At 55.8% G+C, this 122,382-nt stretch overlaps 2 protein-coding genes across 13 annotated transcripts; both read left to right on the forward strand.

Moving 5' to 3' along the window:
* Positions 1-421: 421 nt before the first annotated feature.
* On the forward strand, positions 422-17,953 carry FGR (FGR proto-oncogene, Src family tyrosine kinase). 8 transcript variants are annotated; one of them, XM_033422450.2, is made up of 14 exons: positions 487-610; positions 3,654-3,727; positions 7,588-7,650; positions 8,659-8,891; positions 9,364-9,466; positions 10,284-10,382; positions 13,501-13,604; positions 13,849-13,998; positions 14,649-14,804; positions 14,901-15,080; positions 15,659-15,735; positions 15,973-16,126; positions 16,902-17,033; positions 17,142-17,953. In XM_033422450.2, the coding sequence occupies exons 4-14, from the start codon at positions 8,672-8,674 to the stop codon at positions 17,348-17,350; spliced, it is 1,584 nt and encodes a 527-aa protein (XP_033278341.2). In that variant the 5' UTR covers positions 487-610; positions 3,654-3,727; positions 7,588-7,650; positions 8,659-8,671; the 3' UTR covers positions 17,351-17,953. The 8 variants fall into 8 exon arrangements, with proteins under 8 accessions (XP_049567842.1, XP_012387355.2, XP_033278343.2 ...); XM_012531901.3 differs by lacking the exon at positions 3,654-3,727 and having other exon boundaries at positions 459-610; XM_033422452.2 differs by lacking the exon at positions 3,654-3,727 and having other exon boundaries at positions 459-610; positions 8,662-8,891.
* An 8,378-nt stretch (positions 17,954-26,331) lies between these two features.
* Positions 26,332-91,298, forward strand: AHDC1 (AT-hook DNA binding motif containing 1). Of its 5 annotated transcripts, none has more exons than XM_049711616.1 (7): positions 26,332-26,350; positions 27,021-27,118; positions 69,512-69,689; positions 74,778-74,889; positions 75,035-75,072; positions 75,469-80,376; positions 90,625-91,298. In XM_049711616.1, the coding sequence occupies exon 6, from the start codon at positions 75,543-75,545 to the stop codon at positions 80,331-80,333; it is 4,791 nt and encodes a 1,596-aa protein (XP_049567573.1). In that variant the 5' UTR covers positions 26,332-26,350; positions 27,021-27,118; positions 69,512-69,689; positions 74,778-74,889; positions 75,035-75,072; positions 75,469-75,542; the 3' UTR covers positions 80,334-80,376; positions 90,625-91,298. The 5 variants fall into 5 exon arrangements, with proteins under 5 accessions (XP_049567573.1, XP_004266657.1, XP_033278345.1 ...); XM_004266609.4 differs by lacking the exon at positions 26,332-26,350 and adding an exon at positions 26,424-26,789 and having other exon boundaries at positions 74,673-74,889; XM_033422454.2 differs by lacking the exon at positions 26,332-26,350 and adding an exon at positions 26,424-26,789.
* The last annotated feature ends 31,084 nt before the right edge of the window (positions 91,299-122,382 follow it).

Here is a 122,382-nt window from a genome sequence, read left to right on the forward strand (position 1 = left end):
GGTGTGGTGACTGGATCCGAAGTGGCCCTGGTGACAGCAGTCTGAGGTCAACTGGCTGTGAGAATTTGGGTTAAGGTCTGTCCGCATCTTGTCCTCAGTTTTCTCAGCTGCAGAAGGGGGGTGGGGCAGTGATAGAGAAAAGCCCCTCTTGACCTCAAATGCCATGATTTTAAAAGAGCAGGTGCTTCTGGGTGTGAGGAACCTGCCCCTTTGGAGGGGGTCTTGGGAAGGTTGTGCTGGGGGTTCAGGTCTGGGGACAGGAGCCAGGGTGCAGGGGGAAGCCTGGGAAAGCCGAGCCGCGGTAACCCGGGGGAAGGTGGGAAATGGGGGCGGGAGGGCCTGGGATTTGAGGGCCCCTCCCCGCTGCGGGCAGCTGGCTTGGGGCTGGGGCGTGACTGCAAGTTCTCCCCGTCGCCACCGCCACCGCGCCGCTGCGGCTGCAATAAGAGAAGTCCGAGGCTGCTTCCTCCTCTCTGCCCAGAGGGGGCGGCGGTCAGAGGCGGGCAGCACCCCAGTTTTCTCGCCCCCACCCCCGTCGGTACTTGTGGCTGCTGGGAGCCCCGGCTGGCTAGCCCCGGGGTCGGTCAGAAGCGGTGTCCCCTGGGACCAGGTAGGTGCAGTCAGGTGGGGCTGGAGGGGCAGGCGGTGCCCCGCCCCCAGCCCGCCCTAGGTCCCAGGGTCCGGGTTGCTGGGGAGTGGGGGGACGTGAACTTGGGGAGGGTTGCTGAGGGAGTTGAAGGCCAAAGCGACCCCGCTCTGAAAAGAGCCTGAAAAGGAAAACTGAGGAGGCCTGGAGAGTGAAACCGGTAAAATTTGGGGAGGGCGATGAGGGAATATGGGGAAAGTAAACTAAAAGGACCCCCCAAAATGGTCTGGTGGGGAAAACGGAGGGAACCTGTAGAGATAGAATTTGGGAAAGGGGCTGAGTCGGGGGAGGGAAACTGAGGGGCCCCCCACAAGGGCCTGGGAACCTTGAAAGCGAGAATTTGGGGAGAAGCTGAGGGGTCTGGAAGAGAGGAACTACTATTTGGGGGGCCTGGGAGAATCAGGTGAGGGAGTTTGCCAGAAAGGGGTCAAGGAGAACCATTTCTGGAGGACGCAGAACGTGGGGCGCAATTCCGGTGGTCCAGAAAGTCCCCCTATCCGGAATCGGCAGAAGTTGGGGGCGAAGTCTGTAGCTGGGAAGGGAGGAGAGGCTGCCACGCTGCAGCCCCCTAGACTCTCCCGCCCAGCACAGGTGGGCGGGTCCCGGTTGGCTAGGGGACTCCTTCAACTTGCTGGAGGCGTGGGTTCCCGTTTCCTGGGGAAGTCCCCGCCCTCGGCAGGGATGGGCCTCTCTGGGTGCCCCCTCCTGGCCCGCGGTGGCGGTCTCGGTCCACGTTCCTCTCGGGATCCGGGAATTGCTGGCCGCCCCGACGGAAATCCTGCCTTTGACCGCGATTGCAGGGAGGGGCTGTCTCCATGGCAACAAGAGGGCGGAGAGACCGAGCCCAGCGCTTGGCTGCAGCAGGACTCAACGCCCGCGGTGCCCCCTTTGGTCCCCTCCCCTCCCCCCCCATTTTGAGTCCTCAGTCGAGGGCGGCCTGCGGGACAGAGGAGTAAGGCAATGATGCTCAGTGTTCAGGGATCCTGAGGTGGGGAATCTGCATTCTCAGGGACTTAGCCAGACTGGGACCTTGATTGCTGTGTTACTTTAGGCAAGTTATGGGGCTTCTCTGGGCCTCATTTTCCTCATTTGAATTATGTAGGACATTATCTCTGCCCCTACCCAGCTCCCATCCCCACCTTATCCCCAGTCATGAGAACCAGGTGCAAAAAGCAGTTTTTGCCCAGTGTGCTGGGGGGGTTAAGACCTATCACCCCTCCACTTTCCCAAAAGCATGGCGCGGGACCAAAAAGCCTGACAGGGCCTCCAGGAACCAGCACACAGCTGACTTCTAGTGAAATAAATGTTCGTGGGTCTGTTGAGGCCCCATACTGGGAAAGTCAGCAGGTTTGAGATATGTCCCCCACACCCCTGCCCCCCCCTTTTTTTGCTATTTTTTGTGTTTATGTTCAGCATAAGCACTGGTTTGTCAGCAAGTTTTGCCGTTCTCAATTCCAAATAATACAAAGTTCAATATGAGTTTTATGGAAACTTCATTTTATTGAAACCAGTGATCCCTGAGTCCTTTGGCATCCTTCCATCTGTGTGTGGTGGTGGGAGAGCAGGGCTGTGTTCCCACTTCTAAGATGGGAAGATGGAGGTTTGGGAGTGAAGGACTGACAGGCTAGCAGTAGGGACCCAGAGTCCAGGGCATCCCGTCCCTGATGTGGTGAAGGAAGTAGCCAGAGATGAGGCCGGCGTTCCCCCCGAACCCTACCAAATCCCACGTAGCCCTCTGGAGGGGGGAGCGGGTGAGGAGGGGTGTGATGGAAGAAGGTATGGGGTTCCTGGGCTTCATGGCTGGCACCTGCTCCCCAGTGGGTGTGAAGTGGTGAGTGAGGGTGGAGAGTGTCTGTGGATGTGCTTTGGGCTTTGAGTGAATGAGCATGGGCATGTGAACATATGTGTGGGTGTTTGGGTGTTCTCTGCAGCCACCTGGGGCTGACGTGGCAAAGGAAGTGGCCAGACTTTTGGGAGGATGGGTAGGGAGACCCCAGAACTGGGGAAGGAGGAGCCAGGGCCCTTCCTGCACAGAGCAGACCAGGCTGGGCTACCATGGGACCCCGGGGAAGTCTGGCCACACAGTGGAATCTAGGCTCCTGTTCCCTCAGCTCCCCCTGGACCACCCATGGCTCCCATCCCCCAAGAATCTCCATTCCCTCAAGACCCCTATTTTAGAGGCTAATGGGTAGGTTTTCAGCAACAGATGAGAAACCACCTTTACCCACAAGAAATGGAGAAAATTCAGCTGACGCCCTCAGGGCCATGTGGAAGGGAAAGTGAGTGTGGCCCCTCTCCCCCCTGCAGGCACCTGGCCCTACGGGATGGCAGAGTCAGACTCTGGTATGGCCTCTTAGCCCCTGGGTGTTCAGGGCTGGGGGTGGTAAGGCCTCAAGCAGGAATGGTGCGAGATGGTTGGAGGTCCTATGAGAGGCGAGGGCCTCAGTGAGGGAGATGAGGGCTCAGTAAGGGCACTAGAGCCAGTGAGGGGTGGAGGGTCCCAGTGAGGGGTGGAAGCATTCATCAGGGGTGTCAGGCCTTGGCGAGGGACGGTGTGCAGCGGGGCTGAGACTTGGGCCTGCTCCTGGCCAGCCCAGAGCCCTGAGGAGGAGCCGGAACTCTTGCTGGATGGTGGTTTCCTGCTGCTGTTCAGTCCCAGTTCCCTTATGGTGAAATCCCCCAGGCAGCTGGGTCAGCTCAGCCCTCCCGCCGCACCCAGAGCACTTCTCTTTCTTCTCAGCCTTGCCGCTCCTCCTCCCTCAGCCTCAGAGGGGGCTTCCTCAAGGGAAGGGAACAGAAGTGAAAGTTCACTGAGCAACTACTGAGTGCCCTGTGCTTTCAGGGGCTTGACTGCAGTTGATGCGCAGAAGCAACCCCATGAGGTAGAGATTTAGATTCCTATTTTCTAGGTGAAGGAACTGCAGCTCAGAGAGAAGTGAACTGACTTGCCCAATGTCTCAAGCTAGTTGTCAGGCAGGGTAGAATTTGAGGCGAAATCTGTCTTCAGATCCCACAGGACGTCCTGTGTCTCCATCAAAGCCCTGATGTGGCGTTGGCAAGTATGGACCTCAAGGAAGATGGGTGAGCCTGGGGCTCCTATGTCCAGGAGTAGGGGTGGGAGGGAGGCAGGTTCCCTGCTGGGTGGCCAGCTGCCATATGGCAGGGGTGGTGTGATCAGTTGGCCAGGAGCTGGGTAGGAAATATGACATTCACCAGTCAGGGACAGCATGACCTCCTGCTCAGGCTTTGGAGAGCATAGCCGGGAACAGAACTCTGGACCCAAATTAATAATCCTGGCTTTGAATCCCCTGTCTGGCTGTTTGACCTCCAGCAAGTGACTTCCCCCTACACACAAGAGGGAGGTAGACTGATAAATGGTCCCTGGGGTCATTCTAGCATATGGTTCTCAGCCTCACTCAGCCACACTGGACAAGAGCCTTCCCAATAACTGCACAGAAGGTACAGATGCAAAAACTGAGGCTCAGAGGGCTCACATTATTCACCCAAAGCCCCAGAGCTGGGTAGGACCACACAGAGGGAGATGCTGAAGGTGGGAACAACATGGTCCAGGACTGGACCTCAGCTCTGACATCCACAACCTGATTTTGATCCAGATCAGACTTTGGAAACCAACTCCTGTCAACCAGATGTTCAAGAGGCATGTTTATTAACAGACTCAACTCCCTGCAGTGACCAGAACACTTGTAGCCGTTCTCTGAGCTAGTGCCTTTCTGGTGTTAGCAGGCAGCCTAGATCAGCGCTGAGAAAAGAGAGACCTGGACTCAGATTCTAAGAGCTATGAAAATCAGTGATTGCCTGAGAGACCCTGGGCAGGTCACTTCCCCTCGCTGGGCTGTAATGAGAATTCAGGGCATGTAGCACAGGGCCTGGCACACTGTAGGTGCTCATTAAGGTACATACGTTATTGCTTTCACAAGGACTTCAAAATACAACATCGCTTATGACGGGCTTTGGAGCCAAATTGATTGGGGTTGCATTTTAGCTTCCCCTTACTTGCTATGTAGCTAATCCTACGGAAGTTATTTAACACCTTTGTGACTCAGCTTCTTTATCTGTAAAATAGGGGTAAAAATAAAACCTACCTCATAGGGTCACTAAATGAGATCAATCATGGGAATTGCTTGGCACAATGTCAGGCACTGAGTAGGTGTTTAATAAATTAGCATTTTAAAACTAATAGTCATTGCCCCCCCACCCCAGACTTTTAGGAAGTCAAATTACCCTCCTAGGAATTGGTGGCTGGTAGTTGAGATCAGACCTAGGTGAGGACAGAATCCTGGGGGGCTATTTTCATGCAGATGCCAAGCAGAGAGGACCCTACCTGCTCCCTTTCTCTTTTTCCTAGCTTTAGCTCTTTAGTTCTCTGTCTCTGCCTCTCTCTTTCTCCGCCTCTGTCCCTCTCTGTCTCTCTACCTCTCATTTCTGTCTGTTTGTCTCTTCTCTTTGTTTCTTTCTGGCAGTGATATGCTGGAGCTAGCTAGCTGGTACTGGCTCTTGGGAGCTGATTCTGCGAATCTCTTTCCAGCCCAGCGTTCAGGAAGTCACTTCAGTAACTTGAAATCAGCCATAGTGGGAATATTTACACCATGGAAATCAGCAACTGCTACAAATCAGGGCCCTTTTCCCCCCTTTTCTTTTAAGTCAGTATACCAGGATACCCTCACCCCTGCCCCCGCCGCCTTGCCAGGGCTCTCCCTAAGCCCATAGAGCCTTCCGCCTCCTTCTTGGAAGCTGACAGTTTCTGAACCCACGTTCCACTCCAGGCATGCAGAATTCTGGGCTCCCCTTAGGCTGATTTGAAAACATTGTGGTAACAGGTACCTGTGTATTGTTGGAAGTGGCCGCATTGTATCTAAGTGGGGACCCAAGAGGTTGTATAAGTTTGTATCTCTTACAGAGGGGAGCTCTGTGTGGGTCTGTGACTCAGGGATGGGGGAGCTACATATATCTCTGGGTTTCCCTCTGGGGGCTCTGTGCACCTGTGCATGCTTGCAGGAATGGCTGTAATCATCTGTGTCTGTGACCAGGCAATGGAGAGAAGTGGTTCAGATCCTGGAACCAAATGCCGGGATACATCATCTGTGTGACCTTGGGCAAGTTTCTAAACCTCTCTGTGCCTCAGTCGCCTTATCAATAATTATAATACTTACCTCGTAGAGTTGTCGTGAGAATAAAATGAGGTAATATATATATATAAAGCGTTGAATGCAGTGGCTGGCACAGAGGAAGTGCTATAAATCCTCCATATGCTATTCTTTGGGAGAGGCTGTGTGTGTGTGTGTGTGCGTGTGTAGATGGGTGAGGGCTGAAGGTGTGTGTGTATTCACAGATGTCTGCATCTGTGAATCTGTACAGAGGAGCTCAGAGTCTCTGTGTGAGGCGCTGCGTGTAGCTGAGGTGACGTGTGTGCGTCTGAGAAGGTGTCGGGAGGGCCGTGTGGACCTGCGTGCAGGGCTCTGTGTTGTTTGAGACGTGCAATGTGTCTTCCTGTGAGAAGACCTCCATTCTCACCCTATAACCTTTGTTTTCATCTTACCCCCATCTGTTTCCTCAGTGCCTGAAATCCCCTGCCTTAGCTCTAGATGCCCCCCACCTCCACATCTATTCTCTCCCTGAGCCTAACCAGCCCTGTAGCCCTTCAGACAGTGGCTTCACCCCAGGGGAGGGGTCCTGAGGTGAAGATCTCGGCAATGGCTTGGTGAACAGGGCCTATTTTGGGGCTCAAACCACAGCCTGCTTCACAGCTCACCACATGGGTGTCACACACACACACGGGAGAATGGTTACAGTGGAGCATGAGACAGGCTGGTGGGTCTAGAGTGGGAGTCAGGGCACTGATGTGACAGAGCCATCAGCTAAGCAGCTGGATCCAGTGGATCCAGGAAGGCTTCCTGGAAGAGGTGAGTAGTGCTGGGTAGGAGGGGCAGGACCCATAGAGAAGAGGGGACAGGCTATCCATAAAGGGAACTGGACTTGGGAGTTGAGAAAAGCAAGACCGGGCACCTGTCCCAAGGATCCTTGGGCCCCTCTGGGAGAAATCAGGGTTCACTGGGTTGGTGAACCCTCTCATATCTCATATCTGAGGAAACCGAGCCCTCTCCCCAGCAGTTCCTCTCTGAGTGTTGCAGTGGCAGAGTTTCTGGAGGGGCGTGGAGAGCCCTTGCTCAATGACCTGCCTGCCGTGTCGCTCAGAGGACACAAAGGCTTGGCTCACTTAGGTGTTCCCCAAGGGACCCTGGTGGCTCTGGCTTCTGACCTGGGCCTTCCCCTGATGTGGGGATAAGAACAAGCTCTGGAGGTAGGTGTCCACCTGCACTCAACTACCAGATATAGTCCTGGGGTTGCCAGGGTTTACCCAGCCCAGGGTGGGAACAGAGGCAGCGCCCGGAGGCTGGGCTTGTTTTTAGGAGACAGTGACCAGAGACCTGTAGTGAGCTGAGCAGGGCTTGACAGAAATCCTATTAGAGACATGAGTCTAACCCAAAGGTACGAGTGTGTGAGTGTACGAGTCTGTTAGCCTGAGAGGCAGCCTGTGGCGTGTGTGTGCCTGTGTGTGCTACCATGCATCAGAGCCTGGGCTCGTGTGAGAGTCAGTTGTGTTGGTGTGTGGCAGTGCTGGTGAGCACACTCATGCAAGTGTGCGCTGTGAGTACCGGTGTGTGACGGTGTGCTGCCATGGGTGCTACTCTATGTGTTGGTGTGTCAGGTGGATATGAGTGCGAGAGGGCTGGTGTGGTGGCGTGTCCTGTCTGGGGGTGGATGTATAAGTGAGCCGGGGCTGTGGGAAGGAAAATGAAGGCAGAAGGCACGCTAGGGCCGAGCCCGGGCCTCCTGGCTTCCCGGAGAGGACAGGCGCCGGCATCTGGCTGCAGGAACACTGGCAGAGACTTCACCTTCCGTGTCCTCTGTCTCGCCTTCAGGTCTCTGGCCCCTCCCAAGGACCATGCCGCAGCCCCACTGACCCAGGAGTAGGGGCCTGAGGGGTGAGTGGGAGGAATGGGGACTGAGGTCTCTCAGGGTCAGGAAATGGGGTAGGGGTGGCCTTTCTGGGCCCCACAATTCCTCACAGCCCCCTCCTCCTACAAGGACCCTGTTGCTAGGTAACAGATGGGGGAGCCGGAATGAGGCAGCTTGAAAGGCCAGAGGCTGGACCCATGACAGGAAATGGCCTTGATCCCCCTCTGCAGGGAAGCTCCAGGTGCAGGCACACAGCCCTCACACACACTTACACACAAACACACATTGATACATGGACATGCACACACACACAGAGACACACACATACCCACAGAGACATGCACACCTACTCACACAGACCTACACACACAGATACACACACGCAGACAGGCACAAATACTCCCACTCAGGGCTATGCACACAGACGTGACACACAGATACAGAGGCACCCACTCACACACACCCACCTGCATGCACAGTCACACACACACACACACACAGGCACGCACATGCACGCTCACACAGAAACACATGCATACGTAATACTCATATAGACATGAACACACAGAGTCATCACATGCAATAAACATACACACACTCATACACACACTCACATACACACACAGACGCAGACATTCACAAAAGGCTGCACACACACACACACACACACCAGCAAACTCACAAATACTCAGAGATACACACACAAGCACTCTGACGGAGTCACGGAAACCCAACACATTGAAGCACTAGGAGGCAAAAATATGTAAATGAACACAGCAACATTGTGAAGCAAAAAACCAGCCCCGTGGAGGAGACACATCCTCTCTCCACACACACTAAGGCAGCTGGGGGGGTGGACGCAACGGTGGCCCTGCCCCACCTCTATCCCTCACTAGGGAGGACACCCCCTACTCCAGGCCTGAGAGAGGAAGCTGCATGCCTGCGTGAGTGTGTGTGTGCAAGTGTGCGTGCATGTGTGCCTAGGGTGGCATATCTGGCAGGGGCCCCAAGTGAAGCATGCCCCCGTTCTGTAGCAGGGCACGTGGAATGGGCTGTGTGTTCTGCAAGAAGTTGGAGCCGGGGCCCAAGGAGGATGGTGGCCTGGAAGAGGACTTCAGGGGCTACAGGGCTGCAGACTGCTGTGGCCCTGCCCCTACTCAGGGCCGGCCTGCATCCTCCTTCGCCCATATCCCCAACTACAACAACTTCTCCCCTCAGCCCGCCAGCCCCGCCTTCCTCAATGGGGGCACCATCAGGGGCATCTCAGGTGAGTCCAATGGGCTGGAGTCAGGCACTGACTGGACCCTGGCAGGACCTAGGGGACGGAGAGACTTGGACTTGCCCTCAGGAGCCTCCATTATGATTTGGGAGACACGGCCCTGCTTTTAGCGCACAGTCTGAGGGAGTATGTACAGCCCTACCTTCAGAAACCCCAGTCTGAGGGGGAGACATAGTTCTGTTCCCAGTCTGAGAGAAGGACTCTGATGACAGATGCCGGTGGGAAGTCTGCTTGGTGGGGGAGAGCAGAAGCGACTCCCCAGGGAGCCCCCAAGGGGGGAGGGATGGGCTTGAAGGTGTGTGTCCTGAATCCATGTCCAAAGCAGAAATCCACTGCATTCCAAAGACCTTTGCGATCCAGTGCACTGCAGCAGTGGGGAGGCATAGTGCCCGGCTGTGGAACAGGACTCTGGGGGTGCAGCCCCTGTGGTGCCCCCTGATGAGTAGCCCTGACTCTGCAGGGACTGGGGTGACCCTGTTCATCGCCCTTTATGACTATGAGGCCCGAACAGAGGATGACCTCACCTTCGCCAAGGGCGAGAAGTTCCACATCCTGAACAACATGTAAGTGATCAGGCCACCAGCTCAGGACACGGCCTAGACCAGAAGCAGGACCCAGAGAGGAATCCTGCCTGCTCCTTGTCCTCAGAAAGCTCTAGCCTAGTTGGGGAGGGATACTTGACAATCACAGGCCGGGGTGGTTGCTACTATGTAGGGGAAGCCTGAGGAACTATGGGCACGGAAAGAACACCAGCCATAGTCTCCAGAGTAGTAGTGATCAGGGCAGGCTTTCTGGAAGGGATTTCTAAGCTGAGACTAGAAAAATGAATAGACATTGAAAGAAGGGGTGAGAAAAAAGGAAGAGAGAGTGAGAGAGAATGAAACTAGAGAGAACGAAACTAAATGATGACTTCTGGAAACCACCAAGTGGTTCAGTATAGGTGGGCCATAAAGTATGAAGTGCAGAACAGAGAGAGCAGATCCTGGAGAGGTGGGTGGGAGCAGATTCTGCAGGGCTCTTTAAGCCATCTTGAGGAGTCTGGATTTTATCAAGAAGGAAATATAGCCATTGGAGGGGTTTCTAATGGAGAAGTGACCTAGTTAGCTGTCCACTGCCCGCCCAAACCCCAGCCCAGCTGAAGTGTCAGAAAAGAAAGCCAGGAGGCCCAGATGTCCCCAGACATATTCCTTCAGCAGGGAGAAGCTCCCGGGGCAGCTGCAGTGGCTGGGGCAGAACAGACGAAAGCCTTGGGGAGGGTGTGTACCCAAGGTGAGGGGTTGGCAGGGCCAGTGTCCACTTGATCCTCGGCGTGACCCTGCCTGGCCCCATGGTGCCCCAGGGGCTGGGTTGCCAACGACGCCGCCTGTTCTGTGCCTTCAGCGAGGGTGACTGGTGGGAGGCTCGGTCCCTCAGCTCTGGACAAACTGGCTACATTCCCAGCAACTACGTGGCCCCTGTGGACTCCATCCAGGCTGAAGAGTAAGTAGGGGTTGGGGGGAGGCCAGCCTTACAGACAGGACCCTGGAGTCCAGACTCAAGGCCACCTCTTGGGCAAGTCACGGCTCTACTCTGAACCTGTCTCCTTACCTGTAATTCTGTAAGATCTTTGTGAGGATAAAAAGATAATAATGATGACATTAAGAGTAAGTAAATATTATCTAGCATGTACTATGTTCTGGACACTATTCAAAGTGCTTCCTGTGCATTAACAAAGTTAGAAACTAATAGAATCCTATTTTACAAATGAGGAAACTGAGGCACAGAGAAATTAAATATCCTGCCCAGTTCACATGGCTAGTAAGTAGGTGGAGCTGGTATTTGAACCCAGATAGTCTGGCTACATTTGCTAAGCATTATATATATATAGCCTCTCGGAGATAACAGCAGTGTATGAACTTTAAAAAAAAATTGTAAAGTGCTAAACAGATGGAAGGGGGCATTACTTAGAATTAATTCTATTAAGGAATCAGGCAAGTATCATTTATGGAGTATCTTGATGTAATTGAGATACTATGACAGATACTTTACCTATCTAGGTTCATTTAATTCTCACAGTAACACTATGGATATTATTATTGTCCCATTTTACAGATGAGGAAACTGAGGCTCATAAAAACTCTTTATCTAGCCTCACATATACATACATATATGGGAAAAGTAAAGATTGGAGAGACGGCAGAATGGGAGTCACCAGGACTTGGTGACTGAGTTGCCATTGGGCTATGGGGAGTGGGAGGAATCCAGGGTGACCCAAAACCTTCCTGAGGAACTGAGTGGGTGCCATTTGCTAAAGTGGGGAACACAGGAGCAGGCACAGATACATGAGCGAGCTTGTTAGGTTGAATTCGTGGAGAGGAACACCCACATGGAAGAGACGGCCAGCAATTAGATTAGGTTGTGCTTTGTATGCGAGGTGCCCAGCCCATGCCAAGCCATGCCCCTGAATTAGCCCAGAGGAAGGGGCATCTTATTCTCATTGGAACTAAGGCTCCTTAGTTTGTTTGCTGTGGCTCCTGCAGAGGGCACACCTGGGCTGGGGTGGCAGGACTCTTCAGAGTGGAGATGATAAATAGAGCTGCACAGGGGAGTGAAGGAAGAGGGAGAAGAGTGAGAAAGAGATTGGCCCTAGGACCCAACTTTGGAAAGAGCTGTTGGAAAACCAGGCCAGGCTAAGTCAGAACAGCCAAGAGGGTGGAGGGGAGGTTTCAGGAAACAAGAGAGGGAGTGTCAGAGGCTGCCACTGGATTTGGCAGTGGGGGTGACCTTGGTGAGAGATCTCTCCATGTGAAGTGGGGGTGGAGGCCAGACAGCAGAGCCTGGGAGGGAGTGGGAGGTGAGGAAGTAGAGACCCAAGTGTGAAGTGCTTTTTCAAGTGAAGGAAGGTGAGAGATATAGCAGAATGTTGATGGCAGGATAGAGCTTAGAACGGTTTCCTTTGGGGAAGGAAGAAATGTGGGCATATGTAGAGGCTGGTGGTGGGATGGAGAGGCTGCAGATGGGGGCTGGTCGGTGGGGGAGAGGTGTCCTTGAGCAGATGGGAGTGAACGGGGTCCTGAGCTCAAATGGGATGAGGCCTTCATCTGGAGAGGGTGGTAGGAGGCGTGGAGGAGAGGAGAGGTGATGAGGCAGAAGATGAGAGGTTTGGGGGTCCACATCTCGGCGGCAGTGTTGTGAAGTTCAGAGAGGCACTCCATGCAGTGTCATGGTTAAGAACAGTGTCGTGGTCAAGAGCGCATGCCCTAGAGCAGACAGCTTGGGTTCCTGTTCCGGCAGCACAGCTTAAGAGTCGAGTGGCTGTGGGTAAGTTGCTTAACCACTAGGCATTTCAATTTTCTCATCTGTCTAATGGGGGTTAATAATAGTACCTACTTCACAGTGTTGTTACAAGAATTAAATGAATACATATATTCATTCATATGTATGAATACATATATTGTATCAGCAGAGCCTGACACAAAATAAGTGGTGTTATGATTACGTCAATTATTAAGGATGTAGCTAATGTCATGGGTGTGAGTGGGGGCAGAGCATTGATAAAACTTGGGAATGTGTTCTGTCTGCATAGTTCTTCAACAGTTTCTCCTTTCCCACCCTGCCTGCCCTCCTGGACACGCTATTCGCCAATGCCTTCCCCTCTTCCCCAAACTGTGCGTAGTACCCAGGTATGGATTGACAGTCCCAGAGTTCACTGAGACTGCCACCTCCCTTGATTTGAAAACTATGCTCCTTTTAATTCAGCCCAAGATGGTCACAGGCCAATTTAGTGATCAAACAACATCTGAGTCTTCTATGATACCTACGGTCACCTCGACTCTCCCAGTGTACTCTCACAGTTGGTTTCAGGCTACAGTTCAGTCCCAGAAAGAATATCCAAGAGACAGCAGGGATGCTTGAGGTCTGAGGTTGAAGTAGAGACTTAGAACAACATCCAGATTTAAGAGAGTGGAGGAAAAGCAGCAGTCAGAGCTGGGCAGCAGCCGTCAAAAAGAGGGGAAGAGGGAGTTCCCTGTCAGTCCAGTGGTTGGGGCTCGGCGCTTTCACTGTCGTGGCCCGGGTTCAATCTCTGGTCAGGGAATTAAGATCCCACAAGCCACGAGGTGCAGCCGAGGGGGGAAAAAAAGGAGGGGAAGAGAAGCAGGAAGGGGTGTCGATCTGGACGACAAATGAGGAAAGGGTTTGAGATGTGTGCAGGGAGAGGAATCTGAGCGACTGCCTGCGATGGTGGGAAAAGAAGTAGGGTGGGTGGCAAAGGATTTCAGGTAGAGCTCATCAGCCAGCCCTGTGGGCAGGTCAGTTCCCCTCTCTGTGCCTCAAGTTCCTCATCTGTAAATGAGCCTATGGAAGGAGCGGTAGTGAGATGGACCCTGATGAGGTCACTGATGACCAGGGTTCTAGCAATTTAAATTCAAGAGAAACCCAGAGAGTGGAGAGAAGTCTAACCTTTATTGGGCACCTTCTGTGTACCAGGCATTCTGCATTCGCCTTCTCTGTGATCCTCCCAATCAGGCTGAATCTTGGCTACTGAGGTGACTTTTCCCAGGAGGCTGGGTTGGGGGTTGAACTGGGTGTATCTGACTCTTGCCTGCCCTCCCAACAGGTGGTACTTTGGAAAGATCGGGAGGAAGGACTCAGAGAGGCAGCTGCTCTCCCCGGGGAACCCCCGGGGGGCCTTTCTCATTCGAGAGAGCGAGACCACCAAAGGTGGGGCTGTGCCACTGACCATGCAACAGGGAGGCCTAGCCATTAGGGGGAGGCTAGGAGCCGTGGGGTGGGGCTTGGGACAGGGCCACGACTGGGACAGGGTTGGAGGGGCAGAGGTAAAGCTGGGACTGGGTTCAGGGGATGTGGCCATCCAACCTCAGAGTCCCCAGCCCTGTGGGCCTCTCTGGGCTCCCAGATTGGGGATGACGAGGAAAGCTGGCCCAGAGGTGACCCTTGCCCACAGGCGCCTACTCCCTGTCCATCCGGGATTGGGACCAGGCCAGAGGCGATCACGTGAAGCATTACAAGATCCGCAAGCTGGACACAGGTGGCTACTACATCACCACGAGGGCTCAGTTCGACTCGGTACAGGAGCTGGTGCAGCACTACCTTGGTGAGGGCAGCCCTCAAGGCTGGCGTGTGCTTCAGATTCCTGAACCAATCCGCTGAGACTGAGGCCCAGAGAAGGGGCTCCCAAAGCAGTAGTGGCTGGACCAGAACTAGAACCCAAATATCCGGGCTCCCAGCCCAAGATCCTGCTCTGTAGGTTTCCAGAGGAAACTGAGGCATGAAGCTGTCCATGGCCAAACGATGCCCTCTAATGTCTGAGCTGGGTAGGAGACTGAGTGGACCTGACTTGGAGGATGGGCTGTGGGGTTGAGGGGAAGGTTAGCATCCATGCCTGGTTTCTGCTTTGGTTGGTTAGGCCAAGGATAAGTCCGTGGAAGGGTGAGGGCTTCATGTCCACACCTTTGTCTGGAATTCCCAAATCCATTTCTACCTGTCAGGCCCAGCTGGAGGCCACCTCTTATGCGAAGGCCCCCAATCCTTTCAGGGATCATCTCTCCCTCTGGTGCCACCTCCTTCCCTGGGCACCAACATGTTCACCTACTCAGTGGACCAGGTTGCCTTCTGCCCTGGCCTGTGACCTCAGCTGTGTCCTAGTTCCTTATAACTGATCTTGGGGGCTGGGGTGGGGTGAGGAATGTGTGGGCCATTCTGGTCTGCCTTTGACCTCCAACCTCCCAATCCCCCACTGCCCAGAGGTGAACGATGGACTGTGCCACCTGCTCACGGCGGCCTGCACCACCGTGAAGCCGCAGACGCTGGGCCTGGCCAAGGACGCCTGGGAGATCAGCCGCAGCTCCATCGCGCTCGAGCGGCGGCTGGGTACCGGCTGCTTCGGGGATGTGTGGCTGGGTACGGAGGTCCTGGGAGCGGGGGCCGGGGCCCGAGGCAGGGGCGAGGGCTTGGGACGGCGGCGAGCCGGTCCTGACAAGCCTTTCCGCCCGACAGGCATGTGGAACGGCAGCACGAAGGTGGCGGTGAAGACGCTGAAACCGGGCACCATGTCCCCGAAGGCCTTCCTGGCGGAGGCGCAGATCATGAAGCTGCTGCGCCATGACAAGCTGGTGCAGCTGTACGCAGTCGTGTCGGAGGAGCCCATCTACATCGTGACAGAATTCCTGTGCCACGGTGAGGGGCGGGGTCATGAGGCGGAGTCTGTAAGGGCGGGATTTGGGGCGAAGTTAAGGTGCGTGTCTCTGGGGGAGGAACTTGGGTGGCGACTTGGGATGGGGCGAGGAGCAATGGGCAGGGTCCGAGTGAGGGGCCGGAATGAGTGAAAACACAGGAGCGCTGGGAGTGGGGGCGGGGCCAAGTTAGACGGGGCGGGCCCGGCCTGGGGGCGGAGCCTCGTGGGTGGTCAGCTGGTGGGTGGAGCTTGGGCGAGTGAAGGCGGGATCTGTGATGAGAAAGGATCTGGGGCAGAGTCTTAGTGGGGTTTGTCTAGGGAAGATGGAGGAAGAGAAGAAATGAGACGTGGGCAGAATCAGGGTGTCTGTGAGAGTAGGGCCTGGGCGAGATCTGTGAAGGGTTGAGGCACCTGGCAGAATCCTGAGCGGGGGCGGATCTAGGGTGAGAGGCCTGGGAGCAAGGGATGGGGTCAAACTATGTGAGAGGAGTCATGGAGAGGGGCGAGGCCAAGAGAGAGAAGGCAAGTCTGGAGCTGGGAGTAGTGTCTTGATGCTGATTTTTTGAGTTCTCCTCCCCAGGTAGCTTGCTGGAGTTCCTCAAGGACCGGGAGGGCTGGGATTTGAGGCTGCCCCAACTGGTGGACATGGCAGCCCAGGTAAACTGGGACAACAGCCTTTAACTCTCAGAGCCCCTCCTATTATTTTCCACAAATCCCTGTGTCCTCAAACGCCTAGCCTACCCCTGGAAGTGCAGCCCCAGCCCCCTGGATCATCTGTGCGACCTGAGGCAGGGCACTGCCCCTCTCTTTGAGCCCCAGTCTGGAAAGTGGGTTTTTCAAATGATCCCCCACGCAAACCATGGTGTTCCCATCTCTCTATACCTTCGCCCCCAGGTAGCTGAGGGCATGGCCTACATGGAGCGCATGAACTACATCCACCGAGACCTGAGGGCAGCCAACATCCTTGTGGGGGAGCGGCTGCTGTGCAAGATTGCTGACTTCGGCCTGGCCCGTCTCATCGAGGATGATGAATACAACCCCCATCAAGGTGCCCTGCCTCACCCCACCTTCCAAGAGCTCCCCAGTGCACCAAGGGGCTGCCATGGGGCCCCACATTCCCGCAGACCATCCGGGACATTCCCACTCTAATGTAGTGTAAGAGGCAACTCTGGGTTCAAACCCAGCTCCTTCACTTACCAACCATGTGGACTTGGGCAAGTCACCTAACCTCTCTGGGAGCTGTCTTTTCTCACAATAAAATTCTCAATGAAAATATTCAGACAACAGTGAGTCAACAGATATTTACCAAGCACCTACTATGTGCAAGGCACTGCTATAAATCTCAAGTGAAAGACCATAGAGTGTAATAGGGAAAATGCTGTAGCCAGAATGCCTGGGTATGAATCCTAGACACTTACAAGCTGTGTGATTTGGGCAAGTTATTAACTACTCAGTGCCACCTTTTCCTCTTCTGCACAATGGGGATAATAATAGTAATAGTAAAAAAAATAGTAATAAAACTCACAGGGTTTTCATGAAAGTTAATTGAATTAATGCATGTAAATCGCTTAAAATGGTGCCTGACACATGGTAAAGGCTATACAAGTGTTAGCTATTATTATGATGGGAATTATTACAATGTTTATAAAGTGCCCGGTACTATACTAGACACAGTAACAAGTGCTGGCTAGATACCAGGTCTTTTCTGTTATGCCCAGAGACCTCTGTGCTTAGGGTCTCCAGTCCTAAAGATGCCATTCTCTTAATCCAGCTGTCCCCAGGGATTTCTGCACTAACTTTCCCTTCTCCCCCAATCTCCCCAGGGACCAAGTTCCCCATCAAGTGGACAGCCCCAGAGGCTGCCCTCTTTGGCAGATTCACCATCAAGTCAGATGTGTGGTCCTTTGGGATCCTGCTCACTGAACTCATCACCAAGGGCCGAGTCCCCTACCCAGGTTTGCTGGGAGGTGGGGAGGTGGAAGGGTGGTCATGGGAAGGGCTTCTTCCTGGTTGCCTCTTCAGGAGGGGCTAAGCCCCCTGACTGACGGAGCCCCACCCTCCAGGCATGAATAAACGGGAAGTGCTGGAACAGGTGGAGCATGGCTACCACATGCCGTGCCCCACAGGCTGCCCAGCATCCCTGTACGAGGTCATGGAACAGACCTGGCGTCTGGACCCGGATGAGAGGCCTACCTTCGAGTACCTGCAGTCCTTCCTGGAGGACTACTTCACCTCCACAGAACCCCAGTACCAGCCTGGGGATGAGACATAGCCTGTTTGGGCATCAACCACCTCTCTGGGGGTGCTCACCAGCCCTTCCAATTGCCAGGGCTCTGGTCCCAAAGCCCCGCAGGCCTAGAACCCTATAGAGTCCTAGCATGTCAGAGCAAGCAAGTTGCTTTTGGCATCATCTAGGGCAACCCATTCATTTTAAAGATGAGGCAAATCAAGGCTCAGAGATAACCCCTCACCAACTCTGGCCCCAAGCTCTATTTCTCCCCTTCCCACTTCTGCCCCTGCATGCCTCTAGTCTTCCTGTCTGCACTCCCCCCACAAAAGAAATGCTCAGATCTTGTCTAGTTATTTATAAAACTGTATATCCTTTCCCTCACTTATCTCCTGTCCCTGCTTTCCTACCCTGTCATCCCACCCTGGTCCTGGCCCCCAGAATTCACCTCCTACTCAATTCTCTCATGTCTGTAAGTTACAAAGAGAGGGAAAGACTTTGCCGGATCCCTTTCCTGCTGGGTGGATTCTGTAGTCCAGGACTGAGGTCCAAGCCCAGGGTGAAGGAGAGTGTTGCTGAGGGCTCATCCCCTCTCTGAATCATGTGTGTGTTTACTGATTTTGTAAATAAGAAAAGTGACAATATGAATCCTTGAGCCGTGAAAATCCCTTCCTGTGGGAGGGATGGTGGTTGGTGGGAGGTGAGTGGGGTTGCTTTGGCCGCTGGGAGGCGGGGGAGGCAAGAGAGCGCCCTAATGCCTACTAAGCACAGGGCACCCAAGGTGCCCTAGGACACCCCAAAGTCCTGAAGCTCATCCCCTTGTGAGTTTAGGGCGAGTTGAGAGATGGATATAGAAGACAGGTAACTGCAGATCAAAACATCTCCTTCATTACTGATGTGGCTTTCAGTCTGCATGCAGTGGTTTTGCTAATTCTTTAGTTGATTTCAGCAGATCTACTGTTCATCACAGGCACCACAGAAGACCCTCAGGCCTCCCCGAGTGGGGCAGGGGGAAGACCACAGTGGACCCTCTGCAGCTCCCCAGAAGGGACAAGGGGTGGGTGGGGAGAGGCCTGAGAGTCTAGCTCATTGGATTTCACTTGGGGTAACTGTGCCCCCAGGGGGCTTCTCTCCAGAAGCTTCTGGAGAGGTTTGGAGGCATTTTTGTTAGTCACAATGACTGGGGGCTCCTACTGGCATGTAGTGGACAGGGAGGGGGCTGCTTAACAGCCTGCCATGTACCCTGCAATGAAGATTTGTCCCCCCCCCCCACTCCCCCTTTGAGAGACTCCAGCAGCTGATGTGCCTCCGGGTGGAAACAAGACAAACAGGGAGGGCTTCCCTGGTGGCGCAGTGGTTGAGAGTCCGCCTGCGGATGCAGGGGACGCGGGTTCGTGCCCCGGTCCGGGAAGATCCCACATGCCACGGAACGGCTGGGCCCCTGAGCCATGGCCGCTGAGCCTGCGCATCCAGAGCCTGTGCTCCGCAACGGGAGAGGCCACAACAGTGAGAGGCCCACGTACCGAAAAAAAAAAAATAGACGAACAGGGAATAAGGATTCCCACCTCTCCCATCAGGAAGTTGTTGACCCCTGACTTATTAAGGGAATGGCCAGGGGAAAGAGTCTGGGGGCTGGCAATCACTGCTACGCTTGGCAGACAATGACTAAGCATTGACTCTGTGAAGGGCCATTTGCTGGCAGGACCCTGGGAACACAGAAATGAACAAGACCTGTCCCTGTCCTAGAAGAGTTCACAGTCAGGCTGGGTAGAAATAATAGTAATAATAACTCATTTATTAAGTGTCAGCTGAATGCCGGATGTGTTTACATCCATCTTTTCATTTAACCCATTCCTGAATCTGGTTCTATGATTAGCCCCCCTCCATTTACAGATGAGGAAACTGAGGCCCAGGGGTTACATGATGTACCAAGGTCACACAGATATATGTGACAGAGCTGGGATTTGAACCCAGGTCTCACACCAAGGCCCATGATCTTTCTACCAGACCTTGCTGCCTCTGGGCCTTGGGAAAAGATCCTATCTGTCCCAGGTGGATGTCTGGGTGATCCTTCTCTCTCGAAATATTGGTAGAAGGAGTCCCTGGAAACCCCCCAAGCTGAGTGACTTAAAGGAAAGTGGATGAGGTGGCCAGTGCAGACGGAGCATTCCCTGTGCTCAGCCCTGTGCTGGGGATGGCTGAACAGGAGCGATAAGATGGGTAGAGGCCAAGTGGCTGCTTAGAGAAGTGGTCACAGGAGTGGGAGCCTTAGCTCTGTACATTCCAACTCTCAGGGGCCAAGGCTTCCAGAAGGCCATGGTCTCTGGCAAACCAAACTCACAAGAGCCTGATGTATAAACCTAGTGTTTCCACCTGCCATGGAGTAAGCAGATAAGAGCACAGTTCTGGAGCTGTAGTGTAGTATTGTGAATCTTGCCTCTACCACTTGCTAGCTGTGTCACTTAGTGCAAGCTATTAATCTCTCCAAGCCTCAATTTCTTCATCTTTGAAATGGAAATAAATGCACAATACATGTTAGCTGTCTTTGTCACTACCACTTACAAATCATTTACTCTATGCCAGACATCCTACTAAGTGCATGCCGCCTACTAAGTGCACAGAGCCCTATAAGGTGAGGGCTATTATATCTTTTTTTTTTTTTTTGGCTATTATATCTTGATTTTACTAATAAGGAAACTGAAGCGCAGTGAAGTAAATAGATTATAAGACATAATGGCAGAGCAGGGGCTTGAACCAGGTCCTCTGACTCCAAAATCAGTGCTCTCAGTATCTAGAGTCTTTTCCTGGGACCAGACTATTCCTGTCTGCCCAAAGGGGCTCTGCCTGGCACCTGGATATCCATTTAGTTTAAATGGAGGCCCAGCAGGGCAGTGAGCACCTGGAGTCCACCAGGCCCCCATGACTCCTCAGCAGAGACCAGAGCCACCTGAGCCTGGAATCCCTATGTCTACTGGTTCCCTGTCCCTCCCTCCCTCTGGTGCAGCCGAACGAATTCTCCCTTGCACCCCCTTTTCTGTGCATCCTTCTGTTCCCTTCAGATAGAGCACAATGCAATTGATTAGGCCTCTGTTTTCTCAATTTCAATCACATCCTCGCCCTGCCTCCCTGAGATTACAGGCGGGTCACCTTGATTGCGGTTTCCACCGTTCACAAAACCCTTCAGTCATTTACAAAACCATCTCTCGTCTCATTCACTCCCCCACCTGGCTCTTCTCTTCTGTGATGCGTGATTTTACTGGCTTAAGACTCAGAGGGCAATTTTATTTCCAAGTTCATGGTGGGGGAGGAGGACACCTAATTGACTAATGCTGGATGTTTCACGTGCCTCGTCTAATTTGAGCCTCGCCATGAGGCAGTGCAGAAGTATGATTATTCCTGTTTTACAAAAGTGGAAACAAAGACTCTGAAAGACTACAACGCTTGCTCAAGGCCATCCAGCTGGATGATAGAGTCAGGATTTGAACACAGGTTTGCGTGACTTCAAAGTCTTATGCATCCCCCTGTGTCACGTTGCCTTATTTAATGGAGCAGCATGGGGAAGTATAATACTCAACCAGAGTCAGGGCCAGAGAGGATAGGGGGTGGGGGTAGCCCCATATGTGCTGAGGGTTGTTTTCATAAAAGAGCCAAGTCATTTATTAATTTCACACACATCTACTGATGTCTCTTGTAGGCTGGTCCTGTCCAGGAGACAGAACAGTAAACAATTACAACACTTAGGGGCAAGGTCAGTCTGGAGGCCAAGGGAGACTTCTTGGAGGAGGTGAAAGAAAAGTCTGCTTGATGAAGCAGCCAGAGGGTGAGATCATCTCCCACTGAGGGAATGGCATGTGCAAAGGTCCAGAGGTATGGGAGAGCAAGGCCAAGTCAGGCAAGAGCAAATAATTATGTATGGGAGGGTTGAGGGAAAAGATGAGGCATATAAGAAGATGGTTGGAAAGTCAAGGCAAGAGGTAGGAGGGTGAGAAAACCAAGGGTTATGGTCCCTGAGTTGTGGAGAAAAGTCAGAGAGAAAAAATCTCAGTGCCCCAGGACCTACTGGGATGAGTCTATTCTGGATCCCACTGCTCCAGTTCTGAGCTGGGTGGACCCACTATCCACTCCAGGAGTTCATCCATTACACCACACACACACACACACACACACACACACACACACACACACACACACACACACACACACACACACACACACACACACACACACACACACACACACACACACACACACACACACACACACACACACACACACACACACACACACACACACACGATGGTTTTGCCGTGGTGTCCATACTCCCTCTAGTGGTCACTCTGGGCACTACATCCAAAACTTTCGTCCGAGACAGGAGGACCAGGTCCCTTCAGAGCCTCCCAATCCATCAGAATGGGAGAGACAGTAATTCAGTACAGTTCCTGCTCTCAGAAATCTCACAATGTAATGATAGTGAGAGTGAAGGAGACAGGCACAGGCAGAAGACGTAGGAGAACAGGGGAGGGTCCTAACTCAATTGGGCAGGGGTAAGTCTTCTCATTAGAGGTGTTGCTTCACCACCGGAGACCTGAAAAAGGAGTGAAAGTTTGCTAGCAAGAAAGAAGCAAGCAAGAGAGCGGCATTCCAGACTTGACAGAATTAAGTAGCTCAGAGGCAGGAAATGGGACCGTGCAGAGAGATACAATTAAGTAGGTGTGATTGGAGTAAAAAATTTGAGGGGGATCAGTGGCTAAAGATGAAGATGACGAGGTAGGCAGGGGGTCTTGTCTGCCATTGCCCTCGGGCTAGGATTCCAAACCTTGGGCCACGGAAGCCACTGAAGGTTTTGAGCAAGGTAATAACAGAGTCAGATTCACTTTCAGAAGGAACCCCGTAGTGACCAACACGGAGGAAGGATGGGAGGGGAAGAGGTGGGAGAGGAACACCCTTCTTGGACACAAAGAACCACACCAGGTCACACTCATAGGAGAACACAGAGCTTTGGGCAGGCCTGTGAACCAGATATATCAACACACGTGATGACACCTACAGACATGTCAGTGGGACCCCAGGCTGAGCACCCAGACAAACAAACACATACTGACAGACGCTCAGACATATAACTCAGGTCCTCGAGCCAAAAGGAAACCAAGGACACACATTTACCCCCAGACACAGGCTGACAGTGAGAACCATGCATGCCCTGATGGACACAGGAATTCACACACACACAGACACACACACACACACACACACACACACACGCAGTGTGGCTGTCAAGGGCTCTACCCTGCCCCCCTCTCTCTCCCCCTGGGTCCCTCACCACCTCGGGCAGGAACAAAGCTGACCTTTGCCCTCTGGCCTCTGGCCTCTCCTCCCACACCCCCTGCCCAGAGGGAGGAGCCGTTTGAAGTCTGGGCTGCAGCTGGGGTTTCCTGTTGCCTGGAGGAATGTGGGAGGACTTTCTGGGAGGGGTGAGTGCAGGGAGGCTAGCCCATGAGGAGGGATAATGGGGACCTGGGGGCCTTGGTTCCCACTGTACCACAGTGAAGGAGGGCTTCCTGCTTCCATGGTCTCTTGGGCCCCAGCTCTGAGCCGTTCCCATCCAGAGGAGGGGAAAACCAAGGCCATAATGGCTCCAGTCCAACGGGCCTCTTGTTCCTGGATCAGTAGCTCAGTGGCTCAGGACAGGCCCTCAACCTCTTTTGGCCCAGTTTCTCCTTCTGTGGACTGGGATGAATTCCTCTCCAGCAATCCAGACCTTTCCTGCGGTAGCTCCAAGAGTGGGACCAACCCCAGAACTTCTGTAGTCAGGGAAGGCAAGGCTCCCTTCACTCTGCCCTTTCCAGGAGCTCCAGGGGCCTGGTTCCAGGCTGCTGTGACCTCTCAGTTATTGTCATTATTATTATCATGACTTAATAATCCCTCAGCATGCCCGTGCCAGTTTTCAAAGTGCTTTCACATCCATGTGTTCAGTAAATCTTCTCAACAGCTTTGCCTGTAACACAGAGAAAGGGTTACTCCTCAACTTGACACATGTGGAAATTGAGACTCAGCGAGTTTTAAGGACACACAAGTAAATGCAGAATCAGAACCAGGTCTGGGGAATTCCCCGGCAGTCCAGTGGTTAGGACTCCACGCTTCCACTGCAGGGGGCCCAGGTTCGATCCCTGGACGGGGAACTAAGATCCTGCATGTCGCTTGGCACAGCTGAAAAAAAAGAACCAGGTCTGTCTGGCTCCTATTCCACATGGCCTCCAAACCCTTGGGCCCTACAACTTTACCTCTGGACTCTCACCTCTATTTCCTGGGGTCTAGCTATACCACCTTCTGCTTACATTGAATCAAAAATGGTTGGAGTGAGCAGAACCCAGAAAGGATGATGCAGGTTCTTCCAGGACCTGGGTCCCCGCCTTCAAGTCTGCTTTCTCTGGGCGCTTATAGCTACCCTGCCCAGCCTGAGGTGACCCCAGATGCTGTTTTTGAGGACTGGGTAGTCCCCATTTAGACTAGGCTGGTGAAGCAGAGATGTCAATTAGACACTAGGTGGCAGCAGCCACCTACAGGAAGACTCAGCTTGAGTTTGGGGAGACCACCCCCCCTCACCCAACACAATTTTAAGAGGCTCCAAGAGAAGGACCAGCCCCCAAATGACTGGGAAACCCTGTGATGCTTGGTTTCCAGCTATGCCCAACACCTTAGGGACCAAGCACCCACCCTGTCTGGGGAGGGGGTCTCTGAAGCAACCTAGAGTGGGAGGGGAACGCGCGGACAGCCCCACCTAACTTCTATTCCCCTCTCACTCGTGGAGCCATGGGCCCTACTCACCTTGCACCTTATGACCTAACCTCTCCCCTCCCACGCGTTTCCCAAATGCCTTTTCATCCCAATCTACCTGGGGCTGCCTATTTCCCAGAAGCTACCCTGTATGCCCACCCAATTCCCTCCCCAAATTTGCTTCAGCTTAGGTGGGACCTTCATGCCCTTGGGCAGAGCCTAATAGGTAAGGATGCTGTGAGGGGGTAAAAGAAAGGGAAACCTGGGCCTCTCCTATGCTCCCCAGTGATAAGTCTCACCAGTGGGGGACCAGCTGGTGCAAGATGCCAAAGTCCCATCTATTTGTGATAACTTTAGACTCAGGCTTTGGAGGTGCAAAGGGCCCCTAACGACTTTAACCACTGCTTTCATTAATATCTGACCTTATAACTGTTCCCATTCAATGAATAAATCTTTGAACCCAGGGCTTGCCTGCAAAGAGAAGCTGCTCCCAAATGGGGGGCCTCTGCCACTGGCCATGCCAGCCCCATGATGCCAGATCAATAGGTGTATTATTTAGACCCTAAACCTCTCCCACAGCTGCTGTGCCCCGGTCCCCGCAAAAGGCCAACAGAGAGTGCCCCCTAGATCCCCTCTTTTGCCCTCTGGGGGTTCCAGACTGTCTAGAGGAGGGGCTTGGGAGGGGTGGAGGTGTAGGGAAGGTGGTGACAGGGAGCTGCAGTTGGCAAAATGACACCACCTGCCTTTGTCACATGCTGGCCCTCACCTCGCAACACCCCGCAGGGCCAAAGGAAGAGTCAGAAACAGGTGGGCCAAGGACAAAGGCACTGCTGAAGAAACTTCAGACATGGGGCAAGACAGAAAAAAGCCAGCAGACACTGGACAAAGGAATGTCAGAAACACAGATGAAGTGGGACTAGCGCAGGACCAGTCAGGGCCGGTGCTGGTAGACACCAAGGACTGGGCAGCCACCATGCATTATTCATCTCCATGTCCCCTGTGAGCCCTGCATACCTCAGTTAACATTTGTCGAATTGAAGTGCCAAGGGAGGACACACAGACACTGGGAGAGAAGGTCAGACAGAGACCTGCGGAGTCAAAGCTCCCTGCCACGGCCCAGAGGTTAAGCAGTGGGCTTTGGAATGAAACGGATCCTGGTCTGGCTGGGCTCTACCACTTCTTCAGTGGGTGTCATGGGCCTCAGTGCCCTCATCTCTAAAATGGAAATGATAACCATACCATTTCACCAGGTCTTTGCAGGACTCAAGAGCCCTGCGGTGTTCAGTAAATGGCAGCAGCAGCAGTTTTCCTTTCTGGGCTGTCCAGATACCTCCCCTTGGTAACCAGGCCCTGGCAGTGCACATTTCCATCTGTGGGGATAGGCCAGGCAGGGGGCCCAGAGCGAGGGGCTGGATAACAGATGTGACCTGAAGAGGAGGTAGGTGAAAGTGCTGAGTCCAGCCCCCTGGGCACAGCAGGGGCTCTGAACTGTTGAATCTGAATGTTGCTTCCTGACACAAGGAAAAAGCTCAGTCGAATTCAGGAAGGCAAGGTGTGTGTGTGTGTGTGTGTGTGTGTGTGTGTGTGTGTGTGTGTGTGAGAGAGAGAGAGAGAGAGAGAGAGAGAGAGATCTGTGGATTATCCAGGAATTTGTGCCCTCGCCGCCCTTGGACTTCTAGAAACACTAAGCTTTGGTGGGGGTCGCTAAACCCAGAGCTCAGAACTTGAGACGGGGTCACTGAGTGAGGAGGAGGTGCTGGTGGGCTTTGAGGTTTCTAGAGCAGCCCTCTCGCCATAAACCCTTGCGCTTTACTCAGTAGGAAACCTTTTCATAAAGGGAGAATGCCCCCAAATTCAGGGAGCCGGTCCTCTCCTCTTTCCTCTTCCTCTCTTATTTAATTGGGATGCCCCAGAAAGTAGCAGGCCCTTTAGCTAATCCCTCGATTCCCTATTCTACTCTCATTCCCTTCGCAGACCCCGCCCCTTCGCTCCCGCCCCTAACCTCCGCTCAAGCCAGAGCCCCCACGGGGGACTAGGAACGTGGGAAACGTTCCCAATCCTTGGGGAGAACCAGCACCCCTTGGTAAAACAGGACTCTCCCCGGCCGGAGGGGCCCGGGCGCTGGGGTCCCTGCAGGGTCCCGGCCGCGACGTCGGAGCTGCTGGCACCGCCCCGCCCGCCCCGCGCGCCGAGCGGCCGAGGCGGGGACTACAAGTCCCGGCGTGCCGCGCGCGCGCTCCCCCCTGGGGTTCCGGATGGTGAGCGGCGAAGGTAAGGCGAGCTCGCAGAGGCAGCGGCGGCGGCGGCGGAGACGGAGAGCGGCAGGCAGGCAGGCAGGGCGAGGGCGAGAGACGGAGGGAGGGAGCGAGCGAGGCAGACCAGACAGACAGACAGGCGGGCGGGCGGGCAAAGCGAGCCACCCGCCAGGCTGCGCTCAGCCCCGCTCGCAGCGGAGAGAGCAGAAGGCAGGAGGAGGGAGGGGAGGAGGGGGAGGGAGGGAGAGAGGGAATCCAGCTACCACCACCCAAAGCCAGCGTCTGCTTTCTGTCCTCATTTCCTTTTCCCACCCAGCTCTGAGAGCAGAGAAAGGCAGAGGGAGCGAGAGATAGAGACAGTCAGAGAGACAGACAGACAGCCAGAGAGAGCAGGAGGGAGGAGGGCGGAGGAGGAGGAGCAGGAGGAGGACTACGCGGGGCGCGTTCCCTCCCAGGTTTGCAATTGGGGGGGGTGGGGGCGGGGGTGTCCAGGGCTGTGAGAGTGTGTGCGCGGTGGGGGGAGCGAGGGGGGCGCAGAGAGCGAAGGAGTGATAGAGATGGGGGGCGCCGCGGGAGCGGGGGGCCGTGTCCAGTGGAGTTAGCGGCGGAGAATGTGAGCCGAGGCGCGAGCCATGCTGTCAGCAACGGCGGGCGGCTCAGGGCTCCACCACGACTGCTCTCCCCAGCTGCCGAGCGCCCGCGTCGCTGCCGCGGCCGAAAGACAGACGCCCCCCAAAGCCCCTCGCCTGGCTCGGACCAACGGAGCCGGCAGCCCAGCACTCCGGTGAGTGGCGCCTCCTCCCCAGCCCTAGACCCCCGCTGGGGACCGGCCGGCCGGGCTCTTTTGTGCAGCGCACCGGGGGGGCTCTGCGCCCCCTCCGCGCGCCCGGGTCCGGTCCGCCGGACCCCGTGGCTGCAGTGCCCGCGGTGCGATCGGTCTTTGTTTCCACCGGGGCCCGCGGCTCGGCTGGGCTCGGCTCGAAGCCTGGCAGGCAGCGCCGGGAAGGGGGAGGGGGAGGTGGACGAGAAGGGGGGGCGGGGAGGGGGGGTTCTCGGGTTTCCTGGCCGCCCCGCGGCTCCCCCGGCTCGGGGGCGAGGTGCGCGCCCAGCGCTGCCGCGCGCCCCCTCCTCCTTCCCCCTCCCTCCGTCTTTGGATTTAAAACTGCAATTTGCTCTCCAGCTTGCTGAGAATGTGGGGGGGGGTGGGTGAAGGGGGGGACCGTGGGAGCGGAGAACAAGGCTGGATTTTAGGAACGGCCCTGGGAAAGGGGGAGACTGCGGAGGGAGGAGCCCCTCCCCTTCAACCCCCAAATCCCAAGGTTCTGCTGGTGCTCTGGGAGTTGAGGGGCGGGGACCTAATGACCCGGAGGGGGTGTGGGGCGGAGGAGGGATTTGGGGGCGGCCAGGGCCGTAGGGGTTGGGCCGCGTGCCCGGTTACCTGGCGAACAAAGTCGGCTCACTTTTGCATAAATAAATAAATAATCGCCTATCAATGCGTTTCCTCTGAGGCTCTGATTGAATCGGCCCCCTCTTCCCCAGGGGGTGGGGTGCTGAGTGACAGCTGTCAGCCCCCTGGGCCGGTAGCTGGGGCTGAATTGCAGAATCCCTCTGCTTTCTGGCTAAGGGCGCATTCCCCTGCTGGGTCCTGGTCCCCAGGCAGAGCCAGAGGGGCAGGGGGCTGGCTCTGAGTCTAGGAAATAACCTTGTTTCCTGTTCTACAGGAAAAGGGACAGCAACCCAGAGTTTGGGGGCTGGGGATGAAGACTGATGGGAGCTGGAGGGGTTCCCCAGCAGCCTGACCCCCCAGCCTCCTGCCAGGCGAAGGGGCCAGCTGAGGGAGGAAGGATGTGGGCCTTGCTGGCCGGAGGCGGGAGCTGGGGCCGTCCCTGAGGCGGGCAGCGGGCACTGAGAGGGAGGAGGGAGAGAGAGAGAAGCGGGGGCGGGAATTCTCTACCGCAGACCCTGGGGGCCAGGGCCAGATGTGGAGGGGTGGGGAGTCCCCCCCTCCCTCCTAGCTTGGGGGCCCTGGGGCTGGGCTGGGAGGGGCTGAGCCTGGTGCCCTCCGTTCTGCACCAGTGCCTGACTGGCAGGGCCAGCTGAATTTGGGCCCAGGCGTCACCCTGGGAGGTAGGGCCAGGCTGCACCAGCCTGGCCCCTGAGCACAAGGAGGGACCCTTGGGGGGCCTGTGCCTGTCTGGCTGGGCAGGCGTTTCCCGCCGGACCAGTTGGTGTCAGGCGGGACTTGGCCCCAGCTCCCTGGGCAGAGCTCAGGGTGTGAGGACAAGCTTTGCCTCCGGGTCAGGGTGGCCACATTTTGTCCGCTGCTGCCGCCGGCGGGGCGGGGGCATGCGCCCGGGCCTGGGCAGAGTCCTGCCAGGAGCATTTGGGGTGTTTCTATTGTTGGCTTGTTCCTGTTCCGTGTGGCCCGGTGTGTGTAGCTGTGTGAGCTGGGGCTGTAGGTGACAGATTACCAGTTGGTCGTCCCCCACCCACACACAGCCCCCACCCCTGCCGCCTGGAGGGGCAGGCTGGGTTGTGGTGGTGAGCTGCGGGGGGACCCCCCAGGTGGCATGTGCCTGCAGCTTGCCATCTCCCTCCTTTGAGCAGATGTATATTTTTATAGTAATGGAAAATCAAACTGGATAGTAAGTTGAATTCATTTTTTTCTTCTGCTGTGTCAATAGTTGGAGTAACCCCTAGAGACTAGTGAACTTCTTGCCCCAGAGCTTCTACCCTCCAGAGGTTGCAAAGATCAGTGAGGGCATGAGCTTTGGGGGACCAGTTCAAACCAGTGACTCTTGTCCCTCTTGGTCTGGCATTGGGGCAGGTGCCCAGGTGGGCGGGCATTGCCCCCTCCCCAGGCATTCCCCCCACACCCCACCCCACCCCAGGTGTAGTCTGTCCTCTCAGCCACCTCCTTGGTCAGTGCCTAAGCTGTGCCCAAGCCCTCAGGGACCTTCTCCTGGTGGGCTCTCTCCCCCTGCCTGGGCTCCCGGCCCACGTGTTGATATTTATTTTCTGTAGTAAAATCCATTTTTAATGCCGTTACTTTTGAAATAATATAGAGAGAAACAAATGTGATGTGTTTAAGTTGCCCTCTGTGAGTTTTTAATGTGATCTATGGCTGAGGTAGTGATGGAAGGAGCTGTTCGGCTTGGGGGAATTTGGTGTCATAAAGAAAAAGAGCTTGCTGTTATTATGGTTGCTGGGCTGGGGGGTCTGGAGCAGGGTTGTGGGGGCAGGGAGCCCCAGCACCCCCAGGTGCTGTGGATGGACAGGGCTGCTGCTCAGTTTGGAGGTGTGTGGGTTCCAGGATTGTTTTGCATTGCTCCGCAGCCCTTGATGGGGCCTTTGGTGAGGGGGCTTGGGAGCTGGGGGGCTTTGTCCCCCCATTCCACCTGGTTAGATTGGGGCAGGGAGGCTTATGGAACCCCCTGCTGAGCTCAGTGGGGGGGGGGTATACTGTAGGGAGGATGGATTTGGATTCTAAAGGAGATTAAGAGACAGAGATGGGATCTTTACCTGCTTGGTGTGGCTGTGCTGGAGGCTTGCGGGGCAAACTGTCCCTGGCAGAAGACCTTTTTTTTTTAGGGGGGGCTGATCTGGACCGGCAGAGCCCCAGAGGGACATTGCTTGTTCTCAATCAGCCTGGAGCGCTGGCTCGAGCCACTACCTCCTCTTGCCTCTGTTCCCCATTGGACAGGGGCTTTCTCCAGGCAAACCTGATCCCCCTCACTTCCCCTCTTCTCTGCCCCACCCCAAGTCAACTTTTTTTTTTTTTTTTTTTTTTTGGTTTGTGGAATACAGAGCTCTGTGCCTCAGGCCAGCCACCCAAGACCACAGGGTGCCATGCCTTCATACCAGATGCCCAGGCACTTCTGGTGTGATTAGTGAGGTCAAACAGACTCACCATTATGGGATGGAGCCCAGCTCTGCCTCTGGGTCCCCTGGGTCTCTTGGGACAGAGCTGGGGAGGGGGAAGCCAGGATGGGGTGGAGCTGGGAACTGAAGGGGGGGAGCAACGGTAACATTGTTGCTAATGTCAGCAGATGGGCCCCCCAGGGAGAGAGCTGGGGGAGGTGGGGAGGAAAGAGACCCAGAGAGCCCGACTTGAGGTGGAAAGAGGAAAAGATGGTGACAGAAGCCAGTGATGAGGGGGTGAGAGAGAAAACGGTCAAGGAGAAGAGCCAGGATCACAGCCCCTGGAGATGGCATCCAGGGGACCAAGAAGGCCTAGGCATGTGCCACTCCCCACCCCACAGCCCAAAATGAGCGGGCACTGAGAGCCTCTCACCCAAGATCAAATGCTGCTAGGATAGTATCTGGAGGAGAGACAAGCGAACGTCTCTGGGAAAAGAGAGGAGGACAGGTGGGAGAGGGAGAGAAGGAAGCTCTCCCACGGGAGGAGAGAGAACGGGGAGACAGGGGGATTCCAGGGGTCACTTGACTAATGCTCCTGCCCCAGGGCAGCGTCTCCCCTCTCCCCAAATTTCTGGGAACAGAGCCGACCTCTTCTTTGGACCTGGGGGCGGAGCCTGAGGCAGGTACAGCGCCCCACAGGTTGTGGGCGCTCTGTGTCAGGAGGCACCGGGCTTTTAAAAGTGGGGAACATTAGGACCGTTAGAGACACCAGGGGTGTCATCCGGTTGGATCCCCCCACCTTGTTTGACAGGAGGAAATCCAGTCTAGAGGGGCCCCCTCCCCTTGCTTGCCTGGGACCCAGGCTCTTTCCGTCCACCTCTCTGTAGTTAGAGAGCTGGAACAGCTGCAGGGGGCCTCCTGGGTGCGGAGGGGGCCAGAGCCTGCAGAGAGGAGCAGGCGGGCACCCTTGTGGCCAGAGCCCCCCCAGGGGAGGGGGAGGCGCCGCTGCCGGGAGAGAGGGAGGGAGGGGAGAGAGGAGGGGAAACAGTGAGTCAGGCTTCCAAGAGCTGAGGATGAGAGAGCCAGAGCTGGGAGGGAGAGGGCAGGGAGGGCTGCTCAGAAGCGAGGAGAGGGAGGGGGCCCAGCCAGGGGCAAGGAGAGCTCTAGAGGGAGGGAGCCAGCCCCTGGCCCTGGCCCAGCGGTAGGCCTGTGCAGGGCTGTGCAGCCAACATGGACTTTGCCCGTGGCAGGTCAGGAAGGAGCCAGATTCTGCCCCTGCGGCGTCCTTTTCATTCCCGGCGTCCTCTTCATTCCCTATTCCTCATTTATGATCCCACCCCAGGGTCTCAGGAAGAATGACTGACTGTGTCATCCCATCCCTTCCTCAGTTTCCCCATCTATTGTGGGATTTGGACTGTGAGCTCTTCTTAGAGAGGGAAGAACAGAGCCTCCTGGGAAGTGTTGGGGGTACCTCCTCCAGCTGCTGGCTTTGTGCCGGGGCCCTGCTGGAGGCTGCCACCAGTCAGTGTAGGGTGCAGGTCTCCGCGCTAGGGCTCCTCTTGAGCCCTCAGAGTTGCTGGGCCAGGGAGTGGCGGTGACGAGTGCTGGGGTGCAGTGTGTGTGTGTGTGGTGCCGGGCTGGCAATGGTAGGTGGACTGCCTGGGGCCTCTCAGGATGGCCAGGGCGTAGACAGGGCCACGAACTCCAGATGTCCAGAGCCAACCTCTATTTGGGGAGGGAGGAGACACCCTTGTGATCCACCCCCCTCCACCTTATCCCTGTGGGTCAGAGGCACTGGGGCAGCTGGGAGGTAGGAATGGTCCCTGTGGGAGCTGGTGAGAACTGCCTATGGGGCCCCTCGTGTCTGGAGCTGGGACCAGCACTGGAGGGATCCCCAGGGACTGCTTGGGAGGGAGGAGGGAAGGAGCCCCCCTCCCACCCATCTGACAGGAAGCTATGGCTTCGTCCAAGGCCTGGCATCCCCCAGCCCTTCCCTCCTGGATCCCCAGCGTCTCTTCCATTGGTGAGGGGATGAGGGAGGTGGGCACTGAAGCTTCCTCTCCTACAGGGCCTGGCTTTGGGGGGAACGGTGAAGTGAAGGCAAAGTGAGGCCCCCTGCCTCCCCCTACACGCACGCACACAGACTCAGCTGCAGTGAGGCCCTGTTTTCTCCTCTCTCTGCTCTGGGGTCCTTGGCTTGGGAGCCCAGGGGAGGGGCCACTTCTGCAGCTGGCTGGCCTCGAACTCCCAGCTCCGCCAGCTGCTACTGAAGCTTCCAGAAGCTGCAGCTCTGCACCCCCTCCCCGCCCCCTGAGCCAGGAGAGGCCTTTGCTGACCTGGGGGAGGGTGTCTTGGTGAGCGAGTGGGCACCCTTAGAAGGACTAGCACAGACAACCAGACAGATGGGTGGCGGAGCAGATGGACAGAGACACCCACGCACAGGCAGACGGAGAGAGACAGACAGATGGACCAGGACTGGGAGAGACGGACATACAGAGGTGCTGGCAGAGACAGAAGTCAGAAAAATGGAAGGGCCTGGGGAGAGAGAAACAGACAGAGAGAGACAGAGACTTGGAGACAGGGAGATCCAAGGGGGGAGACAAGGTGACTGAGATGGGAGAAGGAGAGATATGGGGGAGAGAGGGAGGGGCAGGAAGAGATAAAGAAAGGGGGAAACCCAGACCTAGAGAAAGAGAGAGGAGAGACTGAAGGCTACAAACCACAAACAAGGATTTGATGAGAATCTGGAAGGTGTTTTCTCCTGCTTCCCTCCCCAAACCCCCAGGCCAGCCAAGTCTCCATTCCTTCCACCCCCGGCTCAGTTTCCAGCTGCTAAAGAGGTCAGGGAGAAAGAGAGAGAGGAAGACACACACACACACACACACACACACACACACACACACACACACACACACACACACACACACACACACACACTCCCCCCAGATCCCAGAGACCCCTTTCCCCTGAGCTCTTTGTAGGGGGAGGGAGTTGCGGAGGGTGCCTCTCCTAGCCCTGACCCTTACTCACAAATGTACATACCTCTTGTCTCAGAAAATATCCCAGAATACTCCCCACTCACTCCCCACTCACACTCACTGTGTGTCTCCTTGTGTAAGTGCACCCCCCCATACTCACGCCTGTCCGCAGGGGCCTGGCCTCACACACACTCACAAATACACATTTTGTGGCATACATGTCTCTGCTCCCACACTCATCCTGAATCTCACAAACATAACCGGTGAACCTGTCCCTATGCTTTCTTACCCATACAGGCAGTGACACACAGGCCTCATCGTGGCTTCTCGAAACATGTTGATACACACACATACACAGTCACACTCTCACACAACAGTGGCCGTCACCCCAGAGCAGAGAGAGGACTCTTTCTCTCTGGAGGGGAAGATCAGGGTTCCCAGGGAGCCATGGTGTCATGGGGGGGGTATGCCCCCCACTCTGACCTAGCTGCCAGGGCAGGGAGGCAGGAGACACTTTCAGCCGGTGGCAGCCTTCCTGCAGGGCCTGGCCTGGACACAGAGAAATTGGCTGGTGTGAAAGAGCTGAGAGCTGGTGAGAGTGTGTATGCACATGTACAAACATGTGCACGTATGTACAGGTATAAGGGATGGTGAGTGTCTGTTACAATGTGTATGAGAGAGACTGAGTGCATATGAGGTGGGATATGGGTGTGACAGGGAGATCCACTCCCCAAGGTGTGTGGAGTGTGTGGGTGTGGGTGTGACAGCTACTTGTCGGGTATGTCTGTGTGGAGGCATGTATATGTGACAGGTGCATGTGGCTGTACCTGGCTTTGCAGTGTGCGGGTGTGTGTCATGGGCGTACACATGTGAAGGACTGGGGCTGAGGGGCATGTGTACCAGGGTGCAGTGTTCTGCAGATGTGAAGGTGTGGGGGATGTTTGCGTGTGAGTGTAGTGTAGGCAGGGTGCATGGATGAGGGGGTAGCTGCCTGTGTGAGGCTGTGAGCTCGTAGCCTGGGTTGGAGGGCTGTTTTCCAAGGCAAGGATGCTGCTTGAACAGAGGCCACCGGCATGAACACATGCGAAGGGGCTCTGAGGCACACAGTTGGGCGCTGACCCGCACAGACGCACAAGGACAGACATACCCGCCCCTGTCCTCCCTCTTCGTCTCTCCTGGCGTCAGTGGTTTTCAAAGGAGCCTCCACGAGGACTGTTTGCTGTGCAGTTCCTCCCACCCCCCAGCCCGTGCCTCTTCAAACACAGGGATGCCCTCCAGGCAGCTTTGTGGAGGCTCCTGCCTCGACCATCTGAAGGCAGATGGGTGGGCTGGGATCTGCTGCCGCCCCCCCAGGGAGCGAGGAGGCGGCACTGCGCCTTCGGCCTGGGCACAGGAAGAGACAGATGGACTGCCTGTCTCGACACCCGGACGTGGGGTCTGGGGGTGGGCGGGCACCACCGGCAGAGGGGCTCTAGCGGGCAGCCCCCAGGTGGGCCCCTGAGCAAAGGCCAGGACTCTGCCCTTCACCTCCTCAGAGGGGCACCCGCCCTCACCCCGCAGCCCCATCACCTGTCTGGGCACAGGGGCCCAACTCCAGCCCCTCGCACCTCCTAAATACACAACCACTTCCCCACTCACAGCTCCAGCACCCCTAAACACACAGCCCCAGCACGCCCCCAAACACACAACCACCACATGCCTGCTCACCCAAACACATATTACAGCCCTAGTACTTAACCAAAACCCAGATGTTTATGACCCCCAGTATACCCCCAGACACCCCAACACACACACACAAGGCTTCTACCACATCCTCAAACATATCAACTCTTCCTCCAATCCCAGCACCTCCCCAGATACACCCAGGACCCTACTGTTAGCCCTAATACCTTCCACACACTCAGGTTCTCAGAGTCCCAGCACCTAACCAGACACCCTCAGACTCTCCCGACGGCCCCAGCGTTTCCCTCTGCTGCAGCTCATCACGTCCCCAGACACACCGATACAGCCCCCTACACCTTTCCAAACTCTCCCTGCGACATACATGTACACACACCGCCTCAACACCCACGCAGAGGAGGACACCGCTGCAGCCACACCATTTACCTCAAACACACAGACACGGTGCATCTTTGAACAGTAGTGTCCCCTCAGCTTCTCGTACCTTCCAGGCCGTGCACGTGCATGCGCACCCCGCACACGCACACGCACACACACCCCCCAGATCCCAGCACCTCCGCAAACAAGCAGTCCTCTGTGCATTCCCCAGCAAGCTCCAGCTCCAGTACTTTCCTCAGCCATCCAAGGGCCCAGGGACAGCCCCCACCCCTCTCCAAACACCAGTCCCGCACTCATACACAAACACACAGGGCCCCAGCCCAGTCACCCCTCAGAGCAGCTCCGCCCTGCGCCCACACCTCACCCTGCAGCCGCACTCCCACCATCACACGTTCCAGCACAGCCTCCCTCCTCAGCGCTCTCCATCACCGCCCCCCCACCCCACCTTGTCCTCCCCAGCCTCCCTCCCCCAAACCTCCCCGCAGATAGCCTCAGCCTTGCAGACACACTGGCCCACTCTTCTGTGCTCTCTCTCGTTTCTGGGCTGCCTGGTCCTCCCCCACTTCCCAGAGCCTCCTCTGCCTGGGGAGGCATCTCCACCCCCCCTCATTGCCCCAGACCTTTCATTCCTGGACAGTGAGGCTGTACATCTGGTTCAAAGCTGCCCCACCCAAGACCCTGTGCTCTGGGCACCCTGGCCTGGGCTTTGGGGGTTTGGGGCCTCTTTGGGGGCTCTTGGCACCTGGTCATCCTGGTGTGTCAGCCAAGAACTCTGCGTACCCAGCCCTGCCCTGACTCTGTCGTGTATGGGTGGGAGGTGGGGGCGGCCTGGGCAGGGGGATTTACCCCCAGCCTGCACTTTCTCAGGTGCTTGCCAAATCCCCCTCTTCTTGGGCTCACCTGAGGGGGACATTGGGCCTGGAGCTTCAGGAAAAAAGATGGAGAAGGTGCTGGCTTGACATGCTTCCCCTCCCACCCACCCCCCCAGATCCGGGCTTGGGGCTTGGTCTCCCTGGGAGTCAGTTCCGACAGTGAAGGTTACTTTACTAGATGCATGATTTTAAACGGAATCTCCACCATCTGTTCCACCCCCTAATTACAGATGCACAGAATCCGCCTCAGAGGGCAGCATGAGGGGAGTGATTTAGAGGCTGAGCTGCTTCTGCCTGCATTAGGGCTGGGGAGACTGGGGGGGGCCTCTGGGTATTGCTCACAGCCCCCCAATCCCATCTTTTTCCCAGGGGCCCCTCGTGCCTCTTCTCTTGCTGGGGGAAAGGCTCCTAGAAAGGTGCCCCGACCCCCTAGACCTGAAAGAGGAAGCAACTGCAATGCTGAGGGAGGGGTCCCTGAGAGATCGCCTGTGTCCCAGGCCCCAAGTCTGGGGAGGCAGGCTCCATTAGAGCCTTAAAAAATTCAGTGGATCGATCTCTTGCCTGCTTCTTGTGCCCTGGGGAGCCACAGGCGCTGGCCTGGCCCAGCTGTCTGCCCACCCCAGGGTAGCAAGGATTAGTGAGGTTAGGGAGGGGGCGGTTAGAGCAGAGGTGGGGACATCCAGGTTTTGGCAGCAGAGGATGTGGCCAGGCACGCCAGGACCCACCAGGTGTGTTTGCACGTATGTGCCGGTCCTCCTTGGCGCAGCTGGCAGGCCCGACCCCAGCTTGAGCCTTGCCCTGTGGGGCTGGACGGGCACCAGGGGCTGGAGAGGATGGGCCAGGGCCGGGGCCTCAGAGGGTTCCGAGGGACACCCCGAGGATGGGTCTACCTTTGCCCGTGGCTCCGGGGACCTGGGGCCCGGGCCAGCTCGCTGGTGGTGGTGGTGGTGGCGGCCGCGGGCACACTGCGGTAGAAGCTGGAGCATTCACTGTGGGGAGAAAGGGAGAGAGGCCGGGCTACAGGAATTTTAAAGATTGCTGTAGGCAGGAGGGTCTCTGGAACCCTGTGGAGCGGGCAGTCATGCAGAAGTAATCCTATCGCCGCCTGCCTGGAGGAGAGGAGAGGAGAGGGGGCTGGGAGGGGAAGGATGGCGCGGCCGCCCCTTTCCCACCTCAGCCCCTGCCCCGGCCAGCTGTGGAGGGAGCCCGGGACCCCAGGGGGCTCCCCCGGGGAGGCACCACCCTTCCACCGCTGCCTGTGTCCCCTGGAGGGGCGGCACCGCAGCTGTTGCTGGGCTAGGAGCTCTGGGTTTTATAAATAATGCAGCTTGGAGGTGGGGGCCAACTCAGCCTTGGGTCACCCACTGTGGCATCATCTCCAGCTGGCAGTCCTGTGGCAGAGCCCCTCTGCCTTCCAGCCTGCTCCTCCTCTTTTGCTATGTGAGCTTGGGCCAGAGGCCCAGCCTGTGTGAGCTGGGCCAGGGCAAAGGAGTGTGGAAGAACCCAGAACCCCCTGTCCTTTTGTACCCCGCCCCCACCAGCCTTCACAGGTTAACTGGCCACTGGCTCAGCAAATCCAGGCTGGGAAGGGATGACCCGCTGTACAGGGGCCTCCCCAGTTCCAGCCCCTCCATTTTGCAGATGGAGTAACCAAGTCCAGAGAGGGCAGGGATGGCCAAGGCCAGCCAGCTGATGAGCACCTCCTTCCTGTCCCGTTCTGCTGTCACTCAAGGCTCTTCTCAGCCTCAGCTCAGCTAAGAGCAGGGCCTGGGGGGGTGGGGGGGGGGCAGGGGATGTTTGGGAAAGTGGTTGCGGCTGAGACGTTGCCATGGCGATGCTGCAGGATGCCGAGCTGAAGTGGGGGTCCTACAGGGTCTCTGGGGCCCCCAGCTCCACACCCCTGTGGTCTTCTCCTCCCCATCTCCTGTCCCCCACCCAGAGGCCTGTCAGGCAGCTCCGGTGACAGGCTGGGTGGGTGACAGGTGGTGCAGGTGATGGGCTGGGTGGGTGACGAGCTGGGTGGGTGACAGGTGGTGCAGGTGATGGGCTGGGTGGGTGACGAGCTGGGTGGGTGACAGGTGGTGCGGGTGCGAGGCAGGCAGGTGACAAGCTGGGTGGTGACGGGCCCTGCTGATGACAGGCAGGGGGTGTGGTTGGCGGGGATGCTGTCTCCTGGCTGGTGGCCTGTCGCAGCCCCCCACCCTCATGCTTGTGCACATGCACAGACTCTGGGCTCAGAGCTTGGGGCTAAGATACTAATGAGGCTTATTACGTGTGGAGGGGCAGGTGCCCAGGCTCACTAATGAGAGGCCTTTAACGAAGAGGGGAGACAGCTGGGGGGCTTTGAGGAATTTGGCTGGCCCTCCTGGTCTGGAGGGTGAGCCAGGTCGGGACCCCACCTACCCTTCCCCCCGGCCACTTGGCTTTGTGTTAATACTACCCACAGTCATGATAGTTACCATTGTCCGAGCGTTTGCTACGCTGGCCGAGCCCTTTACATGCGTTTTCTTATTTCAACTCAGCAGTCGTAGGAGGGAGACACTATTGCCCATTTTATGGATGAGGAATCTGAGGCTGAGAAGGCAAGGGACTTCACATAACAAGTTTCTGTTGCAGCTGACATTTTAATCTTAAGTCTTTCTGTCCCCAGAGCCTGTGCTCTTAACCATCCCACCAGTAAAACTCAGGTCTTGGTGCAGACCCCGACCTTCTCTCAGGGCCTCAGTTTCACTCTTCTGGAAAATGGGTGTGCGGTGGAGGAGTGAGCACCATACGCTCTTCAGCTCTGACTTGGGTGGCTTCAGGGGCTCCTCCAGTTAACTGCCAAAGCCTCACCCCATCTGGCCCAGATTCTAGGTGACACCCCTGGACTGGAGAGAGGGCAGGGCTTAGCACTGAGGGAGCGGAGCTGAAGGGGGGATGCCTGGGGTATCCAGACCACTTCCTGCATTGCGTGGTGGGGTGGCTGAGGCCTGGAGAGGAGCAGCAAGGGCCCAAGGCCACACACCCTGTGAGCTGTAGGGCCCCGTGGGACCCCAGGTCTCCTGGCCTGTTGGAAGGGTGGGGCTGGGAGTGGTGCCAGAGCTGGGAGGTCACCTCCTCCTGGACCCCACCCACCAGCCTAGCTTCTGCCCTGGAGGTTGTGAGCCCCTGCATCCTGGGAGGGGGCAGGGGGCTGTTGGCCACCTCTTTAGGGCCATGCCCCTTCCCCGTCAGTCTGGGCCCGTAGTGTCAGTTGATCTCCTCCCTTTGGGACCCATTGGGGTGGAAACTCCCTGGCAACAGCTGATGGATGGGTTAAGGCCTTGACATTGGCCTGGGGCCACAGCATGACCCTGGAAGGACCAGGCTAGGGCTGGGGGGCTTGGAGGGGAATTTAAGGGAGAAGAATTAGGGTCATAAATCTTGGAGCGTCTGGGTTCTCTTCTCCTCGACCTTAATCTCCTACCAAACCTGCTCTCTGGCTGCTCATCCAAGTCTGAGGGTTGAGGGGGGTCCACCTGCCCATTCCCCTCTCCCTCCAACTGATGCCCCCCCCGAAATTGCACCCCCTATGGGGAAGAACAAGTTGCAGCCACTGCCGCTGGACAGAATTAAGAACTTGTGTGTCTAGACTCCTGGATTTGGCCTCTGATTCATAACGGTAGGCAGGGCAGAGAGCTTCACTGCCTCAGTTTCCCCATCCTTGGGTTTGAAATCCTCTCCTGGTGCCTGACTGCTCAGTCAGGAAGGAGTGCTAAGACCAAGAGGGATTTCACAGCTGCGGGACACATGGCCCTGTCCTCAGAAGCCCCATTCTGAGATAAGCAGCACAGTCCTGGCCTTGAGAGCCCTCACACCCAGAGGTGAGGTCTTGAACTCAGGCTGGGTGTGCGCTGAGGCTCAGGTAGGGAGTGGGTGGTGCTGGGTGGCTGGGCTGCTCTCTGAAGCAAAGGCCGAGGCTGGGGAGAGGCCAGGAGAAGGGTGGCGGTTTGCCTGGGGGGCTGAGGAGCCGTCTGTGGTTGGGAGTGGGAGCCTGAAAGGGTCCGGCTTTCCCATAGTCCCGGGCAGCTGTAGCCTGAAGTTCTGGGGCCCTCCTAGCTCCCCAGGGAACCCGCTGCTGCCCGGCTCTGGGGACCCAGGCGTCCTGGCGGGTGAGGGCGGGTCTCCGGCAGGCGCCCTGCCAAGCCTCGCAGCCTGCTCACCAGGAATCTTGTTGCTGAGAGATGGAAAATCCCGGTCGGGCCTGCAGCTCATCCCTCCCCTCCGGGAGGAGGAGGGGCCCAAAGATTCCTTCCTGCACCCGCCCTCCCATCTGGGGCAGGGCCCTCCTCAGCAGTGGGTGGGGCTGGGGGGCCCAGGACAGGCCTCTAAGGCTCCGTCACATGTCCTGGAGCCTAGCCCAGCCAGCAGTGGGCACCGGGGCACTCTGGAGGCAGAATGAGCCTGGTGTGGCAGAGGAGAGGTGGGGGTAGGGTGCTGAGGCCACAGGGGGGCCTGCATAGGGGCCTAAGCCTGGCCCTGGCCCCACTGGCTCCTCCAGGGCGGAGGGTGAAGAGTTGGTTCTCTCCTTGGACAGGAAGACGAATGATCCCATTATGGGAGCGTGATTTTATTCCACGTGTCACGGAGTCTGAGATTAACTTGCTCACCAGTCTGTGACAAACCCCTCACACTCAACACACACATACACACACAGAGGCACAGAGACACACGGAGATCCTTGGTCTCACAAATGCACCTTCCACAGGCACACATAAGCATTTCCATACTACAACGCATGGCAGACTCTCACACGCAGATACACAAGCACACACTCACACTTAAAGATACACCGAGATCTAGACCCACAGTCTCCAAAGCACAACGTTCTCCCACTCACACTAAGGCCACACAGACAGAGATACAAACAGGCGGTCCAGGGGGATGCTCGCAGCCCTACTTAGACATGCACAGATCAAGGACGCCCGGTGCCCCACAGGCACAGATACACGTAGACACACACAACCCCAGACACAGTCTTGTGGGCAAGCCTAGACCAACCGCCACACACACTGAGACAAAGGCCCAAAAACATACAGAGACAAAGACAGGCACAGACACACAGCCGGCAGCACGCACACAAGCACAGGCGTGCACACCCGGACACAGACAAAGACAAATAAATGCCCAGAGGTTTTGCTGTGGACAAAAGGTGAGGCGCACACACACATCTGGGCCTCCTGCTCGGCCTCTCTGCCTGGGGACGTGGTGATCTGGCGCCCGTGGCTCCAGGGAGAACTCTGAGGAACCTTCTGCTCGGTCAGAGCCCCCCACCCTGGGCCCAGGGCCAGCCCCCACCTCTGGCTCCTGGCCCGTGGCCGAGGCCACGCAGCCACACCCTCAGCAGCACCCTGACATCCTACCTTACCCTCCGCGTCATGCACACTCACGGTCACACCGTCTCCTCCCGCACGTGCTCACCACGACACCCTCCACGCCCACACACTTACGGTTTCTCCCTCACACCCCCCCTCAGGTGTCCCCTCCTTGTTGTCTTTCTCAATCATTTCCCCACCCCCTTGCCCCGCAGACATGCACAACCTCCTGCACAGCCCTCGTGGCCCACACCCTCGCCTTCTCACGCAGACCCCCATGCACAAATAGAACGCACGGGCTCTCCGCCACAGACCCACAAGCCATGTACACGCGCTCCTTCACATACTTCCTCAGCACCGCTCTCACAGACTAATTCACAAATGCAGCACACTCACACACGCACACTCCCCCGCATACATCCCCACCGCCTTCTCACATGCGCGCGTGCGTGCACACACACACACATACTTTCAGAGCCTCCCTCACACCATCACTTTCCTTCCTCTGTCTCTCACAAACACTCCCTCTGCCAAGAGCGTGGCTCTGCCGCAGAGCAGCCCCTGAAGTACTTGTCACTGTACTCCACCACGTCCTTGGCCTTCCTGGCCTCAGTCTCTTCCCTTCCACCTCCAGCCCTGCATACTGTGGCCTTGTATTCTTTTGCCATTTCTCCGTTTAGTCAACAAGAATATATAGAGTATTCATTTATTCATTCAACAAATGTTGACTGAGCACTGATTATGGGTTAAGCATTGGGGATACTATGATGACACAGGTCCTTCCCTCGTAGAGCTCTCAATTTTGTGTCCAATTCGTTTGCTGCTTGTCTCATCTGACTAGAATGGAAGGTAACCCTTGATCTTGGATGTTGAGAGATGTGTAGGAGTTCACAGGAGGAAAAGTAGGGGAAGGGTGTTCTAGGCAGAGGGAAAAGCATGTGCAGAGCCTACAAGTAAATCAAGGTACAGTAGGCTGGAAACTGAGGTGATGCTCAGAGACTAGAGGAGAAGCTGCAAAGAGGGAAGAAGCCAGATGTCACAGAGTTTAGATGCCATGCTCAGGGGTTTAGATTTTGTCTAGTGGGCCACAAGGAGTCATGGGAAGTCTTTAGTGACAGGACAGGGTGAGGAAATGATGGTGGTCTGACCTAGAAGAGGTGAGTGGGAAGGAAAGGAGACTCATTTAGGCACAAGAACCAGTGGGGTTCCAGTTCCAGAGCTGTGACCTCAGGAAAGTCACACAACCTCTGTGACCTGGGTCCATCACATGAGGATGGGAGACAGTACCGGAGCCGGGCTTATGGTATATGCTCGATAAACAGTAGCCATTATTGTCGGTTATCGGTAGGACGTGGCAGGGCATCAGATGAGGAGGAGATTTTACTGAGCACCTACTGAGTGCTGGGTACTGTGCCAGGTGCTGGGGCCCAGAGGGGAGGGAGGTGATCTGCGGCTTCAGGAAGCTCCCACACCGTAACCACAGCTCACGTGGACAACAGAGCGCAGGGTGTGAGGGTGGAGGCAAAGCACCTCGGAAGGTTAGAGGAGCATGAGGGCTCTGGGTGGCTCACGAAGGAGCTGGCATTGAGCCGAACCCTAAAGAGGCTGGTTGAACTTGGGCAGGCAGAGGTGGGAGAAGGAGCTTCGGGGAGAAGGAGCCCTGTGAACGACAGCCTGAGGGCAAGGGGTCTAATCCGGCTGTTGTGTGGGACACAGGAAGGGGGTGTCGTGGGATGGGATTATGGAGGCGAGACCTTGGTGGCCAGGCTAAGAGGGGGTGGTCAGCACGGGCTGAGCTGCACTCTAGAAATCCCATGTTTTGGTGGTGACCTGGAATGTGTCCGTTAGAGACTCTGCTCCAGGCTCCGCCAGTAAGCCATCGGGTGACGGTGAACAGCATGCCATTGCCCTCCTCGACCTCAGTTTCCCCATCTGTGTGATGAGTTCAGTCTTGTTTAGGAGGGAGTTCCGGCATCATGTCCTGGGGCTGGCCTAGCCTACTTCGTTGGGCATCTTCTGGCCTGGGATTCTGGGTCTCAGCAGTGCTTCCTTCCTGAACATTCTCAGCCAAAGAAAGGAGCAAAATGAGGGGTTCCCCAGAGGCAGGTTTTGGGCGCTGCAAATGAGGGGCCAGGAGCTGCACACGGAAGGGAGGGGTCTGTGCCTGGATCTGACTCCAAGCCCCAGAGGGAAACCAGAAGAGAACGTCAAGGTCCCTCTTCCCTCTCGCGCTGACCCGTGTGGTGGCAGGTGTGGGCCACGTGCCCAGTCCCTGGTCCAGGGGGTATCAGGACTATTCTGCCCACTGACAGAGGAGCAGGGCTTGGGTTCAAGAATGTAGCCCAGGGCTTAGAGTCCCCTGGGGTTAAGGAGCCAGGAGGCCAATCTCAGGGTGGCAGAGCCAAGTAAACGCCCATGGGTAACCGGGTTCATTTATATTTGGTGTTGCCAGGAGTTGTGGTCTAAGGCAAGTCCTGGTGACACCCCAGCTGCCCGGGATCCTGGCTGCAAAGGGCTCTTTAAGCATCTCACCTGTGAGGTGGGGCCGGCAGAGAATTAATTTCCTGTGCTATTTTAATTTTGCTGTATTTAATTTGCTGTTTATTTTAATTAATTAATGGCGGGTAATGGTCTATCGTAACTTGCTGCGGCTGGCTCCTCTTCCTTTTCAGAAGGGTGGAAGGCCAGGCCAGGTGATTGCCGAGTTAGCAGTGGGGGCACGGGACGGCCTTGGGGTCCTGACCCTCTCCCCCTTTGCCCCTCAATCCAAGGGTCTTCTCCACTCTCCCTGGTTCTCCTCCAAATGGGCCCTCTCCTCCCCCCTCACTAGTAGCCCCTCCTACTTCTTCCTCTTCTCCCCTCAGGCCTGCCTCAGGGCCTCAGATGCAGTAACTTGGTGAAGAGAGGCCAACATGAGATCCCTGCCTGTCCCCCAAGAAACTGTATTTTAATGTCATAGGTGGTGGATTAAAGGATAGGGAGCTTGGCTTGCAACCGAAGTGGTGCTTAAGAGCTGTTGGGAAAACTTATAAAGTGGGGGTCAGTTTTAAATGGCAGCTCCCTTCCCCACCCCAGCGCCCAAACAGCACGCCCATCGGTGTGGTCAGGCCTATGGGACACTAGCATGTTCAAACGCCTGTGAACACATCCATGGGCATCATTTCAGTTATTAGTTAATCTCTAGGACAGACCTCCAGGGGAGGATTATCCCCTGTAGAGAGGAGGAAGTGAGGTTCAGAGAGGCTAAGTGACTTGTCCAAGGTCACACAGCAACTAAGGAAAGCAGGGTCTGGATTCTGGCTATAATCTATCTGGCTGCATAGAAGGAGTTAACAGTTGGAGGGAAGGGAGGGGAAGTGGCTTGGGGCTTAGGGTAGGGGGATTAGGTCAGAAGACTGATGGGGCCAGGAGATGGGGTCGTCTGGCTTTCGAGGATGTGGGGAGAGGAGAGGAGCGGGTCCTTGCCACAAGGGGCTTCCCGAGATGTGAGGTCTCTGCCACCTGTTTCCATTTCCCTCGGTGCCTTCTGTTGTCTGTTTGGAACTGGGGTTTGCCTTGTCACTTGCACTGTACCTTACCAGGGGGACCCTTCCATGGCTAAGTGGAACTCTACTTTTATTTATTTTAACAAACACATAGCATTTACCACGTCCCAGATACTCTTCTAACTTTATAAATAGATATTCATTTAATCATCATAGTAGCCCTCTTATTATCGTCTTTATTTCACGTATCAGAAAACTGAGGCTTAGAAAGGTTAAGTATGGATAACTTGTCCAAGGTCACACAGCCAGTACCTGGTGGAGCAGCCTTTGAACTTGGAATACCGGGATCCACAGTCCTAGTTCGGAGCCACCATCCATCCTGCCCCCTTAATGCTCTAAGTGGGAGATAGGGCCCTGAATTCCCAGGACGTACTGCATCTTTGGGGAGCCTCTAGCCTTGGTGGAAGGGGAGCTCCAGCCCCACCCTCACCAAACCCAAGTCTGATAGGGCAGACAGAGCCCACAGATCTAGAGCTGCTTTGTGAGGGAAGCTGGCAGAGTGTCAGGGTGTGCCTGGCTGGGAGGCGCATATCAGCAGTTAGGATGCCTTTAGAGCATGGCCCTGTGGCCACAGTTCTGGCCATGGTAGGGGGTCGGGGACACAGAAGTGTTGACAGAAGCATTGCCTCAGACGGAGCCCTCAGAGAGCTTGCCTTCTGACTGACTGGAAAAACAAGGCAGGTGTGTGTGAACAGTTATCAACAGTGTGTAAGACGGGGAGAGAAACGGCACAAAACCCGAGGCTGTTGAAAGAGTTTGGGCTTGGAATCCTTTGTGGCCGTTTGACTCCTCTCTCAGCCTCAGTTTCCTCACCTGTCAAGGGGAAATAATGATGGCTCTGACTCCATAGGATTTTGTGAGGCTCAAATTAGATAAAATGTGCAGGATTTGAGCTTTGGAGCAGGGGCGCAGTGAGCATCCATCCAGATGGCATTGGAGCAGATCAGACTGGGAATAGTGAGGACGAGGAGGCCAAGGAGGGTCTCGGCTTTGCAGTCAGACTGCTTGGGTTTAAATCCCAACCATGACGGGTCGCTTACCCTCTCTGGCCTTGATTTCCTTGTCTGTAAAATGGGTATAATAATAGTGCACCCCCACCACCACCACCATCATTGGGTATTGTGAGGATTAAACTAGTTAATTCATTTATTAAATAAGCAATAGTGAGCACCTGCTGGGTGCCAGACATATTTCTACTCACTGCAGATAATAAATAGTCAGTACGTGTTAGCGATCTTATTGTTATCATCAGTCATTTTCAGGAGGCAGGGGACTGTTCAGGGAGGAGGAAAAGAGGAGGCTGAGGCTTTTCAGGGTCTTTGCCTGAACGGGGATGAACGACATTCTGATCACAGGCTGATATTTAGTGAGCGCTTACCATGTTCTCGGCACGTTAGCTTATGAGGTGCTCACATCATCCCCGTTTTGCAGGTAGCAAACAGGTCGAGAGAGGTGTAGTGACCTGCTCAAAGGAACACAGCTAGTAGGGGGTGGAGCTGGGTTTTGAGAGACTCAAAAGCCAGGCTCTTGATTACAAAGCTTTAAACCTGATTAAGAGATGGCATGGGGTGGGGGCAGTGATCCAGCAGAGGAAGGAGGGAGAGACATGGCCAGGAGAGGGACAGAGGTGGGCAAAGCCTCCAAGCTCGGCAAATAGTGAGGAATGGACCAAGTCGGCATATGCTCCCCCAGTGGGTTTTCCCAGCAGTAAACAGCAAGGCATGAGCTCAGGGAAGGGAGCGAGTGAAGACTGGAGGCCAGGCTTCCCAGAAGAGGTGGGTCTTGAGAAACAGGCAGTTGAAAGACATGGGGAGCCGGTGCCTTCCAGGCAGAGCGCACAGCATCCGCAAAGGCCCTGAGGTGAGTGAGCAGCACGGTGTAGGGCTGAGAAGTGGGAGGAAGCGGCTGAGGGAGGTCAGAATGAGGGTTGGGAGGGCTGCTGGCCTCAGGGGCATAGGGAGAGAGACAGCCCCAGGGAGATGGGGAGGATGACAGATTCAAGAGGCCTAGCTAATGTAGGAATAGAAATAACCTCCCATCTGGACAGGAAATAGAGCACAGTGAACAAGAGGGCAGGTTCTAGAGTCACATTCTAGTCAGGCTGCTTCCTACCGTGTGATCAGAGCAAGGCACTTGATGTCTCATTTTCAAAATGAGGGGTAATGAAAGTACCTCCCTCCTAAGACGAGACCATCTGTGAGGAGTGCATAATGCGGTGCCGGGCACGTAGTAAAAAGCACTTGATTCATTCATTCATTCCTCAACTACCAAGTGCACACTTGGTGTCAGGCACTTTTTTAGGGCACACAGCAGAAAACAAAGTAGGTAAAAATCCCTGCCCTCAAAGAGCTTACATTTAGAGGGTGAAACAGTTAACACAAAAATCAGTAAAATATATGGTTTGTTAGATGCTGATAAATGCCAAGCAGAAAAATGAAACATGGAAAGGGCTTGGGGAGTGCCAAGGTTAGAGTGGTTGCAATTTCAAGTAAACTTATAAATGGAGGTTATTGTATAGAATTATTGTATAGCTGTATTATAGCATTATTTGTATAACAGGTTTTAGTAGAAAAAGCACCTTCCAGTTTAGGAGGCATTTATCCTTCATTAGCATCACTCAAGGTGTAGGTATTTCTGTCCCCATTTTATAGACAAGGACATTGAGGCTCAAAGAGAAGATTCTGACCTTGGAGTCATGACTCGAGGATAGGCTATACTGGCTGACTCCCTGTGACAAGAGGAGTGTTGTTCCTGAAAGTCTGGAGAGAAGGAGAGAGAGGCTAATTGGAGAGGGTATAGAAAGTGGCTAAGGTGGGTCAGTGTCTCGGGATACAGCTGAGCTGGAGAGCAGAGGCAGAGGCCTACTTCCTGGAGCGAGAGCTCAGGTCAGCATACCTCAGTGTGGCCTGATCAGAGTGGGTTCGACGTGGCTGGACCCAGGGGCAACCCTGAGGGCAGAGCAGGGGCAGCAGGCTGGGCCTGAGACACTGCGTGATTGAGCAGAGGGGCAGAATCTGTCCAGAACTGAGTGAGTGTGTGGGTGGTATGGAGAATATGGGAGGGGCTTGAGGAGAGGACTGACCAGACAAGAGGGAACAGTGAGGAGGTTGGTGGGCCAGAGCTGGCTGTGCAGGCTCTTGAATATCAGGGTAAAGACCTCGGCCTTGATGTTGTTGTCAGCAGTGGGGAGCTATTAAAGTTTTTGGAGCAGGGACACGGTGTCATGAGAATGAGATTTTTTTTTTTTTTTTTTTTTTGCAGTACGCGGGCCTCTCACTGTTGTGGCCTTTCCCGTTGCGGAGCACAGGCTCCGGACGCGCAGGCTCAGCGGCCACGGCTCACGGGCCCAGCCGCTCCACGGCATGTGGGATCTTCCCGGACTGGGGCACGAACCCATGTCCCCTGCATTGGCCGGCGGACTCTCAACCACTGCGCCACCAGGGAAACCCGAGAATGAGATTTGAGGAAGATGAATCTAACACTAGGTAGAGCAGATTTAGAGGAGGTATTTGGAAGTGGGGAGCCTGCCGGGGGGCTAGCATAGTTGACCAGGCAAGAAATGATGAGGAGGTCAGATCAGAGAGACAGCTCGGACTAGTGGAAAGAGTGGGGCCCAGGAGATGGTACTCCTGGATGCTACCCTTGGGTCTGCCTTGAATTTTCTTTTTTCTTTCTTTCTTTTTTTTTTTTTTCCTTGGACGCACAGCTCGTGGCTTGTGGGATCTTAGTTCCCCAACCAGGGATTGAATCTGGGCCCACGGCAGTGAAAGCGCCAAGTCCTAACCACTGGACCACCAGGGAACTGCCTACCTCGCATTTTCTGAGGGACCTTAGGCTAGTCCTTTCCCCTCTGTGCCTGTTTCCCCATTTGGATTGAACTAAAGGCTTCCCCCCGCTTTTTTTTTTTTAACTCTTTGGGCTAAGGATCCATTTTGAGAAGATGATGAGCCTTCTCTTCAGAAAAATACTAAAATACATTTTGGTTAAAATCGTGTGAGGTTTACAGACTTGTCAAAGTCCATTCATGGAACCAAGCTAGATCATCAGTAATAGTAAAAATAGCAGCTGGCGTTAACATGCTTATTATGGGCCAGGTGCTTATTATGGGCAAAGTGCTATACATCATAATCCCGTTCAGTCCGCTCAACAACCCTATGAGGTAGGTACCATTATTATCATTCTGTTAAGAGTTGAGGAAACTGAGGAGGCCTAGAGAGGTAGAGTGACTTGCCCAAAGTCAGAGCTGGAATCAAAACCTGGGTGTGTCAGCTCCAGAGCTTGAGATCTTAACCGCTATGGTTAAAGGCTAGGATTCTAGGATGGAGGAAGGAGAAGTGGCAGGGAGGAGGGCAGATGTGGGAGAATTTTCAAAGAAAGCCATGGAGAAGGAGGCCTAGAGAGAAACTGTGGGAAGGGCGGATAGTGGTACCAGCTCAGTCCTGAGGTGATAGGCACAAGGTGGTTGGAGGTGAAGATTCTGTTTGGAGGCGCCTTGTGTAGCTTCCAGGAGATTGGTATCTGTCCCACATGACCCTCAGCTAAGTGACCTGCTCTGGAGCCTGCTGGGGAGGGGTGGGGCTACTCTGTCTTCTTGGCTTGATTATGTTCTGCCCCTTTGGCAGGAAGAGCTTACCCTTGACTCTTTGACTCAGCCTCCAGTGCTGTCTCTGGAATCTACCCTTCCTCCCCCTTCCCAAGGCCATTGACAAGGGCCAGTGGGCCTTGATCTCTCTAGGGGAGTTTGGAAGTGGGGACACCCTTTCCATCCCAGAGAAGAGTACTGGGGCCCATGTCCTGAGATCAGAGTGGGATCTGGAGCCCAAACAGCATTGGGTACATGTTAGGTTCTGGTTGAGATCCTGATCAGCAGTACCATCTAGGAGGAGGTGATCGAGATTAGACTGGGCCATAGTCTCAGGCTGGAATCTAGATTTATGGTGGGTTGGACTTGTTGGTCGTCTAGAACAGGGGTTGGAAACTTTCTGTAAATAGTCTGATAGTAAAAATTTTAGGCTTTGTAGACCATTGGGTCTCTGTCATGAGTACTCAGCTCTGCCATTGCACCTTGAAAGCCTTCATAGACGGTGCTTGAATGAATGAGCATGGTGGGAACTTCCCTGGCAGTCCAGTGGTTAAAGACTTTGCCTTCCAGTGCAGGAGGTGCAGGTTCAATCTCTGGTCGGGGGAGCTGAGATCCCATGTGCCTTGGAGCCAAAAAACCAAAATATAAAACAGAAGCAATATTGTAACAAATTCAATAAAGACTTTTAAAATGGTCCACATAAAAAAAAAATCTAAAAAAAAAAAAAAGAATGAGCATGGCTCTGGTCCAATCATACTTGAATCATAAAAACAGACAGCAGGCTAGATTTGGCCCTCTGGCCATAGTTTACCAATCTCTGATCTAGAACCTTATTCTTCCTGCAGATGTCTAGATCTTAAATATTGCCAGACAGTGATCTAAGCAAGCAAGGCTGGGTGCTCTAGAGCCACACTCTCGCTGGATCTAGATATTGGGAATTGGTGATCAAGAAATGTACTAGAGAGTGGTTTAAAGCAGACTAAGCCATAAGCTCTGGCTGAGCCAGATTCACAGAAAGCTGGGGAGGGGTGGTGTGGGATGGTGAGATTTAGACCCACACGTAAGGCTGTGGTCTGGATATGGGGAAGTGGGTGAGCTAAAGCCACACAGATATTGATCTAGAGCAGGCAAAGTCTTGGTCCAAAGCCAGAACACCATATGATCTAGAACAGCACTGTCCAGTGGAAATGTAATAGGAGCCACATATGTAATCTAAATTTTCTAGTAGCACATTAAACAAAATAAAAAGAAAGAAATGAATTAGTGTTAATAATATATCTTATGTAACCCAATATACCCAAAATGTAGTCATTTAAACGCATAGCCATTGTAAAAATCATTGAGATATTTTATATTCTTTTTTCATATTTAGACTTCAAAATCTGGTGTATAGTTTATATTTACAGCACATCCCAGTTGCAACTAGCCACATTCCCAGTGCCCAATACCTAGTTTCTACCACATTGGGCAGCATATTCTACCAGCATTGGGCAGTTTGGAAGCAGGCTTTTCTTTGGGACCAGGGTCCAGAGGAGTCATGAGCCAGGATGATCTGGAGTAGATAGAGTTGGACACACCAGAGGTTATATTCTTAGCAGACTTGAACTGGGTATAGACTGGCTTATCCTGGGAGAGCATCTAGGCCCTGGGTTGGGAGGTGGTAGTGGTAGTGGTGGTGGTGGGATCCCTTCCTTGGAGTCCTGACCAACTGGCCTCCAGCCCCTCCCTCCCTCATCCCAATGTCACCTCTGACTCTGGAGTCTGGTCTGGCCTGGCAGGTGGGGGTGGGGCCGGGTAGCAGCTGGACCCTTGAGTGAGCAGGAGCTCCACCCCTCCAAGCTAGCTGCTGCCAGCCTTCCTGACTCTGTGGAAACAGGGGGCCCAGAGACAGAAATAAACTGCCAGGTTTCCGGGGCGGAGTGGGGGGCCTGCCAACCTTTGTGCTTCCTTGCTAAGGGGTCGGGGGGACAGGAAGCAACTCCTGGCCCTCTCCCAGGCTGTTACCCCTGCATGCCATCTCTCCTTACCCCCAGGTGTCCTCACCCCCATGGCTCTGAGGCTGGGCTAAGCCTAGATAGAATTTGGTGGATTAGTGAACCCTGGGGGCCCAGGAGTCTGGGACTGACCCTTGGGAGCAGAGGGTGATCCTCCAGGGCCCTGGACACAGCTTTGTGCCCATTTCTAGATCCCATCCTAGGGGCCCCAGTAGCTGCCCCAGGGCAGGAGGTGAACAGATTCAGAGGACTGCAGCAGGGCATTAGACTAGGAGTTGGAAGATCTGTGTTAGATGCTCAGCTCTGCCACTAACTGGCCAAAGGCAACTTTGAGCAAATCACTTTGAGCCTCAGTTTACTCTTCTGTGAAAACAGGGCAGTGTTTGTCCTGCTCATCTCAGGGCACTATAGTTCAGTGGTTTACGCAGACTCTGGAGCCAGAATTTTGCTAATTCTGGCCTCTGCCACTGTGTCACCTTTGGCGGGTCACTTAACCTTCCTGAGCCTCAGTTTCCTCATCAGTAAAGAAGGAACATTACCTGCTTTATGGGAACTTTATAATCAAGTGAGTTAATGCATGCTAATTATACAGGGCAAATGCCCAGTGTTGGATCTTGCCTTCGGGTAGACCAGAAGCTCAAATGGGTTGTAAGTGAAAATGCATTATTCGAATATGAGGGATTCTTCCCCTGTTAAGAGTCCTCTCGGACCCCCTCATTTTATAAACGGGAAAACTGAGGCCCCCAAAAGAGAAGGCATTTTGGCCAAGGAGAGGCACACAGCAAGCAAAACCTTTATTTGGTACCCACCGTATAAAGCCAGGTAGCTCACCCCCAATCTACAGGTAAGGAAATCGAGGCCGGTGATTGGCTACTGGTGCCCAGTGGCGCTATCCAGTGAGGCCTGAGTCCGCTGCTAGGGAGGGAGTGCCCTGGCCGCCCACGCTCACCGGAGGAGGGGCGTGCAGGTAGCGGGCGCCCTGGAGCCGCAGCCGGAGCCAGGCGCGCTATTAATAATCCCGCTGCTCCGGCTCGGCCTCGGCCGAGAGCGCAGGTCCGGACCGCCGCCGGGCGCCTCCCGGGCCTGGGCCGGGGCCCGAGCCCCAGACGGATCGCGGCGGCCCTCCCCTTCCCCTCGCCACGTGACCCCCCCCCCACTCCGCGGGCAGCCGAGGGCCCGGGCTGGCGGGCCGGGGGCCAGGAAAAAGCCAAAAACACCGAGGCTGGGCCGCTCCCCTCCCGCTCAAAATAGCCCCCAGCCGGGGCTGCCACGCATTCCGCTGGGCCCGGGGCGCGGGAAGGGGCGGCCGGCCGGGCCCCCGCCCGGCCCGACGTGGCTGCCCGGCCGGGTTGGAAGGGGGGGCGAGGGCGGGCCGCACGGCCGGCCGGCATGTGGCTCTCCTTCGGGGAGCCTTGGCAGCCCGGGCTGCGCGCTGCGCCGGGATGATGGAGAGCTTCTGGAATTTCCTGCAGCTGGAGAGCGCGGCCGGCCGGGGGAGCGGGCTGAGCGCGCGGCTCGGGAAGGGGCGCCTTGCAACCCGACCCTAGGGGGCGCCCCTGCGGCGAGGGTACTTGGGGGAGATCTCCAGACCCGCCCCCCATACTGCACGCGAGGCAGGCGGCACACACCACCCCCATCCCCCGCCGTGCTTTTCGGGTCTGGCGGGGGTCCAGTCCCGCCCCTCCCGGCCAGGGCGGCGGAGAGGGGCCAGGTGCAGGCAGCGCCCCTCCCCCAGCCGCCTGGTTTCCCTCTCGGGCCGTCACCTCCTCCAGGAGTCAGAAGCTCTGCGGCCTCATCTGGGAGGGGGCGGGGGTGGCAGGGATCAGGGGGCTGTGCAGGCCTGCCAGGTAGCCCGAGAGGCGGCGGCGGGAAAAGTCGGAGACGGACCGTTCGGGCCTGAGAACGGCTGGGCCTGCGGACCAGAGCCTCCTGCTCAAGCTGGAGGTGCCTAAGGGCTTCTAGGAGGGAGTTGAGGCCACCTTCTCGCAACCACTCCCCAACCCCCATCTCCCGCATGGTGGTCGGATGTGCCAGAAAAATCCTGGACAATTTTCTCGACGGCGGCGGCAGCTTTCTTTGGGGGCGGCTCTGCACCTTGCAGGTCCCGGAGTCAAGAAAAGGGCTCCCGGGAGGGAGGGGCTTCCTTTCACAGGAGCCCTGGGATCCAGGGGAGTAGGTAAGTGACCTCTTAGGGCTCACTCTGGGCACGGTGTCTTGCGGGAGGGAAAGAGGTCTACCCTGCCCTTTGTGGGGGAGGGGAAGAGATGCTTTCCCACCACTCTGCTAGTTCCAGTACCATTTGGTGCTCTGCAAACTGATGAACCTTTTGGCAACTCAGCAGGCACCTCCCCCTCCTGGGGTGGACCCCCTCTCCCCTTGCCAGTGGTCCCTGTTCAACTTCACGTCCTGCCCCAACCCAGCAGACACTCACCGTGCGAAACAAGCAGGGGGATAGGTGCAGTTCCAATACCTTTTCCTCCACTCACTGGCTGTGTGACCTTGAGCAAGTCCCTTCACTCCTTAGTCCCTTTGCTCATTTGAAAAGCTAGATGATAGTAGGTAGGCCACGGCCTTGAAGTTGAAGAACATTTAAAGCAATCACCATAGTGTCTGCATATGGTCAGGGCAGGAAATAAAGGGCACCTGTGTATCAGACAACCCCCTTCAGAGCCTTCAAAGTGTTCGAATCCCCCTTCCCTTCCAGCAACCTCGAGAAATTCGGCTTTCCGAGGTAAGTAGTGCCTCTCAGTTGGTCTGGGAAGGATGGAAAGACATTGGTTCTGTTGAGTGTTCATTTATTCATTAAACACATATCTAAGGTGGTTCTCAGCTAGTTCCAGTCTGGGGGAGAGACGTACATTTGTGGTGGAGACTAACAGAATGTGGCAAACAGTCCTAATTCTCAAAGTTGGAAGGGCCCTTAAGAAATCCTTCCTGCTAGGCTAGCTCTTAGTACAGATGGAGAAACTGAGGCCCTGGGAGGAGGCAGGGTCTCCTCACAATGCTCCTTCTGCTGTTGGGGGGTGGAGGTGGAGGTGGGGGTGGAGGCTGGCAGACAGCTCTGGGGCCGGGAAGTTGGGGCAGCCCCCCGGCCCAGCTCCCTGGGGCATGGCCCATGCAGGCTGAGAAGCTGGTGGACTTCTGCTTTCCTCTCCCTCCCATCTCCTTGCTGACCTTTCACTCCACCTCTGCTAGAGTGGGTGGGGGGTGGAACCCAGATACCCAGATTCAAATTCAAATGCTTGTTGGCTCCCCCTCAGCCCAGGATGTTGGGCCTGGGCCTGTGTCAACTCCCACCCTTCCCTCTCCTCCTATCCCACCCTCCCCCCGGTTCTCCCTGTTTCCTGTTGGATGGGCCTTCCTTGTGTACTGGAAGGAACTCAAGGCTCCATTTGTTGTCTGTGTGAACTTGAACAAACTACACCACCTCTGTGAGCCTCGTTTTGCTTTTCGGCAAAATGGAGTTGAAATTAAAACTACCTTGCAGAAAACGTCTTTCACAGCATCCCAGAGGCTCCCTGGCAGAGAACTATTTAAATAATAAAAGGCGGGGACTTCCCTGGCAGTCCAGTGGTTAAGACATCATGCTTCCACACGCTTCCACTGCAGGAGGCGCGGGTTCAATCCCTGGTCAGGGAACTAAGATCCCACATGCCACATGGTGTGGCCAAAAAATAATAACAAATTAATAATAATAATAAAAGGCAGGGATTCCCTAGAATGTACATTCTAGGCCAGGTATAGGGAACAGAGCAGCCTCCCTTTACCTTTGGTTTGGGGAGGCAGCTCTCTGGGGCCCTGGGATAGGAAGTGGGTTGGGGGTGAGTGTCTACCAGATAAATTTGGCAAAGTACAAATTCGAGGAAGCTTATGTGGCCCAGATTCCAGGGCTGCCAGGTGCCCATGTGTCTGAATACACTGCTGGGCAGTGCTCATAAACTCTCTAGGACTACAGGCTCTCCCTCTCCTAGCTAATCCAGTCCCATCTCGCTCTGCCTCAGAGAAACTTTCCTAGGCTGACTGTCCCCCACCCCCAGTTATCATGGAGGGCTCTCAGAGACTGTAGAAGAGAAAGGGGCTGGAAGCAGCAGTTGGGCTGTGTGACTTTGGGCAGGGCACTTCCCCTCTCTGGGCCTCGGTTTCCTCCTGCATAGCAGAGGAGGCTGGATTAGTGACTCCCTAAGGCACCTTCCAGCTCTGACAGGCTCGGAGCCTGTGTTGACTGATGTATCCTAGGAGATAGGAGCACACAGAACCGAGTCAGCTGGGAGATTCCTGTTGAGGTATCCCCCCCTCCTCCAGAAAGCTGGAGTGCCTCCCTTCCCAGGACACACCCTCCAGGGATCCTGGCTGAGATTGTGATGGGTGGAGGGGGCATATCACCCAAGTGGTGCTGCTGATTCCCAGGGTCCCTGTTGTCAGTAGAGAGGCCTGTGCCTAAGAACGAGAGCTTGTGTCAGGCAGGGCTGTGAGACTCTGCTTGCTTCCAGGGGAAGGGAATGTGTGTGTCAGTGACCAGCCAGCCTCCAGGGAATGGGGGGTGCGGTGCATGAGGCAGCTAGCTTGTGGGATGGTGTGTCCAGAAGAGCAAACACAGGGGCAGTTTACTGGGGTGTGTGCAAGACAAGGAGGCTGACAATGGAGGGAGGAAAAAACATAGATGAACCGCAGAGCCAGGCTTTGGGTTAGGGCAGGCTGTGTGGGGAGGCTCCAGCCTTATGGGGAAGTTACAGAAGATTCAACACACAGTCGAACACAGTTTTGCCTGTGCCTAGGTTTGTCGGCTTGTGCTGAACTGCAGTGTTCTGAATTGCAGTTGTCACGTTCTGTTGTGGGGTATCTGTGCAGGGGTGTTGTCAAGGTTTTCTGAACAGCAAGTGTCTGGCTGTTTGCGGGGAGTGTCTGTACAGGACGACATTGTAAGGCAATAGGCAGCTTTTGTCCGTTTGGGGTACTCTCAGGTTGTTCGAGGGGCATCAGTTCTGGCTGTTAGGAAGCCTTGGGCTGTATTGGGGGAATTGCCAGGCTGTGAGGGATTCCTGGCCATGTTTTGGGTGCCTCCTCCCCCGCCATCTCTTACACACTGGGAGAGAGGTCTCCTGTCTTAATCAGTCCCTCCGCAGGTAGGCAAGCCGGCAGTCGCAACCCGCTCACACTCGCAGTAATTTTACCACGGTGCCTAAATCAGGAACAGGCGTGAATTGACCTTTTAACCCCTTCCCTGCCACGGGATTAGACTGTTTCCTGTTCAATCTCCTCCAGAACCAGTTCCATCCCTCCTGGGGCTCCCCCCCACCCAAGGAGCGGATAAGCAACCCCCACATCTCTTTTCTCCCCCTCCTCTCTTGAGCCTTGCGGGGGGCCTGAGGGCCAGGCTGGTGCAGGGCCTGGCAGGAGCCGAGGGCCCAGGCGGGAGTGATAAATATTGAAGAGGAGGGATTTCGGTGTGGGCTGGAGCAGCTGCAGTGGTTCGAGTGTCACACTATCTCTCCCCAGGTTTACTGACCCATTTCCATTCACGCGGCTGCCGGTTTCCTAGCAACGGCAACAGTCCCCCCAGAACAGGCGGAGTGTGTGTCTGCCATTAGCGACTGCCGCAACTGTGTCAAGGTTACCCCGCTCCCTGCAAACCCACCCCGGCGGGTTTGTTTTCTGCCAGCGCCTGGCACACACCGTGCCAGCCTGGGAGGGCGAGGGAGGGGGCCGGGGGCCAGCCCAGGGGCTTGGGTGTGTGGGGGGGGCCGAGGAGGAGCTGTAGTTCCCGGTCCAGTGGGAGCCAACTTGGACTGAGGCCGAAGCAGCCGCCCCCCCCTCTTGGCTGGTGGAATTCCTAAGCCCGAGGGGAGCAGGGGGCGGGGCTGTCCCTCAGCCCTGACCCCCGAGATTCCAGAGCCTGGGGGGAGGGGTGTGGGCAGAGGGGCCTCCGGGAAGCCTGCCCGATCTGACCCCACCTGGCTTGTTCTGCTCCTGCCCTGGCTTCCTCCCACTTCTGTGCGGCTCCATGCTCTTCTCTGCTCTCAGCTCTTTGTCCCAGCTTCTGTGCCTGGTCTCCCCCATCAGACTCCCCAGGGCAGGGTTGTATTTCTCCCATCAGACCAGGGGCTCCCGAGGTTGGGGTTCATGATACCTCCTTTCCTTCTCTTCCCTCAGCACCAGTTCATGACTGTTTTTCTAAATGTCATGGGAGATGAGACTAAACAGTTGGTGTGGCAAAGGATAATTTTTCTTAACAGGGACTAGCAGGGCAAGTACTCCCATTCTACCCACTGGGGGAAGTAGGTTCTGCCTGCACTCCCCAGCCTGGCAGCACTCGTTTGGGAGTGGCCATTGGAAGTAGAGTACCCCTCTTTTTCACCCTGGAAGCCTGGCTGCAAAGGGTTAAAGCAGCTCCCACCTCACCTTGGTATGTGAGCTTCCCCCAGGCTGGGGGGATGGGAGGATGGGGGTCTGTCGCCTTATAGCCACTCATGTGGTCAGCTCAGACCTGACCAGTCACATTCCTGCCCAGGAGGACCAGGGCTTGAGGTGGAGGGGCAGGGGCCTGGAGGGGGCTGGGTTTGTAGGAATCGGGGCGGGGGGTGGGTGGGTACCGAGAAGGTGGGGCAAGGGGCTGCTGGGAACATGGAAGGATTGTGCAATGTAAACCTCTGGAAGCCTGAATCAGCCTCCTATTCCTCTGGGTCTGTCCCCCTGTCTTTCCTGCCAGTTTGCAACCCCCCGAACATTCCCGTGGTCCACATAGCTGTGACACAGGTACAGATCTGGTCCCAGTTCTAAACAAAGAAAAGAGTGTAGCAGAAGCAGTTTCTGACATGCAGGGTGGCCCAGAGATTTGTGGGTAGCCTCCAGTGTGACTTTCTGGTGCTTGGAGGAGGTCGGCTGGGTTTTTGGCTGGGTCAGAGGCTCTGAGATCTAGGGTACAGAGCAGGCTGTGCTAGATAGTAGAAAGAGACCTGGGCGGGGACCCAGGAAGCCTGGTTCTCTGCCCAGTCCTATACCTGACTCCTCATGGTCTCAGTCTCCCCATCTGAGGGGCTCAGGCCAGTGGTCTCTTACAGCCCTCCTGTCCTATTGGTTAGTGGTTCTGGGTGAGGGATGAGGAGTGGGGGGCAACGGTCTGGAGGGATTGTGGGAAGCTGCCAGCTCAAGGGGGAGTTTGCAACGTGATCCCAGAGCGAAAATAGCCCAGGTCATTTTCAGCTGCTTGGGCGGAGGTATCTGATCCCAGCAGGGCAGGGCAGCTTGGGCAGGGGGCAGGGAGGAGCATTCTGTAAAGCTCTCTGGGAAACCAGACCCCAGGATGGGAGGGTGGGAAAAGGTTGGCATGCCCGGCTGGGCTTCCTGAGACCACCCCCTCCCCGCGGGGGCTCTGGAATGGAAAGATGAGGAATGCAGAGGGTTAACAGGAGGTGAGGGCTGGACTCCAGCCCCCTTTGGGTCCTGGCCTGGATGAGGTGAAAGGTCAGCCCCAAGGAGTCCAGGCACAGCTGGGGAAAGAGTAACCGGATCCTAGCCCTGCTCAGGGGATCATAGAGCCGCCTCCCCCAGGAAAGGTGCTTTGACATCCCCAGGAAGGAGTTTGTTTCGAGGACTTGTTCTCAGCAAGCACTGGGGGCTAGGGGAAGGTCCTGGCCCAAGGGGTCAGGGAGAGCTACAGGCCTGGAGCCCCAGCCAGTATGGCAGTGCTTTTTCATCCTAAGGTCAGGGGAGGTGGAGGTGAGCTTGCTGGAAAGGTTAGAGGTAGCCTGTTCTGGCCTTGCTCCTACTGTGTCCCATTTATGACTCTGATAGCCAACATTGGGGATTGGGGAAGCTTAAAGGTAGGAGACTACCCCCCAGAACACACACTGATTAGTGAGAGAAGCTGCCTGATACTAGACGGTGACACTGAGATGTGCTTGGGGTGGAGAATTACACCCTAACTCTGAGATGGCTTTACTGTGTGTGGTGGGGTGTTAGAGGGTAGCATGGTGTGATGGGAGGCAGAGATAATACACGGAAGAACGTGGGCTATGAAGTCAAGTTTGACCAGGGTTCAAATCCTTGCCTCTGCCTTAGGCAAGCTAGTTAACGTAAGCCTCAGTTTCCCCAGCTACAAAATGGGACTAATAGTACTCACCATAAAGGGCAATTGTAAAGATTGGCACAGAACAAGTGCTCAGTAAAAAGTAACCCTTAGTGAGCCTCATTGTGTCCCAAGGTCACACACTAGTGTGGCACCCGCTTTAAAACTGGCAGTCTGGCTCCAGAGGAGTTGGTGAGCCGCTAGAGTTGGTCTGAGGGAGAGGATAGTCATGAGAATGTGACTGGGTCAGTGTCCCCAGGGCTCTGCAGGAGACTGTGGGAGAATCCAGGTCACTTGGGCTAGGATGGGGTGAGGTGAATGATGTTTAGTCTGTGGCAAGGGGTGGCTGGGGCAAAGTTCTTAACGCCAACCTCTGGGGCTGGCGACAGCCCCCTGTTCCCCACCCCGGCGGGTTTGTGCAGCCATGTGTGGGTGTAGCTCTCCCCGGAGTGTGGCTCTAGGTATGTTTGAGAAGGCGCAGGCATCCCAAGAAAGAACAAGTCGCCTTTTGTACGAGTCCAGCCCGGGGCTGGGCTAGGCCCTCTCTGGGGGATCCCCTGTTTCCGCGCCCAGCTCCCTGCCCACGGACAGCGCCCCAGCCCCGCCTGCCACCTGAGGGGGCCGCGAGGCTGCCTGAGCGACCCCTCCCGGGACCCACGCTTCGGCCCGGAGCAGGGGGGCGGGGTCTGGGGCAGGGGCGTGTCCGAAGACCTGACCCCGCCCCATGACATCACTCCAGGTGCTACCAATCTCCGGGAGCTGTGCCCACGGGCGGCCCGCCCCTCCCAGGCTCCGCTCTCCGGAGATCGGGAGGTGCAGTAGGTGGAGGAGGAGGCAGCGCCGGCCCATGGGGCGGGGAGACCATTGAAGGCCTCGCCCTTCCTGCTCTGGGCGGGGCTGAGCACACGACCCTGAGAGTGTACAGAGCAGCTCACAAGATCTCTCTCCTGGTGCACTCTACCTTCTTGCCCACCTGTCCAAATCTTACCAGGTACCACTTTCTGCAGGAAGCCTTCCAGAACCGACCTCCCCCCAATCTTTTCTCTGATGACCTACACCCTTTTAGCGACCCTCCGTCATAACGGCGATACCAGTACTGACTGCTCCTAACAGCAGCAGCCGTCCACTGAACGATTTACCAGACTGCTCCGTGTTTTTCATTGAATATCTTACCTGATGGATCTCTGATTGCTTTCTACCTTGTCTTATGAGCCTTTCTCAGCCGCTGGGTTGGAAGTTCCTCTGGGCAGGGCTTCCAGACATGGCATGGCTCAGAATAGGCACTATTAAATGTTTAGGATGGATAGTAAATGAGGAGATAGGCTCATGGATGGAAAATATCCTGGCAAAAGTCACACAGCAAGTAGGTAGAACAATCAAAGCTAGAAACCAGGTTTCCAGGCTCCGTTCAGGTCTTTAGTTCTGGTGTGTGACTAAGAGTAGGGAGTTGCACAGAGGATGCCACAGACCTTCCCTCTTCCCGTAGGAGGGCTTCTCCCCCCACCAAAGATCAGAAGAACCCGAAATCTGTTTTCCTCCGCAGTCCACACACCTTGTACCAGAATCCCTGACTTCTGAGAGGATGAGGAAGAAGAGATTTGGAGGAGCTGGGAGGGCTTTTGCAGGCCAGAGTGGCAGTTCTGGGCTATAAGGAGTAGTGTGATTCCAGTAATTGGAGGGTACTGGTTCTGGGGACATAAAGCATTTCGCTTGCAGGTGGGAGGTTCCAAGCGGGGCAGGGAGGAGGGTTGGGAGCCAAAGTATGTAGGGGTTCAGTGCAAGGGAGGCAGGGATTGTGCTGGGCCAGCACTCCCCCCGCCACCGAGCCGGCCCGGTGGAATGCTGCGAGGCCCGGGGGATGGGGCCAGGCAGCCAAGGTGTCTCCGGTGGCACAGAAGCAGTTAAGAGCTGCCTCAGCCTGTTCCTTCAGACAATTAGTGACATCTCGCTTGACAACACCACACTGAGCCGATGCAGACCTCAGCCCCCCTCCCGGCCCCCCCATGGCCGCTTCAGCTGTTTATTCTTGGGCTTTAACAATTGGGATTCTGACTTGGAGGAGCGGGCGCCCTGCGCTGCCCTCTGACCCTCCGTCGCCTTGGCAACTGGAGCCCGGTAGGCCTGGGCTCTGCGTTAGGATTACAGATCCTGAATTCACAATCTTGCTGCTCCCCTGCAAGCAGAAACAGCAGCAGCAGCAGCATGCGGGATCTTCAGCTAGACTGGAGGGGACAGAGAAAGAGGATCCCCAGGGGCCAGCCTGAGGCACGGATGGGAACCAGGGATGCCCACCGGCACCCCAGAGAGTGGTCCCCCCCATGGAGTGGAGCAGGGCCCAGAGCTCTGCTCAGCTCTCAAGGTCTCCCATCCTCTCTCTGGAAACTTTCTTCCTGGTGGAGCCCTGAGGGCAGGGGCCAGGCTTCTTCATCACTGCCCTCTTTCCCCCTCAGTCTGCCCCCTACCATGCCCAGAACTACAAGTGCCAGCAGACTGTGCCCCTGCCGTGCCCGCAGCCATGGCAACAGGCCCCCCTCCCTTGTCAGCTCTGCTCCTTTCTCCCTCCCCACCATCACCATCTCCCCCCCCCCCCAGCAGCCAACTGCCCCAGCTGAAACCGGAGCCGATGCATCTGTGAGCCTCATGCCCAGACCCACATTCCATTTCTGTCCGGTCCCCCCCCAGCTCTGACGATGACATCTCCCCCTCCTCCTCTTCAGGCCCCCTCCCTCCTTGCCTCTGTCTACTCCTGCTGCCCCCCTACACACACACACTTTATCACTTAGTGTCTCCCCCTTCCTCCCTCCCCAGTCTCTTGAGTGCGTCTGGCCCTTTCACTCTGTGTCTGTTGGTCTTTGGGTGTGTCAGTCCCTCTGTGTGTCTCCAGCTCCCTGTGGTGTCTTCAGTTCCCTGAGCCTTGCCCCGTCCGCGGCAACTCCTTCTCCATCTCCTTCCCCTCTGCGTGTGTCTTGCTCTCTCTCTCTGTCTTTGTCTCTGCCTCATCCTGCCTGTCTCTCTGTCTCTTTGTCTTTTTCCTCCTCCTCTGTCCCTCTCTTCCTGAGTCTCTTTTTCACTCTTCTCCTTCCTCTGGCTTCTTCTCTGTCTCTCCCGCAGCCCCTCCCTCCTCAGCTCTTCCTGCCTCTTCACCCTCATTCTGCCCTGTTTCTCTTGCCCCCACATTCCCCCTCTTTCCGTCTCTCTCTTCCTGAATCTGATTCTTTGCCTTGGTTTCTCATTCTCTCTCTCTTCTTCCGACTCTCTCCTTCTAGTACATAGATTTCTTTCCAGGCTTCTTTATCTATTTCCCACTTGGCCATTACCCTCACGGCCCCTGGGTTGGAACTGGGAGAGGGGGCCCCTCCAGAATCACCCCGAAGGAGTCTCCTTTCAAGCGGGGGCCAGATGTCCTGGCACCCCATTGGGCACATGTAGTTGAACCTGAGATGAGGAGGAGAGGTTCTAAGGTCAAAGAGCCAACAGGGGGTGGGGTACCAGGAACCAAGAATGCCAGGCCTCCCTTCCCAGGGTTTCAGAGGACGGGCTCCATCCATCTACCTTACCTTCTACCAGCCCAGGTGGAGGCAGAGGGTAGTCTTAGGGGCTGAGCTGGCCCAAGAAGCCCCCAGCTCTAAGAACTCAAAGTAGAGCATGTTTAGGCTTCCCTCACCGATTCCTGGGATTTGTTCCTCCCCTGTTACAATGAAAGCTGTTTCAGACTGTGCCTCAGTTTCCCCCAGTGGCACGGGGTGCGGGTGGGGTACTACCCTTGCTCTATCTCTGACTTTTTTTAAAGTACTTTGAGTTCCTGGAGCAAAATCGGGCTTATAAAGAACAGGGAAAGGGTAAAGTGACTCCCACCCCCTTGCTCAACACTACGCTGTGCTGGAGGGGGACTCCAGCACAGAAGAATTTGTTTGGCTCGGGGCAGGGGTAGAATAAGGGTCCTGTCTCCTTAAGTATCTGGTGGAGGACAATGCCCACCCCCACCCCCCCGCAAAGACTGGCAGCCCCTGCTGTCAGGCCCTCCCTCCCAGTCTGGGCAGTGGCCTCTAGCCCTTCTCCTCACAGCCCCTCTTCAGAATGAGCTTCCCGTCATGGGAAGCAGGCCCTGGGGTGGGGATGCCAGGCCTCCAGGGTCCAGCCCTTGCCTCTGGGTGTGATGAGACCTGGCCAGACAGACAGTTCTAGGACCCTGGGGTCTGGGCACTACTCACCAAGTGGCCAGGCGGGGGAGTAGGGGTGCCTGGGGGAGGCGGGTTGCACGCAAGGCATGCTGGGCCCCCTCGGCGGGTGGGTGGGGGGAACAAAGCTGGCATCGAGGCCTCAGCTAAAATTAGCCGCTTCCCTGCGCGGGAGCGAGCATGCCTGCCAGCCGCCCAGATCGCCGCTGCCTCGGCAGGCCATCTGTCGCCACGTTTTGCTCAGTCCCCCAGGGCCCCCCAGCTCCAGCCACCCTAGGGGCTAGACAACTCTGCTCTGAGGCTGTCGCCGGCCAGGGCTCTGGACTCTGCTGTTGTCATGCTGTGTGACCTCAGGCCAGGCCTGTCCCTCTCTGAGCTCCTGTACAACAAGAGGGCCCCAGACACTGACCTCCCAGTCCCCCAGTCCTTCGGAGCACCAGGTGCTGGTGCTGCTTATGGGGGCTGGAGTGTGGGCTGCCTCCCTCCCATAGAGCTGGCCCTCTGGTCCAAAGTTTGAAGGTGGGCCAAGTGGGGTTTAGGGTAAAGGTCAGGCTATATCCTATCCATTTCCTTGATCCTCACTGGACAGTAGGGCCGCTCTATAAGCAACAGAACCCTGACACACACGTGCACACACAGTCAGTCTCCAAGCAGTCTTAAGAAACAGCTTCAGGTGGGAAGCCTGGAGGTGGAGGCCGAGTTCAGCCGATACTGGCTTGATCCGTGGCTTGGGCAAGTCTCCTGCCCTCTCTTAGTCTCTTTTCCTCTCTTCAATAAGAAGCTCCCATTTCCTGAGCACCTGTCCACTTCATGCTGCGTTATCTCGTGAGGCTGACGTTATCGTTCCTGCTTTACAGCTGAGGAAACTGAGGTACAGAAAGCTGAGGTTCCTGGTGAGGAAGCGGTGGAGCCAGGGGCTGGACCCGCTGTGTCCTCCTTCCCGTGGCCCCCAGTCCTCTGCTTGCTGGTCTGCAGCCTCAGCGCTTCCCTGGCTGCTGCCTCTTCCCCACCTCCCCAAAGCCAAAGAGACTGAGCCTCTGCTCCAAGGTCACTGCGCTTGGCCTGGGAGGAGTTCAGACTTGAACCCAGGCCCCTTGGCTCCTGTCCTCCCTCACTTTCTGGCCAGCAGGCTGGGCCTATTCCCTGGGTGAGTCATGCCCCTGGACTTTGGCCTCCTTGTCAGGCTCTGTGGCCTGAATTTGGAGAGGGGGCCCTTGTAAGAAAGAGGGGCTCCCCTGGCCACAGTGGGAGTCTGAAGCTATCATCCCACTCCCTCAGTCCTGGGCCCTGAGGGCATGGTGACAGCAACCCCTACCCTGCCTACCCTCCGCCACCTCCAAGAAGTCTTGTAGGAACTGCTCCTCAGGCCTTGTTGACAGCCTCCCTCCACTACACAGTCTGCCCCCTCCCTCGATAACAGCTACATTCAGTTAGAAGTGGGGTGGGGGTGGCTGCCTGGGGAGGTGGCATTTTCAGGTTGTCTGTGTGCCCAGGTGGCTTTCTTCCCAGCACTCATCTTCCCCAGCTCCAGGGCCAGTGGGTTACCCAGGAGGGAGGCCACGGCACCTCCCCTCCTGGTGTTCAGGGACCAAGGTCACGCCCAGAGCCCTGTGCACCTCCACCTCCTGGGGCCAGTGGTGTTTGTCACTGGGGCAACATGTGGCTGGGCCCGGCTCTGGCAGTGCTGGGGTGACATTCATGCCCTGTGAGCTGTGACGCCTCTGCAGGCAGAGGACGGCACCACCAGGCTGGCAGTGACGGGGGAGGGGTGGGGTGGGCTGTCACCCGTCCAAAGCAGCCAGGGTGACATGTCGTTTACCCATCCTGCAGTCTGGAGGGAGGACTGATGGGGAAGGGGTGAGGTCGTGTCCCTGGCTGATACTCTGTGTGTTCGGGGGAGGGGTCCGTACCTCTGTCACACCTGGAAGGTGAGGGAGGGGTGTGTGTGTGTGTGTGTGTCTGTGTGTGTGTGTGTGTGTGTGTGTGTGAGAGAGAGAGAGAGAGACAGTGAGTGAGAGACAGGCTCTCTGCATTTCGCATCCTATCAGTGGGTGAGGGGGCGCCTGGTTGTTTGTCAGTTACACCATTGTGAGGGTGACAACCTGTGTTCTTGTCTCATACTGTCTGGGGTATCAGATGTGCCCATCTCAGGCTTTGGAGGAAGTGACAGGCTCTGTGCTTAGCTCATCCTGTTGGGAGGGTAGTCACTCTCTCGTACTCCTGTGTCTCTGACTGTTGGGTATGTGTGAGATGTCACCATGTGCCTATCTCATGCCGGTGTGGGGAGTGACATGTGTGATTATCTCATGCTGTTGGGGGGTTGTCAGTAACTTGGAAGCTTGTCTGTCACCCTAAAGAGACGACATGTTGCTCAGTGGTACGGGGCTGACGGTTGGCAGGGCCCCAAAGGGCAGGCCAGAGCAAGCACCCAGGCCACGGGCACAGGGACAAGCTGGGATGGGGGAGTCTCTGTTCCACAAGACCTACCTTCTGACCCAGGTGCCAGCCCTTGGGACTGTCCCCCAGGAGGAAAGACCCAGTGTTTTGCAGATGGTGTGGAAAGGGGCCTCTGGGGCTGGGGCAGGTGTGCCTGGGGAGGCGGGGCACCAGGCAGGGCTGGCATGGGGGCCTGTGTCCCTGCAGGTCTGGGAGCCCCTATGCCTGCCTCTCCTGCCCCTGAAACTGTTAAACTAATTAAGGCTGTGGAGCCGCAGGATTAATCGGGGCAGCTCGGCGGCGCGGACCGGGAGCTCAGGTAGTCGATTAGTGCGCCGCGGAGGATATTGGATTTCTGAACCGCAAGTCAGCACTATTCCGGCCTGTTATCTCTCCCAGGCTCGAGGGTCAGGAGGCGGGAGGCTCCAGCTCCTGGCCGCCCCGCCCGGTGGCGCTGGAGCAGCCACTCCCCCTGCCCACCCGCGTCCCCACCCACCGCCCCTGCCCTCCCTGGCCCTGCAGCAGGTTCCCGCTCTGTCACCCTCGGGTCCCCTCCATCAGGCTTGCGGCCCCAGTGCCGCCCTCCGCCCCCTCAGTCCCTCCTGGCCTGACTCGCACTCTGTGCCTCACTGACTGGCTCCTCAGCCTCTGACTCGTCTCTCTCCACTGCAGTCGCCTTCCCTGTCCCCCACTCTGTTAGCCTCTCCCATCACCCGTCTCTGTCCCTCTGCTTTTGTGTTTTGTGTGTGCCTGTCTCTGTTCTCATGTCTCTCTGTCTCTCCCTGTGTGTCTCTGTGTATCTTTCTCGCTCGCTCTGTCTTTTCCTCTCCCTCTGGCGTTCAATCTCTCCTCTCTCTCTCTCTCTTCCTCTCTCTCTCTCTCTCTCTCTCTCTCTGTCTTTTACTCTCTCTCTTGTGTGGTCTCGGCTGGTGTCTGCAACCAGAACAAATCTCCCCCAGCCAACACCCCCTGAACAAGGAGGCCAGAGCAGCTAATGGGAAACATGTGATTCTGCCTTGCGCTTGGAGCACCGTGAAGGGAGCCTTAGTCCCAGCTCAGCCCCTGCTCCCCCCTTGCTGCGTTCCCCCCACCACGCTGTCCCCTGCCTCCCAGCATCCCCCCAGCCTGTGCGGGCACAGGCGCAAGTTCCCCAGTCATTTACATTTCCGGGGGTGTCGGAGCTGGCGTTTATCAGTTGGGGAGTATCAGGCTGTGGAGGGGTTGGAAGCAGCTTTACTCCTTAGGTCGCCCCAGCCCCCAGGGCCAGGCAGACCTCATGCAGACTCCCCCCACCCACCACCACCATATGTAGGAGAACAGGGCCAAGATGAGCTGAGCTGTGGCGGCCTGGGGGGGGGGTGGCCAATCCACCCCCACTGGAGGGCTCTGGGGCCACCCAGATTTCCATCTTTTCCGCCCTCCTGGGCCTCTGGGGAGCTGCAGAGGTGGGGGCTCCCCAAGGGCTTGGGAGCTGCCCGGCTGCATTTCTCTGCCCACCCAACACGGGGGGAAGGGGGGACGGATCAGAGGAGGGAGGCTCTGGCAGGTTGGAATTCTCCTTCTCTGCCTGTGGATAAATTGTCCCTAATCCAGGCTTGGGGAGTTGTCTGGCTCCTACAGAAAGAGAGAGAGAGAGAGAGAGAGAACGCAGGAGATAGGGAGGGAGGAGGGAAGCAGGCATACAAACACAGTGACACAGACACACACTGTCTCACAAAGGGTCTCCCATGCACACACACACACGCGTGCGCACACACACTGACAAGTTACATAAAGGCACCCCACAAACACTGAGGCACCGTTTTACTGACAGGCATACCATGGCACACAGACTCACCCATGTTGACACTGACACAGACATACAATGACATGGCACAAGGACCCACTGACATACACAGATGCACAACGATAAAGTCATACAGCACACGCACGCAGAGTTACACACGTGAGCACATACTGACCCACAGTGAAACAGACCCACAGGGACACTGTGACCAGTCATGCCATCACACCATGACCCTGAAAACCCAGAGAAAGGCAGAGGTAGGAGGGAGGCAACACTGATCCACAGTGACACCAGTGCCCGCAGTCACAGGCCTCGAGATTGGAAGCCTGCAGGGACAGCAGAGGATCCGCCACACGCCCCGCCCCAGTACACACGCCCAGAGAGTCAGAGATGGGCAGAAGCCGGTTCAGCTCCTGACAGCAGTGAGATGCAGAGAGCCGTGTGCACACATGGGCTCTCACCCCCTGACCACAGCTGGGCACACCTGTCACACATTAGGTACACACTCACACCTCTGTCCCCACAGGCGTGCAAACATAGGCTCAGCTGGACACACACAAAGAACTGAACAGACCCAGGTGCACACCCCCACACATATAATTGAAGACACTGAACACAAGTATCAGCTCACACACACACACAGTCCCATACGTGTAACACTCTTACACATATACTCATATAGACATACAAATACACCCAGAGAAGCATACAGAAGGCTAAGTAGACCCAGGAAGCCACGCACAGGTGTATTTGCCCAGACAGCTGACGCTCACAGACGTGCATCTGTACAGGCAGGATCTCTCTCACACACACACACACACATACACATTCCCAGGCAACCAAAACCTATAAGCAGTCCATGAGGCCTGGTTCCCAGACCCACTCTCGGCTTCAGTACAGACCTCAGGGAGGCAGACAAATGGGCAGGAAGCCGGTTGGGGGGGGGCGGTAAGGAGGGCCACGATTATTAAAGAAAACAAGAGACATATAACCAGTCGCTGATGGAGAAGGGTAAATGCCAGCTGCCTATACACCTCTCATGAAAATCTGCATTCACCATCACTTTGAACAGCAACTCTCACACCTACGTTGTAAGTGAGCTCTTAGCATTTATAGTTTCCCCAGCGTGCTTCTCCCCATTCATAAGCTCTCCCCTTTTTATAGATGAGAAAACTGAGAGACAGGTTAACTGACTTGCCCAAGATCACATAGCTGGTGAGAGTTGAGCCAAGGACCATTCTGACTCCCAAGGCCAGGTTCTTTTCACCATAGCATGTGTGTTCATGTTCACGCGTACATGTACCTACCCGCACGACGATGCTACCTGGGGTTTCAAGAGGTAGGCTCACACTCCCCAGTGAAATGAAGTTGGAGCCAATTTCATCCTGTGCAAGAGTGGACCCCATCTAGGATGGCCTCCTGGTCCCTCTCTCTGGCTCATCCCGTATCCATGCTTATGTCTGCGGTGCTGTTTTTGTTTCCACAGATGGGAGCTTGCCTGCCTGTCTGCCCATTGGCCTGGACCCCAGAGCCTGCCCAGCTGAGTGCATGCAGAGGGCCCCGGCTTTGGGGCGACTCTCAGGCCGCCGAAGAGACCACTCTGGAACCACTGGCGAAGACAGGCCTTTCTTGCTGAGCTGGGCCTGTCTGCACAGCCTGCTCAGGTAACAGTGTATAGGGAAGCCGGGTCTGTGACTGGCCACCCCAGGAAGTGGGGATCAGGGGTACTTCCTTCCCAGTCATGGCAGGGATTTCCCCCCTCCCAGCTTAAGCCAAAAAGAGGCCCTTTAGAATCAAAATATTTTAACCCAACTTACTCAGACTCCCCATTATCCAGAAAGGTGAGGTCCGTGGATATACAGGCAGTTCCCTGGAGTCCTGCCTCCTAGTCTGGGGACTCTTCCCTGCACCTGGATGACCTGAGAGAACTGGGAAGGGAAAGGGGTTGTGACAGTGACCAGAACCCAGGACAGAGGTAGAGACCAGAATGCCTGATGTGTGAAGCTGACCCCGCAGGACCCCTCCCTTCTAGAGTCTGTGGAAGCTGAGAGGACCTGGGTAATTCGGGTATGCTAGGCTGCCCTCCTGAGATGAGATGGGGCAGGGGTGGGGGCAGGACCCACCTCCTGACTCTGGGCCCGAATTAGCCCACCCAGGCTCAGGAGCCACAGAGGCCAGGTGGGGCTGCCCTGCCCTGCAGAGGCAACTCCCTGAACTGACACATGAAGCCTCAAGCCTCGGGCTCCAGGAAGCTCCCTAGATCCCAGCCTGCCTGGGGACCCCACCCAACTTCCAAAAGAGCATTCCTGGGGCCTGAGGTCTGGGGGCGGGGCCTCCTGGGATTGTAAGCGTGGGGAGGTTCAGCTGTGGAGGATGCAGGGCTGGATGTACCTGACTGTATGTGCACAGAGCATCTCGTGTGCAAAGTCCTCTGACTTGTGTGCAAGCAGGCACGTGCAGGACTCTGTCCGTAGGTGTGCAGGGTTCTGCACACAAGAGTAAGTGGACTGGGCTGGGGGACATTCAGAGGCTGTGTATGTGGTACATCGGAGTGAGTGTGCAGGATTCAGAGCGTGTCCTGGGCAGGTGTGGGGAGACTGGAGTGTTGTGTGTGCCACGCTGGATGGTGTCTGTGTGCAGGGCGCTAGTGTACACTGGAGAGGTGTGTAGACAAGAATCTGAACACACTGGGGTGATGTGTGAGTACAGTGGGGTGGGGTGTGTACACGAAGATCCTTCCGCGTATCACCGGGGAAGCGTGTGTTCAGGGTTCCGGCTGCACACTGGGGGTGGTGTGTGCACGTGGCTCCGTTTGTGCTTTGGAGGTGGGCTGGGCAAGCCTTCAGCTGAGCTGGGCTCAGCAGTGCCCAGCCTTGTGGCCAAATTGCTGAAGTCACTTCCTTTCCAGCAGCAACTTTCCAGGAGGAGGAGTTCTTCAGACCTGGGCGGGGAGGGGGGGGGCAGAACAAGGAGCTCTCAGGGGAAGGAGGTGGGCGGTGGTGAGAGGCTGTGGGGAGGGCCTGGTGGGGCTGGAGGAGGGAAGTCCTCCAGTAGACAGAAGGAAAGACAAGGACAGGAGTCTGGAAGGGCCAAGGGCAGGAGGGGATGGGGGCGGAGCAGGGCGGGAAGCACAGTCCCTGGGTGACCTCGGAGAGAGGAAGGGAGGGCTGCCCGGCAGGGTGACCCTCAGGTTCAGCCAGAGCTGGCGCTGGTGCCCACACACCTGGCACCCAGGGCTGGGGGCTGGCAGGGGGCGGGCCTGGGGCAGACCTGCTTGCCAGGTGCCCCGCTCCGGGCAGGAAGGGGGTGGACAAGGGCTGCACAAAGGAGCTCTGTGTGGCTGGGGGTAGGGTGGGGTGGGGTGTGCTGTGCTGTGGTGGGGAGCCCTGATGATTCCAGGGGGTGGGGCGGGGCTTGCTCCCCTCGGGGGCGTCAGTGGCTCTAAGGGGACACCTAGTGGTGAGGGAGGGTAGTGCATGAGATGACCTAGGTGGGAGGGGTGCCGAAGCTGGGTCGGGGTAGATTAGAAGTCAAAAATTAGAACTAGTGGTTGGGACTAAGACAGTTAGAGGAAGCTTCAGGGGAGGGGGCTGACTCTCTGGACAGTGAAGAAGTTTGGTTTAGAGGAGCCCAACAAACCTAAGTGCAGGCGCCAGCTCTTCCCTGTCATGGCTGTTTGTCCTTAAGGGCATTACTTAACCTCTCTGAGCCACCATTTACATGCCAAATAAGTGACAGCTGCCATTATTTTTTTCATCGTTGTTATTTTTGTTATGATTTTGGTCTGGAGTCAGGTTGGAAGAAGATCTTCAGGTACAATTGGGTGGCTGGGAGAGGGCTGAAGATAAGGAAGTTGAGAGGGGTGATGCATAGTTCCTGAAGGGGCAGATCCTGGGAGATAAAGGCCCTGAAGGGAGGTGATGGGGGAAGTTTCACAGCAGCAGTGATAGCCCCTTTGATGCAGAGTTTTCCATTTGAGGACATCCCTGAGGCTTCAGTCCGGGCTGGGAGGGAAATGGTGTTGGGGGGGCGGGGAGGAGTATGCAGGCTAGAGAGAGGGCCATGAGGCCGGAAGTGAGAGCTGGGGCTGGCAGCCTGGCTCCCCTGGGGAGGCTGTGGGTGGGGGAGGGGAGGCTGCCTGGGGAAGGGGTGGGGTGGTCACAGCCGCAGCGGGGGAGGGTGGGGCTGGGGACTCAAGGATGTGGGCTGGCCCTTCCCGGCACTGTGCACAGCAGGTTGGGGCCCCCAGCCCCCTTCCCTCCCAGCCAGCTGGTGTCCCCATAGGCAGGCTCAGACACACTGACCCAGAAGCAGACAGATGGACAGAAGAACCTTTTCGACTTTGTTCACAGACGTGGGATAGGTGGTGCCCTTGGGAGGGGTCCAAGAAAATGGATGCCTGGGTGTGGTGGGGAGGGGTGCCAGCTGCTTCCCTCAGATCCTGGAGGCTGCGAGAGAGCAGTGGACAGAGTCAGGAGGTCTGGCAGGACGACGTGCCCAAAGGTCTTCACGGGTGGGTGGAACAGAAGCAACCACTGGAGAGGAGGTTTCTCTCTTCTGCCAAGATCACACCCTCAGGCCCCAAGTGGGAGGTCTCCAGAGCAGGGAGGGTTGGTGAGCCCCACCCTCAGTAAGGGAGGGATGATGGCTTCTGGTAGGCATCTCAAAGAGGGCAGCACTGTGGATCAAGCATACTGTTGGAAATCTGACCTGGAGACTCCACAGAGTCTGAGCCCCTTCGCTCCTCTGTGAGTGTCTTACCCGCAGCCCATCCTGCGAGAGCAACAGTGAGATTCTTGAAGCAGAGAGAGCCTAGCCTAGAAGGGGCCAGGCCACAGTCTGCCGGCAGGCATGAGAGAGAACAGAACCCTGAGTGATCAAGTAAATGGGGCAGTGAGGAACAGCTGAGGCCTGGGACCTGCAGGCACAGGGGATGTTCTGCCTGGATGAGCAACAAAGAGGCCCTCCTCATGCCATTTTGTGGTCTTGGGCAAAGTCTCTTTCCCTCTTCCGGTCTCAGTTTCCTCATCTATAAAATGGGAGGCGCACGAGGTGGCACTAGAACAGCATAGCCACTAGGGGAGCCGATTAAAAATGCAGAATCCCAGATGTCCCTTCAGATTTATGAGTCAGACTCCCCTGGACTAGGGTCTGGGTATCTGCAAGGTTACATAGCTTCCCCAGGCCCAGGGTTTGGAAGCCAATGGGTTAGATGATTTTAAGGTTCCTTCCAGCCTTAAGTGAGGCCACAGCTCTAGAAGGAGCACTTTCAGGAGTGGCTGAAGGAGAGTTGCAGGAGCTGGGAGTGGAAGGAGGCTTTGGACTTGGCAGAATTAGGAATCTTGCCACTTAGCAGCTATGTGACTTCAGGCAAGTTATACAACTGCTCTGAGCCTGTTTCCTCTGTAACGTGGAGACAGTAAACCATGTCTCCCAGGTTCGGTGAAGATTCAGTGGGTCATATATGTGGAGGTGCTTCATAGATTGCAAATTGCCGCCCACCAAAGGCGAGTGGACGAGTGTCCCTGCCCACACTCCCCTGTCCCCAAGTCAGCTCTGCAGTCTTCCTGTGGAGTTAACAACCCTGGGTAGCGATCCTCCCAGTGGTCAAGGACCATTCAGCTCCCTGCTCCCCCAAACCCCAGCTCTTGGGGATCAGCCGGGGCCCTGAGTCCCCAGGCTCCCTTGGGGGTCAGACATGCCTGGATCTAAATCCCAACTCTGCCCTGACCAGCTCAGGGAGTCACTCGGTAAATATTTATGTAGCATCCGTAGCCCGGGCCCTGGGGTCAGGGGACACAACGGAAAACAAGACAGACACAGTCCTTGCCCCTGAAGAGCCCATACTTGGGGAGCAGACACACTGAACACCCAGTCGTACAAGTAATTGACTGCAGTCATGATAAATACAGTGAAGGCGAAACAAAGAGGGCTCTAAAAATATGTAGCAGGGACCGGATGGAGGCTAGAGGTGGCATGGAGGGCGGAGAATGTCCCTTTTCACATTCTTAATCTCCTTCCCTCCTTCCACATCCTACTTGGGTCCCACTTTTGGGTCTGGAGAGGAAAGAGAGAGAGCCTCAGGGGGAAAGCCAGGGCTGATTGTTCTGTGTGCCTCATTCATTCATTCGTTCGTTCAGTAAATATTTTTTGAAGCACATTTGTGGGCCATGTGCTGATCCGGGGGTTGGGAGATACACACAGAAGTCAGCAGGACAGAAATCCTTGCCTTCATGGTGCTTACCACCTTCCAGCGGATGGTTTCCTCGACTGTGGAAGCAGGGATGATAATCGTATCGATCCCAGGTTTGCAGGGGGGTCAGATGAGGTAGTCCACATAAAGCGCTTAGTCCTGTGTTTGGCAGCAGAGAAGGCGTCCCCAGAATATGTGCTTTTGTCGTTGTTGACTCCCTGGTATGATTGTTAAACCTCTGACCTCAGGCACTCTTCCGTTTTTCTTTGCAGCTCTTATCCCGCTAATAATTAAGTCACTTACCATAATCTGTTAAATGTTTGTCTACCCAGCTCTTGTGCAAAGTAGGCACTCCATAGATAATGAGTATATGAATGAGTGAATGATGTCACTTCATCTCAGCCTCCATTTCCTCATCTGCAAAATGGGGTTATTCATAGCCCCTACCTCGCAGGATTGGTATGAAGAATTAAATGAAACGATGCCTGGACAGCTTCCGGCCCAGCGCCTGGCGCGCAGTAGGTGCTCACTAAACCTGAGCTGCGGTGGTCCTTTCCAGGCGCTGTCCACGCCCCGAGGCCTGGGCTCAGGCCGAAGCTGCCCCGCAGCACCCCCAGCTGACAGCCAGCGACTGGCAGAGCCCCCAGGCACGGGGGCCCTCTCTCTTTCAGGTCAGCTGGGCGTGCGCTGGAGGGAGTACTGGGGGAGCTGGGGTCGGTATGTGGGGGAGACCGGGCCCCGTGGGCAGGTGGGCAGTGGTTGGGCTGTGGCCAGCAGACCGCTGAGATCTCCTCTTGCCTGTCTCGCTGCCCACAGAGATCTCCAGTGTGACAGCCCAGGCGGCAGAGCCGAGGGTGAGTGGCCGGGCTTCTCCTAGAGCCCTGGGGATGGGGCAAGAAGGAAGAGGCCGTGTCCTTGATAGGACCTCCGGGCCCTCTGACAGGGGCCTGGCCCTCTCCTGACGTTTGATCCACCTTGCTGATGGGCTTCCCTCCCCAAAGCGGGTGAACTGTTCTCCCCCAGCCCTTAGCCAGAGTCTAGACAAAAGTGGGTGAGCTGTCAATAAGTGGAACTGGGGCCCGTGGGGGTTCACGATGCGTGTGGTGGTTTAGGAAAAGCTGGGGGTCAGCAAGGGGATGGGGCTTCGGGAGGGGACTCAGGGGAGGGGTGCCGGGGATCACTGAGGACATGGGAAGCTGACGAGGACTTAGGCGTTCGGTGAGGGACCTCCTGGCTGTGCTGCCTGGCAGGTCCTGGTCCCGGCTTCTCGCACCCTCATGTCAGCCCCGGCCCCGCCCGGCGGCCCGTGGAGGACAAGGTCAGGATGCGTGTGAAGCCCCAGGGCCTGGTGGTGACTTCCAGTGCCGTGTGCAGCTCTCCTGACTACCTCCGGGAGCCCAAGTACTACCCCGGCGGCCCCCCCACCCCCCGGCCCTTGCTTCCCGCCCGGCCCCCTGCCAGCCCACCCGACAAGGCCTTCGCCCACACCTTCTCCGAGAACCCGCGCCCACCCCCACGCCGGGACCCCAGCACCCGGCGCCCACCAGTCCTTGCCAAGGGGGACGACCCGCTGCCCCCGAGGGCAGCCCGTCCTGTCTCCCAGGCCCGCTGCCCCACCCCCGCGGGAGACGGCAGCAGCTCCCGACGGCGCTGGGACAACGGGCGGGTGAACCTGCGTCCAGTGGTCCAGCTGATTGACATCATGAAGGACCTGACCCGGCTCTCCCAGGACCTGCAGCACAGCGGCGTGCACCTGGACTGCGGTGGCCTCCGGCTCAGCCGCCCACCTGCCCCGCCCCCCGGGGACCTTCAGTATAGCTTCTTCTCCTCACCCAGCCTGGCCAACAGCATCCGCAGCCCTGAGGAGCGGGCCACCCCCCATGCCAAGTCTGAGCGGTCCAGCCACCCCCTCTACGAGCCTGAGCCTGAGCCTAGGGACAGTCCCCAGCCCGGCCAAGGCCATAGTCCCGGAGCCACGGCCGCGGCCACTGGTCTGCCACCAGAGCCCGAGCCAGACGGCCCTGATTACTCAGAACTCGCTGACGCTGACATCCTGAGTGAGCTGGCCTCCCTGACTTGCCCCGAGGCCCAGCTGCTGGAGGCCCAGGCCCTCGAGCCACCGTCGCCTGAGCCAGAGCCTCAGCTCCTAGACCCCCAGCCCCGCTTCCTGGACCCGCAGGCACTAGAGCCGCTCGGGGAAGCTTTGGAGCTGCCGCCCCTGCAACCCCTTGCTGATCCTCTGGGGTTGCCGGGCCTGGCTCTGCAGGCCCTAGATACCCTGCCCGACTCCCTGGAGTCGCAGCTGCTCGACCCTCAGGCGCTTGACCCCCTGCCCAAGTTGCTTGACGTCCCTAGCCGCCGCCTGGAGCCCCAGCAGCCCCTGGGACCCTGCCCGCTGGCTGAGCCCTTGCGCCTGGACTTGTGCTCACCCCATGGCCCTCCTGGGCCTGAGGGTCACCCCAAATACGCCTTGCGGCGCACCGATAGGCCAAAGATCCTGTGTCGCCGACGGAAAGCCGGACGGGGACGCAAGGCAGACGCCGGCCCCGAGGGCCGTCTGCTGCCCCTGCCTGTGCCCACAGGGCTGGCGGCTGCCCTGGCTGAGCCCCCACCCCCGCCCCCGCCCCCACCTCACACCCTGCCCGGCCCAGGCCCAGTCCCAGAGCTGGAGCCCGAATCCTCCCAGACCCCAGTGGTCCCTACCCGCAGAGGCAAGTGCCGGGGCGTGCGGCGCATGGTGGTGAAGATGGCCAAGATCCCCGTGTCACTGGGCCGGCGGAACAAGACCACGTACAAGGTGTCGTCTTTGAGCAGCAGCCTGAGCGTGGAGGGCAAGGAGCTGGGCCTGCGCGTGTCCACAGAGCCCACCCCGCTGCTGAAGATGAAGAACAATGGGCGGAACGTGGTGGTGGTCTTCCCACCCGGCGAGATGCCCATCATTCTCAAGCGTAAGCGCGGCCGCCCTCCTAAGAACCTGCTCCTGGGCCCCGGCAAGCCCAAGGAGCCAGCGGTGGTGGCAGCCGAGGCAGCCACTGTGGCGGCAGCCACCATGGCCATGCCGGAGGTGAAGAAACGGCGGCGGCGGAAGCAGAAGCTGGCATCTCCCCAGCCGTCCTACGCAGCAGATGCCAACGACAGCAAGGCCGAGTACTCAGACGTCCTCGCCAAGCTGGCCTTCCTGAACCGCCAGAGCCAGTGCGCTGGGCGGTGCTCACCGCCCCGCTGCTGGACACCCAGTGAGCCCGAGTCAGTGCACCAGGCGCCCGACACACAGAGCATCTCCCACTTCCTGCACCGTGTGCAGGGCTTCCGGCGGCGAGGTGGCAAAGCAGGCGGTTTTGGTGGCCGGGGTGGGGGCCACGCGGCCAAGGCGGCCCGATGCTCCTTCAGCGACTTCTTTGAGGGCATCGGCAAGAAAAAGAAGGTGGTGGCCGTGGCAGCCGCCGGGGTCGGGGGCCCTGGCCTCGCTGAGTTGGGGCACCCACGCAAACGGGGCCGGGGGGAGGTAGACGCTGTGACTGGGAAGCCCAAACGCAAGAGGCGGTCCCGGAAGAACGGGACTCTGTTCCCGGAACAGGTGCCCAGTGGCCCAGGCTTTGGGGAGGCGGGCACTGAGTGGGCCGGGGACAAGGGTGGTGGCTGGGCCCCTCACCATGGGCACCCGGGCGGGCAAGCTGGCCGAAACTGCGGGTTCCAGGGGACCGAGGCCCGGGCCTTTGCCTCCACTGGGCTAGAGAGCGGGGCTTCGGGCCGTGGCAGCTACTACAGCACAGCCGCACCTGCGGGCCAGACGGAGCTCAGCCAGGAGCGCCAAAACCTCTTCACCGGCTATTTCCGCTCACTGCTCGACTCGGATGACTCCTCCGACCTCTTGGACTTTGCCCTCTCAGCCTCTCGCCCCGAGTCCCGGAAGGCATCAGGCACCTACACAGGGCCCCCCAGCAGCGCCCTGCCCGCCCAGCGGGGCCTGGCCACCTTCCCCAGCCGGGGAGCCAAGGCCAGCCCGGTGGCGGTGGGCAGCAGCGGGGCTGGGGCGGACCCCTCCTTCCAGCCTGTTCTGCCCACTCGCCAGACCTTCCCGCCGGGCCGGGCAGCGAGCTATGGGCTGACCCCCGGCGCTTCAGACTGCCGGGCAGCCGAGACCTTCCCGAAGCTGGCTCCTCTGCCTTCTGCCATGGCTCGCTCACCTACCGCACACCCGCCCGCCAGCACCTACCCCCCTCAGTACGGGGGCTACGGGGCTGGACAAAGTGTATTCGCACCCACTAAGCCCTTTACGGGCCAGGACTGCGCCAACAGCAAGGACTGCAGCTTTGCCTACGGCAGTGGCAACAGCCTCCCTGCCTCACCCAGCAGCGCCCACAGCGCTGGCTACGCCCCACCGCCTACCGGTGGCCCCTGCCTGCCACCAAGCAAGGCATCCTTCTTCAACAGCTCTGAGGGGGGCCCCTTCTCTGGTTCGGCCCCCACACCCCTGCGCTGTGACAGCCGGGCCAGCACGGTCTCACCCGGCGGCTACATGGTACCCAAGGGCACCACAGCCTCTGCCACCTCTGCCGCGTCCTCGTCGTCCTCCTCCTTCCAGCCCTCGCCTGAGAACTGTCGGCAGTTTGCGGGGGCTTCTCAGTGGCCTTTCCGGCAGGGCTATGGAGGCCTGGACTGGGCCTCGGAGGCCTTCAGTCAGCTCTACAATCCCGGTTTCGACTGCCACGTCAGCGAGCCCAACGTGATCCTGGACATCTCCAACTACACGCCGCAGAAGGTGAAGCAGCAGACAGCCGTGTCCGAGACCTTCTCCGAGTCATCCTCCGACAGCACCCAGTTCAATCAGCCCGGCGGTGGCGGTTTCCGGCGTGCCAACAGCGAGGCCTCGAGCAGCGAGGGCCAGTCGAGCCTGTCCAGCCTGGAGAAACTGATGATGGACTGGAACGAGGCATCGTCCGCTCCCGGTTACAACTGGAACCAGAGCGTCCTCTTCCAGAGCAGCTCCAAGCCAGGCCGTGGACGGCGGAAGAAGGTGGACCTGTTCGAGGCCTCACATCTGGGCTTCCCGTCAACCGCCTCGGCCAGCGCCGCGGGCTACCCATCCAAACGGAGCACCGGGCCCCGGCAGCCTCGGGGTGGACGGGGGGGCGGGGCCTGCTCAGCCAAGAAGGAGCGGGGCGGGGCGGCGGCCAAAGCCAAGTTCATCCCCAAGCCCCAGCCGGTCAACCCGCTGTTCCAGGACAGCCCAGACCTCGGCCTGGACTACTACAGCGGGGACAGCAGCATGTCACCGCTGCCCTCGCAGTCGAGGGCCTTCAGCGTGGGCGAGCGAGATCCCTGTGACTTCATGGGACCCTACTCCATGAACCCGTCCACGCCATCGGACGGCACCTTCGGCCAAGGCTTCCACTGCGACTCGCCCAGCCTCGGTGCCCCTGAGCTGGATGGCAAGCATTTCCCGCCGCTGGCCCACCCGCCTACGGTGTTTGATGCTGGCCTGCAGAAGGCCTACTCCCCCACCTGCTCCCCGACCCTGGGCTTCAAGGAAGAGCTGCGGCCGCCACCCACAAAGCTGGCTGCCTGTGAGCCCCTCAAGCATGGGCTCCAGGGGGCCAGCCTGAGCCATGCAGCTGCAGCCCAGGCCCACCTGAGCTGCCGGGACCTGCCGCTGGGCCAGCCCCACTACGACTCCCCCAGCTGCAAGGGTACAGCATATTGGTACCCGCCAGGCTCAGCTGCCCGCAGCCCGCCCTATGAAGGCAAGGTGGGTTCAGGGCTGCTGGCTGACTTCCTGGGCAGGACGGAGGCCGCGTGCCTCAGTGCCCCACACCTGGCTAGCCCGCCGGCCACACCTAAGGCCGACAAGGAGCCACTGGAGATGGCCCGGCCGCCCGGCCCACCCCGTGGCCCCGCTGCAGCTGCTGCTGGCTATGGCTGCCCACTCCTTAGTGACTTAACCCTGTCCCCTGTGCCGAGGGACTCGCTGCTGCCCCTGCAGGATACCGCCTACAGGTATCCAGGCTTTATGCCGCAGGCGCATCCTGGCCTGGGTGGGGGCCCCAAGAGCGGCTTCCTGGGGCCCATGGCGGAACCTCACCCTGAGGACACATTCACCGTCACCTCCCTGTAGTGCCAACTGAAGTGCCGACTGGACCTCGAGGTTTTGTTCCTGGGTGAGTCTGAGGATGTGGGTGCAGTGGGAAGAAACCGGGGGTGGGGTGGGGGTGGGGTGCGGGGATGAGGACATTAGAGCTTGGGCAAGGGGAAGAAGTATAGCAACGAGCAGGAAGGATTTGAGGACAAGACTGGGGACCCGAGTTGGGATTCAGGGAGTCTGGCGTTAGATGTTGGGAATAGTCTTAGGGAGGAGATGGGGTCTTGGGTGGGGAACCCAGTGTGGGGCTTGGGCATTCAGGGGGTCCCGTTATTGAAATGGCTGGAGGACCATAGACTGGATGGGGCCATCTAGTTCGGTTCATTTCCCTCATCCATGCTAGGTCGTGGGCAGGGACCACCTGAGTCCCAGGAAGCACTCACCACTTGACCTCTTGCAAGGGAGGGCGTTTGCATCGCCCTGCATGTGACAGATGGAGAAAGAAGCAGGTTGGATAATTATCCGCCGAGGCCCATCCAGGATACTGACCCTGCCTGCTTCCCTGTCTCCCTGGGAGCTTCATTTAGTTCACGATGCAGTCTGGCAAGGGCCGGGCTGAGGGTGTGGCCAGTATGTCCTTTTCTGGTCTCCCAGAGTACCCCAAAGGCTATTTTTCAACAGGGGTGTTGGGATCTCCCTGTGCCTGGGGACCTGTAGCCAGCGCGGGTCTATCCCCAGGCAGGATGTTTCCTACCTAGAAAAAGCCAGTCCCTTTCCTGAAGCCAATTGCTTTTCTTAAGAATTCCATTAGGGAACTCCCTGGCAGTGCAGTGGTGAGGACTCGTTTCCACTGCAGGGGGCGTGGGTTCAATCCCGGGTTGGGGAACAAAGATCCTGCGATCCTACAAGCCGCACTGCGCGGCCAAAAAAAAAAAAAAAAAAAAAAGAATTCCGTTAAATATTGTTAGGTATTCAGATATTGTTTTATCAGGTACTGTCACCTCCTTGAGTTTTCTTAAGATTTTGTGTTTAGGAAAAGGAAAATAAAAGAGGGGAAATGCCCCCAAAGTGGTAAAACGGGACAGGGTTGGAGGAATCATTTTCTTGATGAACAACCTGCTCCAGAAATGCAGCCGTAACTGGCCCATGAGATCCCGCTTTTGGAACAGACCTGTTACAAAAACTGACCCAGACGTGGTGGGTGGTGATGGAGTCGGCTGGGGGCCTTTCTGAGCCCCTCACTCCCCCTGACCTCTGCTACAGTATACTGCAGCCTCCTGGGAGTGCCTTTTCCTGGAGAATGAATAGGAGGGCTCCTGGAAAGCCCCGTCCCTGCTCTGGGAAGGCTGTTCGAAGCCAGGGTGACTCAGGGTCTTGAAGTCATGTCAGTGGAAACTTATTACCCCCTCTCTGCCTGACCTCAGCTCCCTCGGTGCCTGAAGATGGCAGAGGGCAGCACATGGGAGTCAAGAGGCCTGGGGAAGGACCATTCCCCAACTGGCCAACTTGCTACATGCCCTTGACCAAGCTTTCGCCCCTCCTCCACCCCACCCCACCCCCGCCTCTGTTTCCCCATCTGTTGAAGGCAGTTGACTTTGATAATCTCTTGGGCTCTTAAAACTCTGCATGGCATAGACAGTGGACCAGAATTTCTTGGGGGACAGCATAGTTTTCCTCCTAATGAAACCAGACCAAGATTAAAAATGGCCTTCCGTTCCCCATGCACCTCACTGCAGGCAGCAGAGCTGCAGATCTGAAGCAGGCCAGGGAGAAGCTGCTTAGGGTTTAAAATGTCAGACTCCTGATCCTTCTCACTGGAGGGGAGATGTCTCATGGATAATCCAGACATGTGAAATAATCCGAAAACCTTTCCTCCTGGGCTCTGGGTGGGAAAATAAACGGGTGAGGGGGCTGGGTGTTTGGGCAGGTCACGGCTCAGTGAGATACATAATGGAACCACCCAGTGAGCCCTGAACGCAGGAGGAACTGGGATGCCATCCAGCCCCACATTCTGGACCCGCTCCCCACTCAGAGCTGGGAGTTCACAGCACTGTCCTCAGACCGATGCATTCAGTTGTTCCAGCCAGAGACGTCTGTCCAGCACCCACTGCATGCCAGGCACTGGGGACACAGCAGTGAACACCTCAAACGAGGTCCTGGTCCTCAGGGGGCTTCCAGTTTAGCGGGAAAGACAGTAAACAGAATGTTGGTAATTACCGCTGTAGGAAGGACTGTGCAAGAGGGGAAAAGCTAGGAGGCCATGAGGGCTTGTGTCCAGCTGACCAGATGCTGAGGCTGATGCCTGAAAGATGAGGGGGCGTCAGCCAAATGGGAAGTGGGAAGAGCATTCTGGGCAGAGGGAACAGCAGTGGGTAAAGCCCTGAGGCAGGAAGCGGCTCAGCTTTGAGGAGCTGATGGGAGGACGGCAACACTGAGTGAGGGGGTGAGGGGGCAGGGCCAGATCATGCAGGGCATTGGAAGGAGTTTGAACTTTGTCCCAAGACAAATGGGGAACCACTGAAGCGTTCTCAGCTGGAATGTCGTGGGCCACAGTGGAGCAGGGCCGGTGTTGAAGGAGGGAGACCGGCTGCGGTAGCCCAGGAAAGCAGTGGTGGTGGCTTGGACCATGGTGGTGGGAGGGCTGTCCCCCTTCTTTATCCAAACACTCCCTCATCTAGGGCAAACTCTACCCCCCCCGCCCCCCCCCCGCCCCGCCCAAGGACTGATTACAATCATTGTGGGAGTGAAGAAGCCTTGGGGATATAGGGAAGGAGAACAGTGAGGAAAAAGAGTTAACAGAGGGAGTGTCACTGTCAACAGAGGGCTTAAGCAGGGAGGACAGTGACACACTCATTCACCGACAGGCACTGAGCCCTTTTGACCCTTGGCACGGGGGGGAGCAGTCACTGAGCTTAGCCTCACGTCTTGAGCCCCTCCATGCCTGTCCCGATACCAGACACGGGGAAGACAAAGCAGACGTGGCCCCTGTCCTCAAGAGTGGCCATCCACCCCCAAAAAGCTAAAGCAAGCACACAGAGAGCCTCAAACACCTGGTGGGAAGTGGCAGGGAGAAGCAAAGCTCCTGCACCAGGAAGGTGGGCCGTGGGATCAGAAGTCACCGCTCTGCCCCTTTGGTGAGAGAAGGGACATATATTCGTGCCGGGCCCTTTGTGCAACACTGCCTCACTGACCCTTCACAGCAGCCTGGAAGGTGCGGGTCCTCACCCTCACCCCCCCATCAGAGAGTTGAGGAAACAGGTACAGCTCTGAACCCTGCCCAGGGGATCCATAGGTAGTAAATGGCAGAGTCATGATTTGAACCCAGTACTGCACCCCCTCCCAGCCTGGATGCTCTGCTCCCCCTCCACGCTGTGCCCCTGATTCCCCGTCCGCAAAATGACGGGCTGATTGGATGCTCACTACAACCCTTTCTGGGTCTGACGTTTTAAACGGATTTTGAGGTTCTGTGAAAGAAGCCGCATCTGAGCTCGTCCTTGAAGAATAGGCGAGATTTGGGCACGCGGAGATGGAGACGGCGCGGGGGCGCATTCCAGGCCATGGAAGCCGTGAGCCAGGCCAGGTCACATCCCAATGTGAATTAGAAGAAGAAAGCTTGGAGGAGCCAGAGTGGGGAATGGGGCACCTGAATGGTCTGGGAGCTGAGTTGATGGGACAGAGAGGGACGTGGGGCCGCGGTGGGGTGGGGGTGGGGGGTGAGGGAGACTTGGGCCCCGCAAACATCTTCTAGTCCCTTAGATGGAATGCGGAGCCAGACAGACTGGCTCCACCTTGGGCCCTCACGGCTGAAGATCAGCCCTTCCAGACCCTGGGGAAAGGGTGGGAGGGTGGGAAGGGCCCTCCAAGGTGTTTAGGGATCTCGAGTCCCCCCTCTCCTCCCTATTCCCTCTCAGGCCTGGACCTGAGGCCAAGAGAAATGTCACAGGTCCTCCAAGGTTACACCAGCTGGGGCCTCACCGGAGCAGAAGGCGGCTTCCAAGGCCACCAACCAGCCAGGGTCAGCAGGCATGCCCGGACCTGGGCCAGGCACTGGCCGCTCTGGGCTTTGTCTCTCCATGTCTTGAAACCTCAAGAGGTCACCTGATCTTGCCTCTGGCCCTAGGCAAGAGGCCCTCACGTCAGGGGTCAGCCAGGCCTGCCCTGCCTCTCCTGGGCTCCTCTTCCCACTCTCTGGGGCTCTCCTCCCTCCAATCCGATCTCTTGCCTCTCCTGCAGCCATTTTCAGGCCAGGCCTTCTTGTGCTGAGCCCTCATTTCCTGGAAATATAATCTCTCCATGAGCATGCCCTCTCACGCTCCTCCTCGCCCATCTCCCCACATCCCTGTGGACCCAGAAGAACCCAAGGGAGCAAGGCCCTGAAACTGGAGGGTGGTGGCTAGGAGCATGCCTGTGGGCACAAACAGGCCTCCGTGCAGAGCCCGGTTCCATCCCTTACCAGCTGGGTGACCTGGTGAGTCACGTCACCTCACTGCATCTCTTGTGAGAATTAAATGAGATTACCCGTGAAGCACTTAGCCTGTCCCTGGCACACAGGAAGCATGTAATCAGTGGTTGGTAGATGGGTGAATAAAATACCTCCCCGCCGTCTGTGCGCGTCACACACCTCTGACCCTTTCCTCCGAGCTCAGGACTCTGTAGCCAGCACTCCTTCACCTGCTCTTCCTGCTTCCCTTCTAGGAAGGAGCTGGTATTCTAGTATGGGTTTGGGGCCTTTGGCAGGAGGCTGTGAAATACCACCTAGTTATATGCCTTAACAGTGGGGCTGAGTCCTCCCTGGGCGGTCCAGAGACAAGGTAAGTCACAGACCCCACGCCAAGGGACCTAAAGCCTGTTGGGCAACAGGACCCAGACTCCTAAATGACCCAGGTCAGCTAGAAACTCTGTCCACACACAGTTATCCACAGCAGTCCTCTCTTTTGGTACAGATAATCCGAAAGAAGATTGCCTTGTGATTTTGTAATACATCATGATTTCTCTCCCGGCAGATTTGCCCTGCTTGTCATCCTAACTTTTGCTGCCATAGTGCCCTCTGTTTGTGCTGGAGGGCAGGAGGAAGTAGGTTAATGCTGTGTTCAACCAGCATGAACCAGGCGCCTGCCCCGGGCCAGGCATTGCATCCGGTACTAAAGGTACCACTGAACAAGATGAGCAGTGTCCTGCCCTCATGGAGTTTACAGCCTTGAAACAGGTGTTCATTACAAGCCTCCATGTGGGCATCACTCTCCAGGGGAGGGACTGAAGTGCTCCCACCGGAAATACCAGGGACCACCCTCTTGAACCGTGGTAGGGCAGACAGCAAGAGCTTCCTGGCGGGGGGGGTGCGGGGGGGCAGAAAATGGGTCTTGAACAAATTTGAGGCCTCGGCAGCTATAGCCCTAGCTCAGCCACCTGGGTCAGCACAGCCAGTGCGTGCCAGGTCTCTGCCCCAACACCTGCCCCCGCTTCCTGAGCCCATAGCCCCCACTGTGGCTGCTGCATGTCCCTCAGCATTTTGGGATGCATGGTGTCTGGAGCAACCTCCCCCTCCCCCCCCCAGAACATTTACTGGATGAATTGACTAAAACATGTCTGCTCTGGTGACTTCATTGCTTAACACCTTTTGATTGCGTCCTCCCCTCGCCAGCCTCCTTGCCTCCAAAATAAAGGCCCGACTTCCTAACCTGGTATTCCGGGTATTCAAGGCTGCTTCTTCAGCCCTGACCTCCTGCTCACACAGCCTCCCTTTCCAGCTCTATACTGTGGGATCGGGAGGGAGCTTTCCAGGCCCTTTCCCCAGTGTGCCCTGTGTCTTTGCTTTAGCTGTTCCCTGGCCTGGGCCGCCCTTTCCTAGTCATCATCCATCTCCCACCTGTCATTTCCTATCTTTCACTCAGACACTGCCTCCTCCAAGAAGCGTTCCAGGATCCTTCCCAGGCGCAATTAATCTCCAGCCCTTTATGCATCCATGACAGCCCTTCCCGGGAATGTTTTCCTCACCATGCCATCAGCTCCTTTAGGCTGGTTACTCATCTCTGTGCACTGTCCCTGTCTCCCCAGTGTTTCATCAGGCCGGGGACACTTCAAGGGTCAGGATTTTTTTTTTTTTTTCCAGGAGTCAAAGAAGGGCACGTAGACTAGGGAGAATTGTGAGAGAAAAGGTTAGGCATTGGGTAACGGGGCATGAGCTGGTTTCTCTCAACCGTACTGTTATCAGATGCGCTCCTAAGGATGAGGCAGGGGAGGGGTGTATAAATAAACCAGTTCCAACTCTCAGGCTAACTGGGCTTTTGGAGTTCTGTAAATTCAGCGCCTTCCAGTTTACAGAGAGGAAGAGGGACTCGCCCAAAGACACAGAGCCACCCAGGCAGGGAAGCCCAGAAAGGTAGAGTCAGGAAGGTCGCTCGGGGATCACCCAGTTCCATGTTCTTGCTACTTCCTCAGCCTCCACTCAGTTGCATGCCCAACACATACCCAGATGTGGGACAGATGCCTGTCCTTATATAGGCATCTCCGATCAGGAGGGTGGAGAGTGTGGGTGTTCGGGGTGGGGGCGTGTATAGCCTCCTCCCAGGACAGGTAAGGAGCGTGAGGCTCTGAGAGGTGAGAGATACGCACAAGGTCACACAAGCTTGGTGGGCAACCATGGAAGTAAACCCCATTTGGTCCCACTAGCATCCCTCTCTATGCCCCGCAGTGGGGGAGGTAGGAGAAGATCTCTAAGGAGGGAATGACTGGCAGAGCTAGAGTTTAAGGAATGCCTCTAGTCACTGGTGGACAGATTTTGAAAAACTTCCCTGGAGTGAGGAGGAGAGCCACACACCCACCCACATGCCACAGCCTACCCATCCCCAATTGGAAGCTTCATCCTTCAGAGAACTCTGGGTCCAGAGGGTATCTCCATCTGTCAGGTGTGGTCTGGGCCTCAGGGAAGCAGTATCCTCTCCACATTTAAGGGACTCAAAAGCCTGACTTTGCCTGAAGACATCAGAAAGGCTGGATCAGCCTCCCTGGACAGCTGTGATTTGTCTCTGACCCCTTGTCTTTGGTGCTCTATCTCAGTGCCTGAAGATCTCTGCCATTCCCTGTTCAACCCCCTTATTTTACATAGCAACTGAAGCCCAGAGAGGGAAAGGACTTGCCCTAGGTCACACAGCATATCCGTCTCTCAAATCCTCATGCACTCTTTGCCTTCTGCTCCACTGCCTTGTTTGATGTTGAGACCCCTTTCTGGAGGGTAGAGACTAGAAGGTAGGGTTAGACCTTAGCGCATGGCCTGGCAGTTAGCGGCTGTGAATACATGTCTGCTGGTTGCTTGAATGAATGCTCCTTTTGCCAGGGAGAGCAGCTCTCTTTGGACAACCTGACTTATATGTGATCTGTAGCACTTTAAATCCCTGCTCAGCTCTCCCTTGGCACCCCCAGTGCCAGCGCCCACTGACAGGCAGAGACCACCTAAAGCCCTGGCCTCACAGATGGTAAAACTACTGGAGCATGAGACTCTGGGACGTGCAGTCCTTCGTTATGGAGGCACTAAAAGGTTAAGTCTCGTGAACAATGGCTGGTGTCCTGGGGCGCCAGCCACTGCTGGCATCGGGGATACGGAGGTACCCCACGCAGGTCTCTGCCCAGGAGGAGCACGGAAGGGAATGATAAGTGCCCCAGTAGCTATGGTAACAGGGCGGCCTGAGGAGGCATCCGGAGATGTGCAACACCTGACCTGGACCTTGACTCGCCGATCAGACTCAGACCGGTCACGGCTCTTTCGTTCAGTCGGCGCACCTTGTTGACCCCAGCATGTGCTGGGCGCCGTGCTCAGCGGTGTGTTGAAGAGCCACAGGCCCTCTCACCAAAGCTGGGTGAGGTGCCCCCGCTGTGCTCCCTGAGTCCCCCAGGGCTCCCCTTGACACACCCCCATCTCCCTGCGTGTGATCGCCTGGTTTGGGGTCCGCTTTGCTTCCCTCTGTGCTCTGTGAGCCCCTCAAGGGCAGAGACCAGATCCGTCTTGCCGTCTGCTTTGTCTCCAGTGCCCAGCACTGGGCCACCTGGCCCAGCAGCACTGCTTCTGTTCCGTGGCGAGTTGAACCTGGTGAAGTCAGGGTTCTGCATGGCCATAGCATTCTGCTTTCTCCCTGGCTCAGGAACCTCTGGTTTTGATTCTTTCCCCATCCCCCACCCCCCACCATCCCCCCAGATTCTGGCCAAGTCATGAAAGCTGGGGAGGGCGGTGTGAGGAGGAAGGTGAGACAGCGGTGGCTTAGCAGAGGGTGAGAAAGCCTCCCTGCTGCCTGGCCGCGGGCACCACGGGAATGGTTCTGGCAGGAGCTGCCTGCTGGGCTGAGATCACCATGGAGACCTGGCTTGGAGAGGGTCACTGGCAGTGGCTAAGGGCTGGAGGGGGCGGGGGTGACAGGGATTTGTGCAGAGGCTCCCAGCCTGCCCCGGGGCCCTTAAGGGGAGCAGGGAAGGCTGGGGTTCAGCACAGTTCGCTTGCTAAGTAGTTTGGAGCTGCCCGTCCTAAATCTCCCCCTCGTCACCCCAATACACCATATCTGTCACCCCAACAGGGGTTCCTTAGCTTGACAGCTGTTCTTCAACTGCAGTAAAGCTGTCCTACAGATAGATGCCCCCAGCCCTCCAGCTGAACCTGTCCCCCCACCCTGCTTATCACCCTAACTGGAGAACTGACACCCACCCCAGCTGTATCCCCTGCCCCGATCACCCCAGTTGCGATACAGCTTTTCTCCCCATCACCCCAGTTGTAATACAGCTGTCGCCCTAACAAGCACACCTCTTAACCCTATGGCTAATATTCCATCCTCCCCTCACCAGCAGGAGACCCGAGAGCTTAACAGAGATGCAGCTCCTACCCTCCCCCTCACGCCTCTGCATGCCGCCTGGGCTGAGGCACCAGGATGGGGTGCTGTCCCACCTCCCAGGAGCCCACCTGGCTCCCTGAGGGGAGTCCTGGCAAGTCCAGCCTCGGGACAAAAGTCTTCCCGGGGGCTGACTGCCCAGCAGACAGCAGCCAAGGCTGAGCAGAATTTAAATGTGGCCCCGTTGGAAAGGGAAGCCAAGAAAGAGGACAAGAGAGGGAAGGCTTTCTGTGGCCGCCTGGTTCCTGCAGGGGTGGGGGAGGGTGGATGGCTTGCTGAGGAGTCTCAGAAGGTGGTTTTAGGACCCCCACGTCTGCCCCTTAATTTTGGTGGGTTGGTCACTCACCCAATGTAGGAGACATGAATTTCAGGGCTCTGAGAAGAGGACAGAGCTCTGAAAGAGCCAGGCTAACGACTGGAGGTCTTGAGAATAACTGAGCCCACACCCCTTTCCCACTGGGCATCTTCCCACTCACCCCAGCAAAGCTAGGGCTCTGGATAGGGAGTCAGGTCCCCAGAGCCCTGCAAACATAATTAGGACCGACTGTCTAGGGAAAGGGGGTACTTGAGATCTCTATTGTCTAGTGATTGTAGGGACTGGGGACTCGAGATTTTCTGAGCTTCAGGAAGGCGGGGTGCAGCCAAACAGATGGTATTGTGTTGGGCAATTTCTTTATTCAGACAGACTTCCTCATCACCTCACCCCTCTAAGGAACAGAATGACATTGATAGGGAATGGGGAGAAGGTTGGATTTGGAAGAAATTAAAGCAGTGGTTCACACCTGTGCTGTGCTAAGGCCCTGTCTTCGCATTATGTCATTCCTCAGAACAGCCTAGGTAGGAGGAATTACTAAACGAACTGGTACATGAGGAAGCCGAGGCTTGGGGAGCCTAGCTGGCCCAGGCCCTGTGAAGATAATGACTAGTACTAATTAGGATCATTTATGACACATTTATGGACCAGGCTTAATCTGCCTCAAACCACTGAACCTTCCCAACGAATTTACGGGATAGTTCTGTTATCCCCTTTTTACAGATGAGTAAACTGAGGCTGACAAAGATTCACTGACTTGCCCAAGGTCATAGAGCTATTAAATGGTGGTGCTAGCGTTTGAACTCAGCTGTGTCTGACTCAGGAGCTCAAGTTCTGAACAGATTGCACTGCCTGGAATCCCAGCTCCTCATCCAGTACATCCTTTACCTCTCAGTGGTGTGGGCCTTGGACACACACCTATTTTACAGATGGGGAAAGTGAGCTCAGAGCAGGCCAGAAAGCAGTCCGGAGGCTCATGGATGGGGCCACTTGGAATTTTCTGGGAGAAGGAACAATGCAGTTCCCTTCTCTCAGAATCCTGGTAGGAACCGGGTGGAGGTCCTGCTTTCAACCTCCCTCTTCCCAGAGCTCAGGGTCTGTCCCTGCCGCTGACTTCTGCCTCTTCTCTTGTGTTTCTCTGCAGCTTTCAGAAAACCAACGCCAAGACCCCTCCCAGCGTCCACATGGTCCTCCGGCAGGCGCCTGCCCCTCTGCCTCCCGCCCCACCTCCCCTGCACCCCCTGCAGCCCCATCGCCCCCCCCACCCCTCCCTGCCCATCTCCTCCACGCAGAAGCCGAAGGTGAGCCCTTTCTGCACAAAACCAGCAATTGTAAATACTTTTTAAAAATGTACAAAACTTAAAAACAAAACACAGTTTTAGAAAAAGACAAAAAAAAGAGAGAGAGAGAGAACGCGAGCGTGTGCAAGAGGTTGCGAGCGGGGCCTCAAGGTGTCCAGAGCCCCTGCAAGTATGCACTGAGAAATTTATCTACAGGTCGTTTGACAAAAATGAACAATATCCTATTTATTGTATATACTGTTTTATTATAAATCGTGGATTGTATATTGCATTCTGTAAACCTGCTGTGGTCCCGTGGTGTGCAAATACGCATGGTGGGGGGGAGGGAGAGGAACCTCTTGCGGGAGCTTTTTTTTTTGTTTTTTTGTTTTTTTTTTTCTTATTTTTCACTCTTTTGGGTTTTCTCTTCTGTTGTTGTTGTTGTTTTCTGTTGGCAGGACACACCCAAAGATCCAAGTTTGTATTAAAAAGAAATGAAAAAAAGCAAAAAAAAAAAAAAACAAAAACAAAAAAACAACCTCGTGTCTTGTGAAAGGGGGTGAGTGAGGGTGGACAGAGTGGAAGGGGTGTGACAGCTGGGGGTCGTCACCAGCCACTGGGTCCCCAGAGGAGTTGAAATACCTTCATGTGTTCCCTCCCTCAGAGCTCTCCCTTCTGCCTGAGATCTGAGTCACCTTTGCATCTGGGCCCCTCCCTTTCCACCCTAGGCCCTGGGTCTCCCCTGCCTCTGGGCTCCCCAGACTGCCCCCTGGGGTTTCCTGGCCCCTGGTCCATGCATTCTGTCCCGGGTCCAAGGAGTCTGCCTTTTAGACCTTCCTTTTGCCCTAAGTCCTAGGTCTCCCATGATTCTGAGACCCCTGTTCTCCCCCAAGTCCTTGGTTTCCTCTCCCTGAGGAACTCCCATTATAAATCCGGTCTTGGGTCTCCCCTGCTTCTAGATCCCCTTACTCCATCCTCAGTCCCAGGTCTCTGACTCCAGCCCCTTCATTTGTCCTGTGTCCCCTCAGCCTTTGGACCCCACCGTTGTACTCTGGTTCAGGATACCTGTCTTTCAGACACTCCATCAATCCTGAGTGCAAGAACCCTTGTGGGACACCCCCCTTTCCCACAGAGACTGGAGTATCCCCTGTTTGTGTGTCTCCCATCTACCCCAGGGCCTGGGTCTCCTTTGTCTCCAGGCCCCCCTCTTTTTTATCCCAACACACCTGCCTCTGCCTATGCAAACTCCAGGGTTTGACTAGGCCAAACCCATTGGCCTTCTCCTTTCTTTCCACTCTGAACCCCAAATGCCGGGTCTGTATTTCCTCCCAGCTTTTGTAAACTTTGGAAGAAGAAAACTCCTAATCCTGTGCCTATTTCTGGTGGACCTGGCAGGGCCGAACTGTATCACACCCCCTGACCTTGGGGAGCTCTTGGCTGCCCTTGACCAAATAAGCCCACTTTGGGCTGCCTGGTCCCTAGCAAGCCGCTTTTCCCATAGACCCAGTTTACGTTAAAGCTCTGCTCTATGTCCCTCCCTGCTGAAGCTCAAGGAGACCCCAAGGGACAGCTCCGCACCACCTGCCCCCCTCCCTGACCCTACCGGTAAGGCCCAGGCCTTGGGAGGGTCAGAGGAACCCTCCACCTGAGGCAGGAGACAGACCCCCACCTTCTGGGCACCCCTGTCTGAAAGAGGACGCTGGAGGGTTCAGACAGGGGCAGGTAACAGTCCCTAAAACTGCATTCTCTGTGCTGGATGTGAAGGTTCAGCCTCCCACCAAGCCCCCTCTGTGCAGCCCCAAGACTCAGCTGAAGACGCCGTTGTTCCTACCCTCCTGCGCAGTGAGGGCGGAGGCATCCACTTCACTCAAGCTGCAGCCGGGGTGGGGCTGGGAGTCGGGGCAGGGGCAGTAAGACCCGGCGAGGGTTTCCTGGAGGCCAAGACCAGGGTGCGAGGCAGAAGAATGAGGGAGTTCCCAGAGGAGGAAAGAGCAGGGCAGGGGGTGGAAGCCACACGTGGCTAGGTCTGTTTGGAGTAGACACTGTGTGTGTGTTTGGGGAGGGGAGAGGGCTTTGGAAAGGTCACCCCTGGGCAGGGGGGAGGTTGGTTGGAAGGGGTGGGTGGCTTCAAAGGCACCAGTGGGAGAGGCCAGGAGAAGTTTGTTTTCAGCCCCAAGAATCGCCCGCAGGGAGAAAATGAGTGTTCAGCGGCTGCTGAGGAAGCGGAAGAGATCAGGGAAGGCTGTCCAGGTGGGGCCGGCTGGGTAGAGGGTGGGGCCCGGTGAGGGGGTTGAGGGCTGGGAGATGGAGGTGCAGTGGGGAAGGGGTAGTGGGGGGATTATTCCGTGGAAGGGATTGTTGCAGCTCTGCAAGATGGGGAGGAGGGACGGTGAAGGCTTGTGTGCCCAGGAATTGGGGTGGGGGTGGAGATGGGTGACCCAGGAAGGAAATGGGAGTTTAGGGAGGAAATTATAGCCCAGCACGGGCTAGGGGACTCTGTAACTTGAAGAGGGCTTTGTAGGAGGGGTGGGGATTCACTGAAAAGAGAGGGGTACCTGGAGAGGGATGGAACCCAGAGAAGGCCTTGTGGTTTCCAGGATGGGAGGGAGGCTTGGTGAGAACTGGGGCTCCTTGAAAGGTTAAGGAAGGGCTCCTGGAGAGAATGGAGCTCAGCAAGGGGAGGGGTCTCAGTCTAGGGTCTGTGGCTTAGTCTGGGCTGAAGAGGGCTAAGGGGGGCCGAGGTGTATTTGGAGAGCAGGCTCAGGGACATCTGCCACGGCCCAAGGGCCCAGCCTTTGGGATGGAAGCTTCTCTTGGCCCTTGGGCCCTGGGGCTTCTGGGGGAAGGGGCTTCGCAGCCACAATCCCACACCTGATCCCGGAATACATCAAGGCAATGTGGCTCCTAGATATTTGGGTTTTGCCGCCATTTATTAAACGCTTCCCTGAGGTTTTTATTCCTCAAGACAATCCTTGAGGTAGAGAAAAATATTCACCCCATTTACAGATGGGAAGACACGTTCAGAGACACGGAGTAAGTGACCTGTCCAAGATCCCACAGGAGGTGGCAGAAGTAGGTTGGCCCAGAGTCTGGCTCTGAGCCCTTACTTTTTCATAACAATTTAAAGGCAAAAAAATATTGCTTATAAAATTCATCCCTCAATTCATCTATAATAAAATTTTTAAATGATAGAAATAAGAGTAAGAAATAATTATATAACACTATGTACTAGTTACTATTCTAAGCCATATATATAAACTCATTCCATCCCCACAACAATCCCATGAGGCTTTACTGTAATGATTATCATTCCCATTTTACAGACAGGAAACTCAAGTGCAGAGAGGTAATTTACAAAGACCACTCAGTGAGTAAATAATGACACCAGGGTTGAAACCCAAGCAATCTCCTTCAGGAGTCTGCTTCACTATACTGTTCAAGGTGAAAACCCATTCTACCCCCATTCCTGGTAACAATCCTTGTGTCAACATTTTTGAGTCCATTCATCTAGATCAGTGGTTCTCAATCCAGAGATTTTATTGGTCTGGGTGGGGCCTGGGCATGGGGATTTTTAAAAGCTCCCCAGGTGGTTCTAAAGTGCAGCCGAAGTTGAGAACCTCTAACCTAGCTATTGTGCTGAGTGTGTACAAGCAGCCACCTGTGTGCACACACCTATATTTAATGAGTTGTCCTAGGTGTGCATAAGATGCTTTCTTGTGTGAACACTGTGGTATCCATCAGTGGTTATCACTGAGCGGCTGGTTGTAAATTACCATGGGTTCTTCTCAGTGACTGTTAGAGACACTGTGTGAACACATTAATTCAACTGATATTTCTTAAGCATCTATAAGATTCCAAGCACTGTCCCAGGCACCTGGGGATACACCAGTGAACAAGACAAATGGGGTCCCTGCCTTTGTGTGTATGGTCTGATAGTATTGACAAATTTGGTCTTATGTCTTTCCCTGTGGGTGGCAGGGCTTGGGAACCCCTCAGGGGTTGCTAAGGGGTGAATGGCTGGCTGGGAGGGCTTAGGAAGGTGAGACTTGCTGGTTGGCTGTGTGCAGGGTGGATCTTCTGGCCCTGTGTGCAGATGTGTTTGAGAGAGGGAGACCCAGGGCATGTTTCCGGGTTTGAATGAGTGTGGCTGACTATGTGGTATGTGTATAAAGGTGTGCATGATCTGGGCCAGTGAAAGTGTGGACAACAGTGTGTGTGTGTGTGTGTGTGTGTGTGTGTGTGTGTGTGTGTGTGTGTGTGTAGGAGGGGGTGATGGGGGAGGGCTGTGTGCAAAGTAGGCACCAGCCTAGAACAGCACACAGATGGTGGCACGTGCACACTCAAGCGCACACACACAGCCAGCTGCTGCAAAGAGGAGGCTGAGTTCCAGTCTCAGGGCACAAACTCCCAGGGCCAAGAGAATTCTGCTTTGGGTGTGTGGAGGAGGCACAGCTGGGGCTGGAAACTCTAGAGTGGGAGGAAGGGAGGGAGGGACAGGGAGGGAGGCTGGGGAGCCACATCCTTGATCTCTGGTCTGTTTCAGCAGTTCCGGACTTAGTGCTCTGGGTCTCTCTGTGACTCTGGGTCTCCCTCTCTCTAATGTCTGGATCTTGGATCTGTTTCTCTCTTCTGGGTCTTGGGCTCTGAGGCTGATCACATGACTCTGGGTCACCACCTCTCCAGCCTACTTGGCTCTCTGTGTCCCCTTCCAAGTCTGTCTGTCTCTGCCTCTATGTCCGCCTCTGTCTCCGTGTCCTTCCTTGTCCTTGCCAGGTGGGAGGAGGGGGCCCAGTGCTCAGGGAGCAGGTGTCAGCTCACTCAGGCAGCAGGGAGTGAAGTTGAGAAGGGCACAGAGCCAGGAGCCCCTGGACACACAGCCACACTCCAGGACACATACTCAGGGAGCTCACAGGAACGCACAGTGTCATACATGGAGAGATGGGTCCTCGGGGACATACAGGTACACAATTCAACACACAGCTACACCCCACAACACACGGATGCCAAACACCGAGGGTCACATGCAAAGATCACACACACACACTGACAAATACTCATCTAGGCACACCGGGATACACAGTCACAGGCACCCGGGGCATTCTTCCAGAGGAAAACCCAGGGCCATGGGCACGCACACGGACACAACCGTACACACACCCTAAGAAACATACAGACACACAGACACAAAGATAGGAGACACAATCACACACTGAAACACAAATATACAGGGGCACAGGCACACTCAGTTCCACCACGGCAGTCACACTCAGAACCACATACAGCCAGGAGTAAGGAGGCAAATGAGCACAGACAGGCAAATAGCCTCAAGGACAACCAGAGACAGAGGCACAACAGGCACACTGAGGGACACACCCAGGCACAGGAAGAACATCCTCAGGTACACCCCCCCTCGGGGCTCACTCTGGAGCACCTGGGGACACGCCCACAGGCGGCGGGAGCGGGGCCCGGGCGGCCCAGCGCACCTGGCGCCCTCGGCTCGCCCCCAGGCGGCCCCAGGCGCCCCGAGTGTGCGTGCCCGCGCGTGCGTACCCGTGCGAGCGTGCCCGCCCCGCGCGCGTCGCCACCTGTGGGAGGAGAGGTGCGCGCTGCGCCCGGGGCTGCCTGGCCGGCTCGGCGCTGGGGGAGCGGTTGCCATGGTGCGCAGAGCGCGGCCGCATACTAATGGGGCGGCCACTGGCGCTGCCCCCTGTCCGTTCCGCTCCCTCCTCCCACTCCTTCCTCCAGCTCAGCCCGAGTCGCCCCGTCCCGCGGCTTGGCCCGCGCACCCGACTCAGAGGGCGAGAGCCTCCCCCCGCTCCCCCATGCTGGCCTGGGGCGGTCGGGAAGCCCGGGGCTGCGGGACCCCCGGAGGAGGCCAGGTGAAAGGCTGCGCGGGGCGAGGGCCTGGGGCGCTGCCCGGCCTGGGCACGGGCACCAAACGGGCACGGCAGCTGGGAGCGCAGGTGCTGTCTTGGAAACCGGGGTGGCAATCCTGGGAGGGGGGAAAATAAAGGGGGAATTTAACCCTTTTGTTGCCAGAGGTCCCTCCAGCCAGTCTTCCGCCAGGCTTGGCTGGGGAGCGTGAGGGGACTTGACCAAGCACTAATACAGTCTACACCCCTCACTTTCCATCTGCTTCCAGCATCTCTCCAGTTCTGGCTTGGCCTATGGTGTGTGTGTGTGGCGGTGGGGCGGGGGTGGGAGTGGGGGTGGGTGGGGGTGGGAATCAGTTACCATCACTCCAGTTCTGCTCATCTGACTGGTGAGGTGGGGCTGTGGAGGAGTGTGCTGAGGACTGAGGGCAGGGGGGCATTGGCACCAGAAGGGTTACAACTCCCCATACCTTAATCCCAGTCCCTGAGCCCCCCCTTTCACACAGCCTTGACCCCCTACCCACTCAGGCCCGCTGTTTTAATTGGCATGGAGGGGCGTGGCGGTATTCTAGGGTTGGGGGAGCCAGCAGAGGGTTTGCAGGTAGAGGCAGTGGGGGGGGGGTTAATGGGGGGGAGCCAGGCGGTTGCCTAGCAACCCCACAGCTGTCTGTTGACCTAGAAGAAGCTGCGCTGTCTTGACACAGCTGGTGTTTACATGTAACCGAGGCTCTGGCTTACCCGCTTGCTTGGAGGAAAGCTGAGGCAGTGCCCTGGTGGCAGCCTGGCCCCAGCCCCTGGCTGTGGTGGGCTTCGTGCCTGGTGCCTGCTTGCCCTCTTTGCTTCAGCTCCTACCTCAAGTCCAACTGGAGAGAGAGTGGGAGGGCAGAGCACAGAGCTGGAGGCTTTGGGGCTGGGGACAGTTGATACACACACACACACACACACACACACACACACACACACACACACACAAAACCCAAGGCCTTCAACATAGAAATGGTGGGAGACTAAGAAAGGGTTGGGGGAGTTCCCTGGTGGCCTAGTGGTTAGGGTTCTGGGCTTTCACTGCCGTGGCCCAGGTTCAATCCCTGGTGGGGTAAATGAGATCCTGCAAGCCGTGTGGCATGGCCGAAAAAAAAAATTCCCTGAGAAAGGGCTGGGGGATGAGGGTGCCCAGTTTGTGCACAGATTTCAACCCACACAGACAACTCCAGCATTTGCAGGGACACATGGACACAGAGACCCACGAAATCAAACTAACACAGGCACACACACAGGCACAGAGATGCCCATTCACACAATGACGTCCAGGTAGACACACAGAAGTGCAGTAATCAAGGGATTGAAACCCCAACACACAGACATACGCACAGACCTCTTGATACAGAGGACAAACAGGCACTGACCGTCTGATAAGAGACAGACACTCCGAAACACTGACACACCAAAATCCCCACGTGGTAACACCAGCAGCTATCATACTAACGCAGTTCATTCCAGCTAGAGTTTGCAGGTCTGCATTATGAAAGAAACCCAGCCTCACATATGGAGTCACCCACACGCACACTGAGAAACACACAACTCCCCAAACTTTTATTGATTGCCCACAATGCTTAAGGCAGGCAGTTGCTGACAGCACAGATGTAAGCAAAGACACACCCAGGAGCCCAACATGTGAAGAGACACAAGTCCCTGAAGGACCATGGGCCCTGACATGTCCCACCCGCACCCACACAAATACCCGTAGCACAAACACATGCCGGCCTAGGGTGTGAGCGGAGCGGAGACTCCTCCCTGCCCACAAGCCCTGAGGAGCAGCAGATGTGCCTTGAGGTCAGAGGGCCCTAGTGGCTTCAGTACCAGCTCCAGATGAACCCATACAGCCTGGGCTGTACCCTCAGCACTAGGGAGGAAACAGCACCAGCTCTTTCCCTGGGAGCCCTCAGACTGAGGGGAAAGATACAGCCCATCCCCAGGAGGCCCTGTCTGAAGCTCTGTCCTCCCCAGTCCCTGCCTGTACTGACAGAAGAGGCACTATCCTGCCCAGATGAGGTCCGGTCTGACGGAGGCCGCACCTCCCTCCCAGGCAGCTCTGGACACTACAGACGGACACATAGACACACACACCAGCATGTGGCAGCTCCTGGGGGGTTCTGGAGGGCTTCCTGACAGAGGTGAGCCTGGGGCCTGGTTTTGGAGCCAGGCAGGAAAGGGGGAGGGAGTGTGCTGAGGAGGGCCTCCTTATCTTACCCCACAGCCGCCCCTCCCCCAGCAGCTCCTCCTCCCGCCAGGGCCCAAGGGGCCTGCTGGGGCCCCACAGCCCTGTCAGCCCAAGCAGTGAGCAGGAGGAGGAGAGCGGGTATTTTTAGCTTCTCTGCCACTGACATTTCGCAGCAGGCGACCTGGGGTGAAGCTGAGTGAGTGCTGAAGGCTGGGAGAAGCCGCCAGCGCCTTCCCGCCCCCGTTGCACATGCACACACAACTGTGCACGCACACAGCCACGTCCCCCAACACTCGCAATGCTCACCTAAGGGGCACAGCTTCAGGTACACAGTTATGTGCGGATCTAGACACACACACATGCACCTGTGCACACACTTGGTCCACGTGCCACTTATGCCTAAAACCTCACACACCCGGACAACACGAAATGTACCTGTTCACACACCCAGATACATGCACACACAATTCAGACATATAACACACTTCCCACACCTAGCCAAGCATGCACACACTCGCTCATCATTCAGTTGAGAAGTATGATTCAGTGCCTACTGTGTGTTGGGCACTAATCTAGACACAAAGGGTATCGTGAACATACAGACCAAAATTCCAGCCCTCATAGAGTTTACATCCCGGGCGGGGCGGGGGGGGGGATGTTTGACCATAAACAAAAAATGAAGTATTGCTTCAAGAACCACCCATTTAACCCAGTCCCCCCAAATACACAACCACACGTGTGAACAGCTCCCTGACAGTCACTGTCCCACAAATATACAAAACTGCACACACCACCCATCGTCAGGACTCATACAGACAACTCCACCTTGTCCCTCAAAACAATCACAGACGTGTACACAGCTGTGCACATATGCAGTTATACACTTCCCGTGTAAACACTCATGCAATCAAACACACGATACACACGCACAGATCCAACCACACACACGCTGTGCATAGCTATATAATTTACTTACCTTCGTACACAGAATATAGCCTCTACAGAAGCATGTAAGTGCAGGTTCACACACGCCCCTCTACATGCCCGTGTGCACACACACACATGCTCACAACTATCCCCTCAGGGTAAAATTCCTCTCCTGCCTATAGCAGACACACACATGCACACATTCCCACAGTCCTCCCCCCACCCAGTGAAATCCAAGCCTGTTTGCCTATGTTCACAGATGTACCCACAGAGCCCTATCACACAACTTCACATACACACCTAACTCCCAAGCTCCAAAGAGGCCACACACCCAGGTTCGTGCCCATCCTCCCACCCCCAGCCCCTTCCCTCTTTTCTCAAGGTGAGTGTGGTCACTGCACACCAGACGTGCACTCAAAATTCTGCCCCCAAGATTCCAACCCTGCTGACCCCAGGGACTGGGGGTTGAGGCCAGGCCCTAGAGAAACCCAGCAAGGGGCAGGACTCCCTCTGAGCTCAGAGTTTGCCCCTGGTGCCCAGACTGGAGGTGGAGCCAGGAAGCAGGCTATGCTTCTCAGAGGCGCCACCAGGCCCCTCCTCGCTTTGCTCTCCTCCCCTCCTCCCTCTCTTCTTGAGTTCCTTTCCTTCTCTTTCTCTATCTCCCCATCCCATCGCCACCTCCCCAGTAGCCCTTGGCCCAGAACCAAACTCTCCTTTTCTCTTCCAGGTTCTGCTGCCCTAGAGGCTGTTGGAGCCCTTGTGATAAACAGATGGGCTATGAAGCACACAAACACATCACTTGAGACAAAAAAAAGAAAAGAAAAGCAAAAGCCAGAGGTCATTGTCGTATCATGAAGAACTGGGAGGGAGAAACAGCTCAATGGGCCACGGGAAGGCTAGGAGAGGACAGACGGCCACGGGCCAGTGGCCACAGCAGACACAGCCAGGGGAAGGAGCAGCCCTGGCTTCCAGTTCCGACTCTGCTGTGTTACCCTGGATCAGCCGCTGCCCCTCTCTGGATCTCTTTTCTGCTTCTAACAAAGAGAGAGCTGCAGTTGGTGATTTCTGAGGCAATGAGATTCTCAAAGTCACTGCAGCAGTTGTATAAACAGGGCGGGGGCCTGGGAGCCTTGGGAGTCTGATCAGAGTAACAAGAGCCCCCTCCTCAGAGGCTCCCCGACAGTCTCCTCCCCCCTCTAGGCCACGGCTCTAGTCTGGGTTGAAGCACCAGAGGCCAACAGCACCCCTGCCCCCCAGTACGTATAAACACACGTGCCCATGTCTTTTGCCCTCTCTGGACCTTAGGCGTCCAGGCTCGTGTATTTAGGGGCTCACGTTCGGGCTCTGTGCCGGTGAGCCAGTCGATGTGTGCACTGTCTGTCTGTCTGTCCGGCTGCCAGCAGCCTTCAGGCGCCAGGAGGGGAGGCAGCAGTCGGGGAGGTGGGGGCGGGGAAGGAGGTAGCGTTGACAAGTTCCAATGTCTGGCTTTCCCTCCTGGAAACCCCGAGCTGGGGCTGGCCCCCCCTTCCCTTCCTGTCTCTCTCGCTCAAGCACGTCCCTTCTAAGAGCCCCTCTCTGCAGACACCCCCAGTGGAACCAAGCCCAGATCTGCTGCCAGGAAGGCCGACATTTCTTCGACTTGCCACATTAAAGGGGCCTGCACAGGCACGCACTCAAATCCCCCCTCCATGTCCTCCTCCTGTGCACATTCAGACGACCCGAAACACACAAAGACACGGTTGGACACAGCGGCCACCTGTGCACACAGGAGGCAGCACATGGAGCGCATCCGACCCGGGGCTCACAGACAAGTACCAACACGGCCATGTACTCCCCCTTCCTACACTCAGCTCACCACAGACTCAGAAGCACGCAGTTTCCAGCACGCGGTGCTCACAGACACGCACAAACACAGTCACACACAGGGCCCTGCCGAGCAGAGAAACAAGTGCAAACCCGTAGCATACTGTCTCTCCCTGCAGAGCGCAACTGCCACCTCCGCCACGGCTGCTTTGGCCCCGTGCGGATGCAACCCCAGGAACACAACAACCGTGCCGCCTGTTCTCTGCACACACAGCCGAGCATCGACCATCACACACGGTCATCCCCTGCATCACCAGAGATAACCACGCTTACAAAGCCCGCCGGGCACAGAGACACCCCGTGCCCACGCCCTGGACATTTGGACCAGCGCGCTCTGTTACACAGTGTCTTCCTGGGCACGGAGACCGGCCTAAAATCCCAGCTGCACGCATGACTCTGCTGTGCACGTACAATCGCCGTCCCTTGGGCACACACAGAGGAGCTCAAACTCACAGTTACGTCATTATCCTCTTGCACACAATAACAAATTCACAGGGGCCCCAACACACCCAGACATGAGGTGAGTACACAGACTCAGACACACATGCTGAGCCTTTTACGCACACAGATTCCTTATCACTAACAGTCGTCGTCTTGTCATCCTCCCTTGTGCTTACACAAACACGCAGTGGCCCCTGTGTATCACAAAGCAGCACAAACTCACCCACAGAGTCATCTGTGTGCATTGAGGCAAACACAGCCTCCCGAATCACCCCCAGCATGCTCCTCCCTGCACACCTAAGCGTGCACACTCCCACAGACAGACCCTGCTATCTGAACCTCACACACACCCCCCCCAGCCCCAGGCCCCCAACCCAAGCCTCCTGCCTCCCCTTCTTGGCTGGTGAGGGTGGGGAAGGACTGGGAAGGTCGGGGGCTGGCTCAACCCTTGTTCCCTCCCTACGCCGGCTGGCTCGCTCCTTCCTGTCTGGCAGCGTCAGCCGGCCCAGCCCCGGCTCCGGCAGCCCTGGCTGTTCTGGGCAAACTCCCGGCGGGCTGGTCTCGGCTGATGCGCGGCAGCAGCGGCAGCAGCAGGGGCGAGGAGGCTGCGGGCGGCTCTGCCAACGTGGCAGACGGCGGGCAGGGCGGCAGGAAGGAAGCTGGGCCCGTTCTGCGCCCACTCACTGGGGGAGACAAAACCAAGGGGGCTGGATGAGCAAGCGAGGCAGCTGGGCAAGGGGACTTCGTGCCCAGCCCGGGCTCTGGGCCCACATTGGCCCCAGACTCACTGGGTGACCTTGGGGAACTTGCTCCCCTTCTCTGATCCTGTTTCCTTCTCCTTCAGCAAGCGAACAGCCTGGTCTGGATGCTTCCTCCAGCTCCTAAACCTGGTATCCAGTTCAGTGCAAAGACCTCATGGGAGGGAGACGTGGGTTCACTCTGTGGCCTCGAGCTAGTCCCTTCCCCTTTCAGAGACAGCTTTTCAGTCCAGCAGTTAAAAACTCCTCACCTCTGAACTGCTGTTGCCATTGACAACACGGTTTTCATTCTACAAAGGCAGCACCATTTTACAGATAAGAAGACTAAGGTTCAGAGAGGTCAAATGATGCACCCAAGGTTGCCCAGCAAGTGAGTGTGGCAGAGCTGGGACAGACGCTCAGGGCTTCTGATTTAGTCTTTAAGATCAATGTTGCCTCCTTTATCTTTCAGACATCCCATGCCCCTGCTGGTATCCGGGCTGCCCCTCTGAGATCCTCCCACTCCCCCCCAACCCCCCCAGGCCCTGAGCCCCCTCAGAGCCACCTGGTTCGGCCCTGGGGAGTCAGGGTGCAAAGGCCAGACAGGCCTCCCACCAGCATTCCAGCTGCCACTGGGAACATGGCTGTCGGCAGGGCCAAGAGAGCCAAAAGCCACCTCCCGAGCAGGCCCACATAATTGGTACATTGTCAACCCAAAAACAGAGCTGCTGTGGGATCTTGGGCAAGCCCCAGTCCTCTCTGGGCCTTGGTTTCTTCATCTGGCTGCAGTGGATTAGACTAGCTGATTTCCAAGGGCCCTCTCGGCTTGGAATGTCGCCTAGGGAGTGACTGAGGAGAAACACGGCTGGGGGCGGCCGTGGGTGGGCCTCAGGTGCCTGACCGGAGGAATCTGGTCTCTGCCTCGCCTGCTTGCGGGGGTCACGTCTGGGCCCTCTCACACGTCTTTGCAGGATGGCTGGGTGGACAGACAGATGGACAAACAAAGGTATGAAGGAGAGCGGGAAAGGAGGCCCTCAAGCAGTGCTCTAGGGGTTGAGCACCCCCTGCGGAGGCAGGAGGACAAAAGGCAGAGGGAGGCTCCCCCTACCCGCCTCCTTTGTTTACTAGACAAACCTCTCCTGCTGCTCACTTTGCCCTGCCCTACAGGGCAGTCTGTGGGGAGGATAAAGGTGGGACAGACAGTTACAGGAGGAGGGTGAATGCTGTCCTGGGGACCATGGAGCTCAGCTGTGGGTGTGAAGAAAGGCCTGTGGGAGGAGGAGTCACAGGTATTGAGCTCAGCCTCCTAGGATAACTCAGAGTAGGCCCAGAGAAGTGTGCATGTTCGAATGTGTGTCTGTGTGGGTGCAATTGCTATCCCATTTTACAGATGGGGAGATCAATGCTCAGAGGTGGTGAGACAGAGCCAGGCCTTACATCCAGGCCTGCCTGACTGCAAAGCCAGTGTTTTTGTGCTATGCCACCACGCTGCCTCCCGAAGGAGTGAATTGCTAATGGTGGCATTTCAGATTTCAGATGTAGTGACAGCAAACTAGGGAAGAGGTTCTGGACAGATGGTTCCCAGTCGGGTCCCTGCCGCGGGCTAGCAGAGCAGAGGTTTGTCGTGGCAGGCGGAGCGCCCTCTCCTCCATTCCTCTTGTGTGTGGGATGCAGGCAGGTCCCCCCCACACACTCTCCTCACCATCCCCCTCCAGCCCTTTGGCCCTGCCTCGGTGACCTGCATGAGCTCAGCTTCCCAGCAGCCCTGCGGAGGAGTCAGCCAGGGCAGAGGCTGCCTCTGCCCTCTCACTGCTTGGCAGTGCCAAGAGAGGTGGGGCTCTGGAGGGGTGGGGGGAGCCTCCCAGCCACCAGACCTCCAGTCCTGTCCCCCAGCTCAGGCGCCCCTGGGGTTTGCTGCAGAGGCCCAGGCTGGGACAGGTGGTGCCGGGCTGGGGCATGCTGGTCAGGCCCGTCCCCGTTGCTGCAGCCTTGTTGAGCTGCCATTAACAAGTGGCCGGAGGTTGCCGTGTCTCCATGGAGACCAGACAGTCAGCGCGGCTCCGGGGTGAGGGCCGTGATTAGTGAGTGTCAGCTTTGCCAGCCCTGCTCTTCCCACCGCCTGCTCGCCGCTGGGGTCTGAGACAACAGGCCTGGCCGGGGGTGGGGAAGGACAGGGAGGGGCCTCCAGTCCCCCACAGGCAGGGGGTTTCCAAGCCTGGCCCCAGGTACTGTCTTTGTCTCAATTCCCCCTGCCTCCCTCCCCAATTCATCTTCCACACAGCCCCCAGGGTGAGCTTTCTAAAACACAAGCTGAACCCTGACACTGCCTCCCTTAAGAACTTTCCATGGCTCCCCGTTCCTCTGAGGCTGAGAGTCAAATTCCTTATCGTGGCATTCACGGCCTTCCTTCCTTCCTTCATTCACTCATTCATACCAATAAATCTTGTTTTGAGCACCTACTGTGTTTCACGAAACCTGCCAGGTATACGTGGTCAGTGAAATAAACAAGATCCCTGCCTTCGTGGAACTTCCCATCTATTGAGAAACACACACCACAAACAAAATACAAATCAACAGATACCCGATGACAATCATGAAGACGGCTGGGAAGGAAATGGAGAGGGCACGTTGGTAGAGAGTGATCCACAGGGGGCCAGCCTACCTAGGGTGGTCAGAGTGGCCTCTCTGAGGAAGCAACATTTTGACAGAGTCACAGACATTGATGGGGACCCACCGGTGGGGAGATAGGGAGGAGGGGCATTCCGGGGAACAGCGTGCACCGGGGCCCCATCTCCCGCCTAGGCCTTCTCCTCCTCCCCACCTCCGCCCCCACCCATGTTTCCTATCTTGGTTAAAGGCATCGGGCTATCAGAGGGAGAGACCTCTGAGTTATCGCCAACTCTTTCTTTTCCCCCTGTGCTCACTTCTCATCAATCGTGTGTCCTGTCAATTCACCTGCTGGATCTCTCTCCTCACGGCACCGCAGGCCTCATCATTTTCACTTGACTATCACACCTGCCCGTTAACGGGCTTGTCCCTTCACTCAGCGGTTCAATCATTCCTCCAATCGTGGGATAAGCGCCCCCTACGTGCTGGGCACGCTCTGCTGGGCCTTGTGGACTCAAGCCTGAGCAGGACCACACAGTCCCTGCCCTCGGCCAGAGTCCCGTCTGGGCAAGTTTACAGGTCCCGAGGAGGAGGAGGAAGACCTCATCTAGACCTGGGGTGCCCAGAACAGCTTCCCGGAGGAAGCATGGCTAGACGGAGACCAGAGGGAGGACCAGGAATTAGTGGGCGAACCGAGGGGGACGATGTCGATGTTGCATGCAAAGGAGAGAGCCTGTGGGCAGGTGGGAAGTACGAGGTCAGAGCCTGATCTGCAGGCTGCTGGGAAGCCCCTGGGGGACTTTAACCCACGGGGGGCATACACTCAGATCCGCTCCCTGACATCCAGTCTCTCCCCTTCCGGTTCACTCTCCACACTACAGTAAGAGTCATCTTCCTAAAATAGGCACAATCATGTCCCTTCCCAGCTCTTAAAGGCCTGCTCCGTCCCCAGCCCTTTAAAGTCCAGACTCGTCGGCAGCGAGACACTCGAGGTCCTTGAAACCGGCTTTCCAGCCTCATTTCCAGTCACTCCTCCCAGCTGACTCTGCTCAGCCACACCCAAACAGGTATATCCTCCCGGTCTCTGGGCCCTTGTCCTTGTGGTACATCCTCCTGGAGTGCCCTCCCCCACTTCTCCAGGTGAAGTCTTCATCCTTCAGGGCCCAATCCAGATGTCCCTTCCTCCAAGAAGCCTCTCCTGACTCCTGTTCCCCAACAAAAAATAGGTTTCTCCTCTATGCCCCCATTACACTTAATTACAGACAGCTAATACTCATTGGATACTTTTCTTTCTTTCTTTCTTTCTTTTTTAAATATTTATTTATTTATCTATTTTGGCTGCGCCGGGTCTTAGTTGCGGCATGCAGGATCTTTTAGTTGCGGCATGTGGACTCTTAGTTGCAGCATGTGGACTCTTAGTTGCGGCATGTGTGCGGGATCTAGTTCCCCAACCAGGGATCAAACCTGGGCCCCCTGCATTGGGAGAGGACCCACTGGACCACCAGGGAAGTCCCCTGGATGCTTCTTTCTATGTGCCAGACTTTATATAAGCATATCATGTTCATGATATTATTTAATCCTCATGGCTATCTTAAAAGAAAATATCTTGGAATTCCCTGGAGGTCCAGTGGTTAGGGCTCCGTGCTTCTACTGCAGGGGGGCACAGGTTAGATCCCTGGTCCCGGAACTAAGATGCTGCATGCCGTGTGGTACAGCCAAAAAAAAAAAAGAAAGAAAATATCTTATCATCATCCCCATTTTACACACATGAAACTGAGGCTCAGAAAGGTTTAGTAACTGGCCCCATTTCTAAGGGTAATAAGTGATAGAGCTGGGGCCCAGCGAGTTGGTTGCCACAGCTCATGTGCTTACTCTCCAGTCCACCTCACCCTATAGTACAGTTTCTAGCCATGCCTCTGTCTCCCCTAGCAGACTAGCAGCACTCAGAGGGCAATGTCCAAGTCTGACTTATCCAGGGTCCCCAGGGCCCAGCACATGGCTACACTTAGGGAAGGGGTGTGCAAATGTGCATAGAATGAATAAATAACTTTAGTAAGAACGATACTAGAGGGTTGGGAGCCGGGTTCACAGGCAGGTTTCTGAGGGTACATTAAACCCCTCTGTCCTGAGTGGATCTGCTCATCATCCTGGGACCACACCATGCCCAGTCCAGCCCATGGCTTCTGGTCCAGCCCTAACAAGAGTCTGCTGGTGACCTTGGGATTCCTAGCCTTTGGCTGGCAGCCCCTTTGGGATCAGACAGATCCAGCTTTGAATCTCAGCTGTGCCCTTAGATATACATATTTTTTATTTATTTATTTTTTATTTTTTGCGGTACACGGGCCTCTCACTGTTGTGGCCTCTCCCGTTGCAGAGCACAGGCTCCGGACGCGCAGCCTCAGTGGCCATGGCTCACGGGCCCAGCCACTCCGCGGCACGTGGGACCTTCCCGGACCGGGGCACGAACCCGTGTCCCCTGCATCGGCAGGCGGACTCTCAACCACTGCGTCACCAGGGAAACCCATGTGCCCTTAGATATAGCTGTGTGACCCCCAAGCAAGTGACTTTACCTCTCTGAGCCTCAGCTTCTTCATCTTCAAAATGGGCTCAATAGTGCCTGCTTTTCAGGAATGTTGTGAAGATAATGGATGGCAGCCATTCTTACTATTTCCCAAGGGTCTACTATGCGCTTTGTCATTTATTCTTTTTTTTTTTTTTAGAGTTTTTGTTGTTGCTGTTGTTTTTTGTGGGATCTTATTTCCCCAACCAGGGATCAAACCTGTGCCCACTGCAGTGGAAGCGTGCAATCCTGACCACTGGACTGCCAGGGAATTCCCTATCATTTATTCTTAATTAGTTTGGCCCTTAGGCCCAGGCCACCAGGGAGGTAGGAACCCCCCCTTTCAGAGGGCCCACTCTAGGCTTCCTCTACTGGGCCCTTCCCCATGGAATGAGGAGTCAGAGAGAGGCCAAGAGGCCATGCCCACCTGGAGCCCTCTTCCACCCCCTCTAGACCACCTCTGGGTACCCAGATCCTAGAATCCCTTGAGCTAGGTCCCAGAGACTGAATGACCCTTGTCTAATCCAAACCCCACTGCCAGGGTAGATTCCTAGGCCTACAAGGTGGCCAAGGGGCAGCTGTTTGCTGGGGACAGATGAACAGAGCTTGAACATGCTAACGATGAGGTAGGGAAGGGATGTGAGAGAGAGGCCTCCAGTGGACTCCTATTAGGGGCCAGCTTGTCCTTACTAATCTTCACAGATGCCTCGAGAGGCAGGAACTATTAGCACCATTTTAGAGATTAAGAAACTAAGGCTTGGACTAGAGGAGTGACTCCAAAGCCTGTCCATTTTGCTGCCTCTGAGGTGGCAGTGCTTTATATCTTAATGCTTTACATCTATTGCCTCATTTATTCCTCACAACAACCCTATGATATAAGTAATATTATCATCCTACTTTACAGATGAGGAAGCTGAGGCACGGAAAGGTTAAGGGATTTGCCTAAGGTCATACAGCTCGTAAATGGAAGAGCTGGGAGTTGAACCCCGGCAGTCAAGCTCTTAACTCTAGGCTCTGCTGTCTATTACCATCTGCATAGTTGTAACTCAGCTCCAACTTGGCCACTGACCACTCTGCCTCAGTCATCGGTCTGAAGAATGGGATTCAGTAAAGATGCTCTGAGTGCCCCCTGGTTGTAAAGCCGGGAAGAGTCAGAAATGTGATCCAAGCTGAAGGGAGGGCCCTGTGGAAGGAACTGGGGGCTGGGGCTTGACTCTGCTCCTCACCCTCAGTCCTGCAGCCCCAGCATAGCTGGGCAGGGCCCTGGGGGGCTGCTCCAAGAGAGGCCCCTCTCGCCTGAGCTCACAACAATGCCCTCCTTCCTAGCCTGTGGCCTGAGAAGATGGCGCTTTCCCAAGGCCAAGGCAGAGGCAGCAGCCCCCCCTTCCCCTTCAAGGCTCAGCTGTGGGGCGGCTGCCCAAGCTCCCGCCTCTCCTACTCCCTGGCCAAGTTGCTGCTCTGTGGTCACCTGGACCCAATTTCCTCCTTCCTGCCTCCTCCCATCTCTGGGAAGCGCCCCTGGGCTGCCCTGCCAATTTCCAAAGCCTTCTCCCCCAGGAAGCCATCTCTGTCTTCTCCCAACCCCCACTGCCAGGTCTCCTACCCCTACTTGGAACGCTCCAGCTCCTCTCCCTTCAGCCCCACACGTAGAGAATCACTTGGACCATCAGCCCATTTTCCATTCGGTTCCTGGCTGAACATTGGGTCCCCCTGGCCAGACTGCGAGTTCCCTTTGCAGGGTGGTTATCACATCGAGTGCTTTCCTCTCCCCGCACAGTGCCTGGCAGGGAGGAGCCCAGAGCCAGCTTCCCGCGCTCCAGGAACAGAAACTTGGTGCTCAGAGGCCTGGAGCCAGCATCACTGCTCGTCAAGCTTTTGAGGTCAACCTACCCTGCATTTTAAGGGAAGAAACCAAGGAGACCCAGGGAAGGGAAGGGACTTGCCCAAGGTCACCCACAGGCGAGGCCAAGACTCAAACCTACGTCCTCTGACTCTTAGGCCCAGGCTCCTGGTGCTCTACGTGGGTATAGTTTCTAATCCCGCCAGGTCCTCATTTCCAGGCAGAAAACCAAAATAGTTCCTGACAATGTATTGTCAGAACCTAAGGGGGCTAATTCTGCCCCAAATGCCATACCTGGAAAAGGCCCAAAGGGATTATTATCCAAACTCCCTCCATCACCCCACCCACCCACCCATTTTGTAAACAAGCAACCTGAGACCCAGAAAGCAGAGGGACCTCCTCAAGGTCACACTGAGCTAGACCCAGAGCCAAAATTGGATTCCATGTCTAGTTCTTTGAAGAAGAATTAAGCATCATCAATTAATTAATTCATTCAGTGAAGAGTTGGGATTTTTTTGTTTTTTTTGAGACTTAATAATGCCTAGCTCTGTGCTGGGTGCTAAGAATATAAGGGTAAAAAAAGACAGCCATAGCTGAGGGGAGGGGACTCCTGGGTTCAGAAAATGTTTAGCATCATAACGGTCTGCATCTTGATCTGGGTACCAGTTATATAGTGTGTTCAGTTTGTGAAAATTCTTCAAGCTATATATTTTGATATGTGCAGTTTTCTGAATGTATATTTCAGTAGAAAGTTTTTTAAGAAGACCGTCACAAGCATTGAGTTCAGAGAGCTACAGTATACAAGAGGAGAGGAGATGTTAAACAACTAATTACACGAATAATTGTTTAATTACAATTGTGACAAGTGCTACAATAAAGTACAGGGTGCTATGGGCTGTGGAGTGGAAGGAACTGATCTAATCTGGGAGCAGTCAAGGAAGGCTTCTCAAAGGAGGTGAGGGATAAGCTGAACTGTCAAGAATGAGTAGGAGGGGCTTCCCTGGTGGCACAGTGGTTGAGAGTCCGCCTGCCGATGCAGGGGACACGGGTTCGTGCCCCGGTCCGGGAAGATCCCATATGCCGCGGAGCGGCTGGGCCCGTGAGCCATGGCCGCTGAGCCTGCGCGTCCGGAGCCAGTGCTCCGCAACGGGAGAGGCCACAGCAGTGAGAGGCCCGGGTACCGCAAAAAAAAAAAAAAAAAAAAAAAAAAAAAAAGTATTTAAGAATGAGTAGGAATTAAAGCGGGAATGAGTCTCAGCCTCTGTCTGACAACGCACAAAAATTAATCCACGATGAATCATGGACCTAAATGTGAAAGCTAACACTATAAACTTCTAGAAGAACACATATGGCAATAACTTCATGATCTTGGGATAGGCAAAGATTTCTTAGGCATCAAAAGCACTCAACATAAAATATAATTATCAGGTGATGGGGAAAATCATTCGAGACAGAGAAAACAGTATGTGTGAAGACCCAGAGGAAAGGGCAAGGTGTGCTTGAGAGAACTGAGAAAGGGCCAGAAGACGTGGAGGCAGGGGGACAGGGAAGCGAGAGAAAGTCCACGAGGAGGCAGGGACCAGACTACCCAGGACTTTCTGGGTTGTATTGGGAGTTGAGACTTTATCCTGAGGGTACTAAGCAGTGAGAGAAGCGTTTTTAAATAGGGGGAGTGACAGGAACACCAACTGAAGCAACAGTTGGGGATAATGTGACCTTAACCTGGGTTACAAAGAGTACTACGTTCTTTGATGTGCCCAGGATTGCAAGGGGTTGCCAACACAAAAGGGAGAATAAAAGGGAACACTCCCCTTCCTCCCTGCTCAGCAACCAGACAAGGCCAGGCTTGGATTCTGCTTCCTTGCAAATCAAGATGTAGTTTTACAACCTGAAAAGTCACTTAATCCAGGTGCCAGGATGAGGCGGGGCATGGCAGGCGGCAACCTGGGCTATGAGGCCCTGTCCTGGCGGGCCCAGCCCTGGTCTTAGAGCAACTGGAGTCTCCCAGCTCCCACCCACGCCCCAGCTCCTGTTATAGCCCTACCTCACCCCTGCTCAGCACCTGGACCTCCTCACCTCCTCTCCCTTCTCTTCTTCCCTCAGAGGACTGAAGAGTCCTGGCCAGAAGAAAGAGCCCAGAGGTCAGGGGTTTCTTCTACCCACTTCCACTCCCATACACATACCAACATACCCCACACCAGAGCTGGAGTGGGACTCAGGCAACCAGGTCCCAGCATCCCTCAGGCCTCCTCCCTGCAAGGTGCTCAAGAAAAGCACTGAAAGCGGTGACTCCATTCAATTCTACCAACACTGTTTGAGCACCTGCTGCATGCCAGGCATGGGCTAGAGTTAAGAATGTATTGTTTCTGCTCTCCTGGAACTCTTGGGGTAACAGGGAAAAGAGTGCAACAACAATATTACAAGTGCTTTACAGAGGTGCAAAGTGCAAGCGAGTCTGGAAAGCGAGACTGATTTCACTTAGGGAACAGAGTATGAATACCAAGAAAAATTTCCTCCAAGAGGTGACATTTGAGCTGGGTCATAAAGAATAGTAAGACTGACAGTAAGAAATGCTCTTGGGCTTCCCTGGTGGCACAGTGGTTAAGAATCCACCTGCTAATGACGGGGGCACGGGTTTGAGCCCTGGTCTGGGAAGATCCCACATGCCGCGGAGCAACTAAGCCTGTGCACCACAACTACTGAAGCCTGCGTACCTAGAGCCCGTGCTCCGCAACAAGAGAAGCCACTGCAGTGAGAAGCCCGTGCACTGCAACAAAGAGTAGCCCCTGCTTGCTGTAACCAGAGAAAGCCTGCGCGCAGCAACGAAGACCCAACGTAGCCAAATATTAAAAATAAAAATAAATAAATAAATAATAAAAAAATAAAAGAAATGCTCTTTGTAGCAGAGGAAAGGATAAGAATTACATGAACTATTGGGCATGTCGGGTGCTGTGCTCAGCACTGTATGTATTCATTTAATCCTTACACTGACTCTATGAAGAGGTATCATAATTATGCCCATTTCCTCAGATGTGGGAACTGAGGCTTATAGAAGGGAACTGATTTGTTTACAAACTTCCACATCTAGTAAGTGGCAAAATTCAGACTCGGACCCAGGTTTGTCTTCTTCCATGCTCTTAACTTCTACAGCATAGAGTGGCTTGGCCAAAGGACATGTGGAGGAGAGGGGCAGGAAGTGAGACTGGACAGGTGGAGGCAGGAGTTGGGTGGTAGAAGCCTTGGTGAGGAGGGTGGGCTTTATCCAGAGAGCAAAGGGGAGCCATGGAAGGTTCATTAGTGAGGGAAGGGGTAAAGAGGGGTAGCACCCACAATTAGCTTTCTGTTTTTAGAGGCCCACTTTGAAGGAGGAGAAACTAGAGACAGAGAAACCTGTGTAAGAGTTGCTATAAAAATCCAAGGAAAAGATGGGGGTTGAAGGATGGAAAAGAAGGGGTACACTGGGAGACATCGAGCAGAACCAGGGGACTGAATGGCTCTGGCAGATAAAGTGGAAGGAGGAATCAGAGATGACGTCTCAGGTTTTTGGCCTTCATGTTAGAGAAAGAAGCCCAATAATTGGTCTGTAACAATATATTGGGTACCCCCTCCCATCACCATGGCTCTACACGTGGCACCTGCAAAACTCACTCCTGGAAGGTGCTTTAGTCTTTTCCAAATGCTCATGTGTATATTCATAACCTGTTTGTGTCCTCATTCACCCAGTGTATGTGGAGCGCTTACTGTATGCCAGGTGTTCTGGGAGCTGGGATGGACAAGGAACAAGCTGAATCTGCCTGACTAGTGGGGCAGCCTGGGGTCTGGATTTGAATCCTGGTTCTGCAACTCCTTTTTTTTTTTTTTTTTTTTGCGGTACGTGGGCATCTCACTGCTGTGGCCTCTCCCGTTGCAGAGCACAGGCTCCGGACGCGCAGGCTCAGTGGCCATGGCTCACGGGCCCAGCCGCTCTGCGGCATGTGGGATCCTCCCGGACCGGGGCACGAACCCGTGTTCCCTGCATCGGCAGGCGGACTCTCAACCACTGCACCACCAGGGAAGCCCTCCGCAACTTCTTTGTATTGAGTCCAGGCTCAGCCTCCAGCTTGCTGTGAGGTCAGGTTATTTACTAAATCTCTCATTGTCTTAGTTTCCTCATCTGTAAAATGGGAAAACTAATCATACCTGGCACAGGGATTCAATGGTTAACACATGGAAAGTCTCCGGCACTGGGTAAGCCTTTTGTGTCAGCTATTATTATTACAGAATTCACATTTTAGTGGGGAGACAGAGCCAATTACACAATTAATTATTTAATTACAACAGTGAATAAATACCTTGAAGGAGCATCACAGTCTGGAGGTGAGGGAGGGCTCCCCAGAGCGAGGGATGGTCCGGCTGAGCTGAGCTGAGCAAGCTGGGGCTGGCCAGGTGAAGCGTGAGGAAGGGAGGGGCCTTTGAGGCAGAGGGGTCTCTGAGTAGGCTGACCCTCAGGCAGAAGAAGGTGCTGAGAGGTCTGTATTTCTGTAACTTTACCTCTTTGAAACCTCAAAATGGTGCTGAGACATAGGCCAGGCAGATACTCTGCCCCCATTTTCCAGAAAGGGCGCTAAGGCCCAGAGAGGAAGAGCGACTTAGCTGGTCAGTGACAGGGCCTCCTGATTGTTGCTCTGCCCCCACTGATCCAGGGGGCTGGAGGGGACAGGCTGAGAAGAGGCCTTTGTCCCTTTGCCTGCTGGGGTGGGAGCGGCAGGAGCTGAGGCCGCAGCTGGCCACCAGCAGCTGTGGCGGCCAGAGCTGCATTCCTTCCCCTGCCAGCAGAGCAAGTCCAGGCTCATGGCAAGGGCTGGGAACGTTCTTTTTGTTTTTTTTTTTTTAAAAAAAGGCACTTTAATCAACATTAAGTCGTGACTTCAAACAGACACAGCTCCCAACTATCCTCCCTAACCCTGGGTCTCTCCAACTCCCCAGGGTAAGCCCCCAGGCAGCCAAGTTTCGGGGAAAGGGAATGAGGCCTGGACTTGGAGTCCAAAGACTTTGTGGTGAGTCCTGGCTCAGCCTCCAACTTGCTGTGTGACCTCGGGCAGGCCACCAGCCCTCTCTGGGCCTGAGTGTCCTCTGCAAAACAGGGAAGGGAGGGTTGGATGACATCAGGTGTGTGTGGGGCGGGGAGAGCCCAGCAACTGGCTTCAGCCAGCTGCAGCAGCTTTGCTGCCCTTCAAGTTGGAGGCACTGGGGCCTCGGGGGTCCGGAAGCTGGGGACAGGCAGCCTTTCATCTCTGCTGGCCCAGGGTCGCTGCAGGTTGGCAGGCCCCACATCCCGAGATCGCGTTTCAGGCTGGAAGAGGCCTTCCTGTGACCTCAGCCAGCCAGCCCTGCCCCTGCCCCCTCCTCCCCATTCTCACCAGAGGGAAGCAGGCAGCATCCCGCCCAAGGTCACTGGCCAGCAAGTGGCTGTCCTTCGGCCTGCCCTTCCCTCCCACCCGAGCCAGCCCCCACCGGCCTCCCACTGTAAAGCCTCAGGTCTCCTGGGCCATTAGGAATCTGCCAAGCGAGGCGTGGTCTTTTTCCTCTCTCTTGTTTCTTGGCTTGTTTTCCTGGTTCTCCAATAGCCGCCTCCTGCAAAAGCCTCTGGGTGCGTGCACAGGAACATTTTTCTTTCTTAAAAAAAAAAAGGAGAGAGAGAGAGAGAGAAAGAAAGAGAGAGAAATGCAGCCACAATTTGGGTAAAAAAGCAACCAACTCCTTAATCCTCCCCTGTAACCTCTGGCTCCTCAGCAGGGTTGGCTCCAGCCACTGGGAAGGAAGGCCCTGCTGGGGTGAGAGGCCTGGGCTTGTTTCCCGCCCGCCCCCTCCTCACCCGCCTCTGTTCTCCTTCAGGGTTTGGTCTGACTTCTGGAGCCAGGAGGAGACAAGCTGCAAGGCTCAGCAGGGCTAAGAAAGCATGGGGGTGCTGACGGGGTTGGCCAGGGCCTCTGCCCCTCTGCCCACTTGGCCACCTTCTAGGGAGGTTATAGGATCAGGATTTTCCACCCCTAACCCATTGCCTCTACTCCTGTTTTCATTCCTTCCTTCTTCTCTCCTAGGAGTTGTCGATCTCTCCACTGCAAGTACCCTGCAGGTTCCCTGAGTGCCATCTCCCATCTCACTGCTTCGTTGTCCAGCACAGGGCTTGGCTTTCTTTTTGTGAAAGCCATACCCTTTCACAATCCAAGCCTCTATACACTCAGACCGCTCTGTAGAAGGGGCACTCAATGTCCCTGCCACATCTTGCTCTGTCTGCAGAACCCTTAATTAATTCTCTCTTGCAGCCCCAGCAACTGGGTCAGTGCTTGAAACATAGTGGGTACTTGGTGTCTCTTGCATGAATGAATTCAAACCACAAAAAGGTCTCTAGCAATATTCAGAATGATCTTGCAAAAGGGACATCTGATCATGGCACATCCAGCTAAAACCCTTCCGTGCCTCCCCAGCACCCTTAGAATCCAGTCCGATTCTCCGTCCCTACCTCGTCCCATTTGCCAGCTCTCATCAAAGGATTTCCTTTTTTCCCCAACATGCCATCTTTTCTCTTGCCTCTGGGCCTTTGTACTTATGCGAAATTCCCCCTGCCCGCCACACCCTCCCCAACTCTCCCCTGGCTGACTCCCTCTGGCCTGTCACCCCGTCAGATTACCCAATGAGCAGAGCAGCATGTATTTAGAACACCAGCAAAGGAGGGGCACTAGAAACATTATTTTTAAAAAAATAATTTGATGTATGATAATTTAAAAAACATTTATATAGTGTTCATCGGAAAAATCTGAAGTTTATTGGAGTTCCTTACTCTCATTTTACAGTTGGTTTTGTTTTTATGTTGAATTTACGTAATGGCTGGGGTGGTGGTAGGTGATATAATCTGGCTCTGATCTTTAAATCTCAGCCTAGACATCAACTACTCCTCCAGGAAGCCTTCACTGACCCACTGACAAGCTTAGGTCTCTTTTTTGGTAGTCCCAAAGCCCCTCTGGATTTTTCTTTAATGTTGCTATTTTTGCTTTACTTGTTGCTTTCCATCCCCTGACACCAAGTCTGTAAGCTCCCTGGGGGCCCAGTTAATTTCTTTCCACCTCTGTATCTGCAGCGCCCAGTACAAGACCTGGCATAGAACTGACCCCAGCATGTTATTCTCTAGCCTTTATTGACTCAGTCTCCCTTGCAGGGTCTGCACTATACATCATATTCTATGTCTCTACTTCATAACTGTCTGAGGAATTCCTACTCACCCTTCAAGACCCCACTCAAATGACTCCTCTTCTGGTAAGCCTGCCCCAATCCTCCAGTTAAGTTCTATGCTTCTGTGAGCTCACAGCTCCTGCTGCAATTGGTGTCTGCCTCTTTTACTGTAATTTTTATGTATGTGTTTTCTCCCTCACCAGATTGGGAGCCACTCGAGGCAGAGACTGAGTGGATTGATCCCTGGGTCCCCAGTGCCGTGCCCAGGCCTGGCCAGAGCTGTCAGCAATAGATGCTCATTAAATTAATAGACTGGAAGATGTAACAAAGGAGGGAAAATTCAGGCAGGATTTTGAAGGTGGGAGGAAAAAAAAGAATAACATGTACTTACTGAGGGCATAGAGTCAGTACAGATAAAAGCAAATAAAACTACCACTGAGAGCATCACAGTATGATGGGTAAGAACAGAGATAAGCTCTGCCTCTCATTGCCTGTGTGGCCTTGTGTAAGTTATAGAACTTCTCTGTGCCTCAGTGTCCTCATCTGTAAAATGGGGATAGTAATGGTATCCACCTCACCAGGAATTAAATAGGCTAATATATGCAAGGTACTGAGAGCTGTGCCAGGCACACATGGGCACTGGGTGTGTTTGCCATCATTGTTATTATCTCCATTGCTGAGCGCTTTGGTTGCGCCCCGGCACTTTCATCTGGCATCTTACTTCGTCCTCACAGCAGCCTCAGAAGAAGGGATTGTTGTGTCCTTTTACAAAGAAATCAGGTGTAAGCAGGCCAAACAGCTTGCTAAGGCCACTCACTGGGTAAGCAGCAGGAATGGGATTTGAACTCAAGTCTTTCTGGCCTGCCACCCACACATGTTCCTTGACTGTGTGGCACCTGCCTGCAGGAGGAGGGGGAGGGAGAGAAGATGGCACAGTGGGAAGGCAGGGAGGCTTCACCGAGCTGGGGCCTCGGGAGCAGAGCGGCAGGCGTTTTTCTAGAGCTTTCATTTCTGTCTGCCTCTTCTGAGCAGGTGAAAAACCCCATAGAGGGCCCTTCATTGAGCCCTCCCCCTTCCCCTACCCCTCCCGGTGCTGCCTCGTCCCCCACGCTGGGAAGGGGGAGGTCAGGCTTGCAGTGTGGGAGATGCAGGAAAGGGGAGTGAGGTGGTGGGGGAGCATCATTCCAGATCCTTTCCCTCCAGCACCGCCCCCCACCTTCCCCATCAAAGTCACTCCGGGAGGAGAGAGCATTCCAGGTGGAAGGAATGGCAAATGCAAAGGCTGTGGATTCAGGATGTGGAGGCGGGGAAAGCCTGCAAGCTTGGCTGGAACTGAGGTTCGGGGGCCCCCTGGGATTGCTCAGTGGAGAAGAACTTGTTTGACGAGAAAGGGGGAGAGAGAGAGAGAGAGAGAGAGAGAGAGAGAGAGAGAGAGAGGGAGAGAGAGAGAGAGGGAGAGATGCAGTGGACCCAGCCAGAGCTGAGGATGCCAGAGGCAGGGCAGTGGCTGGAGTCCGTTCTGGCTCTGATCACAGTACTCTCCACCCTCTTGCCCTCAGGCAGGGGTGGTGTGGAGCGGCCAGGGTGATTCTCCTTAGTCCCTCTGCTCTGAATCCCTAGACTCCCTTAGCCGACTGTGCCCTGCCAGCTCTGTACTAGGCATTGGCTCATGGCTTTTTATGCATTCTTTCACTATGTTTTGTCTCCAGCCCTACAAGATCAGTATTATTCACTCTATTTTATAGATGAGAAAACTGAGGCTAAGACTTCCCCAAGGTCACTCAGGCATAAAAGGGAGCTCTGGGACTCGAATCCAGGACTGTTTCCAGAGATGGCAATTTTCCTGCTATACGCTATACTGGCTTCAGCTGCTTTTCTGGAGTGCTTGCCATCCCCATAGCAACAGGAGAGGAAGGCTTGTGCTGAGAGCACTTTATAGTTTATGCAGGACTTGTTTTTTCTGCTCCTCACAACAGCCCTGTAGGCAGAGCTATTATCACCCCTGTTTTATAGATAAGGAAACTGAGGCTCAGAGAGAGGGTGTGACTTGGCTAAGACAGAACCATTAAGTGGCACAGCTGGGACTCAAACCCAGTTCTGGTGACTCTACATGTCTTTTTGCTTCCCCTTGCAGAGGGAGAAGTTCTGTTCCCTGATCTTATCAGCCTCAGGGGACAGGAAACAGGCAGGGGTTATTTTTTAGAATTGGGGGGAAAGGAATGGGGCTTGGTCTTCAGAACCTGGGATTTATGGGCAATGAATTATTTCATGGTTCCAGGTGATAACTCCTTGGGTAGTAGAGGGAGGGCTTGCCCCTCAAGACCAGCAATCCTTCTCAAGTTCCAAGGTTGGGTTTAAACTCCAGCCATGCTGTTTCTCTACTGGCTGGCCTTGGGCAAGTCACTTAACCTCTCTGTGCTTCCTTTATCTCATTTGTAAAATGATGATAATAACAGGCCCTAATTTATAGGACTGCTGTAAGAATTTATGAGTTAATACCTATAAAACACTTAGCACATGGCTGGCACATAGCAAATGCTCAAAGTTAGTGCTTATTGGCAGTGCCGTGCGGCTTGTGGGATCTTAGTTCCCTGACCACGGATTGAACCCGCACCCTTGGCAGTGAAAGCGTGGAGTCCTAACCACTGGACCATCAGGGAATTCCCAGTATTAGTATTAAGATGCACAACACCACTCCCTCTGAAAGCAACCTATCTCCATTGCCTAAAAGGAGAAACAAAGTCTCCTGTTGCCAGACAACCTTCAAGCAAAGCCCCAGAATCTTATCTAGTACGGGTAGTAACTGCTGACATCAATAATAATAATAACTATTATTAAGGTGAACACTCAACAACTGCTACTTATGTGCCAACTACCGTGCTAACTACTTCACATTTATTATCTCATTTAATCTTCACAGCTCTGGGAAATAGAAGCAATTATGATCCCCAGTTTACAGATAAGGAAACTGAGGCTCAGAGAGGTGACATCACCTGCCCAAGGTCACACTGCTAGGAATTGGTATAGATGTGATTTGAACCCAGGCTTGCCTGACTCCAAAGTCTTCTATGACAATTAAGGTCAGATGACAACTTGCCCAGTGCACAGGTGCTTATATCAGCTCTCTCCCAAATGCATCTCCAAATGCATCTGCTGCCTCAGGCTCACTTCCTTCCATGCTTCGAAGACCAAGCATCATTTATGGAGTGACTTTTGTGCGCCAGAATGTTTTATACACATTTCCACACTGAATCCTCACTCTCCACCTTATGCCCTTCTAGCACTATTCCCATTTCTCAGAAGAGTAGCCGAGGCACAGACGTGTGGTGACTGCTTAAGGTCATACAGTCCAAGATGAGATGGCAGAGCCAAGATTCAAACCCAGGTGGGTTGGCCTCAAAGCAGGGACTATCAGAAAAGAACACAGACCCTTGGAGAACTGCCTCACTTTCAAGGCCAGGTTCCCTCCCCTGTTAACACCTTATTTGTTTAGGCTCTAAGCAACAGCTCCGCCCTCCCTCCCCAATGCCACTATCCCCCTTGGCCTAGATGCCTTCCACACCCTTTCTCTTGGCCTGCAACACTTCTCCCAACCACCAGCTGCTTAGTCAACCCCCACTCACCAACTCACCTCTTCAGGAAGCTTCCTGTGTCCCCACCCCATTCCCTGACATTTACTCTCATAAACACATTGTACTTTGCCTCCTGTTCCTTATCACGGTTTCTAATTGTATTTTGATTTGTCTGATCATTTGTTTAACAACTTGTTTCCTCATCAAACTGTAAGCTCCATGAGGGTCTGAGTCTGTTTTGCTCCTCATTGTAGCTGCACCACTGGCAGGCTGCCCTACACATGGTTGGTGTGTAATAATTTTTTACTGAATGGATGAATCCATGAATGAATAAATAGCTATCAGGCACTTTACACACATGACTCATTAATTCCACAATTAACTCATTGAATCCTCACAACTGCTCTGTTCCCATTTTAGAGAAGACTTAGGTGAGGCTGAGAGCTAGAAGGTAGTGGAGCTTAGATTCATCTTGGGTCAGTCTGCCCCTAAAGTCACTGACCTCTACATAGCACCTGCTGCCTCCCAGCACCCAGTGGCCACAGGCAGGATTTAAATAGTCATTGGTTGTCAGACCACACTGCCCAACTTGAGCCTGGAGGTCACTGACTCAGCAGGCACTGGGGCCTTGTCGGCACCACCCAGTTGGTAGTTTCTGCCCTTCTAAAGTCTTAGGCTGCTCTCCCTCCCACTCCCTTTTTGGCTTCCTTCCTTTCCAGAGAGGGAAAAGGACTAGGAATTATAGCCAAGGCAGCCCTTCTGAGGAAAACAATTCTGTGGTGAAAAGAGCCCAGTTCTGAGAGCAGAGAGACATGGATTTAAGTCCTGGAATGGAGACTGCCCCTCTTGGAGCTTCTGCGTCTTGTTCTGGATTCTACCTGGGTTTCTGAACCACGTGTCATCCCTTACCCACTTCCTGATTCCTAGGCCCCCAGAAACAGCTCGGGTGCACCACTAGGATCACTTTTCCCAGGAACCTTGGTGATTAACAATAGCTGGGGGGTGGCCTGTGCCTAAGTTTATGGTGACCAGAGAGATGGGGGACTGGCCTGGCACCCTCAAGTCCCTCCCTGGAATGCTAAGGGGTTGGGGGAGGGAAGTCTCTCTCAGGGGACACCACACCTGGAAGGGAGAAATACGGGAATGGAAGCCAAAAGATATAGGTTTGAGACCCAGGGTCATTTCAAATTCCCTGGGTGACTCAGGGTAAGTCATGGAGTTTTCAGTTTCCTCTTCTGCAAAACGAGGACAGTATCTGCCTTACAAAGTTGCTCTAGAGAACTAACTGAGGTACAGGTGAATTTGTCACACTGATACCCAGCCTGCAACCCTTTATAATCGACAAGGCGCACATATACACACTCATGCATGAATCCTTAACAAATACCCCAGGGCACGAGGCAGACATGACTACTCTTACTTTGCAGGACAAACTGAGACTCAGGTAAGTTCAGAGAGCTGTCTGTGGTCAGAGTGCGGTGGCGGCTGAACCAGGGTCCAACTCACCTGACCCTGGCCTTTCAGAACCAGCTCCCAATCCCAGGACCCCGGGCCTCGCCCCGGACGGATCCTTTAACAGCGGGCTGGAGCCTATGACTCACTCTCCCCACCCTACTCTTTGCCCGGCCTGAGACCGGGAGGGAAGGGATAAAACTACCACCAACTTTAGGGGTGTCCACAGAAAGTTCATAGGCTTGGCCCCTTCCTTCCACCAAAGGTACTGGTTATTTGAACTCTAACAAGACGAATTAGCCTCTCAATACACTTTGTAC

The sequence above is a fragment of the Orcinus orca genome, chromosome 1, assembly GCF_937001465.1.
Source record: "Orcinus orca chromosome 1, mOrcOrc1.1, whole genome shotgun sequence".
NCBI lineage: Eukaryota > Metazoa > Chordata > Mammalia > Artiodactyla > Delphinidae > Orcinus > Orcinus orca.

Bases quoted from the DNA above. Each gene is read 5' to 3' on its own strand.
- FGR (XM_049711883.1), top strand. From the start codon at position 3,708: ATGGACCTCAAGGAAGATGG. The intron at 3,728-8,658 runs GTGAGCCTGGGG...CCCGTTCTGTAG, and splicing joins ATGGACCTCAAGGAAGATGG to CAGGGCACGTGGAATGGGCT. The intron at 15,736-15,972 runs GTAAACTGGGAC...CTTCGCCCCCAG, and splicing joins TGGTGGACATGGCAGCCCAG to GTAGCTGAGGGCATGGCCTA.
- AHDC1 (XM_049711616.1), top strand. From the start codon at position 75,543: ATGCGTGTGAAGCCCCAGGGCCTGGTGGTGACTTCCAGTGCCGTGTGC.